The sequence below is a fragment of the Notolepis coatsorum genome (genome assembly GCF_963971535.1).
Source record: "Notolepis coatsorum genome assembly, chromosome: 10".
NCBI classification, from domain to species: Eukaryota; Metazoa; Chordata; class Actinopteri; order Aulopiformes; family Paralepididae; genus Notolepis; species Notolepis coatsorum.
In genome coordinates this window covers 89498644-89620539 of record NC_140174.1, presented here as the reverse complement: position 1 = coordinate 89620539, position 121896 = coordinate 89498644, and the positions used below count along the sequence as shown (strand labels likewise).

At 44.4% G+C, this 121896-nt stretch overlaps 4 protein-coding genes across 10 annotated transcripts in view; 3 read left to right on the top strand and 1 right to left on the bottom strand.

Moving 5' to 3' along the window:
- Positions 1-353: 353 nt before the first annotated feature.
- Positions 354-54548, top strand: LOC311235959 (RILP-like protein 1). Of its 3 annotated transcripts, none has more exons than XM_084323503.1 (9): positions 354-837; positions 28574-28724; positions 32038-32156; positions 33330-33452; positions 40577-40744; positions 41332-41474; positions 50738-50839; positions 51893-51980; positions 53575-54548. In XM_084323503.1, exons 1-9 carry the CDS (start codon positions 505-507, stop codon positions 53590-53592), a joined length of 1245 nt encoding a protein of 414 aa, XP_084179629.1. In that variant the 5' UTR covers positions 354-504; the 3' UTR covers positions 53593-54548. The 3 variants fall into 3 exon arrangements, with proteins under 3 accessions (XP_084179629.1, XP_084179628.1, XP_084179627.1); XM_084323502.1 differs by having other exon boundaries at positions 33330-33599; positions 50741-50839; XM_084323501.1 differs by having other exon boundaries at positions 33330-33599.
- Positions 54549-57380: 2832 nt separating this feature from the next.
- On the top strand, positions 57381-68483 carry rilpl2 (Rab interacting lysosomal protein-like 2). The gene is made up of 4 exons (XM_084323504.1): positions 57381-57885; positions 58064-58215; positions 58309-58437; positions 68048-68483. The coding sequence occupies exons 1-4, from the start codon at positions 57598-57600 to the stop codon at positions 68067-68069; spliced, it is 591 nt and encodes a 196-aa protein (XP_084179630.1). The 5' UTR covers positions 57381-57597; the 3' UTR covers positions 68070-68483.
- A 4651-nt stretch (positions 68484-73134) lies between these two features.
- Positions 73135-84244, bottom strand: kmt5ab (lysine methyltransferase 5Ab). Of its 2 annotated transcripts, none has more exons than XM_084322535.1 (8): positions 84109-84244; positions 83753-83856; positions 81751-81898; positions 80871-81105; positions 80670-80778; positions 78133-78192; positions 76705-76895; positions 73135-75298 (listed from the first exon to the last, which is right to left on the bottom strand). In XM_084322535.1, the coding sequence occupies exons 1-8, from the start codon at positions 84116-84118 to the stop codon at positions 75088-75090; spliced, it is 1068 nt and encodes a 355-aa protein (XP_084178661.1). In that variant the 5' UTR covers positions 84119-84244; the 3' UTR covers positions 73135-75087. The 2 variants fall into 2 exon arrangements, with proteins under 2 accessions (XP_084178661.1, XP_084178662.1); XM_084322536.1 differs by having other exon boundaries at positions 73136-75298; positions 80670-80757.
- A 37100-nt stretch (positions 84245-121344) lies between these two features.
- LOC311235855 (membrane-associated phosphatidylinositol transfer protein 2-like) overlaps positions 121345-121896 on the top strand; it is a gene marked incomplete at its 3' end in the record, with an annotated part of 204263 nt that continues 203711 nt past the window's right edge. For all 4 annotated transcript variants that reach the window (XM_084323363.1, XM_084323361.1, XM_084323362.1 and 1 more), the window contains exon 1: positions 121345-121855. The remainder of the gene's footprint in view (positions 121856-121896) is intronic.

Below are 121896 nucleotides of genomic sequence, written 5' to 3'. Positions count from 1 at the left end.
AATGAGTGTACATTTGGACTAACATTTGATAAAAAATCTGTGATTTGGTTCATTCATGTGAAATTCTAAATTCAGCCGATCATTCTAAAGAATAGGGGGACATTTGACCCCTTATCTTGTAGCACTATTTTAAGTTTTGTACTTATAACATATACATAATGGGAATGGGTGTAGGTCTGTTTTTAATTTTTTATTATTAAATAAAATGATATTCCTATATACATACAAAAAGACTATGGGGGTGCCCTGGCAACACAAAACCCCACCATCATAACCTATCCCGTTACAGAACACATGCGCACATGCGCACTAGTATACTTTCAGTTAAAACTTTGTATAACTTGTAACAGCAGGAGAGGAGCGCACGGGATCAGGACTTGTTACAAAGTTCTTCAGACTGTCAACCAGCATAAACAGAGAGACGAGTACTTCTATAAATACAACAATGCGCCTAACTGGCTTGATGAAACTAATATTTCTACAATAAATGATGCAAACCTTTGGATGGTAAAACGATGCGCATGTATACTGGCATTGCAGAAGACAGACATGGAAAAGTGTGGATCTGCCCTGGACAAAAACACAGCCGAGTTGACCGTAATGGATGTTTATGATATTGCTGCGGATGTCGGCCAGGAGTTTGAGCGGATTATTGATCAACATGGTTGCGAGGCGCTGTTGCGCTTGATGCCGAAAGTGGTGCGGATTCTGGAGGTTTTGGAAGTGTTTGTCAGTCGCAGCTCCGCGAACTCGGAGACCGAGGAGCTTCGGCGCGACTTGGACAGGTTACAACAGGAGCGAAACGACCGACACGAGAAAGAAATCAAACACCAAAAGGTTTGTGACCCGAAGAGTATACAGAACTTAAAAAGAACTTCGCGTCTGTCCCAACAGGATACACCCCTCTCGTATTGGGTCTCTATTCTATTATAAGATTACACGATTAGAGTTAATCTCTTTACAAAAAGGGAACTAATCCGTTACGACTCGAGTAGGATTTAGGATCACCTTTAGTGAGATTATGAAACCAAACTATAATTTAACACATCTTTAATTAATGGATAACAATGTTTCTAGATGATGACTGACAACTACAGACAACATGTCATGAATGTCAATCCTGTGACCGCAGGCCAAAACGACTCTGTTTCTGCAAATCTGCACCATGAGGGATGATGATAGGTAATTATTATTATAGTATTATTATTATTATTATTATTATTATTATTATACAAGCACATGTTTGATTTGATACTGTAGAATATGTTTTAGTGAAATGTTGCCCTGTCCTGTCCGCGTGAACATTAAAGGCAACCAACTTGTGTTCAGCTTTTCTCTGATTGGCCGCTAGCCCGCCCCCTGCGAGCGGCTGGTGCCGGAAATGAAATGCGGAGCTGTATGAATGAATGAATGAAAACTTTATTTAACAGATTGCAGAATGGGTACAATACAGTACGGCTCAATACATACAATTGTTAAGGGGATGCAGACCTGAGAAAGACGTTTGTCTTGTTTCCATCAGGGTCCCCCATTTTCAATTCATATAGACATTTATGACATACACAACATACATGACATTTATAATCTTTGTCCGAATCGAATCACGCGAATACACAACGCATTTATCAAAACACCTACGCGATTCACGCGTCACTGGCTAATGTACCCATTCTGCAATCTGTTAATAAACTTTTCAATCAATCAATCAATTCAAAAACTGTGGAGGCTGCTGACTGATTAACTAGAAACTGTACATTGTAACGTTATATAATGTATAATGTTATTTCGCGTCACGCTTCAGGTACATCAGTGGAGGCTGACGCCTGACTGATTAACTAGATTTTTAACGTCAGTCACTGTACATCAGTGTGGAGGCTGACGCCTGACTTGATTGATTGATTGAAAAGTTTTTTTTTTGATCCACTTTTTCTCCCATTTTCTATATTTTCTCCCATCCCAATTTCGTATCATCCAATTCAACCCTCCCCTGTCACGAACGCTGTTTCTTGCCTCCCACAAGCCGGCTGCAATGTGGACTAAGTCATACATAGCACAAGTCCCCTCCGGTACTTGAGGTAACAGCAGTCGCATCTTTTCACCTGCGCAGCTCGATCTCTCAGTGTCGAGGAGTAACGCGTGGGAGGCTCACGCTGCCCCCGACACTTCCTGATTCTACTGCGCAGGCGCACCAACCGACTTGTAGGAGTCGCTTGTTCACAACGTTCGATCCCCACCCTTCAGTTTTCCCTCCCCGTAATACGGCCAATGTGTATTACTGCGGACGACCAGCTAAACTGAAAACAATGTGGAGAGCTGGATTCGAACACGCGAATCCTAGCGTCTCCACACTGGTGGCGAGTGCCTTGCCCACTACACCACCTAGCCGCCCGATTGATTGAAAAGTTTATTAACAGATTGCAGAATGGGTACAGTACAGTACAGCTCAATACATACAATTGTTAAGAGGATGCAGACCTGAGAAAGACTTTCGTCTTGTTTCCATCAGGGTCCCCCATTTTCAATTCATCATATGACACACATGACATACAGATAGACAGTACTGCTACATCTATACATTTATGACATACCAGATTTTCAAATACAGTACTGTTTGTGATACTAAAAAAATCCAGAAGAAGAGTATATACATTTGACATAGAAACTGTGCATTGGGGGAGGTTGGGGAGGTGGGGTGGGGCTGTACATTGGAGGTGGGGGGGGGGGTTGGGACACTGTACATTGGAATACTGACATACATTTGACATGGAAACTGTACATTGGAGGAGGTTGGGTAGGTGGGGTGGGGTTGGGTGGGGCTGTACATTGGAATACTGACAAAGCCATGCTTGGTCTTTATTGTACAACTGGGTTAGGACATTTGTAGGGGTCAGTTTTGAATTGCAGTCTCCCGTAGGTGTTCTTTGAGAGTGTTTTTGAAGGTGGGTAGTGATTTACATTCCTTTACAGCTTTGGGTAGGGCGTTCCACATTGTTGTGGCATAATTGCGAAATGTGTTTAGTCCCTTGTTTGAGCCGAATCTGGGTTTTTCATGATTTGTGGAGCTCCCTCTGGTGTTGTGATCGTGGTATTCACTGACCTTTGGGAAGTATTTTGACATGTACATGGGTACCTTGGTCGTGTAGTGTATCTTGTAGACCAGGCCCATTGCAAGTTGCTGTACTCTGTTGTCTACTCTAAGCCATCCTAGGTTGGCAAAGTGTGCAGGGGTGAGGTGGGTTCTAGGAGTCAGGTCAAGCAGTAGTCTGACTAGTTTGTTTTGAGATGTTTGTAATTTGGTTTTTAGTGCCTTTGAGGTGCTTTGGTACCATGAGGTGCAAGCATAGTCGTAGTACCCTTGAATGAGTGCTCCTGCCAGAGTCTTCAGGGTATTCTTGTTTACCAGGGAGGAGATCCGGTACAAGAATCGAGTTTGTTGATTGACTTTTTTTATTACATTGGATGCCATTTTGTCACAGGAAAGATTAGCCTCTAGGATGGAACCCAGGTAGGTAATTTCATCTTTCCTTGTGACAATATTGTCACCCACTGACTGTAACTGAGAAGCCGTCTGTTTTGCTGAGTTTGTTATTTGAACCGAAGAGAATGGACTCTGTTTTGCCCATGTTAAGTGTAATGATAGTTTGTTGTCGGCGAGCCATATGCAGATTTTGCCTAGTTCCGAGCTGAGGGTTTTTTCAACCTGTAACTTGTTCTTGTCAGAGACCAGCAGGGCTGAGTCGTCCGCAAACAGGAACAAGTTGCAGTCACAAGCTGACGACATGTCATTTGCATAAATTAGGAACAGTAGTGGTCCTAGTATGCTTCCTTGTGGAACACCACAGTTCACTGTGAGGGGGGGGGATAGGGTACCGTTTACCTCCACCATCTGTTCTCTCCCCTCCAGGTAGGATTGTATCCAGCTCACTGATAAACTATCAAAACCAATTGCTTTTAGCTTGTCAATCAGAATGGTGTGATTGACAGTGTCGAAGGCCTTTTGTAGGTCTAGCATGACCATGCCGCAGTATTTGCCCGCGTCCACCTCTTGCTTGATGTGGTCGTGGTCGTTCAAATAGAGAAGGCATGTGTCAGTGGAGTGGGATGTTCTGAAGCCAGATTGGAATTCGTAGATTAGATTTTTATCCGTAAGGTACTTTTCGACCTGTTCGTATACTATTTTTTCCATGACTTTCGAGATGGATGTAAGGATAGAAACAGGGCGGTAGTTGCCTGGGTCTAATTTGCTGCCCTTTTTGTGCAGGGGTCTTACTCTCGCTATTTTGAAGTCCTTGGGGACGTGTCCCTGTTTTATGGAGAGGTTTATTATGTGTGTGATGACTGGGGTGATGGCGGCTGCTGAGTCTCTGAGGAATTTGGAGGGGATGTTGTCATGGCCAGTGGCCTTGTTCGGTTGGAGGGCGCTCAGTTTATTGAGTACCTCATCTGTAGTTACCATTTCCAGTTTGAAATCGTCTTTGTGGACGCCTAGGTTCTTGTAGTATGCTACTATGTGTTCTACCCCATACTGCCCTGAGTGGGACTGATTAACTAGAAACTGTACGCTGTAACGTTATATGTTATTTCTAGGGGTGGGACGATACATCGATCCAGATCGATACATCGATGTAATTATCAACAATCGAATCGGATCGATGCGATGTAATAAGATCGATTCATATCGATACTCTTATTTTGAAAATCCTGTGGCGAGTCTCATATCCGCCCAAGAACAACAGCAGTAGCTCCCTCCGTGTGTGTAGATGTTACAGCATAGCATTCTCCCTTTCTGTGTGTGTGTGTGTGTGCGCGTCTTTGGAAAGACCAGATGAGGTCAGAGGAGTTTGATGTTTAAATGTTATTTAAACATAAACAATATAATACATAATAAATGTAGGCCTATACATGATCATGCAACATCAACAAATTGTTGTAGGAACGGTTTGGGAGAGGGAGGTTGTGAGTTTTGAGTTCCAAAAAATGTAGCTTAAAGTTTAAAGCTCAATATATAAAAACGTGGCACTTTACAGTGAACAGGAGGTCTATTTGTATTAAAAACAATAGATTGATTTTCCTTTAAATGTCTGGAAGAGCTCAAAAATACAAATGTCAAATGATATTTTCATTACCTTTTTTTTGTTGATCTAAATGTTACTGATTGTGTTAAATGGGCATATGATATCATCTCATATCGATCGCAGGCACCTGAATCTAATCGTATCGTATTGTATCGTGAGAGACTTTGTGATATCGGCAAATATCGTATCGTTGTCCAAAGAATCGATATCGTATCGTATCATGATGAAACTGGTGATTCCCACCCCTAGTTATTTCGCGTTTTTAACGTCAGTCACTGTACATCAGTGTGGAGGCTGACGCCTGACTGATTAACTAGAAACTGTACGCTGTAACGTTATATGTTATTTCGCGTTTTTAACGTCATAAACCAACTACCAGATTCACTCGTCACTGTACATCAGTGGAGGCTGTGTCTAACCTCAACCCTGTATTGCAAAATTAAGTGATATACAATATTTTTTTCAGGACAACTTGGCCTATCAATCTATATGCTACAGTTATGTCATATATATGAATGTATAAATGTAATATCTTGGATATTGTTAAACACAGAACAATAATGAACAATCAATTTGGCTTACTGTTACTGTATTGTTTGTCTTGTTTCATGGGCTGCCAAAATGTTATATTTTGCACCAGGGAACTTGAAGGTTCATGCAAGTTTCAAGTTTCTTTAATAGTTGTCATACAGAAGTACAGAATACTTTTATACATAATGCTTCCTACTGTTACGCTCCAGAGACTGTGCTAGACAAGATAAGTATGATATGAAATAAAGTAGCATGTAAAAATAGAGGTCCCAGTGTTCAGTATAGACATATGTACAATGTTCGATGCAGACTAGAAGTAACTGAGTTACCATACAATATACTATGCAATATACTAATATACAATGCTATATAGTGCAAAGCAGAAATGGGATGAGGTACAATTTACAGTAAGGTGTACGAGTTGTAGTGCAAATCCTTTACCAATAAATATAAAGTGTGTTTGGGTGATCTAAAGTGTGGAGAGTGGGTGTGGGTGGGTGTCTAACCTCAACCCTGTATTGCAAAATTAAGTGATATAAAAAAAAAATCGGGACAACTTGGCCTATCAATCTATATGCTACAGTTATGTCATATATATGAATGTATAAATGTAATATCTCAGATATTGTTAAACACAGAACAATAATGAACAATGAACACACGCGAACAAGGACACTGCTCTTCCAAACTGGATTACAGAGCTTCTGAAAGGGCTAGTGTAACTGAGGGGTACAATTCCCTGACTGTATTAAATAAGTATGGTATCATTAAACCACTACTGTCTTATGTACATTACTACTGGCCATACAGTACACAGGTATATGAGATGAACACCTCCACAATGACACAGTTCCACACAAATCTTGGTTAGAATAATATTTATTAGCAGCAATAATAGTAGATTACATTACTTTACTTAGAGTCGCGCTTGTAAGGCGAAGAATGTGCGTGAGTAAGTCAAGAGCGTAAGTCCATTAGAATATTACGCAGGAGATAATGAATACCACCTGTATCTTAGGAATTATATCTATGGTACACTAGTAGGGCAGCGGGAGATACTAGTAGGGTCCCTCCGGTTGTAGGCCAGCAGGGGGGAGGATTTGTCGGTAACGAAAGTCTGGGTCAACGAAGAATAAGGAGACTCCAGGTACAGGAGACGGTGCAATAATCTCTTGATCCGCAGACGAATAACAGCTATTCTCCGGTATGCAGCTCCGCATGGAAGAAAGCTAGCCAGCCTCAGGCGTCCTAGAGGCGGGCTCGACGTTGCTCCTCACAGGGTAAATCCCACACAATTGTGGGTGTAGACGATTCTCCGCTCCATCAGCTACAGGACCAAAGCAAATATAATCCAGCCGAAAAGGGCTATGTAGTCGTCGGATAGGTTATCCAGTGTACATATCCACACGGTCCTCGTCTAGGGCTCCTCGGATGACGGCACCAGGTTAAGCCGCCCAGCCTGGATAAGCACACTAGCTGGTACGAGGAAGCGTTGGTAATGCTGGTCACTGTAGAACGGTAGCCGCACGATACACTATACATAAATAGACTATTACTGAAATAATAGAATAGGTCGAACTCGACGGTACAGCGTTAAACTGATACTTCAGCTATCAATTCGCACGCGGTCTCAAGGCTCTATTTTGGGGCCAAAACGGGCCCTACTTCACAGCACGTTGTATCGTGGTGTGAGGCTTCACTTATTGGGTAACTCTACTTCTGTATTCACCTGCGCCGTATTTATACGTTAGGTGAACAAACTAGTACCAGCCTTATTCCTGTCTCGTATTCTTGCGCAGAGCCGGTCATGTTCAGGCATGTCTTTGGCGGTGACTTTGAACTAGACCTTGGGGGTATGGCAGTGGCGCCTAAGGGACCGCTGTCCAATAAGAGAACGAAATATTATGGTCTGTACTAGGTAAAGGGATATTCCGTGTATATGTACAAAGAATATACAAAGGATATCAGACGATATACAAATATTATACAATATATATCAAGTAATAAATATATATATTCGGTTTAATCTGATCCTTCGTAACAGCTAGGATCACACCAGGTGGCTCTTTGGAAAGCTACAAAGGTAAGGTTGCTAACAGAAAAAGATGTGTGCAAAGATTAACATGAGTGCAGCTGGACTCGTCCTGGAAAATCACCTGGATTCTGACCCTGAATGACTAGCTGCGGCTCCGTCTATACGCTAATTATTTTGGGATTCAGGGTCTGGACCTGCTGCCCTGATTGGTGATTTCTCTGGTTGGAATTTCAACCGGGCCATTCAGCATATATATCCCTATCAGGTCTGTTGTTTCATGTAAAAAAAGAGAAAATAAAAAACATTTGTTCAAAAGAAAAAAGAAAAATGTAAAACTATGAGCTTCAATGCTTTTTTGCCCCACTAATGTTCAAAGCCACCGACGCGCTCAGGTTGTGTTGCTTCGCACGTTGCTTTGCAGGTTGCCCAGCTTGAACTCGCCTCCGCGAGCCGGCTGGCAACTTCCTGCGTGCCACTGCAGTTGGCTGGCAGCCAATGATCGGGCCTTGACGCCTCGCAGCTCGCCGTAATATGGCAGCCCTCCTCGTCGACAGGCTCCCGGACTTGCCGAATGTGTGGAAGGCTGACAACATTGCGGAAGGGTTTCTCTTCAGCAGCAGATACTGTTTTGACATGGCCTTGAGTCCAGCAGTGAAGAGGGGGTCCCGACTGAGTCGCACCATATCATGTGCCATATCTGAGATCGCCCTCCTCGAGATCACAGTCGTCATCATCTGAATGTGTGACAATAAGAAGGGAATAGGTTTGTTGTAATGTAGTTAATCAATCAATCATGTAACCTACTGTACCTTACTGTACATGTGCGCTTACTGTACCTCTGCTTTGGCCTACAGCACAGCAGGTAATGGCGTTAATCAATCAAACATGTAACCTACTGTACCTGTGCGCTTACTGTACCTCTGCTTTGGCCTACAGCACAGCAGGTAATGGCGTTAATCAATCAAACATGTAACCTACTGTACCTGTGCGCTTACTGTACCTCTGCTTTGGCCTACAGCACAGCAGGTAATGGCGTTAATCAATCAAACATGTAACCTACTGTACCTGTGCGCTTACTGTACCTCTGCTTTGGCCTACAGCACAGCAGGTAGCGTAGTTAATCAATGAAACATGTAACCTACTTTACCTTACTGTACCTCTGCTTTGGCCTACAGCGCACAGCAGGTAATGTAGTTAATCAATCAAACATGTAACCTACTGTACCTTACTGTACCTCTGCCAGCAGGTAATGTAGTTAATCACACTGTACCTCTACTTTGGCCTACAGCGCACAGCAGGTAATGTAGTTAATCAATCAAACATGTAACCTACTGTATCTTACTGTACTGTACGCCTGCTTTGGCCTACAGCGCACAGCAGGTAATGTAGTTAATCAATCAAACATGTAACCTACTGTATCTTACTGTACGCCTGCTTTGGCCTACAGCGCACAGCAGGTAATGTAGTTAATCAATCAAACATGTAACCTACTGTATCTTACTGTACGCCTGCTTTGGCCTACAGCGCACAGCAGGTAATGTAGTTAATCACACTGTACCTCTGCTTTGGCCTACAGCGCACAGCAGGTAATGTAGTTAATCAATCAAACATGTAACCTAGCGTACCTTACTGTACCTCTGCGTCTCTCCGATAGAGCGGCTGGTCGCAGAGACGCGAGTTGAACGAACACATCGGGAGGAGAATGAATGAACCTGATGTAAACAAGACAAAAGCCTTTCTCTGGTCTGCATCCCCTTAACAATTGTGTGTATTGAGCCGTACTGTATTAATAATAATAATAATAATAATAATAAATCAAATTTATATAGCGCCTTTCATAGAACCCAAGGTCGCTTTACAATCAGGACAAAAAATAGGGCAAGGAAAGTAGGGGGGGAGGGGGAAGAGGGGATGAGGGAAAGTAGGGGATAATGGACCTAATTTAATCTAAAACTAACTGATGGGGAAAGCCTTGGTGAAGAGGTGTGTTTTTAGAGCGGATTTGAAGGTGTCCAGGGTTGGGGCGTTGCGGATTTCGGGGGGGAGAGAGTTCCAGAGGGTAGGGGACGCCACGCTGAAGGCTCTGTCCCCAAAAGTCCGTAACCTGGTGCGAGGGATGGAGAGGAGACCTAGATCAGAGGATCGTAGGTTCCGGGATGGAGTGTACTGGTGGAGGAGATCAGACAGGTACCGGGGGGCGAGGGCATGGAGGGATTTGTAGGTGAGGAGCAGGAGTTTGAAGGTGATGCGGAACCTGACTGGAAGCCAGTGGAGATGGATGAGGGTGGGGGTGATGTGCTGCCAGGGCTTGGTGTGAGTGAGAACCCTGGCAGCTGAGTTCTGGACATACTGGAGCCTGTCCAGGGCTTTGCTGGGTACCCCGAACAGGACTCCATTACAATAGTCCAACCGGGAGGTGACAAATGAGTGGATCAGGGTCTCCGCCACAGAGTCTGAGAGTGAGGGTCGGAGACGGGAGATGTTCCTGAGGTGGTAGAAGGCAGACTTGGTGACAGATTTGATGTATTGTACCCATTCTGCAATCTGTTAAATAAAGTTTTCATTCATTCATTCATTCTCCTCCCGATGTGTTTGTTCAACTCGCGTCTCTGCGACCAGCCGCTCTATCGGAGATAGGATCACATTGTGTCATGTTTTGCTAGAGCGTGTATATGTTTATTATTCCGAATAGATCTACACAGGCTTATAGCCTATAATACTTGACATTTGAAGCAGGCACCACTGCTGTTGTAATTGTCTGGTAATAGCTGTTTCGAGTGTTTATTATTGGGTTGTTGTCGCAGACTCACTCTTCCTATACCCAGGCAAATCTGTCTTCATATCTCACGCCCCAAAGGCGATAGCGAGGGGGGCGTACGCGTGTAGGTCAGTGGCCAATCAGAGCGCAAAACGGGAACCCGGAAACACAAATACATTGGTAAAAGCATACACGCGTCCTGTCCTAGACAATCCAAATCATAGGTGTATTATACAGGCCTCATCTAGGCTAATAGTGTCCCCTGGTTCCTATAGTTACGCAATGAGCCGTACTGTATTGTACCCATTCTGCAATCTGTTAATAAAGTTATCAATCAATCAATCAATCAATGTGTCCTTTCCACAATAGTATGCAACTGCAGAGCTGCGTTATTTTTTTTTATAGACGTATTTTGCGGAGACGCTCTCTGATTGGCCACTTCATGTGACATGTGCGCCCAATCGTGTGACGCCTGTTTCTACACCGGTTAAGCTTAGGCACTCTTTCGAAGTTGGTTAAGGTTAGAGTTTGTCTTAGAGCAGGGCGATAGAACACCAGCCCTGATTCCAAACTCTAACCGTAACCAACTTCGAAAGAGTGCCTAAGCTTAACCAGTGATAAACTAGGCGTTAGGTAGTTTGCAGGCTGTTAGACGCGATTGGGCGCACATTTCAGTGGCCAATCAGAGAGCGTCTCAGCAAAATGCGGCTACGAAAAAAATAACGCCGCAGAGCCAGCGGTGCTCTCAGGTCCGGCGGTCTGGGGACCGCTCAGCAGCGCCACCCACCCAATGGCTGAATTGGAGTATTGCACTGTGCGGGCAGAGCTGTGAGATCCGCGCGAGGCCAGATATCTTGAATGAATGCGTTTATTTAAACTTTAATTAACAGATTGCAGAATGGGTACAGTACAGTACAAGTCTTTCTCTGGTCTGCATCACCCCAACAATTGTGTGTATTGAGCCGTACTGCAGATTTTGACAACAAAATTAACAATATGATGCCGCAAGTTCTGTTATATTTCAATTGCCTTACTTATATACATAAATATAAGGTAACAGTATACTTTTGCTATATGCTATACACTACAGTCTATGTGGGATCATCCCTATGTTCCCCGGGTCCTATGTTCCCCGGGTCCTATGTTCCCCGCTTGATTGATTAATTGATTGAACATTTTATGAATTTTTATTATTTTATTAATTATTAATGTCCGCCTTGTTTCGAACTGGTTAAGCTTAGGCCCTCTTTCGAAGTTGGTTAAGGTTAGAGTTTGGAATCAGGGGTGGTGGTCTAAAATTTTCAATCAATCAATCAAGCGGAGAACATAGGACCCAGGGAACATAGGACCCGGGGAACATAGACATGCTCCCGTCTATGTGATTGTGGTGGGTGGTATGATGGTAATTAAGGAATGGTGAATATTATGTTTAATGTAAATATGTGTATACTGGATATGAACAGCAGTATTATAGGCCTACAGCAGTATTGTACAGCCAGTAACTATACTTTTGCTCGGTTCCGGTTCCGGGTCAAGGATGGGGTAGTCGCTCATGGCCACGATGTGACTCCCGTATTTTTATATTTAGTCCTAAAAGCCTCTTTTTATATTTTCAACTCGGTTAAACCTTTTTGTATATCTCCTTTATGTTTCTACCTATTTATTTTGGCTGCAAGAACCACAATGGCGACGAGACAACTGAGAAATGAATCCAAGAAGGACGACGCTCCCGCTGATATAACCGTCATTGCTGGGCTAATTGAAGAGCTAAGATTTCTCCAATGTACAGTTTCTACGTCATCCAATGTACAGTTTCTACGTCAAATGTATATACACTCTTTTTCTGGACACTTTTGTATCACAAACAGTACTGTATTTGCAAATCTGATATGTCATAAATGTATAGATGTAGCAGTACTGTCTATCTGTATGTCATGTATGTCATATATGTTATGATGAATTGAAAATGGGGGACCCTGATGTAAACAAGACGAAAGTCTTTCTCTGGTCTGCATCCCCTTAACACTTTAGTTGCCAAAGGACGAGTTTAGGCATCCTTCCCCGCCATGCTCAAGTTGCCGAAGACGCCGTAACTCGTCTTTGATATCAATATTTCAAAAATCTGTGATCGGAATCATATTTTCCATCCGCAGCCTTCACACACAGTTCAGAGCTCCTCTCAATCCTCTAGCGGTTCAAGAGCGCCATCTGGTGGCCGATCGGCAGAAGCGCCAAACAGGAAGTGATGTGGCTGAAGTGCTGATCACCCATATTACTTCCGGCCACTCTCTATAGCTCCCGCGACTCCATCTTGACACAATACATAGCGATCCGTTGCCAATAACTCGATAAACAACATGATTTGGACGTATATACCATTATACAACCTGGAAATGGACCGGGTATTTTTACATCCCATAATGGAAAACTGTCTACCCCACGCTGATCGCCCAATGGCCCGTGGAGACTGGGGTGAGTTTTAGCGTGTAATATTTCCGTGTTCGATACTAACTGATCTGATGAACATATGTCCCACATTAGATGAATGGTATAACGCTGCCCACGGAATTATAAACGCCCCCTCGCCCATCCGGTCAACATCAGATGACGTGTAGTAACTTCCAGAAGTACTTCCAGTTGGAATTTTTTATATCGCGCTGATTGCTATCAAACTGTATTTCATCATCAATATAATGCATTTGGGGCTATAAATCACGTTCTGGAGAAAGCTGCAGAAAGAGATGAAAACATACTTATACTTTAGATCATATTTTAGTATGAATATGTGAATGAAAAAGTTTAACGTTGCTACACCATGAACAATACATATAGGACCTTGAATGGGCCCTAATAATGGCAATCTAGCAATAGAATTTAAAAAGTTATAGCCCTGCAAAGAAGGGGAACTTCTCCATGTTAAATAGAGCTGGCAACGGATGGTATATCATGAATTTAGCCTTAGGCAATCATTAACAATTGTATGTATTGAGCTGTACTGTACCCATTCTGCAATCTGTTAATAAACTTTTCAATCAATCAATCAATCTAAGGCAGTCCTTAACCAACGAAATCAGAGCGTCCGCTGCCTCGCTCAAAACCAAACTCAACACCCTCTGGACGTCGGTTAATGACCATGCCGAGCGTCTGACCTCCGTGGAAGACGGCTTGAATACTTGGACTGGCAGGGTGGACGAGCTAGAGGCTAGGTGTACGGCGCTAGAAGAGAACAATGACAAGCTAAAGGCTAAGCTAACTAATGTTGAGTCCCGGAGTCGTGGAGCAGCATTCCCGCTACAAAGACGTCATGGCCCCCCTCTACAAGCTAGGACTCAAGCCGTCTCTTCAATTCCCTGCAAGACTTGTAATCACAACCGAGGATGGGGCGAGAAAACATCTTTCATCGCCTGAGGACGCCGTGGACTTCTTGAAGACCCGGCGTGGAGGGGCCCCAACACCGGCCTCACCAGTACCAAACGCGGTAGTAGCTTGATTTTGGGCCGTTAGCACCTCGCTATGGCTAAACGCGCCGATATATTTCTTCGTTCTTATAAATATGGTTGACTGTGTGACGTTAAGTGTCGCCTGGATGCTTTATTTTTCTCTGCGTCTGACTTAACACATCCACCGCCGGAAACGCTTTAAAGCGTTATTGCCCGCCATGCTTTGACCGCCAGACCTCGCTGTACAGCGTTATTGAGATCAATATTTCATTTTTTCGCCATGGCATTCATAATTCATATATACACCCGCGACGCTCCAGCTGGACCCTAAAGGTGAAGGCAACGACGGCTCAATACCGCCGCCTGGTGGATGGTCGGGCAAGTTACACTGGCAAACAGGATATGGGGGCTGTGCGTCGATTAAATTCATCCGGCCGTCAGATATCATTGCAAGGCTCCCGACAGACACAATGTACATAATGGATCGCTTTCTAAACGTAATAATCGATATGATTTCGGCGTTTATTGCGACATACAAACCGGAAATGGACCTAGGCGATCGACGTCCTATACTTGGGATCTTTCACCACCAGTCTCTATGACGCACGGTAAGAGGACACTAACGTTATTTTCAGCCCAATTGTACATTTCTTTATTTACAAACCATTTGATCAATAAATCAACCCATTCTACATAAAGCAGTTAGTGACGATCAAGGAATTATAAATGACCCCCCCCCCTTTCCTTTGATTGATTGATTGATTGAAAACTTTATTAACAGATTGCAGAATGGGTACAGTACAGCTCAAAACATACAATTGTTAAGGGGATGCAGACCAGAGAAAGACTTTCGTCTTGTTTACATCAGGGTCCCCCATTTTCAATTCATCGTAACATATATGACATACATGACATACAGATAGACAGTACTGCTACATCTATACATTTATGACATACCAGATTTGCAAATACAGTACTGTTTGTGATACAAAAAGAGTCCAGAAAAAAAGTATATACATTTGACGTAGAAACAGTACATTTGATTGGGTAGGTGGGGGGGGGGGGACTGTACATTGGAGGTGGTTGGGTGGGTGGGGGGGGGGGAGGTTGGGTAGGAGTGGGGTGGGTGGGGTACACTGTACAACTGTACAAACAAAACTGTACATTGGAATATTGACAAGACCATACTTGGTAATTTACTGTACATTGGAGGGGGTTGTGTTCGGACATTTACAGGGGCCAGTTTCGAATTGCAGTCTCCCTTAGGTGTTTTTTTAGAGTGTTTTTGAAAGTGGGTAGTGATTCACATTCCTTTACAGCTTTGGGTAGGGCGTTCCACATTGATGTGGCATAATTGCGAAACGTGTTTAGTCCCTTGTTTGAGCCGAATCTGGGTTTAACATGATTTGTGGAGCTCCCTCTGGTGTTGTGATCGTGGTATTCACTGACCTTTGGGAAGTATTTTGACATGTACATGGGTACCTTGGTAGTGTATCTTGTAGACCAGGCCCATTGCAAGTTGCTGTACTCTGTCGTCTACTCTAAGCCATCCTAGGTTGTCAAAGTGGGCAGGGGTGAGGTGGGTTCTAGGAGTAAGGTCAAGCAGTAGTCTGACCAGTTTGTTTTGAGATGTTTGTAATTTTGTTTTTAGCGCCTTTGAGGTGCTTTGGTACCATGAGGTACAAGCATAGTCGTAGTACCCTTGAATGAGTGCTCCTGCCAGAGTCTTCAGGGTATTCTTGTTTACCAGTGAGGAGATCCGGTACAAGAATCGAGTTCGTTGGGTGACTTTTTTTATTACATTGGATGCCATTTTGTCACAGGAAAGATTTGCCTCTAGGATGGAACCCAGGTAGGTAATATCTTCTTTCCTTGTGACAATATTGTCACCCACTGTAACTGAGAAGCCGTCGGTCTTGCTGAGTTTGTTATTTGAACCGAAGAGAATGGACTCTGTTTTGCCCATGTGTAATGATAGTTTGTTATCAGCGAGCCATATGCAGATTTTGCCTAGTTCTGAGCTGAGGGTTTTTTCAACCTGTAACTTGTTCTTGTCAGAGACCAGCAGGGCTGAGTCGTCAGCAAACAGGAACAAGTTGCAGTCACAAGCTGACGACATGTCATTTGCATAAATTAGGAACAGTAGCGGACCTAGTATGCTTCCTTGTGGAACACCACAGCTTACTGTGAGGGGGGGGGATAGGGTACCGTTTACCTCCACCATCTGCTCTCTCCCCTCCAGGTAGGATTGCATCCAGCTCACTGATAGACTATCAAAACCAATTGCTTTTAGCTTGTCAATCAGAATGGTGTGATTGACAGTGTCGAAGGCCTTTTGTAGGTCCAGCATGACCATGCCGCAGTATTTGCCCGCGTCCACCTCTTGTTTGATGTGGTCGTTTAAATAGAGAAGGCATGTGTCAGTGGAGTGGGATGTTCTGAAGCCAGATTGGAATTCGTAGATTAGATTTTTTTCCGCGAGGTATTTTTCGACCTGTTCGTATACAATTTTTTCCATGACTTTTCGAGATGGAGGTAAGGATAGAAACAGGGCGGTAGTTGCCTGGGTCTAATTTACTGCCTTTTTTGTGCAGAGGGGTCACTCTCGCAATTTTGAAGTCCTTGGGGACGTGTCCCTGTTTTATGGAGAGGTTTATTATGTGTGTGATGACTGGGGTGATGGCGGCTGCTGAGTCTCTGAGGAATTTGAAGGGGATGTTGTCATGGCCAGTGGCCTTGTTAGGTTGGAGGGCGCTCAGTTTTTTGAGTACCTCATCTGTTGTTACCATTTCCAGTTTGAAGTCGTCTTTGTGGACCCCTAGGTTCTTGTAGTATGCTACTATGTGTTCTACCCCATAATGCCCTGAGTGGGAGGGTAGTTTGTTTACCAGTGTTGTGGCTATGTTTGTGAAGAAACTATTTAAGTAATTGGCTACATCCAGCTTTTCTGTGATGAGCGTGTTGTCCGTCTTTATGTTTATGTTTGAGAATCTGGTTTTAAGTTTTTTACTGCAGCCTAGTTGGTTATTGAGTAATTTCCAAAGCTCACATGGTTTGTTTTTGTTTTCCTCGGTTTTGTCATTGATGAATTTTTTTTTTGCTGTTTTGATCATGGAGTTTACATCATTTCTTAGTCTGTTTCTTTCCAGTTTGAGTTCAGTCACGTGGGCTTGGAGTTCACTGCTCGTGCTTATGGTAAGCTTTGACTGACTTTTACGAAACTCAGAGCATTTTTTTGTCTCTGGTTTTCATAGCGGTCAGTATTTCAGCGTGCATCCACGGCTCTGCGCGATTTTTTACCCTGGTGGTTCTTAGGGGGGCCATGTTGTTTAGTATCGTTGAAAATTTGGTTTTGAAGCCAAGCCAGGTTTCTTCAACCAGTGTACCATTGAGCTCATCTGACCAGTCCAGACCCTCCAGTTCAAGGTTAAAGGCCTCGCTAGAGTAGGTTTTGAGGTCTCTAGATGTGACTGTTTTGTGACAGCCAGCCTCTTGTTTTAGCTTTTTGCGGGTACAGAATATCATATAATGATCACTTAACCCGCATGCTATAACCCCTTTATTGGCGATCTTGGACTTGTCAGAGGTCAGGATGAGGTCAATGGTAGTCTGAGTTGACTCACACACACGTGTGGGTTGTGTGATTAGCTGGCTGAGGCCATGCAGATCACAAAACCTATTGTAGGATTTGAAGACGGGTGCATCTTTTTGTTACATATCCGTGTTCCAATCCCCAATAAGAATAATTTCTGCATCCTCAACTCCAGCTAAGCACGCATCCAACACATCATAAAAGCCATTTTGGTCTGGCGGTCTGTAAATTGTGCCGACTAGAACAGATTTTGCCCTTTCAAATAGAATTTCTACAAAAACAGTTTCAATAGCCTCATGATCTAGGTCTGTATGGTTAATACATTTGGTGTCTTCTTCACGCATGATGAAGCATAACTATACCGATCATGTACATTTGAATTTTTTAATATAGCGTGTCTAGGGAAGAAACGGCAATCGATCATCTATATATGCGTTTAGGCCTATAACTCACGTTCTAGGAATTACTGCAGAAAACGATAAAAACATACTTATATTCTAGACGGTATTTTTGTATGAATGTATGAATGAAAAAGTATAACGTTCCCACATCCTGAACGATAGATAATCGATGTTGAATGGGCCATAGTAATGTCAATAGAATTAAAAAAGTTATAGCCCTGCAAAGAAGGTGAGCCACTCCATAGGCTTTCAATGGTGGCAGACTGGGTACTTTGATGAGTACAATGGCTGGCAGCCAATGTGTTAAGGGGGGGTTGGCCTGGTCTGTTTTGTATAACTATTACATAATGCCACTTTATTTATTTTTTTTCATTTTTTTTACATCCACTATATGCCGGGGAGCTAAGTGCTAGCTTTGTTTAAATGACCTAGGACTTCTATGCGTGTCACTTACGCCTCGTCACGACTTGGCTTAATGCCTCCGTGATGCACTTTTTTTTTCTCTTGTGTGTGTGTACATATTTTTTCGGACTGGGGTCTCATGGATCCATCAGCCACGTTCTTCCAGCTACGTTCTGCTAGCCACACACATGGCAAATGGTTGCATTTGCGGCCAGAGGCGTCATCATCTGCTGTTGACCTGCTAGGTCGCTAAAATGTCAGACGAACTTTTGCACAGCGCCCTCTCCTGACACGGCGGCCTAATTGCGCTATGACAAGGCAGCAAGCTACTCTGTGTGAACCATAGGAAACAACGGACCTGTCAGCAGAGTATCGCCCCCTTCCGGCCTGGTGGACGTACTGCACACGTTTATCAGGCAGTGCACAGGTTATTTACCCCCCCTTTTTCTCTTGCTATGGTTCCTGTTCTAGGCTTCTTGTTTAAACCTAGCCATGTTTTTATAAGGTTTAATGTGAACTTTTCCATTTACTCTACGTTTTGAGGCTTTTTGTTTTTGTTTTTTTTTGTTTATGTTTGGGAGTGTGGCAAGCAGCCACTGAGAGAGTAATCTACTTATGGTAGGTTTGAGGGTTTTAGGCCCTATGGTGAGTCCCTGTGTTGTTGGGGAAAGGCCCACCGGTCCCGCACCTTTATATGTTTTTTATGTATGTTTTATGTATGGCTCAGGACACATGTCTGCTACTGAAAATATTTGTTTTATGTATGGCTCTAGGTACATATGCTTAGTGGTTAAAATAGGTGAATTTGGTGTGCCCACAGGCCTTTTTAGGTCTGCCCTGTCTACACACCCCCTAATATTCTATGGCTACGGCTAACTCTGAGAGCTTTAAGCTCTGCTCCTGGAATGTTCGAGGTCTTCAGAAACTAGCGAAAAGGAAGGCGATTCTGACCTTTTTAAAGAAGGAGAGAATGTCTAGACATCAACGAGACCGCCCCGTCTGATACCTTGTACAAATGGGACGTGAAATCAATTAAGACCATCACCCAGAACCCCTTCATGATCCATTCAGTCCAAACCTGGTTAAAATTACAAAAAAAATTCGGACACAATAGCCCTCTATCACCTAAAACCCCCCTATGGGGAAATAGGCTTATACCTATCTTATACCAGAATAGAGACTTTGAGTCCTGGCCTTTACAAGGTATCACTCGACTGGAACATTGTTATGAAAATGATGTTTTTATGTCCTTCCAGCAAATGAAAGAGAAATATCAACTTCCTGGAAGAGATTTCTTTAAATACCTGCAACTGAGAGATTTTGTGAGGGTTAACACTCAAGGTAAATGGAAACTACCAGAAAAATCTCCCATTGAAAGTCTTTTTCATAATGACCAAAGGATGGTGAGAACCATCTCTCAAGTCTATAACACCTTACTACCCTCTCTGCCGACCACTGAACCTGATAGGTCCAGGACTAGATGGGAGAGAGATTTAGACACAGAAATTGATCCAGGCCTCTGGGAGGACCTATGTAAAGATGGGGTCACATGCACACTAAATTCAAGATATAGACTGATTCAATTCAATTTCCTGCATCAGGTCTATTTTACCCCCTCCAAATTACATGGGTTCAACTCTAGTATCTCGTCCCTCTGTTTTAGGTGTGGCCAGGAGGAGGGCACGTTCCTTCACTCCACTTGGCATTGCATCAAACTGCAAAGTTTCTGGGAGCGGGTCTGTGAGGCCATATCACAAATTCATAATATAACATTTCCGACTGATCCCGAATTATGCCTCCTTGGTAACTTTACAAACTCAAACCTTACACGCAGTCATTCCATCAAGCTTACAGAACTCCTCCTGGTTATTGCCAAAAAATTTATTGCAACAAAATGGAAGTCAGATCTCCCTTTGCCATTTGGGATGTGGCTTTCAGGGGTGAAGAGCTGTATCCCTCTAGAAAAGGTGACTTATTCACTAAGGAACAGGGTTGATCAGTTCAATAAAATTTGGCAGCCTTTTCTGGACTATCTTGGAGGTCTCCCACCCGACTTGACTGAATGACCTCATTGATCTCTCTAGTAGCTCCATTCTGGTAAAGATGTGTTAAAGATGTGTTGAGGACATCCTGTATGCGACGTAGTTATCATGGGTATCTTTTTATCTACAAAGCAATTATTGGCAACCTTCCACCTTATATTACATCTTTGTTGGTCTGGAGTGCTGTCACCTACCAAACTCGTTCGAATGATCGGCTTGTGCTCAGGGTGCCTCGAGTTCGGTCTGAGCTTGGAAAATCTGCCTTCTCCTACGATGCTCCATACACATGGAATACCCTGCAAAAGACTCTAAAGCTCGGAACATTCCCGTCATTCATGGAGTTTAAAGGCATTGCACTTGACCTATGTACTGAATCATGTAATTGTTTTTAATCCATCATTGTAGTAATTGTAATTCATTGTAATTATTAACTGTTATGATATTTGTGTCCTTTGTTAACTCGTCATCACTGTAAATGAGGGAAACCTCAGTGCTTTCACGAGTATAAATAAAGGTTTGAAATGAAAATGAAAATGTATCTCTCAATGTCTCTGAAAATATTGTAATTTTTTTTAGTTGTTGTTTGTTTCTGTTTTCCTGATGTGTTTTTTTACATATGTAGGGACCTTTATCACTTTATCTTACACATTTACCATGGCGTATATAGGCACCCACATGTAGTTGTTGTTATTGTTGCTGTTATTACTGTCCTGTAATTGTCTCAGTATTGTCATTTGTGTATGTTTTGAATAATGGAAAATCAAAATAAAATATTAAAAAAAAAAAAAAAAAAAAAAGGAGAATGTTTCTATTGCTTTACTACAAGAAACCCATATGGGACCCAACGACACCGCTAAACTCCAAAAGAGTTGGGTGGGACAGGTCTTCGCCACAAACTATTCTACATTTAGTAGGGGAGTGGCCATACTGATCAATAAAAATCTCCCCTTTAGACTCATAACTTCCTCTTTAGATAGCCATGGTCGCTATGTGATTATCAAAGGGGTTCTTAAGAGTAAAGAAATGACATTTATGAATGTATACTGTCCCCCAGGCTACTCCCCCGAATTTCTATCCAAAGTATTTACTGAATTTAATGGCCTGGCCTCTGAGAATGCTTTTGTGGGCGGAGACTTTAACTGTCTCTTATACCGTCTCTTGACAAACTCCCACCCAGTTTGGTTCCCCCCTCTAGGCAAGCAAAGATGCTCTCCTCCCTATGTACAGACATCGGATTCTCAGATGTCTGGAGAACCCTTTGCCCATCCGAACTGAAGTTCACCTTTTTTAGCGGCCCACATAAGAGCAACAGTAGAATAGACTATTTCTTCATCCCTTCCTCTAAGCTCTTTCTAGTATCATCCTGCACAATCGGAAGTATTGTTTTATCGGATCATGCCCCTATATATCTGGTCTACTCCTTGTCAGAAGAGAGGGCGCTGTCGAGACGTTGGCGTCTTAACCCATACCTCCTCAAGGATGATAGGTTTGTCTCCTATTTCGAATCGGAATTTAAAATGTTCTACTCAATTAACTCACATTCTACGGATAACCCGTCTCTGCTCTGGGAAACATCCAAGGTCTTTTCTCGCGGACTGATTATGTCTTACGTATCATCCAAGAAACGCAAGAAAAATGAACAATGCAAACTTCTTGAATCCAAACTAGCCGACCTTGAGAATCAACATGTTTCAAACCCAGCCCCGGCTGTGCTTATAGAGCTTACGGCCACCAGAACTGCGTTAAACACTCTTCTGATCCAGGACGCCGAATACAGAGAATGTACGAACACGGTGACAAGCCTGGCAGGTGCCTAGCTAACTTGGCAAAAAAGAGGGCTGACACCCAAGTAATAGCCTCAATCTCGGACTCAAACGAGGTAAGGTCCTTTGACACCAAAACTATTAATAAAGAGTTTGCCTCTTTCTATGCCCAACTCTATAGGACTGAACAACCCGATGGTGCTCTCTCTGACATGCAAGCTTTTTTCGCTGACTTGCACCTCCCTAAGGTATCGAAAGATCAGAACTTGCTCCTTAACGCCCCAATTACGAAGGAAGAAGCTCTGTGCGCCCTTAACACTTTGAGAGCCAGCCGTGTTTTCCTTTTTACCCCCTTGAATGCCCACATCCTCTCCAATGTTAACGTTAATATTGCCTAATCTATGTTTTAAATTATGGCTATGTGTCTAATCTGCCCGTCGCATTATCAATGACCTATTTCCAGTCAACATTGTCGAAGCAGATTGTTTTTTTATCGGTTAATTTCCGTTTCATAGCATTTAGAAAATCCCTAGTTTTCACAGAGAAAAAAGAGGTTTCCATGATAATCGCCTTTTACTGGAATATTCTAGAACGTTGTCATTGTACGGCCTATTTATGAATCGTTTTCAAATAAACGCTAGATTATCGATAGTATATGTGTATGCATGCACGCTCGTGGCGCGCGCTGAAAATCGATTCTCCTATTTCCTGACGGCGCGCACAGTCAAACAGCGATATCACATAATCACATAAAAGCTTATATATCCGTGAAAACTAGTCTGATTATCCTTAGACTTGTAACATAGATTCCTTACCTGAGATCAGATGGTATCCAAATGGATTATTCCAATTCCTGATCGGCATTCGAAAAAATCTATCTTTTTATTGATTCACCGTGTATACAGTAAAACACATTCCCCCGCGGCTCCGAGAGTCCAGCATGAAGCTGGTAGATGCCGGCTGCGTGAGTGAGAAGTAAAATGTGGAGTGCAGGTATTTTGAGTTCAATCCAAAAGGGTGAATTACCACCTGGGAGACGATAGGGGGCGCTTTTTTCACATCTGAGCGCCTGAGGTAGCTGAATTGCCAACGGTAGACACGGTTGATGAAATATGATTTCAGATCGCTTAAAAAAATAAAAAATACGAGAATTCTCGTGAGTGGGCATTCAACCCGCGGGGGGTAAACCCGAGAAATCTCGGGCATGGCATGCAAAGTGTTAAGGGTATGCCATCTGGTAAGGCTCCGGGCCCGGACAGTTTCGGATGCGAATTCTATAAGGAATTCGGTCATATTCTCTTGGATCCCCTGCTGGCAATGCTTAATCATTCCTCTGAGGTTGGGATATTACCCCAGTCCCTACGGGAGGCTAATATTAGCCTTCTCCTTAAAAAGGGTAAATGCCCTGAAAAGTGCGCCTCCTATAGGCCTATAGCCCTACTTAATTCGGACCAAAAATTGCTCTCCAAGATCCTTTCCATGCGCCTAGAAAAAGTGCTCCCTTTCATTATAAACGAAGATCAGACTGGTTTTATTAAGGGTAGGAACTCTACCAACAACATGAGACGGTTCCTTAATATCATCCAAATGACTCGTGAGATAGACCCCCCCGCGGTGGTTCTGTCTCTTGTTTCTAACCCTCGCTGAATTTGGCAGAGGAAACACTTTTATTGACTGGGTCAAGGTTCTTTACAACTCACGGATGACGGCGGTTCTGACTAACGGGCTTAGGTCTAACAACTTTCCTCTACAACGGGGGAATCCCCAGGGGGACCCTCTTAGCCCTTTACTATTTGACATGGCCATAGAACCACTTGCTCAGGCCATTAGGCAGTCAGCCGCGGTCTCAGGTATTATGGTGGGTGAGAGGGAGCACAAAATCACTCTTTACGCGGACGACGTACTGATCTTTATATCTAAACCTGACTCTTTCATTCCATGTCTAACCCGCATGATTTACACATTTGGAACCTTCTCGGGGTACAAAATTAACTTTTCCAAATCCGAAGCAATGCCACTTGGGACACTTAAATCCATCCCGATTCTGCCCGAGCTCTTCCCATTTCGCTGGTCGCCCTCCTGCTTTGTTTACTTAGCAGTATTTGTGACACCCACCTATGATACATTGTTTAAGGCCAACTTTCCCCCCCTCTTAGACACCATAAGGGCAGACTTAGTTAGATGGGCCCCTTTACCAATCTCCTGGCTGGGTAGGATAGCCCTCGTCAAAATGAACGTACTCCCCAGACTATTATACCCTCTCCAAATGATTCCAGTGCTGCTGACAAACAAGATTATCAAGGTGCTAGAAGGCTGGCTAAGCTCATTCATTTGGAATGGGAAGAAACCGCGTCTGAAAATGGCCAAATTACAGATGGATGGTGAAGATGGGGGTCTAGACCTACCTAATATTAGACATTACCAAGTAACTAGCAGCACACCTTAGTTAGAGTACTTGTCGGCTGGTTCAGATCAGACCCACTATCAATCTGGCTAGACATTGAATCCTTGCAATCTAAGTCCCCCCTGTTGAACCTACTATTTATCAAAGACTTTAAGTCTGTTAGGAAAATATGCTCTAACCCCATCACACTATGCTCCGTCAAGGCCTGGAAGACTGTCCGTAAGGTGGAGGGCCGAGCTAAACTGACCTCTCCTCTTACCCCGATCGTAGGCAATCCTGACTTTAAGCCAGACCAAATTGGTGGCGGCTTCAAGACCTGGCATACGCAGGGCATAACTGATCTACAGCTGCAGCAGCGGTATGGCCTATTGAAAACGGAATTTTTTAAATACTTACAAATTAGGCAGTTTATCACCAAGGACACCTCACTGTTAATTAACAGTTTCACCTCGCAGGTGGAGAAAGCCCTCTCCTTGCAGATTCCTAAAAAACAAATATCTATCTTCTATTGTACTCTAAACCTTAATTCATCTTTATCTTCCCTTGTCACTAAACAGTCCTGGGAAAAAGACTTGGACATAGAGATCACGGACGATGTGAGGTTTTGTCCACTGCTCACCTACTCGCTCTGTTCCTTTAAGCCTGTTGCTCACCTACTCGCTCTGTTTCCTTTAAGCCTACTGTTAATCAATTGCATTCTCCTCACCTCACTAGCCCCCACCCTCGCGTTCGTTTGCTCTTCAGCAACCACACCCTTGGACTACCTGTCATTATGTGTTTGATTGGTCTGGTGCCGAACACACACTTTTAGTTCGATTATCAATTACCTCCCGCACCTGATGTGTATTCTAATTAGCACCCCTGTGGGCTTTAAGTACCTGGCTCTTCCCCTCTGTCCCTTGTCGGGTCGTGCCGTATCATTCCGTATCATATTCTCTATCACCAGGACTCCTTCGGGAGGTCCTCTGTCTGTTTATGCTGTTTTCATCTCCGGCGTGAGATGCGCTCCAGCCTTCGCCTCCTGTCGCCGTTGCCTGAGGGAGACACTGGACTGCGCTCTCTAAACTTCCACGGGAGGTATCCCAGTGATCCACTTCAGACCTCCGCGCAGCAGACGTCCTGACGCGCATCCAGACCTCCGCGCAGCAGATGCCCAGACGCGCATCCAGACCTCCGCGCAGCAGACGCGCTCTTCACTCCAGACGCGCATCGCTTCCTAATACTCTACGGGAGGATGCGTCTCTCCGAGCCGGCGCGCTCTTCCGCGCAGACGCGCTCTTCACTCCTGACGCGCATTCAGACGCACTCCAGATGCGTCCTCCTTACCGGCGCGTACTCCAAGCAGACGCGCACCCCTCAGACCTCCGCGCCAGATGCGCCCTCCGTACCGGCGCGCACTCCAAGCAGTCGCGCACCACTCAGACCTCCGCGCCAGATGCGCCCTCCGTACCGGCACGCACTCCAAGCAGTCGCGCACCACTCAGACCTCCGCGCCAGATGCGCCCTTCGTACCGGCGCGTACTCCAAGCAGTCGCGCACCACTCAGACCTCCGCTTGGACAACCCGTTTCCCCGTGGCGACGCGCTCGCCCCGTTTTGATCCAACTCTCTTTACGCACAGCGCCTGGGTGAGTTTTTATGACTGTCTTTGATCCTATTCGTTTTTCGTGTGTTTAATGACACTGAAGATATCCTGCTTTTTGTCAGACTGTCACTCACCCAGCGTCAGCTTTTTGGATAGTTCATTGGGATAATCTTTGGCCTTAACATCGCTCACTGTGTGTATACACACCGAAGATATTATTCACTTGGATTTGTATTTTGGGACTTCGCTCACAGTGTTTATTTGCACCGAAGATTCTATCACGTGGATTGTGTTTGGGACGTTACTCACAGTGTGTATATACACCGAAGATTCTGTCACTTGGATTACTCTGTGACAAGTCACCTCTCCTGTCACCTGCTCTGTTCCCCATTGTACTCTGAGCTAACCCACTCCCTCTCTCCCTCTCGGTCCCGTTTACCCACCTCGGAGATCTGCCGAGAGAAGTCTGCAGAGCGGCTCTGATGTACCCACCTGCTTCCCCAGACTAACCATCCCGGGAGAAGCTGCAGAGCAGCAACATTCATTAATGCTTATCCCAGGCGTTGTCTGTTTTCTCTGTCCCAGTATGCAGCTCCAGCCCTCGCCCTGTTCCAAGGCCTTACCCTGTTTTTCTCTAGTCCTCCTAGTCCTCCCTGTCTAGTCCTTCCAGTCCTCCCTCTCCCCAGCCCGCCTCCGCGGGCCTCTGTCCCTGTTTCCCCACTCAAGTCCTCCTAGTCCTCCCTGTCCCCAGCCCGCCTCCGCGGGCCTCTGTCCCTGTCTCCCCTCTCTAGTCCTCCTAGTCCTCCCTGTCCTGTCCTCCTAGTCCTCCCTGTTTCCTGCCTTGTCCCTTGCCCCGGCCCTGTTCCGTTAGCCTTCCCTTAGCCTTCCCCTTAGCCAGCTCGCCTCTTAAAGGCACTGTACCTTTCCCTTCTTGTTATCCAGTAATTTGTTTCTCCCTTAAAGGGACAGTGCCGTTTTTCTTTGTTCTTCAATAAATGCCCAGTTCTTGGCTTACTCTCATACCTGTCTTGTGTTGTGCGATTGGGGTCGGTTACAAACCATAACAGACGAGGACTGGCAGGATGCATGGACCTACGCAAAAAAAATCTCTGTTTGCAACCGCACCAAGTCTATCCAAATTAGAATCTTACACTGCATTCATATTACCCCTGCCCTTAAGAGTAAAATGGATCCCAATGCATCCCCACTCTGCTTTAAATGCAAGATAGAGATTGGAAACCACGTCCACTGCTTTTGGTCCTGTGTAAAGCTCCAGAGCTATTGGTTCAACATCGTAGAGGAACTATCTGATATATTCCAGACCCCCATCGAACTGGATCCCCTCTGCCTCTTACTAGGCCTCCCAGATATTCATATTGCCAATTTCAAACATAGGAGACTGTTCAATTTGTTGACATTTGCTGCTAGGAAAAACATTCTGTTGTTCTGGATCAAGGACGAGGTCCCATCAAAGAGGTCATGGCACAATATTATAATGGAATGCATTCCCTGTAAATACATAACGTGCATGCTGCACTCTAAACTGGACACTGTCTATGAAATATGGGACCCATATCTGTCTCATATCGGGCCTGCACTGTCTGCCACTGTACTTGGTGGGTTTCCCCATTACCCATAGCCTCCTTGTGGACCAATGTTGCCTTGTGTTGTTTTGTTAATGCTGGTATCGTTGTTGAGGGTATCATGACAATTGTAAAGGTGCAAACGTGTTCATGCCCACATACACACACACACAACACACGCACATACACACACACAGAACATATGCACTCACACATATGAAGCATGCACACATAAAATGCACAAGACTTACTAAACACACACATAAAACGCACACATAGGGTACGCACAAGCACATAGGTAAAACACACATATAGTACACATACACACACACGTCGCACACTTAGTCTATTTTAGTACATCTATCCTAACACTGGCAGGGATCCGAATCCTCAAGAGCCACCTCAAGGATACACAAACATGGTTGCTAGTGCCTGAGCCACATTTATTTTAATTTTTATTTTTATTATTTTACTTTTTCTTGTTTGTCTGTCTCTTGTCAAGGTCATTATGATTCATGTTACTGTTATTATTGTTGTCGTCACTGTTGTCATTGTTATTATTATTATTATTATTATTATTATTATTATTATTATTATTATTATTATTATTATTATTATTATTATTATTATTGTACTGTTATGTTCTGTTCTGTTTTATGTATGAAAAGAAAAGAAAAGAAAAACATTTATAAAAAAATATATATATACTTTTGCTCACACAATATCTTGAATGAATGAGTTTATTTATTTCGAACATAAATTGAAAATAAATAATAATAAAAAACAAGTAATAAACAGATTAAAAAACAAACAAGCAGTTCATGTATAATATTGTAAAATAGCTTAGACATAGCCTACTTGCATAGAATAGTCATGTATAATAATGTATAATATTGCTGCTACATTTCCCCAAGGCGACCAATAAAGGAATATCTTATCTTATCTTATTTGATCTTATCTCAGGAGCTGGAACTGGTGGAGGATGTGTGGAGGGGAGAGGCCCAGGACCTGCTCTCCCAGATTACCCAGCTTCAGATGGAGAATAAGAGGCTCCTGATCAGCCTCTCTCTCAAGGACTCGCCCATCACAGAGGAGGAGCTGCGGAAACAGGAGGGTAGGTGTTCACCAGGAGGGGAGGTGTTCACCAGGAGGGTAGGTGTTCACCAGGAGGGTAGGTGTTCACCAGGAGGGTAGGTGTTCACCAGGAGGGGAGGTGTTCACCAGGAGGGTAGGTGTTCACCAGGAGGTTAGGTGTTCACCAGGAGGGGAGGTGTTCACCAGGAGGGTAGGTGTTCACCAGGAGGGTAGGAGCTCACCAGGAGGGTAGGTGTTCACCAGGAGGGTAGGTGTTCACCAGGAGGTTAGGTGTTCACCAGGAGGGCAGGTGTTCACCAGGAGGGCAGGTGTTCACCAGGAGGGCAGGTGTTCACCAGGAGGGTAGGTGTTCACCAGGAGGGCAGGTGTTCACCAGGAGGGTAGGTGTTCACCAGGAGGGTAGGTGTTCACCAGGAGGGGAGGTGTTCACCAGGAGGGTAGGTGTTCACCAGGAGGGGAGGTGTTCACCAGGAGGGTAGGTGTTCACCAGGAGGGTAGGTGTTCACCAGGAGGGGAGGTGTTCACCAGGAGGGTAGGTGTTCACCAGGAGGTTAGGTGTTCACCAGGAGGGGAGGTGTTCACCAGGAGGGTAGGTGTTCACCAGGAGGGTAGGTGTTCACCAGGAGGTTAGGTGTTCACCAGGAGGGGAAGAGCTCACCAGGAGGGTAGGTGTTCACCAGGAGGGGAGGTGTTCACCAGGAGGGGAAGAGCTCACCAGGAGGGTAGGTGTTCACCAGGAGGGTAGGTGTTCACCAGGAGGGTAGGTGTTCACCAGGAGGGGAGGTGTTCACCAGGAGGGTAGGTGTTCACCAGGAGGGCAGGTGTTCAACAGGAGGGTAGGTGTTCACCAGGAGGGCAGGTGTTCACCAGGAGGGTAGGTGTTCACCAGGAGGGTAGGTGTTCACCAGGAGGGGAGGTGTTCACCAGGAGGGTAGGTGTTCACCAGGAGGGGAGGTGTTCACCAGGAGGGGAGGTGTTCACCAGGAGGGTAGGTGTTCACCAGGAGGGGAGGTGTTCACCAGGAGGGTAGGTGTTCACCAGGAGGGTAGGTGTTCACCAGGAGGGGAGGTGTTCACCAGGAGGGTAGGTGTTCACCAGGAGGGCAGGTGTTCACCAGGAGGGGAGGTGTTCACCAGGAGGGGAGGTGTTCACCAGGAGGGTAGGTGTTCACCAGGAGGGTAGGTGTTCACCAGGAGGGGAGGTGTTCACCAGGAGGGTAGGTGTTCACCAGGAGGGCAGGTGTTCACCAGGAGGGTAGGTGTTCAACAGGCTCAGCACAGACTGGCACAAATAAACCACAATGGTGTAAACACTGATACATTGTTAGGCAATTGCACAGACACGGAAGGATTCAAATACTACATTTGTGAGGTGGGGATTATTTCTTATTTTTATGTAATTCATAAAGTAAGACCAGAGGTCAGTTGCATAAACTTAGTTTAAGATTGATCTAAGACTGGTCTGAAATCCTCTAGTTAGAAGAGGTCTTGGCTATCTCTCAGACGTGCCTTAGAAACCTACTTTCTACTTATGACCGTGTTACTGAATTATATGTAACCACTAACCAGACACACACACACTTAATCTCTAATCCTAACCCTTTCACAACCACACTACAGAAAGTTAACCCTTTCACTACCACACTACAGAAGGCTAACCCTTTCACTATTACACTACAGATGGTTAACCATCTGTAGTGTGGTAGTGAAAGGTTAACCATCTGTAGTGTGGTAGTGAAAGGGTTAACCATCTGTAGTGTGGTAGTGAAAGGTTAACCATCTGTAGTGTGGTAGTGAAAGGTTAACCATCTGTAGTGTGGTAGTGAAAGGGTAACCTTCTGTAGTGTGGTAGTGAAAGGGTTAAGAACTAGGTTTAGTATTTAGCACAATATTAAAATAGTATGTAATCGGGGCGCCCGAGTGGCGAACCACGTAATGCGTTGCGTCGCAACACGGCCGACCCGGGTTCGATTCCCGGACCCGGCGTTCTTTGCCGAATGTCTTCCCCTGCTCTGTCTCCCATTCCTCCTCTCTCTCTCTCTCTACCGGACTGCCCGGTAGTAAAAACCCAATACAAATCTACAAAAACATAACTTGTCCGAAAGGACAAGTAACATAAAAAAGATGTTATGTAATCTAATAGTATCATGTAATCACACCATAGTAATTACAGCCTTATTCCTATTGATACCAATCAATTGTTGGTATATATGGTATGACTATAGTGATGACCAGTGCGCTCGCTGTGTCCAGTCTTGTGAATGCTGTGGATGTTGTTGCTGACTCATATTCTGGAATTTCACAGCAACAGTAGAGGGCTAAGCCTGTTGTGCCAACCTGGAGTAAGAATGTGCACCTAATATGAGGAGAAAGATATGATCTGGGGGTGTCTATCCACCACAGTGCTGTATGCATTGAAATAACATGTCATTTGCATGTTGACCTTGCACGTTATAGATCTGTAATGCATTGATTATCCACATCTACTTCCTGCAGGTTCTACCTGTGTTCCTTTACTTCCTTGTGTACTTGCATGTGACTATATGCTGCTGCACGCTCACATGGTGACATCAACAAGGAAGGGGGAAGGGGGGGGGGGGGGCAGGAGGCATGCAAAGGAAGCTATTTTTGAACCACACAAAATATAGCCCTTGTGAGAGACAGAAATGATGGCTACTGCTATGTTTACTCTCAGGATAGAAACAGAAAGAATGTAGACACAATTAAATCCACTTTAGTGGGTATTCTACGCTATATCGTCATTACTTTGTCTGCTCTGATGCACATTAACCACCTAACATCATGCATATAAATATACATCATGAATATAAATATGATGTCATAGCAGTCAGCTAATTTTACTCGGGTCCACACAGACACACACACACACAAACACATTACATTAAAAATGATAATCCCAAGGCTGGTGACTCCTATTGTTCAGTATGTAAATGAATTGCGTTGCCCATTCATTGTATTCCCTATGACCTGGTTGGATGCATTACATTATATTTCCAATGTATTTTCTCTATCTTTGTCAGTGCACATACAAGTTTAGGAATGTGTGTGTGTGTGTGTGTGTGTGTGTGTGTGTGTGTGTGTGTGTGTGTGTGTGTGTGTGTGTGTGTGTGTGTGTGTGTGTGTGTGTGTGTGTGTGTGTGTGTGTGTGTGTGTGTGTGTGTGTGTGTGTGTGTGTGTGTGTGTGTGTGTGTGTGTGTGTGTGTGTGTGTGTGTGTGTGTGTGTGTGTGTGTGTGTGTGTGTGTGTGTGTGTGTGTGTGTGTGTGTGTGTGTGTGTGTGTGTGTGTGTGTGTGTGTGTGTTATAAACCTGCAGGTGTGTCAAAGAAGGAGCAGCAGGTGATGGAGAGGCTGAAGAACATAGTGGACAAACAGAGGGATGAGCTCCGGGCTAAAGACCACGAGCTGACGCTGAGGAACGAGGACGTAGAGGCGGTGAGCAGAGGAACAAACTGGCCTCTCAAGACTTTAATGCAATTTGTCATACTAACCAAAATGAGACTGAGAGGCATCTGTCTATCGTACGTCTCACTCTTTCCATGTGAGGTCCTTGTGCCACGTGTGTCATGTTAATACGCACTGTGGAAGTCGCCGTGTGTCTCTGTCACTAAGACATCGATGCCTGGTTAAAGGTGCAGTAAGTGGTCAAATAAGTGGTCTACATGTTAAAATAATAGCTCTACACTCTGACAGCCATCACTGATATAGAGTGTTTGGTCAGTAACATGGGTCTCCCAGTCCCTCCGCTCTGCAGTAAACATAAAATAGATTTTCTGGTATCCCGTTCGCCTGTAGCCTTTCTCCAACGCGTTTGTGTTTCCGCGTCTCTGATTGGCCAGGTCATGTGACATGTACGCCCAATCGTGGGACCGCAAGTTTCTACACTGGTTAAGCTTAGGCGCTCTTTCGAAGTTGGTTAAGGTTAGAGTTTGTCTTAGAGCAGGGCGATAGAACGCCTGCCCTGATTCCAAACTCTAACCTTAACCAACTTCGAAAGAGTCGCCTAAGCTTAACCAGTGATAAACTAGGCGTTAGGTAGTTTGCAGGCTGTTCAACCCGGAAATAGGCGCAGAACTTGCTGTCCCATGATTGGCGCACATGTCACATGACCTGGCCAATCAGAGCGCAAAGCGGGAACCCGGAAACACGGACGCGTTGGAGAAAAGCTACACGCATCCCGTTCCCCACTTTATCCAATCAGGAGAGAGAACTCCACACTGCAAAATGGTCTGACAAAAATAAGAAATAAAAACTAGTTTTAAGCAAATGTATCCTTGGAACAAGTAAAATAATCTACGAGGGCAGTAAGCACATTTGGCTTGGCAAGATTTCTTGAAATAAGTAACAATATCTAGGGTTCTCTCTACTGATTGGATAAAGTGGGAAGGGATACCAGAACATTTATTTTGTGTTTACTGCAGAGCGGAGGGACTGGGAGACTCTTGTTACTGACCAAACACTACATCAGTGATGGTTGTTCGAATGTAGAGCTATTTAACTCATATCTTAACAAGAAAATACCACTTACAGCACCTTTTAATAATAAAAAAAAAAAAAAGAAGAAGAAGAAGAAGTTTCAGCCATTGAAAATAATCTTTTCTCTCACAGCTCCAGATGCAGCAGCATCGACTGATGAAGATCAACCAGGACCTTCGTCACCGGATCGGCGTGCTGGAGGCCCAGGGCAAGGCTTCCATCCAGCAGAAGGCCGAGCTGGAGGCGGCCGCCCAGGTGCGGCAGCAGGAGCTGGGGGCCCTGCGGCTCGAGGCAGCCAGGCTGGTGGGGGAGCGCCGCGCCTGGGAGTTAGAGAGAGAGATCGCGGAGCAGGAGGAGTTCTCTCACTCTAAATCTGTCGTGTCGGTGTCGGCGAAGACGACTGTGAGCGAACAGTCCTCATTTTCACACCGTAATCTGTTCTGTCAGCTCGCGAACCACGATTGTGAAATTTAGATGTTGCATTCGATGAAGTCAACCTTTTAGAATAGAATAGAATAGACTTTATTGTCATTATACTTGCGTACAACGAGATTAGATAGATAGAGAGATGGATAGATAGAGATCTTTATTGATAATGAAAACATATATACAAGTATACATATAAAGCTCACCATTATAGACTGAACAGAATGGGTCTTAAACAAGACTCCAAATGCTCCTTATGCACAAATGGGGACGAGGGAACATTTATGCACATGTACTGGGACTGCCCACCAGTTAAGATATTCTGGAAAGAGGTGACCCAGCAATTATCAAATCTCTTAACTCTGAATATACCTGTACACGCCTCTGTATTACTGCTGAATGATGTTTTTGAGTGTGCAGTACATCCACAGCTAAAGAGATTGGTTTTATCGGGTATCACAGTGGCTAAAAAGCTGATAGCATCACGATGGTTCCAACCGGAAAAAAATTGCCGAAAGGTCTGGATTATTACATATCTCGATGTGATTTATCAAGAAATATCTACAGCAAGAATTTTGGGTCTCAATGAATCCAAAATGACAATGTGGTTAGAAGTGGTGGAGAGAATAAAAGCTAGCATATAATGGTAGTGTCTGGTTAGGAGCGAGGGATAATGGATGGATTATCCAATGGGGGGTCCGGGAGGGGGGGGTACGAGCTAGAGCATATGTGTGTAGGGTATTAGATAGCAGGTATTAGGGGTATATCCTGTATAAGACATTTAACTAAATGGTGATTTCATTGGATGTGCACTGTTAATAATGCTTGTATATCTTATCGTGTGTTGTCATGTTTGTTTATATGTTTGTTTAAAAAAATATACAAAAAAAATATACAAAAAAAAAGAAAAGCTCACCATTATCAAAAGGATAAAAACACAATAAAGCTTACAGCTTATTTTTTCCATTGCGGACTCGAATTTAAGGTGCTGGTAATAGAAAATAAGCATAATATAGAATAGAATAGGAATACTTTATTCATCCCGAGGGAAATTTTGCACTACAGATCGCTCACAGTAAACAGTAAACATTTAGGTAGGCAAAAACAAAAGTCACGAATAAGAATAAAAATAAGACTCAAATACGGTCCCGGATATACATTTCCTATGTTATGTATATACATTCTAATATAAAATATACAGTCAAAATATACAGAAATGTAGTGTGGAATTGTACAGTGTCATATCACAATACTATACAATATGATACTATACACACAAGTAATAAAAAAGAAACAATGTCACAATACTATACAATATACAGAATATACAACAATCACCGTGTCAGACAGTAGTGGGTAGATAATTGCACTTGTGAATATTGCACTTGAAGGGTAGAATATTGCATTTGAAGTTGGGAGAAAATTGCAGTGAATGGTTATATATTGCACAGTGTGGGAGGAGGGGGAGAGGGGTGGTATTGTTAGTGCATATCAGAGTCTATTGGTTCTGTCTCTGATGCACCTGTAACGCCTGCCCGATGTTATATTATCGTACTTGGCCATCGCGTCCCGCTCTTAAGCCATACCGAGATATACCTCATCTCATGTACCTACTGTACACCATCAACAAAAAACAAATACACCCACCACCTGCCAGGCCCCGCCCCTATAGAGGCGTACTATAAAGTACTAGGCGTGGTCACCACTCACTCTTCCTCTATTTCGTTTGCATCATAGCGGTCGCAAGTCGCCCTATGTAACTAGTGCTATGAAAAGATTCGAGAAATTGCGTAATGTTGAATGCTTACCGGAGGTTTGCTTACCCCTGGAATCTTCGGGGCATGTTTCAGCGACACGTCGGGCCTATTCTGATGTTTCCTCGTCTTGTGGCAGCAGATCGAGGAACAGCGTGCGAGGTTGGCTATCGAGCCGGCTCGCACACAGGTGAGCCCTGTGTCATCAGGCATTGATGCTAGTGTTAGTAATGCTGGTTTGTTTTGTTACACAACCATGTTGTGTGTCGGCGCCAGGGGCGGGATGGTTTGGTGAACGTTTCACTGCAGTGGACGGGTTCCGAGCGATCCTGGAAGCGTGCTGCTAAACAACTAATGCTAACGCTAAATGCTAAATGCTAACACTACTGCTACACTGTTCTAATGTCTCCGCCGTGGGATGTTGCCGCTTTTCCCTCCTCTTGCCCGGTTCATCAATGAAGGTCAGTCGGTAGCTATTGTGGGGGTTTTGCTGAGTCCTATTTTACCCTTTTTACAGGTAAATGGGTTGACAACAGGGTGTGCCGTGGCTAGGTAGCCTAGCCAGGTAGCGTTAATCCTGTGCCCCGGCGGGGTTTGAACGGTGTTCCCACCCGGAAGCCGATGCTTGAGGCTCGGCGGGTGGCAGTAGAGCTATACTACTGCAGGATGGGACTTAGCGGCGGCCCGTTTTGTGGCTCAGCTGACTCAGTTTTCTGTCCATAGTAGCGTTGAACGCTATGCTATAGTGGGCTGAATGTCTGTCTATGATACAGTTTTCTCTCCTCTCAACCATTCATGCTGACGGTCAATCGGTGTCTATTGGGGGAGTAGTGCGGGGGGGGCTTTGTTTACCTTCATGGGTAAATGGGCTAAGGTCTGGGGCTGGTGTGCTGTTGTGAATATTATGAACGAATGCGGGACTGGTTCTCTCTGGTCCGCCTCCCCTTAATGTTGTGTACATGGGCTTGCTCATTCTACAGTATTTTCATGGTGTTAGTTCTTTTATTCATTAACCCTTTCATGGTGCACACCACAGTGGAGGTTGCTGTTTGCAACCACCACTGGTGCTCCGTGTTAACATCAGTCCTTTGCTTTTGACATGTTGAAACAGTGCCCCGCCCGGCCGACGCCATGAGGTGGGTCGGCCTGGCGAGTGGCTGGTGGGCTGCTAAAGCCTGTACCGCCACGGTATGGAATTGGCAGCGATTAGTAACTGTGTTCGAATTGCTGTTTTTTCTATCAAAAAAATGGTGTCTGGTGGCGGGGCCTTGAGGGCCAGCCGACGTCGACACATCGCGCAAGGTTGTTGACGTTATTAGCTTTGACCTAGCCGCAAGCTATAACCGCTCAGGGTTCCCCTCTCTCCGCAGAGGATTTTGGTCTGCTGGAGCGCGGGCGGTATTGTCCTAGGCCCCACACCGCCTCACACCGCACAGCCAGAAGAAGAGAGAGCACGGCCTCGTCAGCGGCGATGACGAGGCCCTCGACAGGCGGCCATGTTTTCCCCCGCCAGAGGTATCCTGGGCGTTGAATCGACAGGTGTCCACAAGGCCGACAGCCTGGCGGCCGAGGGATCGGCCATGTTGGATGGGCTCGGCTTGAAAAACAAGCCGTCGCCGTCCTGCCGCGAGCAGCCCGCTCTCCAATCACTCCCTCCCCCAACGCCAGCTGAAAAAGGGGGCTCTGATTGTTTCCTTTGGCTGCAGGCCGCGTGCCTTCGTTGAAGCGCGGGCGGCCCCACTTTTCGCTTCTCATGGGGACAGGGGCTGACACCCAGTTGATGGCTGAGCCTGGGTCTGTCCGTGAGAATGTTGTGCTGTCAACCGGCTCCCACACCATAAGCTGTGTTGGTTGAGCCTGGTGTTACGTCTGTCAACTATAAGTGTTGTCAGCAGGGGGGCTCGAAACCTTTTGAGACACACAGTGCGGGCTTCCCCGGCCTCGCCTTCGCCAGGCCAGGTATCATGTTGGTGCCTCCCACTCCTGAAAGATTGGCAGTGGTCTCGCAGGCGCGCGTGATTTGGGTGGTAGTAATATCACTGCAGGGCTACGGTGTGTAGGAACCCATGGGGTCCTCACGCCTTGCATGTCCGGCTGCAGAACAACTCCTCAGCATGTTCTGGAGGGGTGTTCAGTGGGGGGGCTTTTGTCACCTAGATTGATGTCAGCTTCCCCCGTATCAAACCGGCCCTTTCTGTCGGGGTCCCCCCTTGGGTGCGATTGCCTCGTGGGTAGTGTCAGGTTCCGACCCGACTCCACGGAACGCTCTGCTCGCAAGGGTCCAGGGTTGGCTACGCACAGCGGGTGGGACCGGGCCGACTATCTACAGTTCCTGGCGGACCTGCGCCACATGGCGGCGGGTGCGTTGGGAGTGTCATCACATATGACTACGGCAGTACCATATGTCGAGGTGGATGGAGAGAACGCTGAGGCGGGGACTTGTGTTTACACAACCCCACCCGTTTTCGGGTTTGGTACAGACCCTATTGTCAGGGTCACCAGCAGTGACAGCTCTGGTCAACGAGATCCAATCTCTGTGGACGAAGCAAGCCATCGTCGTGGCGTTCTCCTCCCGGTGTTCTCTGGTGCCTGAGAAATCGGGAGGGGGGGTGTCAGACCCATGCTGGACCTGTCCCATGGGAAGGTTCAGCATTTTTTGGATAGTCTCCTACCTGTTGAACACTGTCAGGTGGGGATCTGGTTCTCTTCCATAGACCTGTAGGATGCGTATTCGCATCTCCGATCTTCCATCCTAGGGCTTACCTACGCTTCCTTTGCAGGGTTAGCGTATGAGTACCGGAGGCTGCCGTTCGTTTTTTTTTTTTTTTTTAAACTTTATTTTTTAGCGTTTATCGCTTTTCTGGTCAAGCATGACCGACAGTTGTAGGGTGAAACGGGAGAGAGAGCAGGGGGAGACATTCGGCAAATGACGGCGAGTCCGGGAATCGAACTCGGAGTCAACCAGATCCGTGACGCAGCACGGAGCCCCGCGACGCAGCGCGGTAACATGGTGTGCTACTGGAGCACCCTGCCGTTCGGTTTTCTCTGGCTGCCCGCATCTTCACCAAGTGCGTGGAGGCCACACTGGGGCCTCTGCGTCGTCAGGGGTTACGAAGTGTATTCTGCCCTGACGACGTTCTGGTCCTTCGCGGTCAAGGTGGATCGTCGGGTCTCGTACCAGGCAGGTCCCTACCAGCCTGGGGTTTGCTGTAGACTGGAAGTAGAGTACTCCTCTTCCCAGTCAACGGTTGGAGTGCTATGGGCATCCCTCTCAGAGCGTGTTGTCGACACGCTCGGGAGGTTCCGTCCTAGGACGGTTACGGCGCTGTCTCACGTCACGTTTTTCACCGACGCCTCCCTCGCTGGAGACGCGTCGGGCCAACGCAGTAGGGGGCAGCTGGCAAACCATGCTGCCCGGTCTGCGCTACGTTCAATGTGTTGGTATTGAAAGCGGTCCTTCTGGTCCTCAAACGGTGTTGATCAGGACGGACAATACGACGTCAGTGTCGTATATCGACAGACAGGAAGGAGTACGCTCCCCCCGTCTGCACCGGGCGGCGGGCGGCTGGCTATGGGCGTCCTCCATCTGCGCGGCCTGAGGGCTTCCCACATCCCCGGCAGGGTGAATGTGGGTACAGGTGTACTGTCGCGGAGCGGTCCTCATCCTGACGGGTGGGGATTATGTCCGGACATAGCCAGGCATCTGATGGTTTGGCTGGTGAGAGGGTAAGTCTGGAGAGGATGGACCCTTCTGTGGTTGATACCATCCGGAATGCGCATGCTCCCTCCACTGTTGCGCTTACGCGGGCAGATGGCGTATGTTCCAAGAGTGGTGTAAGGGAGGGATTTGAGGGTGATGTTTTGTTCAGCCACCCTCTTGTGAAGCGTTTCCTGCTTGGCGCCCGACGCGTTAAGCCGGTAAAACGCTCTTTGGCTCCGAGTTGGGATCTTCAATTCGTCCTCGGTCGGTTGTCCTTGGCCCCGTTTGAGCCTCTTGAGCAAGCGCCGTTGGAACAGGTGTCGTTCAAGACCGTGTTCTTGCTGGCCGTCACCTCCGCTGAACGCGTGGGTGTGCTTTGTGCTCTCTCGGTACGACCAGAGTGCCTGTCTTTCGTTCCGATTGCGGTGCCACTCTGCGGCCTACTCCTGCCTTCATGCCTAAAAATATCCGGAGTTCCTTCCGCTCCAGGGATATTGTGGTTCAGGCGTTTCATCCACCTCCTCACGCTAGTGAGTTGGAGGTGGGCCTTCACCTGTCATGTCCGGTCCGTGCTTGGGGATTTACCTCAGCCATACTCAGGGCCTCAGGGCTACCGATCAGCTTTTTGTCTGTTACGGTGGTTCTCGTGCCAGTAAGGCACTATCGAAACAGCGCCTGTCCCATTGGTTGTGCAAGGGCATTGCCCTCTGCTACACGTTGGCCGGGCTGGAGGGGCCTCGGTGGAGGACATCTGTGCTGCAGCTTCATGGTCCTCCCCGGGTCCCTTCGTAAGGTTTTACCTCATGGACATGACCGGGGGTTCTGTCTCCCAGGCGGTTCTGGGGTCTGTGGCCTCCTGTGGTTCCGCCTGTGCTGTGTGTTCAAGGGGTTCTAGTTCCCTCTTGCTCGCACTCGGGTGGAGTTGACTGCGCCCCCCCTTCATTAGGAAGGATGGGGTGACGGGATTCCCCAACCCCTTGATGTGGGCTTACGGGTCCTCAGGGGGTGCATCTGTCGGGCCTCGCGTCCGCTCTACCCCATATCTCGGTATGGCTTAAGAACGGGACGCGATGGCCAAGTACGATAATATAACGACAGGTTATGTATATAACCTAGTTATATGAGTACTGGCTAAGCGTCCCGCTCTTAAGCGGCCCTGAGTTCCCTTGGGGAATCTTTTCCTGGAAACGGGTTTTTTACGAGAAAGAGTGAGTGGTGACCACGCCTAGTACTTTATAGTATGCCTCTATAGGGGCGTGGCCTGGCAGGTGGTGGGTGTATTTGTTTTTCGTTGATGGTGTACAGTAGGTACATGAGATGAAGTATATCTCGGTATGGCTTAAGTGCGGGACGCTTAGCCAGTACTCATATAACTAGGTTATATACATAACCTGTCGATAACAGGTCGAACAGGTGGAAGCCAGGGTGTGAGCTGTCCTTTTGTTTGACTGTATGTGCCATACGTGTTCTAAAGTGGTTATAATGTCTCCCAAACACAGTCCTCGGCAGCAGCGACGGTCGACTCCATCGCGCGAGACTCGGTTTGGATGGAATGCGGCCTGGCTGATGGCGAATCAGAAAACAGTCCTTCACTCCTCCCAGACTCCACAAACAGGAAGTTGAATGAGGGGGGTGATGAAGACGAGGATGTGGCAGTGTTGTTATTGGTAACACCTGCTTAAAACCTTTGCCTGTACACAGATTTGCTAAGATTACAACTGAACCCTAGTATCAGACTATTTACAGAAAACAGTGTGTGCTCTTCTGAAAGCTCTGGTTCCCTGATGAGCTTTTTTAGTGTGAGCATTATTGTACATGCTATCATACAGAGTTAAATGGGTTATATGCAGGTGTATGAGTAGGTATATAGAAAGGATTATATGCAGGTATATTCAGACAGATATGGATATATACAGTATATGCAGTATATATACATAATTACATATATATACGGTATATACAGCATTATTGTACATGCTATCATACAGAGTTACAGTATAGGCTATAGTTTGAGGTAGGTAGTTATGATTATTACAGTGTAAGTGTACTGTGATTACAGTGTAAGGCAGTCTCCTATGTGTTGTGCTTTTTTTGTTTACAGTGGAGGATTTGACTTGTTGTGTATACAATACTGGAATGCCTTCAATATTCTTTCACCAGCAGGATTATGGAGTTTCTGTTGTCATATACTGTAGCCCATGCCGCTGAGAGAACTAAATTGACCGGAGCTCTGGCGTGTGTGTTCTGGCACTAGGACGCAATGTGCGAGGAGGAGCGAGAGGAGGAGACGGACAAACCTCGCTTCACCCTCCAGGAGTTGCAGGACGTCATACAGGAGAAGAACGAACTCAAGGCTCAAGTCTTCATGCTACAGGAGGAGCTTGTGTATTACAAAATGTCAGTTATTTGGCTGAGATATTGTAGGTTTAGGTCATTGACATAGCACTTATCTAAACATTAATGATTCCTATTTGCCTCATCAAGAGTTGTTTTCATTCTTTTTGTTGCCACTACCTCATAGACCAGTGGCTCTCACCCAGGGCCCTCTGGGGTCTCCAGCTACTAAATGAAGATTGTTTATTTTCACTAATCATTGACTAGAAGTTAGATCCCAATGAGAAATGAGGGTCTTATCCAATGGGGTTCCCTGGCCTGATGTGTATCAACAAAAACACGGTAGACTAATGCACTACTAGACACTCAGTACACTACTAGACACTCAACACACTACTACAATCAACACACTACTACACTCAACACACAACTATACAACACTACTAGAGACTCAACACACTACTACACTCAACACACTACTACACTCAACACACTACTATACAACACTACTAGACACTCAACACACTACTACACTCAACACACTACTATACAACACTACTAGACACTCGACACACTACTACACTCAACACACTACTACACTCAACACACTACTATACAACACTACTAGACACTCAACACACTACTACACTCAACACACTACTATACAACACTACTAGACACTCAACACACTACTACACTCAACACACTACTACACTCAAGACACTCAATACACTACTAGACTCAACACACTACTAGACACTCAATACACTACTACACTCAACACACTACTAGACACTCAACACAGTACTAGACACTCAATACACTACTACACTCAACACACTACTACACTCAACACACTACTAGACACTCAATACACTACTACACTCAACACACTACTACACTCAACACACTACTAGACACTCAATACACTACTACACTCAACACACTACTACACGCAACACACTACTACACTCAACACACTACTAGACACTCAACACACTACTACACTCAACACACTACTAGACACTCAACACAGTACTAGACACTCAATACACTACTACACTCAACACACTACTACACTCAACACACTACTAGACACTCAATACACTACTACACTCAACACACTACTACACTCAACACACTACTAGACACTCAATACACTACTACACTCAACACACTACTATACAACACTACTACACTCAACACACTACTATACAACACTACTATACACTCAATACACTTGTAGCTAAGGGGCTACACAACCCTGACTGTATTTAAATGCTAGATTAAACCACTACCAAAGATATTAATTGGCCAGACATTAAAGGTACACAAAATGGCGGACACTCCATTAACTGAGAGGGGACAGTGATACCAAGTTCAATAATCACTTTAATAGTAACGTCAAACATACATGTTATATATATCGCAGATCTCCTGTTACTAGTAGAATGTCAATGCAACAATGTCAGAGGTAATGATAGTACTGAATTACTAGTACTCGACCGTTGATGCTCTGAATGGAGTGAGAAGGAGTGAACAGCACGGGGAAAGCAAGATGGCGGATGGAGACGATATTCTCTGGAGCTCCTACTCCAGAGAGCTGCAGACAAACGTGGGATAATCCTGTCGTCGCTGGTGAGGAGGGTCTCGTACGGACCTGGTTCCTGTATTCCAAGCGCCCGATGGCAGGATTAATAGCTAATATTCCAAACGCCCGATGGCAGGATTAATAGCTAATATTCCAAACGCCCGTTGGCATGGTTGCTAGCTAGTTAGCCCTTGTATGCTAAGGCTAACCCGCATGTAGTCCGTAATAGGTAGTTAAATCCAGAACGCCGCTGGGTTCAGCTAGAAGTCTCTCAACGTTACTTCACTTCGCTCGAACAAGTCACTCTACTTTGCCAATAGTGGCTCGACAATATTATGGTGGTATCTAATTAGCTGTACAGCTGTCTATCAAGATACGTTGCTTGCCGTCTGTTTACTGCTGCACCAAACGTTTCTTCTCTCTCACACACTCTGCCCGGGCATGTTCTAAAAACCCTGCGCATGCGCTCACGCTGTCTACAGGTGCATGCGCGCGCGCCTACGGCGTTAAGAATGGAACATATACAAAGAAGCGAATGATAAATACTGTTAGGTAAATAGACGACGTGAAAATATATATCTTATATATATAAACAATATATAAGGTATACAAAATAATAAACGTGGACTTTATGTGTTAATCTGGACCTTCAGAACAACACTACTACACTCAACACACTACTACACTCAACACACTACTACACTCAACACACTACTAGACACTCAACACACTACTAGACACTCAACACACTACTACACTCAACACACTACTACACTCAACACACTACTAGACACTCAACACACTACTACACTCAACACACTACTAGACACTCAACACACTACTACACTCAACACACTACTACACTCAACACACTACTACACTCAACACACTACTAGACACTCAACACACTACTAGACACTCAACACACTACTACACTCAACACACTACTATACAACACTACTAGACACTCAACACACTACTACATTCAATACACTACTACACTCAACACACTACTAGACACTCAATACACTACTACACTCAACACACTACTACACTCAACACACTACTACACTCAACACACTACTAGACACTCAACACACTACTACACTCAACACACTACTAGACAACACTACTAGACACTCAACACACTACTAGACAACACTACTAGACACTCAGCACACTATTAGACACTCAACACACTACTAGACAACACTACTAGACAACATTACTAGACACTCAACACACTACTAGACAACACTACTAGACAACATTACTAGACAACACTACTAGACAACACTACTAGACAACACTACTAGACACTCAACACACTACTAGACAACACTACTAGACAACACTACTAGACAACATTACTAGACACTCAACACACTACTATACAACACTACTAGACACTCAGCACACTACTAGACAACACTACTAGACACTCAACACACTACTAGACAACACTACTAGACACTCAGCACACTACTAGACACTCAACACACTACTAGACAACACTACTAGACAACACTACACTACTAGACAACACTACTAGACAACACTACTAGACACTCAGCACACTACTAGACAACACTACTAGACAACACTACTAGACACTCAGCACACTACTAGACAACACTACTAGACACTCAACACACTACTAGACAACACTACTAGACACTCAGCACACTACTAGACACTCAACACACTACTAGACAACACTACTAGACAACACTACTAGACAACACTACTAGACAACACTACACTACTAGACAACACTACTAGACAACACTACTAGACACTCAGCACACTACTAGACATTCAACACACTACTAGACAACACTACTAGACAACACTACTAGACAACACTACTAGACACTCAGCACACTACTAGACAACACTACTAGACAACACTACTAGACAACACTACTAGACACTCAACACACTACTAGACAACACTACTAGACAACACTACTAGACACTCAACACACTACTAAACAACACTACTAGACACTCAACACACTACTAGACAACACTACTAGACAACACTACTAGACAACACTACACTACTAGACAACACTACTAGACAACACTACTAGACACTCAGCACACTACTAGACATTCAACACACTACTAGACAACACTACTAGACAACACTACTAGACACTCAGCACACTACTAGACAACACTACTAGACAACACTACTAGACAACACTACTAGACACTCAGCACACTACTAGACAACACTACTAGACACTCAGCACACTACTAGACAACACTACTAGACAACACTACTAGACACTCAACACACTACTAGACACTCAACACACTACTAGACACTCAACACACTACTAGACACTCAGCACACTACTAGACAACACTACTAGACACTCAGCACACTACTAGACAACACTACTAGACACTCAACACACTACTAGACACTCAACACACTACTAGACACTCAGCACACTACTAGACAACACTACTAGACACTCAGCACACTACTAGACAACACTACTAGACAACATTACTAGACACTCAACACACTACTAGACACTCAGCACACTACTAGACAACACTACTAGACAACATTACTAGACACTCAACACACTACTAGACAACACTACTAGACAACATTACTAGACAATACTACTAGACAACACTACTAGACAACACTACTAGACAACACTACTAGACACTCAACACACTACTAGACAACACTACTAGACACTCAGCACACTACTAGACAACACTACTAGACAACACTACTAGACAACATCACTAGACAACACTACTAGACAACACTACTAGACAACACTACTAGACAACACTACTAGACACTCAACACACTACTAGACAACACTACTAGACACTCAACACACTACTAGACAACACTACTAGACAACACTACTAGACAACATTACTAGACAACACTACTAGACAACACTACTAGACAACACTACTAGACAACACTACTAGACACTCAACACACTACTAGACAACACTACTAGACACTCAGCACACTACTAGACAACACTACTAGACAACACTACTAGACAACACTACTAGACAACACTACTAGACAACACTACACTACTAGACAACACTACTAGACAACACTACTAGACACTCAGCACACTACTAGACATTCAACACACTACTAGACAACACTACTAGACAACACTACTAGACACTCAGCACACTACTAGACAACACTACTAGACAACACTACTAGACAACACTACTAGACACTCAACACACTACTAAACAACACTACTAGACACTCAGCACACTACTAGACAACACTACTAGACAACACTACTAGACACTCAGCACACTACTAGACACTCAACACACTACTAGACAACACTACTAGACAACACTACTAGACAACACTACTAGACAACACTACACTACTAGACAACACTACTAGACACTCAGCACACTACTAGACACTCAGCACACTACTAGACACTCAACACACTACTAGACAACACTACTAGACAACACTACTAGACAACACTACTAGACACTCAGCACACTACTAGACAACACTACTAGACAACACTACTAGACAACACTACTAGACACTCAACACACTACTAGACAACACTACTAGACAACACTACTAGACACTCAGCACACTACTAGACAACACTACTAGACAACACTACTAGACAACACTACACTACTAGACAACACTACTAGACAACACTACTAGACAACACTACTAGACAACACTACTAGACACTCAGCACACTACTAGACAACACTACTAGACAACACTACTAGACACTCAACACACTACTAGACAACACTACTAGACAACACTACTAGACACTCAGCACACTACTAGACACTCAACACACTACTAGACAACACTACTAGACAACACTACTAAACAACACTACTAGACACTCAGCACACTACTAGACAACACTACTAGACAACACTACTAGACAACACTACTAGACACTCAGCACACTACTAGACACTCAACACACTACTAGACAACACTACTAGACAACACTACTAGACAACACTACACTACTAGACAACACTACTAGACAACACTACTAGACACTCAGCACACTACTAGACACTCAACACACTACTAGACAACACTACACTACTAGACAACACTACTAGACAACACTACTAGACACTCAGCACACTACTAGACAACACTACTAGACAACACTACTAGACAACACTACTAGACACTCAGCACACTACTAGACAACACTACTAGACAACACTACACTACTAGACAACACTACTAGACAACACTACTAGACAACACTACTAGACAACACTACTAGACACTCAGCACACTACTAGACAACACTACTAGACAACACTACTAGACAACACTACACGACTAGACAACACTACTAGACACTCAGCACACTACTAGACATTCAACACACTACTAGACAACACTACTAGACAACACTACTAGACACTCAGCACACTACTAGACAACACTACTAGACAACACTACTAGACACTCAACACACTACTAAACAACACTACTAGACACTCAGCACACTACTAGACAACACTACTAGACACTCAGCACACTACTAGACAACACTACTAGACAACACTACTAGACAACACTACTAGACACTCAACACACTACTAGACAACACTACTAGACAACACTACTAGACACTCAGCACACTACTAGACAACACTACTAGACAACACTACTAGACACTCAGCACACTACTAGACAACACTACTAGACAACACTACTAGACACTCAACACACTACTAGACAACACTACTAGACAACACTACTAGACACTCAGCACACTACTAGACACTCAACACACTACTAGACAACACTACTAGACAACACTACTAAACAACACTACTAGACACTCAGCACACTACTAGACAACACTACTAGACAACACTACTAGACACTCAGCACACTACTAGACACTCAACACACTACTAGACAACACTACTAGACAACACTACTAGACAACACTACACTACTAGACAACACTACTAGACAACACTACTAGACACTCAGCACACTACTAGACACTCAACACACTACTAGACAACACTACACTACTAGACAACACTACTAGACAACACTACTAGACACTCAGCACACTACTAGACAACACTACTAGACAACACTACTAGACAACACTACTAGACACTCAGCACACTACTAGACAACACTACTAGACAACACTACACTACTAGACAACACTACTAGACAACACTACTAGACAACACTACTAGACAACACTACTAGACACTCAGCACACTACTAGACAACACTACTAGACAACACTACTAGACAACACTACACGACTAGACAACACTACTAGACACTCAGCACACTACTAGACATTCAACACACTACTAGACAACACTACTAGACAACACTACTAGACACTCAGCACACTACTAGACAACACTACTAGACAACACTACTAGACACTCAACACACTACTAAACAACACTACTAGACACTCAGCACACTACTAGACAACACTACTAGACACTCAGCACACTACTAGACAACACTACTAGACAACACTACTAGACAACACTACTAGACACTCAACACACTACTAGACAACACTACTAGACAACACTACTAGACACTCAGCACACTACTAGACAACACTACACTACTAGACAACACTACTAGACAACACTACTAGACAACACTACTAGACACTCAGCACACTACTAGACAACACTACTAGACAACACTACTAGACACTCAGCACACTACTAGACAACACTACTAGACAACACTACTAGACAACACTACTAGACACTCAGCACACTACTAGACAACACTACTAGACAACACTACTAGACACTCAGCACACTACTAGACAACACTACTAGACAACACTACTAGACAACACTACTAGACACTCAGCACACTACTAGACAACACTACTAGACAACACTACTAGACACTCAGCACACTACTAGACAACACTACTAGACAACACTACTAGACAACACTACTAGACAACACTACTAGACACTCAACACACTACTAGACACTCAACACACTACTAGACAACACTACTAGACACTCAGCACACTACTAGACACTCAGCACACTACTATACAACACTACTAGACAACACTACTAGACACTCAACACACTACTAGACAACATTACTAGACACTCAACACACTACTAGACAACACTACTAGACAACATTACTAGACACTCAGCACACTACTAGACAACACTACTAGACAACACTACTAGACAACACTACTAGACACTCAACACACTACTAGACAACACTACTAGACAACATTACTAGACAACACTACTAGACAACACTACTAGACAACACTACTAGACAACACTACTAGACACTCAGCACACTACTAAACAACACTACTAGACACTCAGCACACTACTAGACAACACTACTAGACACTCAGCACACTACTAAACAACACTACTAGACACTCAACACACTACTAGACAACACTACTAGACAACACTACTAGACAACACTACACTACTAGACAACACTACTAGACAACACTACTAGACACTCAGCACACTACTAGACATTCAACACACTACTAGACAACACTACTAGACACTCAACACACTACTAGACAACACTACTAGACAACACTACTAGACAACACTACTAGACAACACTACTAGACACTCAACACACTACTAGACAACACTACTAGACAACACTACTAGACAACACTACTAGACATTCAACACACTACTAGACAACACTACTAGACACTCAACACACTACTAGACAACACTACTAGACAACACTACTAGACAACACTACTAGACATTCAACACACTACTAGACAACACTACTAGACAACACTACTAGACAACACTACTAGACACTCAGCACACTACTAGACAACACTACTAGACAACACTACTAGACACTCAACACACTACTAGACACTCAACACACTACTAGACAACACTACTAGACACTCGACACACTACTAGACACTCAACACACTACTAGACAACACTACTAGACACTCAACACACTACTAGACACTCAACACACTACTAGACAACACTACTAGACACTCAGCACACTACTAGACAACACTACTAGACACTCAGCACACTACTAGACACTCAGCACACTACTAGACACTCAACACACTACTAGACAACACTACTAGACACTCAGCACACTACTAGACAACACTACTAGACAACACTACTAGACACTCAACACACTACTAGACAACACTACTAGACAACACTACTAGACACTCAACACACTACTAGCCAACACTACTAGACAACACTACTAGACAACACTACTAGACACTCAACACACTACTAGACAACACTACTAGACAACACTACTAGACACTCAACACACTACTAGACAACACTACTAGACAACACTACTAGACATTCAACACACTACTAGACAACACTACTAGACACTCAGCACACTACTAGACACTCAACACACTACTAGACAATCAACACACTTTTTACAGTGGCAAACATACAGTACATGCATATTACTACATTTGTGCAGTGATATAGTCTACTATAATATGTCTTGCTGTCTGTTGCACTGTTGTCGTTGTACCACGTGTCAGCCATACTATGGAACTATGGAAGTTGCCATTATGCCTCTGCGCCATTTTAACCAACGCTAATTCTGGTATGTTCAGTGTAGCTTGCAAATAAAGTGTTTGTTCCTGATCCTAGCAGCGAGGAGTTGGAGGAAGAAGTCGATTATGTGTTTTCTACTCCGTCACCTCCACCACGCCCTGCTCCTGCCGATCAGCCCGAGTCAGGAATCAAACGCCTGTAAGTAAGGAGACTGAGCAGAACTAACCCAGCCTTAACCTGATACACTGTCTGTCTGTCTGTCTGTCTGTCTGTCTGTCTGTCTGTCTGTCTGTCTGTCTGTCTGTCTGTCTGTCTGTTATTTTCCTACTGGGGGCGACAGTGGCTCAGGAGGTAGAGTGGCCGTCTGGTAGTCGGAAGGTTCCTGGTTCGATTCCCGCTCCTCCCGGGCAGCGTGTCGATGTGTCCTTGAGCAAGACACTTAACCCCTAATTGCTCCCGATGTGCAGGTCGGCACCTTGCATGGTTGCCTCCGCCATTGGTGTGTGAATGGGTGAATGTGAGGAACAAAATTGTAAAGCGCTTTGGATAAAGCACTATATAAATGCACCATTTACCATAGCTCATTACAGTCAAGTTAGACCGCGCTCACAAGTTCTCACACTGGGTGCTGTAATCCCATAAAGTTCAGTATATCAAAGCAGGGTAGCCGGACCAGCACTCACAGGTTCAATGTTTTTTATTGGCAGCCTGAATCAAAAGCAGACATGTTTCGGACAATGTCCTTCATCAGTGGTATGGCTAGCACTGGAAATGCATTCAAGGTGATGGTTAAATACACCTGGCAGCTCACACCATAGCTCATTACAAAAGGCCAGCAGCAAGTTGAATGAACTAACTTAGTTGATCCTTTGAGCACCTCCTGTCAATAATGATATTTGGCTTCACAACAGATGTATCACCCTGGAGTGGGTGGGACCTGTGCAGGGACATGTACAAGAACCACTCTTGGGGTTGGAAATTTTTACACAGAAATCGATCACAATCTTTTTTTTATAGATTTTAATGACAAAAATATATTAAAACTTTTTTTTTATTTTAATGACATAAATCACATTTTCTGGGAGGTTTTTAATATAAATTCTCTGCTCATTTGATGTCTATTATTATGCAATTTTAAGTCTATTTTATATCTACATCACTGTATGAAAGGTGCCATACAAATAAAGTTGATTATTATTATGAATACCCACTGCTTCTCTCTCTCTTTCCCTCCACTGTTTATCTGGACAGGATCTTCACTGCCATAATGCCAATGGTGGCAGCAGGTCTGCTCAGCGACGACCCCACGCTGATGCCAATCAGAAGACTTATGTCCTTTGTATGACCTTGAATTTAAATTATTCTCTTTTGTCATATCATTGTCCTTTTTTGTTCTGCAATACTGTTCTGACCCCCGTTCATTTCTATACCCTATCATGTGACAGCTCCGGCTTATGATCATTTTTTTTACTTTGCCTGAAATGGTTCAGGTTGATTATGGGATTATTTAGCAATTGTAAAATCTCAACAAAAATACACTTATATGCTATAATATATTTTATAATGTATTTTATTATATATTTTATACATCCACGTCACTCATTGAATTCCCTCATGAATAATACATTAGTGGCACAACAGAACCATTTGCTGACTGACAAGGGTCAAACTTTAGGAATCATAATTTAATAATCTCTTTTTGTAAATATATAATAATAATATAATATATATAGTCTTAACTTCTACATGGGTTATATTATACGGTGTAATTATAGAGGTATTATGGTGCAATACCACCTGGCAGTTCTCAAACTATTTGCAAGCTCCTGCATGTATTTTGGAATTAATGAGCACTTTCACAATTTCAATGTTATTCATGTTTAATGTTCCTTAATCAATCAGTCGGTTTGATCTTAGCTAACCGGTTTTTATGGGATGCTGGATGAGTTATTAACTGAAAAACCGACATGTTACTAGATGTAACTGGTACTAATGTTGGCGTTGTTATTGGGGAATCTATTATTAATAACGTACTATGTTAGCCCCCTCCCCTCTTCCACTGTACCCCTTAGGGTCTAGCAATCATCTCCAGGAACCCAGAGGGAGTAGTAGATATCTGGGAGGCTGGAGTGAATGATGAATGAATGAATGAATGAAAACTTTATTTAACAGATTGCAGAATGGGTACAATACAGTACGGCTCAATACATACAATTGTTAAGGGGATGCAGACCTGAGAAAGACGTTTGTCTTGTTTCCATCAGGGTCCCCCATTTTCAATTCATATAGACATTTATGACATACACAACATACATGACATTTATGGCATAGGGACATATAGGTATTTAGTACTGACACCTTGCACAGCTGGCTCAGGGGGGAAAGCACCAGGAACTTCCATAACTACAAATGTATCTGACTGGCAGATACTGTATGTCTTTAATCAGTGTCTTCAGTGTGTGAATTAAGACATCGCAGGTCAGGAATGTGTTCTTGCTGAGCAGGCTCTCAGTTGCCACTTGTAAGTCAACAGGACACTTCAAGCCGTCTACCACTGGGGGATGTTAAAGGAACACGCCAACATTTGGGGAAATTAGCTTATCATCTTGTTGCCATGTTCCTTTAACCCTTTCACTACCACAATACAGAAGGTTAACCTTTCACTGCCACACATTACAGAAGGTTAACCTTTCACTACCACACTACAGAAAGTTAACCTTTCACTACCACACTACAGACGGTTAACCGTCTGTAGTGTGGTAGTGAAAGGGTTAACCTTCTGTAGTGTGGTTGTGAACAGGTTAACCCTTTGTCATGTGGCAGTGAAAGGGTTAACGCTCTGTATTGTCACAATTAAAGGGTTAACCCTTTGGTAGTGTGGTAGTGAAAGGGTTAAGTATTAGAACGCTGTTTTTTTTTGTGTGCTCTAACAGGTTAGGCGAGTCAAATGACTGGATGAACGCTCCACCACAAAACAAGCTACCGTGTGACTTGTTATGATACTGGCAGATCAAGGTCATCCACTATGTTGGCATATATGTATATATACTGTATATTTCACTCATCTCTACAGCTGTCTGTCATCAAATGCCAGTCAGATGAAAAGCCAATCTCGACAAATATGGTGATTGTTTACTTTTGTTTTCATTTTGGTTGAGTGTTGGCAAATTCTAGTATGCATACAAATACTATATATATCATGTGTGGTACAGATATATGCAACTCAATTTATCCATCTTAGCTTATTGGGACATGGATACCTTATAAATCAGCGTTTAGTGGTGGAAATGGATAAATGTAGATTACTTCAAACTTCTCAGGGAGTTGACATGACTGTCACCTTTAGACCGACATAACGAGTATGGCCTCATGGCCCTGATAAGGAAAGATAGTTACATCAGAAGATAAGGTGGGGCTTGTGAACTATCTTGCAGGCTCATTTCATAGCTTGCAACACACAGGACTCTTGTAAAACAGATCAGACTCAGTAGACCAGGCCCACCTAGTTTGGTTCCCTCATCCTAGCTCATTTGTATGAGCCTCTGAAGCTGTCGACTCAAGAGAAGTCAATGAGTCTGATTTTGTTCTGATGAAACATGTGCTTTTTGAGTCGAGCGCTAACGGATCAGTTTGTTGAATTTAGAACATCAATTATCAACGCTGTACCCTCCAGCTTGAAGCATGATAGGACATGATAGATCAAATCCCTCCTTGTTAGACCTGTTATAAAGGAGAGGTTTAGCATAGCTAAAGCTATAAGCTCCAACCAAACTAAAACTATTTTAGAACAGAATAAATGTAGCCTGTAAAACGAGTGCCCCTTCTAGAAGAACGTCATATTAATCTGTGGAAATGTACCTCTGTAAAATGTTAATGTTGAAATGATGTAATAAATGTTCATTGTCATCTTTATTCACATCCTTTCTAAGCTTTGATTTTATTACCAACATTTTCAGATGTTTTTTTTTTTTTTTAAAGGTAATCTGTAACGTCGTCAAACAGCGCCCTCTAGGCAGAATAGCCCTGCTTGGGACTTTGTTGTTTTGATCTGATGTGTGGGTTGGTGTTCAGTGGGGATAGGGGAGGGAGGGGTTGCTATTGCTGGCCACACCTCAGGCTCTGACAAGAGAGGTCTGGAGAAATTCACGGTATAAAAGGTAACTCCCAACCCACACATCAGACCAAAACAGAAAAAGTAAACAAAGCACAATCCAAAGCTGGGTTATTTTGCCTAGAGGTCACTGTTTGACAACATTACAGATTCTACCTTTAAACAGTATGATTCAATAAAACAATGGGAGAATTAATACAATATGGCTTTCAATTCAAACCTTTATTTATTCTCGAAAAGACAATTGAGGTCACCCTCATCTGCAATGTCGTCGAGACTTTACAGACATTTCAATGCATACATTTTTACAATATAATAATAAATATTAACTATATAGCACTTTTCACACATGGACTGCAGTCCAGAGTTCCCCACAGCAATTAGTATAAAATTAACATAGGCATAAAATCAGCACACAATTGACAGAATAAAAAACAATGCATAAATTGCAGACATAATAGCCATACAATAAGTACAATGTTGCTCGAAGGCAATGAAGGTTTCATTCAGACAACCCCTCGTCTCACACACACACACACAGTCACACACACACACACCTTCACCTTAAAGGGATATCATATTTCACTTTAGTAGAAATTGTCACAATTCAGCAGTCTTACCCAGTGGTGCAGTCGTGGTCACACGCGGTTACACGCAGTGTTACTAGATGATCACTGAGGCAGAGTGATTACACTGCTGATGGTCAGTGACGCGCACACATATGCACACACAGTGTTACCAGTTCCCATATTACGACTGCACCACTGGTCTTACCTCTATCTAAAGTAATCTACAAATAAGCTAGCGTCCACTGCTGTCCCTGTTCTCCACTGTCGACACCTTTCCTCCCAGGTGTCAGGCTCCTCATTCACTTCCATTCATTTTGGGGAGCAAGTCTAAAACAAACTATACAGCAATATTATTCTGTGTAATATATATGTTTAGCTAATGTTGCCATTTTCTAATTCTCAGTAAAGGAACTATTTCTCACTTGATGTGTAGTTTGACCCACTGTCAACCTTTAACCAAGGAAACTATAAAAGAAGGAAGGGTCATTACGTCACCATATAGCACATGAACGCACAATGGTGCCAAGAGTGGAAACTTTGAGTTTGGCCGACATTGAGTTGAATGGGATCATCAGCCATCTCCTCGTTTATGACCTGTCATTTAAACAGGTTATCACCTCGAGTGTCAGAATCATTGGCAACTTGTTGCATTGTTAATGTGGTGGAACCGGACTCATCAATTATGATTGTAGACGGATCTTCATGATCAATACAGGTTTAATAGTGAAACATAGTACAAAATACATGTAGGTTAAATGAGCTATGGCTGAGGAGGAGTGTTTTCCACTGGCCAGCTGGAAGAACACTGAGGGAGAGAAGGGGTCACTGGGTTTAAGAGTAGAGAGGGGTGGGGGCTGTAGCTCCCTTGCCTCTCACCAAGGTCACGGTGTGAGATTTAAGATATTGTTGGGACAAACAAAAGGGATTCCTCCCTCCACATTGACTAGCTAACGTTTGATTGGTTGATGTATGTATGATTTCCTCAGATTTTGAATTTGAATACAGGCTTCAATAGAACTGGCACCAGTAGAGCATATAACGCTGGTATTCTGACGTGATGACCTTTCCTTCTTTTATTGTTTCCTTGCCTTTAACAGGATGTCTCTCTTCCAGCAAGGCAACACGTAACCATGGCAACCACTCCCCAAACATTCCACATGAGGCAATGATACACAGATCACAAACTCATTATTTGGTTGAATACACTGTTCTGAGAGTTTGGCAAGACGTCACTGCAAACATGACAAAAATAAATGAGAATTGTTCAATTGTATTATTTCAATTTACAAACTTTATTTATATTGAAATATTTGTTTTTATTCATTGTATAGTATTTGCTCTGGTAATCCAGGCATTATACACCCCTGCAGTAGGATCATGGTAATCCAGATTTTCTTGGATCAAACTGATCCCTATCCTATGTTTTCGTTTTGAAGATTTGAGATTAAAGCTTGGATTTGATTTCCTGATCCGATCGGATATCAGAGCGATCCCAATCCTGTGTAGATGGTTTTGAACTACCCAATCATCCAAATCTGATCCAATCGGATATTATGGTTTACATTTGTTTTAACTACTTAGGAGAATGGCAGTGTTGACAGCGGACAGGGACAGCAGTGGTCGCTAGTTTACCGGTAGATGACTTTAGATAGAAATAATTGATTGATTGATTGAACATTTTATTAACAGATTGCAGAATGGGTACAATACAGTACAGCTCAATAAACACAATTGTTAAGGGGATGCAGACCAGAGAAAGACTTTCGTCTTGTTTACATCAGGGTCCCCCATTTAAGACTTCTGAAACTTGACATGTTCTACTCAAGTGAAATAACCTTAAATCAAACACTTGTGGAAACACTCGCCTATATGGAAGGTAACGAAAATGAAAAGCCCCCAGAAAAAAACATCACGTGTTGTCTCACCTGATTATGCGCATGGCTTCACCTGTCGCCAGGGTTACCCTGCTCCCCTTTCCTGTAGGCGAGGACACGGCAGACAGTGCGATTGGTTGATGCTGTGTGTGTGTGTGTGTGTGTGTGTGTGTGTGTGTGTGGAAGCGACAGGCGAACTAGAGTCAAACTGGCGACGATCATCATCATCCATCCACCCACCCCGTCATCAATCAATCAAAGCAGGGTAAACATCCGAAAACCACATTTCTCGCATACTGTCATTAGGCGTTCTAAAAAAAAAGCGATTTTGAATGGTGAGAACATAGCTTTTTGACGAGCTTTTTTTTAGGAGCTGCAGCTGCAAACTCTCTCTCGATCATCATGGAAGAGGAGCCGTCGCCTGCCCTGGCTTTCGAGAAGGACGCGTTCCAGCTCACGGTGGAAGATGTGTATGACATTTCCTACGTGATCGGCAGGGATCTGCTTAAAATAAGCAGCAAAGGCGAGGCGGTTTCGGATTTACAGTTTCGAATTGTCCGCGTTTTGGAAATGTTCGAGACTTTGGTGAACAAATGCAACCTGTCACTGGAAGAGTTGAAAATGGAACGGGACAACTTGAAGAGCGAATTGGACAGGATCGTCAGAGAGAACTCCACGGGGCAAGGCACGGTGAGTGTGGGCTTGCCAACCCTTTTTCATCATGGAAGAAGTTAGGCCTAATTCAATGTTTGTAGACGTGGAACATAGACACGATTTTGGCTTCCGTCTAATAACCTCGGGTCATCAGTCTCTCACGTGCATGCACATTGAACTGGTTTTAAAACGAGATGTCTCCCATTAAAAACAGCAAACACTCGGACCAGACCAGATGGTGGTAGACTTGAAAGACCCCAACAGACCGCGCTTTACTATGCAGGAACTAAAGGAGGTTCTCCAGGAGAGGAACCAGTTAAAGGCTCAACTTATGGTCGCTCAAGAGGAGCTTCAGCTATACAAGAGGTGATTTTTAAAAACCTCCATTAAAATAAAGTCTTTTACCATATTTATATTTGTTTTACATGTGTTATGATCCCGTTCCTATATGCTTTGCAGTGGGATCCTGCCACAAGCTGAACCAGCTATGGTAGAAATAGATCTGGAGTCTCCGCCATCTGCAGACACCATCACAACAGACAATGCAAAGGAGGAACTAAAGGAGGAGAGGACAGCCATCAGCAAACTGTGAGTAATATGTTTATTGCTTAATTATGACATTATTAAAGGAACACGCCGACACATTGTGGGGAAACGCGCTTACCATCTTCTACAGAGTCAAGACAAGAAGAACGATAGCAATTTTTTTCCTGTGCGTTCAATAGAAAGCTAACCAGCTTAGCACAAATGAATGGAAGCAGATGCCAAAAACACCTCTCCCTGAGTTTTAAGCTAGGCTAGTGGTCCATATCCGCGTCCATTAATTTGTGCTAAGCTTGGCCAGGCGAATAGCTTTGAACGCACAGAGAGGAAATTGGTATCTTATCTTCTCGTCTGACTCTGGAGAAGGCGGTAAGCGCATTCCCCATAACGTTGGCGTGTTCCTTCTTTTAACACTATAGTCGCCAAGGACGCCTTAACACGTCATTCCCCGCCATGCTAATTCTGCCAATGACGCCGTAACACGTCATTGAGATCAATATTTCAAAAATCTGTGATCGCAATCATATTTCTCCCGCGGAGACTTGAGATCTACTGTTGATCCCCTCTCAACTCTCCAACGGTTCAAGAGTGCCATCTGGTGGCCGATCGGCGGATCGCCAAAAACCGGAAACCGGAAACAGAAACTGGTGCTCACCCTAATTCGGTCCGACCACTCGCTATATGTCCCGAGACTCGAGCTCGACACAATGGATAGCGATCCGTTACCAATAACTCGATAAACAACATGATTTGGACGTATATACTATTATACAACCTGGAGATAGATCGCATATTTCAACATCCCATAATAGGAATATTTTTGCTCATTGCCCCACGGCCCGAGGAGACCGGGGTAAGTTTCAGCGTTTTTTTTTACCGTGTTCGATACAAACTGCTCTAATGATCATATCACCCACACTAGATGAATCATTTAACGTTGGCCACGGAATTATAAACGACCCCCCCCCCCCATCCGGTCAACATCAGATGATAAGTAGTAACTTCTAGAAGCACGTCCATTTGAAATTTTTTATCTCGCGCCGATCGCTATCAAACTGTATTTGATCATCAATATAATGCATTTAGGGCTATAAATCACGTTCTGCAGAATGCTGCAGAAAACGATAAAAACATATTTATACTTTAGACCGTATTTTAGTATGAATATGTGAATGAAAAGTATAACGTTCCTACATCCTGAACGATAGATAATTGACGTTGAATGGGCCATAGTAATGTCAATTTAGCAATACAATTTAAAAAGTTATAGCCCTGCAAAGAAGGGGAACTTCTCCATAGACAAATAGAGCTGGCAGAGGATGGTATAAGGATGTACATAAGCGTGGCAGTGAAAGGGTTAAGCAATGAACCTGAACAAGGATAAACAACAATGTAATCTGAACAACGGTTCCCACGCGTGATGCTGTCCACACAGACGGTTCCCACGCGTGATGCTGTCCACACAGACGGTTCCCACGCGTGATGCTGTCCACACAGACGGTTCCCACGCGTGATGCTGTCCACACAGACGGTTCCCACGAGTGATGCTGTCCACACAGACGGTTCCCACGCGTGATGCTGTCCACACAGACGGTTCCCACGCGTGATGCTGTCCACACAGACTGTTCCCACAAGCGTGATGCTGTCCACACAGACGGTTCCCACGAGCGTGATGCTGTCCACACAGACGGTTCCCACGCGTGATGCTGTCCACACAGACTGTTCCCACAAGCGTGATGCTGTCCACACAGACGGTTCCCACGCCTGATGCTGTCCACACAGACGCTTCCCACAAGCGTGATGCTGTCCACACAGACAGTTCCCACGCGTGATGCTGTCCACAGAGATAGTTCCCACGCGTGATGCTGTCCACACAGACAGTTCCCACGCGTGATGCTGTCCACACAGACAGTTCCCACGAGCGTGATGCTGTCCACACAGACTGTTCCCACGAGCGTGATGCTGTCCACACAGACTGTTCCCACGAGCGTGATGCTGTCCACACAGACGCTTCCCACAAGCGTGATGCTGTCCACACAGACGGTTCCCACGCGTGATGCTGTCCACACAGACGGTTCCCACGCGTGATGCTGTCCACACAGACGGTTCCCACGAGTGATGCTGTCCACACAGACGGTTCCCACGCGTGATGCTGTCCACACAGACGGTTCCCACGCGTGATGCTGTCCACAAAGACTGTTCCCACAAGCGTGATGCTGTCCACACAGACGGTTCCCACGAGCGTGATGCTGTCCACACAGACGGTTCCCACGCGTGATGCTGTCCACACAGACTGTTCCCACAAGCGTGATGCTGTCCACACAGACGGTTCCCACGCCTGATGCTGTCCACACAGACGCTTCCCACAAGCGTGATGCTGTCCACACAGACAGTTCCCACGCGTGATGCTGTCCACAGAGATAGTTCCCACGCGTGATGCTGTCCACACAGACAGTTCCCACGCGTGATGCTGTCCACACAGACAGTTCCCACGAGCGTGATGCTGTCCACACAGACTGTTCCCACGAGCGTGATGCTGTCCACACAGACTGTTCCCACGCGTGATGCTGTCCAGACAGACGGTTCCCACGCATGATGCTGTCCACACAGACGGTTCCCACGCGTGATGCTGTCCACACAGACGGTTCCCACGAGTGATGCTGTCCACACAGACGGTTCCCACGCGTGATGCTGTCCACACAGACGGTTCCCACGCGTGATGCTGTCCACAAAGACTGTTCCCACAAGCGTGATGCTGTCCACACAGACGGTTCCCACGAGCGTGATGCTGTCCACACAGACGGTTCCCACGCGTGATGCTGTCCACACAGACTGTTCCCACAAGCGTGATGCTGTCCACACAGACGGTTCCCACGCCTGATGCTGTCCACACAGACGCTTCCCACAAGCGTGATGCTGTCCACACAGACAGTTCCCACGCGTGATGCTGTCCACAGAGATAGTTCCCACGCGTGATGCTGTCCACACAGACAGTTCCCACGCGTGATGCTGTCCACACAGACAGTTCCCACGAGCGTGATGCTGTCCACACAGACTGTTCCCACGAGCGTGATGCTGTCCACACAGACTGTTCCCACGAGCGTGATGCTGTCCACACAGACGCTTCCCACAAGCGTGATGCTGTCCACACAGACGGTTCCCACGCGTGATGCTGTCCACACAGACGGTTCCCACGCGTGATGCTGTCCACACAGACGGTTCCCACGCGTGATGCTGTCCACACAGACGGTTCCCACGAGTGATGCTGTCCACACAGACGGTTCCCACGCGTGATGCTGTCCACAGAGACGGTTCCCACGCGTGATGCTGTCCACAAAGACTGTTCCCACAAGCGTGATGCTGTCCACACAGACGGTTCCCACGAGCGTGATGCTGTCCACACAGACGGTTCCCACGCGTGATGCTGTCCACACAGACTGTTCCCACAAGCGTGATGCTGTCCACACAGACGGTTCCCACGCCTGATGCTGTCCACACAGACGCTTCCCACAAGCGTGATGCTGTCCACACAGACAGTTCCCACGCGTGATGCTGTCCACAGAGATAGTTCCCACGCGTGATGCTGTCCACACAGACAGTTCCCACGCGTGATGCTGTCCACACAGACGGTTCCCACGCGTGATGCTGTCCACACAGACGGTTCCCACGCGTGATGCTGTCCACACAGACGGTTCCCACGAGTGATGCTGTCCACACAGACGGTTCCCACGCGTGATGCTGTCCACACAGACGGTTCCCACGCGTGATGCTGTCCACAAAGACTGTTCCCACAAGCGTGATGCTGTCCACACAGACGGTTCCCACGAGCGTGATGCTGTCCACACAGACGGTTCCCACGCGTGATGCTGTCCACACAGACTGTTCCCACAAGCGTGATGCTGTCCACACAGACGGTTCCCACGCCTGATGCTGTCCACACAGACGCTTCCCACAAGCGTGATGCTGTCCACACAGACAGTTCCCACGCGTGATGCTGTCCACAGAGATAGTTCCCACGCGTGATGCTGTCCACACAGACAGTTCCCACGCGTGATGCTGTCCACACAGACAGTTCCCACGAGCGTGATGCTGTCCACACAGACTGTTCCCACGAGCGTGATGCTGTCCACACAGACTGTTCCCACGCGTGATGCTGTCCAGACAGACGGTTCCCACGCATGATGCTGTCCACACAGACGGTTCCCACGCGTGATGCTGTCCACACAGACGGTTCCCACGAGTGATGCTGTCCACACAGACGGTTCCCACGCGTGATGCTGTCCACACAGACGGTTCCCACGCGTGATGCTGTCCACAAAGACTGTTCCCACAAGCGTGATGCTGTCCACACAGACGGTTCCCACGAGCGTGATGCTGTCCACACAGACGGTTCCCACGCGTGATGCTGTCCACACAGACTGTTCCCACAAGCGTGATGCTGTCCACACAGACGGTTCCCACGCCTGATGCTGTCCACACAGACGCTTCCCACAAGCGTGATGCTGTCCACACAGACAGTTCCCACGCGTGATGCTGTCCACAGAGATAGTTCCCACGCGTGATGCTGTCCACACAGACAGTTCCCACGCGTGATGCTGTCCACACAGACAGTTCCCACGAGCGTGATGCTGTCCACACAGACTGTTCCCACGAGCGTGATGCTGTCCACACAGACTGTTCCCACGAGCGTGATGCTGTCCACACAGACGCTTCCCACAAGCGTGATGCTGTCCACACAGACGGTTCCCACGCGTGATGCTGTCCACACAGACGGTTCCCACGCGTGATGCTGTCCACACAGACGGTTCCCACGCGTGATGCTGTCCACACAGACGGTTCCCACGAGTGATGCTGTCCACACAGACGGTTCCCACGCGTGATGCTGTCCACAGAGACGGTTCCCACGCGTGATGCTGTCCACAAAGACTGTTCCCACAAGCGTGATGCTGTCCACACAGACGGTTCCCACGAGCGTGATGCTGTCCACACAGACGGTTCCCACGCGTGATGCTGTCCACACAGACTGTTCCCACAAGCGTGATGCTGTCCACACAGACGGTTCCCACGCCTGATGCTGTCCACACAGACGCTTCCCACAAGCGTGATGCTGTCCACACAGACAGTTCCCACGCGTGATGCTGTCCACAGAGATAGTTCCCACGCGTGATGCTGTCCACACAGACAGTTCCCACGCGTGATGCTGTCCACACAGACAGTTCCCACGAGCGTGATGCTGTCCACACAGACTGTTCCCACGAGCGTGATGCTGTCCACACAGACTGTTCCCACGAGCGTGATGCTGTCCACACAGACGCTTCCCACAAGCGTGATGCTGTCCACACAGACGGTTCCCACGCGTGATGCTGTCCACACAGACAGTTCCCACGCGTGATGCTGTCCACACAGACGGTTCCCACTCGTGATGCTGTCCACACAGACAGTTCCCACGCGTGATGCTGTCCACACAGACGGTTCCCACGCGTGATGCTGTCCACACAGACGGTTCCCACGCGTGATGCTGTCCACACAGACAGTTCCCACGCGTGATGCTGTCCACACAGACGGTTCCCACGCGTGATGCTGTCCACACAGACTGTTCCCACAAGCGTGATGCTGTCCACACAGACGGTTCCCACAAGCGTGATGCTGTCCACACAGACGGTTCCCACGCCTGATGCTGTCCACACAGACGCTTCCCACAAGCGTGATGCTGTCCACACACAGTTCCCACGCGTGATGCTGTCCACACAGATAGTTCCCACGCGTGATGCTGTCCACACAGACAGTTCCCACGCGTGATGCTGTCCACACAGACAGTTCCCACGCATGATGCTGTCCACACAGACAGTTCCCACGCGTGATGCTGTCCACACAGACGGTTCCCACTCGTGATGCTGTCCACACAGACAGTTCCCACGCGTGATGCTGTCCACACAGACGGTTCCCACGCGTGATGCTGTCCACACAGACGGTTCCCACGTGTGATGCTGTCCACACAGACGGTTCCCACGTGTGATGCTGTCCACACAGACGGTTCCCACTCGTGATGCTGTCCACACAGACGGTTCCCACTCGTGATGCTGTCCACACAGACAGTTCCCACGCGTGATGCTGTCCACACAGACGGTTCCCACGCGTGATGCTGTCCACACAGACGGTTCCCACGCGTGATGCTGTCCACACAGACAGTTCCCACGAGCGTGATGCTGTCCACACAGACTGTTCCCACGAGCGTGATGCTGTCCACACAGACGCTTCCCACAAGCGTGATGCTGTCCACACAGACGGTTCCCACGCGTGATGCTGTCCACACAGACAGTTCCCACGCGTGATGCTGTCCACACAGACGGTTCCCACTCGTGATGCTGTCCACACAGACAGTTCCCACGCGTGATGCTGTCCACACAGACGGTTCCCACGCGTGATGCTGTCCACACAGACGGTTCCCACGCGTGATGCTGTCCACACAGACAGTTCCCACGCGTGATGCTGTCCACACAGACTGTTCCCACAAGCGTGATGCTGTCCACACAGACGGTTCCCACAAGCGTGATGCTGTCCACACAGACGGTTCCCACGCCTGATGCTGTCCACACAGACGCTTCCCACAAGCGTGATGCTGTCCACACAGACAGTTCCCACGCGTGATGCTGTCCACACAGACAGTTCCCACGCGTGATGCTGTCCACACAGACAGTTCCCACGCATGATGCTGTCCACACAGACTGTTCCCACGAGCGTGATGCTGTCCACACAGACAGTTCCCACGCGTGATGCTGTCCACACAGACTGTTCCCACGAGCGTGATGCTGTCCACACAGACGCTTCCCACAAGCGTGATGCTGTCCACACAGACGGTTCCCACGTGTGATGCTGTCCACACAGACAGTTCCCACGCGTGATGCTGTCCACACAGACAGTTCCCACGCGTGATGCTGTCCACACAGACAGTTCCCACGAGCGTGATGCTGTCCACACAGACGGTTCCCACGAGCGTGATGCTGTCCACACAGACGGTTCCCACGAGCGTGATGCTGTCCACACAGACGGTTCCCACGTGTGATGCTGTCCACACAGACGGTTCCCACGTGTGATGCTGTCCACACAGACGGTTCCCACTCGTGATGCTGTCCACACAGACGGTTCCCACTCGTGATGCTGTCCACACAGACAGTTCCCACGCGTGATGCTGTCCACACAGACGGTTCCCACGCGTGATGCTGTCCACACAGACGGTTCCCACGCGTGATGCTGTCCACACAGACAGTTCCCACGCGTGATGCTGTCCACACAGACGGTTCCCACGCGTGATGCTGTCCAGACAGACGGTTCCCACGCATGATGCTGTCCACACAGACGGTTCCCACGCGTGATGCTGTCCACACAGACGGTTCCCACGTGTGATGCTGTCCACACAGACGGTTCCCACGCGTGATGCTGTCCACACAGACGGTTCCCACGCGTGATGCTGTCCACACAGACGGTTCCCACGCGTGATGCTGTCCACACAGACGGTTCCCACACGTGATGCTGTCCACACAGACGGTCAACAGAGCATTTTTCTTTTTCTTCTATTTTGCAGAGCACCTCGCATACTCTTGATAGAAAAGGGGATCGGCTCCGAATATGTAGGATGACGCAGGGCCTCACAGCTCACGCAGGCTGTCATCCTACATATCTAGCACCATGGCTGAGGTCAAGGGCCTAGGTTTGGTGTCAACAGTGGGGGGGGGGGGGGTGTAACTTTAAGCGTGTGGTCCTCCCCTTGAATATTTTGAATGTCAAACACTTAATTTCCTACATTCTGGTGTACTTTTCTGCATCAATTCATGGTGGAAATGTCTTTAATTATGTAAAGGAAAAGACAACATTCAGGTCCCGGCTGACACCGATATAATGCAGTAAGGGTCTCAGTCATTCTGCATTGCTTTTAAATATTTTGACAAGGGGGTTCTTTCATATTATATATATTTTTGGAGGGGGACACATTTACCTCTTCTGAATATTGAGGGGGACATGTCCCCCTGCAACCCCCCTCTAAAGCTACGCCTGTGCCCGAGGTACTTATGGCAAAATAGACAGCCGGTCCACACAGGTTACTGAGCAGCGTGCACCGCAGAACGTACTTGTAATTTCCCGCCAAGCCCATTTTCACGCGAGGTACTCTGCAAAATAAACGGTGAAGATGCCGTCTGTGTGGACACCATCACGTGTGAACACCGTTTGTGTGGACACCATCACATTTTTTACTTCAGGAGGAGTAACTGTACTTGTCTAGAAAATGACAATTAGAAAGAGTTGCCCTCTAAAATAGTATTAGTTACTTTCTAATCAAATAGATTTTTGTATACATTACAATATTGTCCCCCAAAAATGTACTTAGTACTTTTAGTGTTGTGTTTTGATCAGTCACTATAAGTACAGGGTTTCGGGATAGTCTCTTTTTATAATCCTACCAATGAAGCTTGCGTCAGTCTTGTCAAGAATGACTGTGCTTTACTTACTCAAGTATAGGCTCTTGCAAATACTTGCAGTAGTTTTGTCTAAAAGTTACTCAAATCAAATACAAGAACTGTGAGTAAATGTAATGAGTTACTTTATAACTCTGCCATGACTCTGTATCCATCACGATGCTGTAGAAAACCAGACTAGATGTTCTTCTCACGGCTCGTGTCTAGACTCATAATGATTCACTTGTGACCGGCAGCATTTGTGCTGATGCCCAGTATGTTTGTGTTTGTGTGTGGATGAATAAAAGTAAGAGCGATTTTCTGTAGCCTGGTGAATGCAGAGTCTCGTAATCTCCCTTCAAACCAGATTTAGAGCGCTGCAGTTCAAGTGCAATATAAGTAAAACACAGTTGTCTCCTAGGGCCTATGCAATAAACCTGTGTAATTTGCACATACAAGTTAGGACTTTAGCGATTGTTTATCATATCCTATATATTGTGTTCCGTATATTGCATCCCTATAAGGCATTGTCCCCTCCACACATTTTTATGGATTTACTCCTCTTGAAACTTGCGTGCCGAACTTGTCACCAGAGCACATTTTTCACATTCTTCCCCTGGAGAGGGAGAGCTTCTCTGTACTTCCCTGACATCTGAGTTGCATGTGTGATGTCACTAAAAGGCAGAACCTTTCATGGTCCGACCGTCCAATATGTAGTCACTTGACAGCTTTAGCTTCTACATACAGAAAGCCGAGTAGGTATCGACATATCTTGAAAGACTAGAAGCGGCTGACTTGGGATTCCCAATATTAATGGGTTCTTGTTGACAATTTGCATAGTTCTTTAGTATTTTCAAAGAGGGTATAGGCGAAGAGATACTGCTAAGCCATTTTCCGCAATTCATTGAACAATTTGGTGGGGAAAAACATATCTATACAAATTGTTATTCCATATAGAAGTGGAGGGGATCTTTAACTCCTGACTGCAAGCCACGTTTCCCCATGTGGGATAATTAAGTTAACTGAATGGATATGCTGCTGTGGTCAATGTCAGATTCATTGTGTAATGACTCAATCTTACTTCCACTGGAACTTCAATTTAACTAAACTATAAATGTGTTTTATTTGTATGTCTATGCTTGTCACTTACACAAGGATGAACATTAATATTGCTTTGACTAATTCTGAATTAATTCTATTTCTAGGTTTTCATTCAGGCGGAAATAAGAATTGCCTCCGACAAGAACTGGCCATGTTATTACTACGGAAACTAAACAGGATTTGTATGCACATATTTTTTAACGGGTTTACCACTTTTGTAGTAAGCATTTTTTATTTTTTTAACAATGTGACATTTGATAATGTAATAAGAATTATATAGTTATTTTAACATAAAGGGTTTATTGCTATAGGAGAAATGTTTTTGTATTATGTGACAAAGATGTCCAGAGTCATCCACAGTATTGTCTGACTAGTATTTACATAAACATCATTTGAGAAGTTTGCAAGTTCACTAGAAATGTTCTGGAAACATTGTCATCAGGCTATATGATATATACATTATACCATAGGGTAACCTAATGGCTTTTCATGTCCAATAAATAAAGACTAATTTAAGCAATATGTGAGCCTCAATTATTTCCCCCTCAGGATTAACCACTCTTTTAAAAAGGGGAATGCCACCCATTTTGTGAACATGCACAACACTCCTAAAGCTAGGAATTAAGAGTGAACCCTCAAATTTGTGACGTCACCTAGATGTAAAGTCTGGGGCTGCCCCATAGACGATGAATGATTGCCATAGTTTTGCCAATGATTGACCTTTTCTAATGGAAGTGAACGAGTGGGGTCTGAGGTGAGAGGAAGTCGCCATAGTTTTGGGAGTTGTATACACTTTGCCGCCCAAGCACGAGTTAACTCGTGTTTCGATTCCACCCGTTGAGGACCAGAGCCATGAGTTAACTTGTGGCAAGTTGTTATTGTTTTATTCCATATTAATAAACGGATCAAGGTCCCCGATCGGCTCTGCAGATTTACCCGCCAGATTTAAATCGGTGACATGCAATAGTGGCCAGAGCCTCTTAGGGGCTCCACTGCAGTATCATTGAGGCCGAATGGGAAAATTATTTTTTTTACTGTCTGGCGCGTTTCATATGAGCCTCGATCCCAGCCGAACATACTCGATCTTTGATCACGTTACCGAACGCAGATTTCAGCCTGGAATAATGGGATTTATGATCAGCCAATGGACATATATATCTACCAGATTCCGATGACTAATGACGAAATGCTGCCGGCAATCACATGGGCTGACGGTAGGATACTATTCACCCAAATTACAGCCGGATTGGACATTGTTGTAACACGCAAGCGATCGATCAGTGAAAATGGCTACTTGAACGCACACTGTATTGCTAATCAATACTACTAATCGGCGTCCCCCGCCGCCCCGATTTCATCCATAGATGCTCTGTAATAGTCCGGATGCTACGCAGTTTGTTTTATTTCATTCGTATATATACAACAGAAATGGTGTTTGATATAACGTGACTAGCCTTTAGCCTCATATCTAGCTTCCCAGAAAAAAGACGAGACAAAAACTGCGATAAAGCTTATATTCACGACGCTATAAAATGACAACCAACCGATGGATTTTTATTTTCTTTAAGCCATTATGAAGTCACGCTTTATGCACTCAAGTGACAATGAGAATGGACAGATATCAATACTATAAAGTATATATATAGCTGTTAGAAAGTACATCGGTTTGTTGACAAAGCGTTGTCCTCCAGCCACATATTACACTGCAAGCCGTGGTCGTCAATGTGTTGTTCCATGGGATGCAGTGTATAATCAAAATGATGCAGAACTGGCATATCAAACATTTTCAAATATTAATTCATTGGCGGATGGGTGGCGCAGCGGACATTGCGCTCGTCACCAACACAAGAGACACCGGGTTCGACTCCGGTTGTCGTTGTTGCCTCCGGCTTGGGCCAGCCGTCATACTAACTCAATTGGCAGAGTTAGCGGGTGGAAGTCGATGGGTGGTAATCTGGACGTTGTGGACAGCGACTCCTACAGGTCGGTTGGGGACGCCTGCATAGCAGAGACAGGAAATGGCGGGGGTAGTGTGAGCCTCCCACACGTTACACCTCGCCAATGAGAGTCCGCGCTGGCAGGTGAAAAGATGTGACAGGCTGCCTCCTCGTGTACCGGAGGGGACACGTGACGCAAGACTTCCATCCTCCCTACAACCGGCCAGTGGGGGGCATATGCGAGCAACGTTCAAGACAGGGGAGGGAAGAATTGGCACAGTGGAATTGGGATGGGAGAAAAAAATAGAAGAGAAAAAGTGGACAAAATTATATATATTTAATTCCTCATTTGAAAAATGCTTTCCTTACATTACCTATAATAAAGGGACATGAGTCAAAAAGGCAACATAAAATCCACATGGAACATCATAAATCAATTACTTAATAAAAAAAAAGGCACAGTTTAATTTCCATCTACTTTTGTGGATGGAAATGTAACATACAAACTCAGATTGCAAATGGTTTCAATAATTATTTTGTAAACATTGGAATTTCCTTGGCTAGAAATATTAAGAGCACAAATAACTCCACTTGACAAGATTCAAGGTCAGTAGCCATCTATGTCTATATTTGAACCACCTACCTCTGAAGAAATACAAGATATAAAAAAAACGACTATCTAACAGTTTATTGATAGAAAGAATCACCAATGCACACTAGACAATATAATTCAATTGGTATATTTCTGGATTTATCCAAAGCTTTTGATACCGTGGACCATAAAATACTTGTATCAAAGCTTCAGAGGTATGGTTTGGCTGGTGACGTGATTAAATGTCTCAGTGACTTATCTTTATAATAGGGAACAGTTTGACAGGGCAAAGCTACACTCTAAAAAAGAAAAAGAAAAAAATCACTGGAAATTAACTTATTTTACAGATTACTTTTGTTTTTCTACTTTAAGTAAATACCATACAAATACAGTAAATTACCTTTCTTCAAAATATTAAACCATTAAATAAAGGTTGTAATCTGTAAATGTATTTGATTTTACTGTAATTTGACAGTTAAGTATTTGGCAACCATTGATGCCAGACATTTACAGTTTTCTTGCAGCTTTTTTTCTTAGTGTAGTCTGGGGGTTCCTCTGGGCTTTATACTTGGCCCCCCTTTTATTTTTGATTTATATAAATGATTTTGCTTGGGTATCTCCTAGAGTATTCTCAATCTTGTTTGCCGATGACACCAACATTATAATGTCACATGAGAATTTTGCAGTATTAATTAGGGTTCACTGTCAGACAATGATGGTTTATCTCGTGTCTCAGATTGGTTCCTGACTAATAAGCTATTGTTAAATGTATACAAATTGTATTTAAATGTGTAAGCCCGATAGGATTCAGAAAGGGGGAGTAAGGTGGAAGGAATTGTGGTCGGAACTCTGGATGGGCTGTAAACCAGTCTCGTACAGCCAATGCACGGAAGTTTACATTGTGCCATACAATGATAAACACCATCCGATTTGGCTGTACAAGACTGTGGATTTGTAGGCAGGTGGGTAGGTGGTTATCCAATCCAATCCACTTTATTTATATAGCACATTTAAAACAACAAAGTTGACCAAAGTGCTGTACAAGTCCACAAACATAGGATAAAACATAAAAATTGAATAAAAGCACATAAAAAACAGTACAATGTGTCACATAAAAAAGGCCAGTCTCTCAAAAACGGTTTAAAAAACAAAAGCCAGAGCAAATAAGTGTGTTTTGAGGCGTGATTTAAACACCTGCAGAGTGGGGGCCTGCCTAACATGCAGTGGCAGCTCATTCCAGAGCTTTGGGGCTGCCACTGCAAAAGCACGGTCCCCCCTAAGCTTCAGCCTGGAGTTTGGAACGGCCAAGAGGAGCTGGTCAGAGGACCGAGGGACCTTGGAGGAACTTAGGGTTCCAGCAGGTCTGAGAGGTAACCCGGTGCCAAGCCGTTCAAACATTTAAAAACAAACAGTAAAACCTTAAAAGCAATCCTAAAACGCACAGGAAGCCAGTGGAGGGCAGCCAGCACAGGGGAAATGTGCTCCCGCTTTCGCGTTCCCGTCAGCAGTTATGTATCATTATGCAGTATATGCATGTATGTTTGTATTTCTCCTTACATACAAAGCTCTAAATGGACAGGGACCTAGCTACATCGCCAAAACTAATAAATTACAGGCCAGCAAGAACACGATCATCAGCTGCTGGACTACTAGAGGCTCCCAGAAAGTCATGAGGATCGGTGATGCAGCCTTTATCAACTACGCCCCAAAACTATGGAACAAACTACCCAAAAACATCAGGGAAGCCAACTCACTAGATATCTTCAAAAGACAGCTTAAAACCCATCTCTTTGCTCAGGCATTTAAATGAAACATCAGGGATATCCGGACACAAATTGTACTTTACCTGCACTATTCTTACCCTGCCTACTTTTATACATGTCCTATCAAATTCATGAGTCAGTTCTATGAACATTATTTTTTATCCCACTACCTCCTAATAAGGTCCTCCACTGTAATTTTTAAGAGCACTGCTCTGTTGTAATTCAAAACTGAACTTTGTAAAGAAACAGTGTTAAGAGCGATGCAGTGCTCTGTTGTATGTTAGAACTTTGTAAAGAAACGCAATAGCGATGCACTGCAGTTATATTTTTATTGAACTATTTTATCACACATTTTACTGTACGTTCCATTTTATTACTGAATGAAACCGTAAAACAGAGGCGCCTATTGGGATGCTAGATTCTAATGTGAAAAACTGATTTACCTTACCTTGCTACCGCTCTTATCTTTTTTATGCCTGTATTTTCTATTTTTTTTTTACTGCTATGTGAAGCACTTTGAACTGCAATTTCTGTATGAAAAGTGCTATACAAATAAAGTTTATTATTATTATTTACACATCTTTTGAAACTGGTATTTTTTAAATATGTACTATTTTTGTAAAGTTCTCTTTAGAAGCCTCTAGGCTTCTAAACTTCTCCTACACAATATGGTTATGTATTTTCTCTTCCTTTTGTTTAACTGTTAAAAATACAAAAAAAAGTGCACATCGAAATGACGTTAATATTCTATTATTGCCAACAGGTCTGAACCAGAAAACTTCCTTTGGTGGTAGCTCAGTTTTTGAGTCCACAAAGTTAGTGCCCCATTCGTTGTCTTATAGCAGCCATGTTTTACATTCAGGGAGCATCACAAATTTGAGGGTTCTCTAATATCTAGCTTTAGAGAGGGGTGCAGCACAGTCAAAGTGCCATGCCTGTGAACTGCCACCAGGGGCAGTGTGGCAAACCGTGAGTATAAGTTAAGATTTTTTCATATAGCATATGAAATACTTGCCAGTAGTTACTTACTGTAAATACTGTAATTAGTAAATACTTACTGAGACCTGTGGTCAAAGTTCTGGCTGTGTTCTGGTCCAGAAACAGGTTTTAATCCACACCAGGCAAACAAACATTTTAAACAATTCACAACAGAATACTGCAGTCCATACTGTATTTCCGATGCTTGCTTCTCATACCAACGCTTTGTCCTGCTGATCACACCACTTGGCGTGATCGCTGCAGGAGGGACTCCAATCACACCCCAAACATTTACCATACAACAGTTTGAATGATTGAATTGATTTATTCTTCAATGTACAGTACTGCTAATCATCGACGATACTGAAATTGAGTGGCCATAACTTATGATATTGGTATATAAAATTTCTGATAAACTCTGCAATTATCCACATTCACACAAGTCAATTACCATAAATGAAAATTACACTGCAAATCTCCATCAGCCAATTACCATAAATGAAAATGACACTGCCCTTTTTTTTATCCACTTTTTCTCCTCCTATTTTTCTGTATATATATTTTTCTCCCATCCCAATTTAGTCGTTATGCCAATTCCCCCCTCCCCTTCCCGGTCATTGCGCGCATTTGCCCCCTACTTGCCGGTCTAGGGAGCCCTGAAGTCTATCACATGCTTCCTCCGATCATAGGAGACAGCCAGCAGCCTCTTTTCACCTGCCAGCACGGACTCTAATTGGTGAAGTGTAACGTGTGGGAGGATCACACTACCTTCACCAGTTCCTTCCCTCGCTGTGCAGGCACCCTGACCGACCTGTAGGAGTCGCTGTTTACAACGACCAGGATACCACCCACCGGCTTCCCACCCGCTGACACTGCCAATTGTGTCAGTATGACGACCGGCCAAGCCGGAGGCACCGCTGACAGCCGGATTCGATACCAGTGTCTCTGCGGTGGTAGACAGACGCTTAGTCTGCTGCGCTACCCGGCCGCCTAAAATGACACTGCCCTTGAAATGCCTGGGAGAGATCAGTATTACAATTTTTTTTCCTTCCACTTAAATTTAACATCGTCTAGTACTGTAACATAACATTCTTGTTTGGAATGTCTTTCGATGTGTCGGAAGAGGTGCCTAAAGGCAGGTGGCAATTTTGTTAAGGGGCACTTCACCAAAAAACTGATTTATTTTGCACATAATCTCACACAACCAAAAACTATGCACACATTAATTTAGTTTCGACAGTAATTGAGAGTAAATTACTTTGAATATGGCCACCACTGATGTCATCAAGGACATTAAATCCTTGTATTGTGTTCAATTACAGCACCATGAAATGATGTAGGTGACAAAATAGCAATACCTTGTCTTATAGAGACTGCTGCCTTAACATTTAATTGAACTGTAATTAACACATAGATTCAATGTCCCCGGTGACATCACTGGTGGCCATATTCAAATTAATTTACTCTCAATAACTGTCAAAACTAAATGAATGTGTGTGTTAGTGTTAGTTTTTGGTTGTGTGTGAGATTATGTACAAAACTAAAATCAGCATTGTGTTTTTAGTGAAGTGCCCCTTAACAGAATTACAAAAACGGGAAACTCCTTAGCCTGGAGATTTGACATTTATCAAAAGTAAAAAATATATATATAAAAGCATCATAAAAACAATAGCTGCTAAATATAATTCATAGGAATAGAAGCAGATTGCTTTAATACTTCTAAAATCAGCAATATTTATGCTTCTTTAAAAAAAAAAGTGGGCACTTTGCCAATTTTTCTGAAGACTGCTCTAATCTACATCCTTCCTTCCTTCTCTAAATAAAATTCAAAGAAAACCACTAGCGCTGCATTTTGGTAGAATATCCAAAAGAGTTCAGTATTTGAGCCAGGGGTGAGCTGAAATAGAGGATTTGCTGCGGTCACCGTAGTCGTAAAGAAGCTCTTCTTCTGCGTCAATGTCCCGAGCAGCCACCAGTATGAGATGAGGTGTTCCGTCGATGCCATGGAGCCTCGTCTGGAGGTTTCCGTTCTTACTGTGGTTTATTAGCCTTCCAAGGCGCCGGCTCTCCCTTGTGGCGTCCACACTGTAAAAACACATATTTACATTTCACTAAAAATACCGGTATTTACATTTCACTAAAAACACATCCACACTGTAAAAACACATTTTCATTTCACTAAAAACACATTTACACATCCACACTGTAAAAACACATTTTCATTCACTAAAACACATTTACACATCCACACTGTAAAAACATATTTTCATTCACTAAAAATACACATTCACTATAAAAAAAAAACACACATTTACACATCCACACTGTAAAAACACATTTTCATTCACTAAAACACATTTACACATCCACTGTAAAAACATATTTTCATTCACTAAAAATACACATTCACTATAAAAAAAAAAAACACATATTTACACACTGTAAAAACAAATTTTTTTACACATTCACACTGTAAAACACATTTACAGATCCACTGTAAAAACACGTACTCTAAAATTACACATTCACTGTAAATTTTGCATTCACTTGTTAAAACCCCCCACAAAAACCTTATTTTCCAGTTTAAAAACGTTGTTTAGCTTTTTAGAATTCCAGTCTTTCACTTTAATAATGGATTACTCTGGGACATCTCTACATTTGTTAATAGCCTTCCGATATACCAAAAACCATGGGCATTCCCAAACTTTTATAAATAGTGCACCTATAAAAACACAGAACTGCATGACCAGCTGGGTGGGACACTTTGCCACACCAGTTGAATTTCACAAGTTGGTGACAAGGTAGTGAAGGTACCAGTAGAGTCCAGTCACCTGTATAGTAGGAGTTTACAGCTGAAAGTCAGAGTAGGGGGCTATGAACCATTTTGAGCGAGCTTACAATATGAAAGATTGACACATTGTGGCCATGAGAGGTAACCAACTACTCCGTTTTAAAACAAGGAGGATGAGAGGAAATGGCAACAAAAAAAAACTTATTTTTTCAAGCTAGGTTATTTTGGGCATGTTTTGTCTCGTTTTCTTTTATTTGACTAGTTTACTCATTTTATGATCTATAAATTAATTTGATGGCACTGATGTGTGTCTGACCAGAAGAGCTTGTACGAGCGATGTCACTGCATTTAATGTATTGGTGTCGAGGGTTTTCTAACCCACGTCTGTGATTTAGTTTGCTAAAGAAATAACATTTCTTCTTTTGAAGTTCTACTGCAGTTTTAATTAACTGAGTGAGAGCAGAATAGAGGACTTTCTCTACAGTTTCATAGCATCCACATCCACATTATAAATAAGTATAATATAAATAATAAGTGTACAATAAGCGAGATGGGCAAGTAACAAACACATTACACAAAGAGTATGCTCTAATATCTATAGTAAATTCCTGGACTTCAGACAGAATTTCAGAGTTTCTATTGCGATCTTGACTATAAAAATACATTCTCTTCCATTTACAAGTAAAGGCGTTGGACTCACCAGTATGTCTTGCCGTGGTACTGGAAGTAGTACATGTAACAGCCAGCTCCAGGGTCCTGGGCATACAGAGCCTCCTTCTCCTTAGCCTCAGCCAAGAACATCAAGTTTCCATGATACTCCACCACAAACTCTCCCCTTTTGAAGTCATTAACAGCAAACACCCCTCTTCCCTTTCCTTCTATACGTTTTACCTGTTAAGACATACAAAAGTTCAGTTAGTTTCAGATGAGTGACCACTGATTTTATTTAATTTTTATAAATACCCTTGTTTTGCGTGAATTGCAATGATCATTTTAAAACAAGGTTTTAAGTTGTTGGAAAAAGGGCATCCACACACTGCTAGAGTAAAAAAGATTGTGGGGTAAAATTTCCTAGAGAAGATGGCAAGATTAGAATTACACAATTAGAATGTTTTTCTGTGGACACCTGAACTGAGCAGCAGTTTCATAAATACCATTACTCTTTTTTTTAACTGAACAGGGGTTCCCAAAACTGTCATGATAGGAGGACCCACTATGTAAGGGATAATGTATAGCTACGAGGTCATTGTCGCAAAATAATTGACCGACACAGAGTTTAGAATACAGAGGCGCCTCGCCGAGGTGTTCTAAACGCAGTGAAGCTTAGCTTAGCTTATTACATGGCTAATTTACTAACAATATACCTAATTCATTTTACACCATCGACAAGACGAGATCAAATGCAGACACAATTGTTCTGTTCTGTGGCTCCGCGCTGTCATCGCCGGCAGCTTGCACTGATGAGTGCAGCTGTGCATATGCTGAGCAGCTTTCATGACTGCGATCTAAATGCTTGATTGCTCCGGCTGCGAACAGCGGTCATTATTGCTCGGTTGCCCCTGACAGCAGTCAGTTATCGAAAAATAACTGACCGCTGCTATGGGCAACCGAGCGCTATTTGCATTTTCGCGAATGTTAAAACGCCATGTAATAAGGTGTTATTTTGCTCATGCAGGACTTAAAAGGAGAAGAGAGGAAAGCAGCAGAAAGAGATGGTAGATGACAACCAATCATAGCCTACCTGTAATTCATTTACATTTAGCTGATGCTTTTATCCAAAGCGACTTACAAGTTTTGTACAACAAGTCAGCAGGAGGGGTACAACTCTGACAGCTAAGAGTCAGTAAGATTGTTCGTCAAACAAGTGTTGAACTTGCTACAGTCCTAAGACATATTAGCATAGTAGGTACTATAGGCATGGTAGATTCCCTAGTAGCATTTCAAATATTGTAGTGCGTTTTAGTTGATAGTGGAAAATTGGGCGGGTTTCGGCTGTTCCAACTGTGGTGGGAAGTTCACTTCACTTGGATAAGGATGGTAGGCTACTTGGCTTGTGCACATTTCAACCCCCACCCCAGGCAAAGGAAATGTGGCAAAACTCTTGGTAACCATTAAAAACACAACTTGCCTGCAGTCCTTTTTCAACTCCCTTCTTTATCAGGTCATCAATATATTTGTGTTCTTGATTCTGTTGAAGGTGAAACAAAACATAATTTCAGCCAGCAGCACCTTTCCATGATGATCTAATGTATAATGAAAGCAGAAACTCAAACATCAATATGTAATATAAGAAAAAAAAGAAGAAAAAAAAGTATAATAATTTAACACTTTGATCGCCATGGTTAAATTCATAATTTACCATCCCTCGCCATCTCTATTTGTCTATGGAGAAGTTCCCCTTCTTTGCAGGGCTATAACTTTTTAAATTGTATTGCTAAATTGACATTATTATGGCTCATTCAATGTCCTATATCTATTGTTCAGGGTGTAGCAACGTTATACTTTTTCATTCACATATTCATACTAAAATACGGTCTAAAGTATAAGTGTTTTTATCGTTTTCTGCAGCTTTCTCCAGAACTTGATTTATAGCCCTAAATGCATTATATTGATGATCACAGTTTGGTAGGAATCTGTGCGAGATAAAAAATTTCAACTGGATGTGCTTCTAGGAGTTACTACGTATGATCTGATGTTGACCGGATGGGCGGGGGGTCGTTTATAATTCCGTGGGCAACGTTATATCATTCATCTAGTGTGGGTGATATGATCATCAGAGCAGTTAGTAAAGAACACGTTGGAAAATAACGCTGGATCTTACCGTATCTTCCTCGCGCCGTTGGGACGTGGAGCAGAGATATTCCTATTATGGGATGTATAAATACCCGATCCATTTCCAGGTTGTATAATAGTATATACGTCCAAATCATGTTGTTTGTCGAGTTATTTGCAACCGATCGACATCCATTGTGTCAAGATGGAGTCCTGCTAATGATAGCGAGTGCCCGGACAAAATATGGATGAGCACCACTTCATCCACATGACTTCCTGTTGGGCGATCTGCCGATCGGCCACCAGATGGCGCTCTTGAACCGTTAGAGAGTTGAGTGGAGCTCAGCAGTATATCTCAGGTCCCCGGGGGAGAAATATGATTTCGATCACAGATTTTTGAAATATTGATATCAAAGACGTGTTACGGCGTCTTCGGCAGAATGAGCATGGCGGGGAATGACGAGTTTCGGCGTTTCCGGCGATTAACACCATGATCGCCGCGGAAGAGTTTTCACGTCATTCCGAGCCATGCTCATTCTGCCGAAGACGCCGTAAATCGTCTTTGATGTCAATATTTAAAAAATCTGTCATCGAAATCATATTTCCTTTCCGGAGCCCTGAGACACACTGCTGATCTCCTCTCAACTCTCTAGCGGTTCAAGAGCGCCATCTGGTGGCCGATCGGCAGATCGCCAACCGGACATTAACCTTTGAACCGGTAGTGCTCATCCATATGTGGTCCGGCCACTCGCTATAGCTCCCGCGACTCCATCTTGAAACACTGGATAATAGATCGCTCGCCCTAACTCAATAAACAACGTTATTTGGACGTATATACTATTATACAACCTGGAAATGGATCAGGCATTTCTACATCCCATAATAGAAAAAAATCTGTTCCACGCTCATCTGCCAGCGGCGCGAGGAAGCCACGGTAAGATTCAGCGTTATTTTCTAACGTTTTCTATACTAACTGATCTGATGAACATATGACCCACTCTGGATGAATCATCCAACGCTGCCCACGGAATTATAAACGATCCCCCGCCCATCCGGTCATCATCAGATGATGCGTAGAAACTTCTAGAAGTACGTGCAGTTGAAATTTTTTATCTCGCACAGATTCCTACCAAACTGTATTTGATCATCAATATAATGCATTTGGGGCTATAAATCACGTTCTGAAGAAAGCTGCAGAAAACGATAAAAACATACTTATACTTTAGACCATATTTTAGTATGAATATGTGAATGAAAAAGTTTAACGTTGCTACACCCTGAACAATACATATAGGACATTGAATGGGCCATAATAATGGCAATTTAGCAATAGAATTTAAAAAGTTATAGCCCTGCAAAGAAGGGGAACTTCTCCATAGACAAATAGAGCTGGCGAGGGATGGTAAATTATGAATTTAACCCATGGCGATTAAAGTGTTAAAGTGTTAACTAATTACGCCTCTAATGCATATTATTAGTTTATAATACTGGGGGGAAAAAATTTAAGGAATAAATATTAACAAAAACATAAACAGTCATCTAGGCTAATGTTAAAGGCCCATGAAATCAAAATAGATTTGTAATTTCCTGATGAACGGAAAATAATTATGAGTCATCCAGCACACGGGGGCGTATACTTATTTTTATTGTAACCGAGCTAGCAGTCTGCCTCTTTAATTAAATTGAACAAATGTTCAATGTTAGCTAACGTTACTAATCTAGCTAGCTAGCTAGCTAATGGGACGGCTGCTATAAATGCCAATCAATATCCACGACAAGTCTCTCCCTAGCTTAATGTTTTGACAGGAAACGCATAAATATGTGGAATCAAATATCATTCTGCAAACCGTCTCATGGGGACTTTAACCATACAAAGTTACTTTGCATACCAACCTTCAACTCTGCCTTGGTCTTTCTGGAGCTCCGTCTAATGGGATAATAGTCTGTGACCTTTCTGTTTTGGGAAGCTTTATTCTCCGTTCTGGAAAAAGAGGGGAAATAACTGGAGGGGAAAAAAAGATGGTAGACTAACTGGACATCAAAGAGACTGACATCTTTATAAACACAAATGACATGTTGGCTTTCTGTACACACTTTTTCACTGCAGCTTTGCGGCCAGTTCCACTCTCTGCCTTCGGCGCTGAGACACTGTCGAGTGCAGGCCTGGGATCTGTGTACGAAACATCTTCTTCGTGAAGCCGCTCGGCGATTGGCTCGCTGGATGCAGGAACCAGAGAGGTCCTTCCTGAAGGCTCTTCTTTGGTAGCGTGGATATCACAGGTTGTTTCTTTGGTAGCATGGATATCACAGGTCGTTTCGCGCGGTCGCTCTAAAATGAGAAGGGGGGGGGGGGGGGGGGGGGAGCACATAATGGGACTCAGCCTCGAGAGAAGAATAACATTCCTTAAATAATTAGGTTGTGTCATATGATGATGGGTCAGTGAACACTGCTACCATTCACAAGCTGAAGCCTTTTCTAAGTTGGATCTGCTGACTGTCCGAGAACATAAATGTTAAAAAGTAACGTGCAACAGTGCTGCGCGGTGGTGTAGTGATTGCCAGGTACCCAGGTGGGGTATCTCCCGGGCCTTTCTGTGTGGAGTTTGCACATTCTCCCCATGCTCGCAAGGGTTTCCCCGCCAAAAAGAGATAAACCCAATGGGAAAACATGCAGAACAGATCGCTAGCGCTGTTGCGTTAAATACGCGGTGAATACGGACAGGAGCACTTGGATTGGTCCCCGGGTGCGGCACTACACTGCAACCTTTGGGGGGGGGGGGGGGGGGGGGTCAAGGGCAGAGACATTTTATCAGCGACCCCCGCCCCAAAAATGCATGCCTGTGTTCATATGTGACTACGTGGCGATGTGTGCTACGAAAAAACACTTTAATTACAGAAGAAAATGTCAATCAGAAAACAAGGAATCAGCTCATGGATTAATCAGTTTGGTTTTAATAAGTGATGTGATGCATACCTTTCTTCCGCTGTGATGAGTCAGCATGCGATTGATCCGAGACATTCCCTTCCTGGACGAGCACACTTGAATTGTCACTCAGAGGGGATCTAGGTTTGCTCGGACTCCATAGGCTCTTAATTGTTGACTGACCTTTACATGGATTATCCTGCAACAGGAGTACAATCATTAGTTACAGTACCCTGCTGTTTTCCATTTACATGGATTATGTACAATGATTAAAACAGCATTAAATAAATACAATGTTGATGCAAAAAGCAGGTACAAGTACAACTGAAAAGGTTAAATAGCTCCATGAGATGGAGGTTCCTTATCATCAGAGTAGACAAGAAATTTGCCAAATGAAGAGAAATGTTTTTACTAGAGCTAGTAAGTTTGTCTACTCCATTGGTAACACGTGAACTTTCCATCTTGGACCAAAATTTACTTCAATGACAAGATCGTATGCCAGCCAAATGACCACACAATTTGCTGCTTTTGAACTGGGACCGGCTGTCCACCTGTTCCAGATAATTCATTTTTTTTTTTTTACTTTTTCTCCCATTTTCTATTTTTTCTCCCATCCCAATTTCGTATTGTCCAATTCTACCCTCCCCTGTCTCGAACGCTGTTAGGCCATGCCTCCCACAGACCGGCTACAATGTGGACGAAGCCTTGCACAATGTGTCCCCTCCGGTACACGAGGAGGCAGCAGTCGCATTTTTTCACCTGCACAGCGCGATCTCTCAGCGTGGGAGGGTCACGCCTCCCCCGTTGCTTCCCGATTCTGCTGCGCAGGCGCACCAACCGACCTGTAGGAGTCGCTGTCCACAGCGTCCAATCCCCACCCACCAGCTTCCCACCCCTAACACTGCCAATTGCGTTAGTATGAACGACCAGCCAAGCTGTTAGCAATGCAGAGAGCTGGGCTCGAACCCAGCATCTCCTGCATTAGTGGCAAGCGCCTTGCCCACTGCGCCACTTACCCGCCCAATAAATTCCTTTATTGATCCCCATGGGGAAATTCAGGCAAAGTAAAGTAAAACGTATACACATGTGAAGTATACACAAGGTACCCCAACTGGCATGATATACATCATACGTTGTAGTCCGTGCAGGTTAGGTGGCAAGAGTCAGTATGAGACCATCGTGGTGGACGTTACCACATAGTAGCCATCTACTGTACTAGGTTGGTGCCATTTTTGTGGACGACTGCGGAATCACCTCAGCATTGTTGGTGCCAGGAAACATTTGAATAGATTTGACACGGTGGCTCCCGCTGGCAGTCGCAGGGAGTGTTTACATTCGACACTGCACAAAAACAGCCTAGTGTATCAACACTCCCAATGTTACACCATTTATTCCTGTAAAAACCTGAACTTAGCCAGCATAGATGTCTAGGTAGAAAGCCTGTATGTGGTATTTATTCTTAGAATGGTGTTAAATAGCTCTACATTCCAACAGCCATCACCGATAGTGTTTAGTCAGTAACATGGGTCTCCCAGTCCCTCTGCAGTAAAGTGGGGGAAAAAAAATTGGTATCCCTTGTATAAGTGTCGAGACTTATGTTACTGACCAAACAAATCTATATCAGTGATGGCTGTGTCGTTGAGTATAGAGCTATTATTTTAACATGTAGTTTAATAAAAACACTACAGCACATTTAAAACCCTGGTCCGTGATTTGAGACCATATAAATGTGGGGCATATTCAATTCACACACATTCTTGGACATTTGATCTGAAGAAATGAAATTAACTGTCTAGTGTTAGTCCTTGCATTAACAGTTTCGTTAATCAACTACGGAATTAAAACCTGGCCCCATATCAATTTATATTTTTGATGACGGGGGGGGGGGGGGGGGTGCCAATTGTATACGTTTGGATCACTGACTGTGTCTTTGTTGTTTGTAAACAGGCACCACATTGTAAACTCCGTGGGATAGCCAACTACTACTAGCTGCATGATAGCTTGGCTGCTTGACGGCGTTAAACGTCAAATAGGTTTTTCATAGACCACACACCCCATTCATTTCGGGTTTATTTTCTTTCGTCCCCTTCTTTGTGCCGGTTTTGTGTTGGCGAGTGTCCTCTGGTTTATTGCAGGTCGTCAGCGCCGTTCTCTTCCCTTGACAAACATGGAAATATAAGGTTAATAATGTTAGCAGTGTCATTTTAACCAAAGACAGTAGTTAGTTAGCTAGACAACAGTTAGTGTTCTAGTTACCCAACGTTAGTTAAACATTAACGTGGCAACGTGATATATAGCTAACAGTTATCTGAAACAGAACAGAGGCTAGTGTTTGCGTATAACGTTACATTAGGACCGATAATAACATACACGTTGCTTGCATTGTATTTGAATGACCATACTTTGTACCTTTTGCCATGTCAATTCCCCCAAAGAAACGCCGAATGGGTCTGCTGAGCGCTGCTTTCTTTCTGCTTCCCCAAGCTTTTGGTGTTTTTAATAAATAATATTACTTCTTCGGCGACAAACTAACCAAACCACCACCACTAGACTGTGTGTGCAGATGAGCGCGAGGGTGCGTGCGTGGAGGGGGCATTGGATTTAAAAAAAATCTATTGCGTCTCTAATTGGTCGAGCCACCATAGACCACCACAACACTTCCGGTATTTCAAGCGCACGGGAGGGAGGGAGCACCATAGATATAACCTTGTGGCTACTCTATGGCTACAACCACTCGTTAAAGGCCAACTTGCATGTTGTATTTTTGTTCAATAAACAATGTGGACTAGGCCAACGGTGACTTTCATGAAGAATGAAAAAGATTTTATTGAAATTGACCCAGTTTTAGCGTTTTTATCAAACATTTTGTCTGCCCAACACAATCACCACGCACGTGGATATTTTAATCAATGATTCATAATGTGCGCGTGCAGTGGTGCGTTATTGAAATCATCTGTGGTTGCACGCACCACGTGCACGCACGCTCCCGCGAATGCGCATTTAATGTTGAAAAAACCCTCAGCTCGGAACTAGGCAAAATCTGCATATGGCTCGCCGACAACAAACTATCATTACACATGGGCAAAACAGAGTCCATTCTCTTCGGTTCAAATAACAAACTCAGCAAAACAGACGGCTTCTCAGTTACAGTGGGTGACAATATTGTCACAAGGAAAGATGAAATTACCTACTGGGTTCCATCCTAGAGGCTAATCTTTCCTGTGACAAAATGGCATCCAATGTAATAAAAAAAAGTCAATCAACGAACTCGATTCTTGTACCGGATCTCCTCCCTGGTAAACAAGAATACCCTGAAGACTCTGGCAGGAGCACTCATTCAAGGGTACTACGACTATGCTTGCACCTCATGGTACCAAAGCACCTCAAAGGCACTAAAAACCAAATTACAAACATCTCAAAACAAACTAGTCAGACTACTGCTTGACCTGACTCCTAGAACCCACCTCACCCCTGCACACTTTGCCAACCTAGGATGGCTTAGAGTAGACAACAGAGTACAGCAACTTGCAATGGGCCTGGTCTACAAGATACACTACACGACCAAGGTACTCATGTACATGTCAAAATACTTCCCAAAGGTCAGTGAATACCACGATCACAACACCAGAGGGAGCTCCACAAATCATGTTAAACCCAGATTCGGCTCAAATAAGGGACTAAACACGTTTCGCAATTATGCCACAACAATGTGGAACGCCCTACCCAAAGCTGTAAAGGAATGTAAATCACTACCCACCTTCAAAAACACTCTCAAAGAACACCTACGGGAGACTACAATTCAAAACTGGCCCCTACAAATGTCCTAACCCAGTTGTACAATAAAGACCAAGCATGGCTTTGTCAGTATTCCAATGTACAGCCCCACCCAACCCCACCCCACCTACCCAACCTCCTCCAATGTACAGTTTCCATGTCAAATGTATGTCAGTATTCCAATGTACAGTGCCCCCCCCCTACCCAACCCCCCCCCCCCACCTCCAATGTACAGCCCCACCCCACCTACCCAACCTCCCCCAATGCACAGTTTCTATGTCAAATGTATATACTCTTCTTCTGGATTTTTTTTAGTATCACAAACAGTACTATATTTGAAAATCTGGTATGTCATAAATGTATAGATGTAGCAGTACTGTCTATCTGTATGTCATGTGTGTCATATGATGAATTGAAAATGGGGGACCCTGATGGAAACAAGACGAAAGACTTTCTCAGGTCTGCATCCTCTTAACAATTGTATGTATTGAGCTGTACTGTACTGTACCCATTCTGCAATCTGTTAATAAACTTTTCAATCAATCAATCAATGTCCCCTCGCTTGAGCACAGACTAAAGACAGTGCCTAATTGCCTCTACGAATGGAATGTAACACATGTCTTCACAACTAGTTAGGTGTGAATGTATCTGAGAACGTATTTAACACACCTGACGACCGGCGCTATTGATATGCAAATAGCGAGTACTTATTAGTCCCATGAAGAACGCATGCCTGCAGCGCGTGTAATCGAAATTATGTCGTCACAACAGGTGCAGGGCACCAGGGGGCTCACCAGGGGGCTCTGAGTCACACACAGCTAGTGGCAGGCACTGCAGGCAGAGAGCCTTGCTACTACTAGCCGAATTAAAATGTATCTGTTTCACCTAACAACACTATTGCTCCGTGATCATAGCCATCCATCGCTAAAGCTAACCACTATTTGTAAAAGCCACAACCACGTTACCATATTTGTAATAATGTAAATCATTGTGTCGTTGTACATATTGTGTATACACCGTTAGAAGCTAACATAGCTTAGCTTGGTAGCTATTGTGCTAACAACATATCCCGACGTCCGGCTCGCTGGCCGGCATGAACGCCCGACCCAAAATGGTTCTCTCCTCTCTGTACACCCCCGTCCCCACGGGTACCCTGCCGGGGAGCCCATGAACGCGACAACGGCGGCAGCCGTAGGGTGCTCGAGCCCGTAAAGGCTAGTGGTACACGATAGCTATGAGCTAACTAACGCTACAGGCTCAAACACCCTACGGCCGCCGCTGTTGTCGCGTCCACAAGCTCCCCGGCAGGACACCCGCGAGGACGGGGGCACACAAAGAGGAGAGAACCACCCCAAATCGGGCACTCATGCCGGCCGACAAGCCGGACGCCGCGGCACGTTGTTAGCACAATAGTAGCCCACTGTGATGCACCGAGTGGGCCACCATTGATCAACATGCAGCGACGTGTAGCTTGCATGATGCGTGTGCAGTGCTTTGCCACACAGGTCTGAGAAAAGGACCTGCACATGATTTTACTCGTTCCCCAAACTCCTCTACATGCCCCGATCTAAAATGGTTCACGACAGTAGACATAATGCTAACGTTAGCCAGCGCCAATTATCCAGTAGTACTATGACCCGGACGGGCATAAGGCATACGTTTCCTGAAGTGACGTCACGGCCGTGCTAGCGTCTGATAAGCTTTTAGATTTGCTTGTGCATGTTATTCGTGCATGGACCTTTTTAACCATTTCTGAGTGAAATTTCCGGCGTCAAATGGAAAAAAAGAAATAATTAAATTAGATACCAATGATGTAAACTACCCATAATTGCAGAGTAGGGTTTAACCTGCAAGTTGGGCTTTAAGCTCTAAATCAACGTTCATTCATTTACCCCCCCCCCCCCCCCCCCCTCACGAGCTCCATGTAACGCGGAAGTGCAGTGGTCTATTGCATCGTTTGCTCATTCCTGCAGTTGTCTCATTGGCCAAATAGAAGCCTTGCACGGAATGCTTGTGTAGTCTCACCTGGTCGCCTGTATATTTCCCCCAACGGAGTTTCACTTCCGCGTTCGGTTTGCGCGATCTGATTGGCCACTGACGTTTCTCTCAGCGCCAATCGCGTTACTCCTAACAAACTGGTTAAGCTTGGCGACTCTTTCGAAGTCGCTCTCTTTCGAAGTTGGTTAAGGTTAGGGTTAGTTGGTTAAGGTTAGGGTAACAGCCTGCTGGCGCGATTGTTAGGAGTAACACGATTGGCGCTGAAAAAACGTCAGTGGCCAATCAGATCGTGCAAACCGAACGCGGAAGTGAAACTCCCGTGGGGAAAATATACACGCCACCTGGTCAGACGTTTGATGAATGAATGAATGAAAACTTTAACAGATTGCAGAATGGGTACAATACAGTACGGCTCAATACACACAATTGTTAAGGGGATGCAGACCTGAGAAAGACGTTTGTCTTGTTTCCATCAGGGTCCCCCATTTTCAATTCATATAGACATTTATGACATACACAACATACATGACATAGGTATTTAGTACTGATACATTTGTGACATAAACAGTATTCAAATATACAGTACTGTTACCCCTAGATCCTGACAGAGTATATACATATGATGGGGATGGGACTGTACATTAGGAGGGGGTGGGTGGGTGGGAGAGAAATATACATACGGCGGGGAGGGAATATATACATGCAGTGGGGAGGAGACTGTCTATTAGGAGGTGGTGGGGGTTTTGGGCATTTACGGTGGCCAGTTTCGAATTGCAGCCTCCCGTAGGTGCTCTTTAAGAGCGGTTTTGAATGTGGGTAGGGATTCACATTCCTTTACAGCTTTGGGTAGGGCGTTCCACATTGATGTGGCATAATTGCGAAACGTGTTTAGTCCCTTGTTTGAGCCGAATCTGGGTTTAACATGATTTGTTGAGCTTCCTCTGGTGTAGTGGTTGTGGTATTCACTGACCTTTGGGAAGTATTTTGACATGTACATGGGTACCTTAGTCGTATAGTGTATCTTGTAGACCAGGCCCATTGCAAGTTGCTGTACTCTGTCGTCTACTCTAAGCCATCCTAGGTTGTCAAAGTGGGCAGGGGTGAGGTGGGTTCTGGGGGTAAGGTCAAGTAGTAGTCTGACCAGTTTGTTTTGTGATGTTTGTAATCTTGTTTTAAGCGCCTTTGAGGTGATTTGGTACCATGAGGTGCACGCATAGTCGTAGTACCCTTGAATGAGTGCTCCTGCCAGAGTCTTCAGGGTATTCTTGTTTACCAGAGAGGAGATTGGTACAAGAATCTAGTTTGTTGGTTGACTTTTTTTTATTACATTGGATGCCATTTTGTCACAGGAAAGATTTACCTCTAGGATGGAACCCAGGTAGGTAATTTCGTCTTTCCTTGTGACAATATTGTCACCCACTGTAACTGAGAAGCCGTCGGTCTTGCTGAGTTTGTTATTTGAACCGAAGAGAATGGACTCTGTTTTGCCCATGTGTAATGATAGTTTGTTATCAGCAATCCATATGCAGATTTTTCCTAGTTCCGAGCTGAGGGTTTTTTCAACCTGCAACTTGTTCTTGTCAGAGACCAGCAGGGCTGAGTCGTCCGCAAACAGGAACAAGTTGCAGTCACAGGTCAAGTCAAGTCAAGAGATTTATTTGTCACGGCATACAAGTATACAATGAAATGCGGGTGGTCTTGCCCGCAACGATGTGCAATAACATATAATAGAATCAACATTGTGCAATAAACAAGTAACATGTTAGGGCATATCGGTATATGTACATAAGTTATTTACAGAGCATGGAGGACATACTAGGTCCTTTGGTAGTGTCTTCCTGTACATGCTAATTTATACAATCTCCGGTTATACTATACTATTTTTAAAGTGACTGTGGTCATGTTAAAGTGGCTGCTAGTGTGTGAGTGTGTGTGAGTGTGTACAGTGTGTGTGTTGTGTGTGTGCTCATGTGTGCTTGATTGTTGATTGAATTGATTGATTGATTGAAAACTTTATTAACAGATTGGAGAATGGGTACAGTACAGTACAGCTCAATACACACAATTGTTAAGGGGATGCAGACCAGAGAAAGACTTTCGTCTTGTTTACATCAGGGTCCCCCATTTTCAATTCATAATGACATTTATGACATACACAACATACAGATATAAAAATATAATCTAATCATTTATGACATACATGACATACAAGATATGCAAATATACAGTAGGCCTACTGTTAAACAGAGATCCTAACATAAAATATATACACAGGGGGAGGGAACTTTACATTAGGAGGGGGGTTACGGACGTTTATGGGGGCCAGTTTCAAATTGCAGCGTCCCATAGGTGCTCTATGAGAGAGGTTTTGAAGGTGGGTAGGGATTCAAATATTTTGTACGGCTGTGGGTAGGGCGTTCCACATTGATGTGGCATAATTGTGAAACGTATTTAGTCCCTTGTTTGAGCCGAATCTGGGTTGCACATGATTTGTGGAACTCCCTCTGGTGTTGTGGTTGTGGTATTCACTGACCTTTGGGAAGTACCTCGACATGTACATGGGTACCTTAGTGGTGTAGTGTATCTTGTAGACCAGGCCCATTGCAAGTTGCTGTACTCTGTCGTCTACTCTAAGCCATCCTAGGATGTCAAAATGGGCTGGGGTGAGGTGTGTTTTAGGAGTAAGGTCAAGCAGTAGTCTGACCAGTTTGTTTTGTGATGTTTGTAATCTTGTTTTTAGTGCCTTTGAGGTGCTTTGGTACCATGAGGTGCAAGCATAGTCGTAGTACCCTTGAATGAGTGCTCCTGCTAGTCTTCAGGGTATTCTTGTTTACCAGAGAGGAGATCCGGTACAAGAATCTTGTTCGTTGGTTGACTTTTTTTATTACGTTGGTTGCCATTTTGTCACATGAAAGATTTGCCTCTAGGATGGAACCCAGGTATGTAATTTCCTTGTGACAATAATGCCACTGTAACAGAGAAGCTGTTGGCCTTGCTGAGTTTGCTATTTGATCCAAAGAGAATGGATTCTGTTTTACCCAGGTGTAATGATAGTTTGTTATCAGCGAGCCAGGTGCAGATTCTACAGAGTTCAGAGCTGAGGGCTTTTTCAACCTGCAATTTGTCCCTGTCAGAGACCAGCAGGGCTGAGTCATCTGCGAACAGGAACAAGTTGCAGTCACAAGCTGATGACATGTCGTTTACATAAACTAGGAACAGTAAAGGTCCTAGTATGCTTCCTTGTGGAACACCACAGCTCACGGAGGGGGGACAGTGTACTGTTCACCTCCACCATCTGTTCTCTCCCCTCCAGGTAGGATTGCATCCACCCTTGCAGTACCCTTCCAGCATGGCTGCCTGTAACCATTGGTGAACCACTTTCAAAAGAAAATGCCTCATTTATGTGCAGCGGTAGAGTAGGTAAAACACAGAAAAAGCACAATATTACTATTCTATTGTGACTTGTTTACAAGATCCACCAAATTATTATGTTTTTGTTGATATATTTCTCATTAGCACACATATCATATCGCATATACATAGCAACCATTGTCTCTTCTTGTAAGAAGCAAATTTCTGGATAAAGAGGGGGGATACAACCTCAGAGGACCATTGAACAAAAAACCTGTGATGAAAACGAACCTGAAAATAATGTGTATCTCCTCTTATGGAGCCACCCTGTGGAATGGGGCTAGAGGATGAATTAAAATATTGTGAAAACATAAATCAATTCAAATCTAGACTAAAAAAATCTATTTTTGATAGGTACAGAAGGGAAGAGCTTTAATTGCATATTAATAAAAATAAAATAAAACATATGATACTGTATTGTACGTTATATCATATTACATTATATAATCATATTATAATTTGTATATTATATTGAACTATATTTGCAGTATATACTATTATATTATGGTACTATATTATATTGTATATATCATGTACTATATATCTCATATCACATTATATATGTTGCAGCTCCTCACTGCTGCAACCACAACTCTGCAGTTGCGCCCCCTGTCACCTGCCTCCCCCCTGTGTCACCCAGCTCCCCCCCCCCCCCCCCCCCCCCTGTCCCTCACAGTAGATGAGGTGAGGGCGGAACTAAAGGAAACTGAATGAATGAATGAATGATGAATGAATGAATGAATGAATGAATGAATGAATGAATGAATGAATGAATGACTTTTATTTATATAGCACCCTTCACAGCACGAATGCACAGGGTGCTTTACACTACAGCTTAATATAAAAACACAATAAAACAAAATCAGAAATAAATGACAACAACAACAGACAGCAGTTAAAAAAGACAGTGAAACCAGACAGAAAAAGTAGAATAAAAGAATTTGGATAAAATCATGAGTCACTAATTAAAACAAAACTATAGGAACAGTGAGGACAAGAAAAAGAAAAAGTGCCTATGTATGACCAAAGGCCTGTCTGAACAAATGTGTTTTTAATTGTTTTTTAAAAGAGTTTTCAGAGGGGGCAGTTCGCAGGTCCAGGGGGAGAGCGTTCCAGAGCCTTGGTGCTGTCACCTCGAAGGCTCGATCACCCCTTGTTTTCAGCCTGGACCTGGGGACCACCAGGAGGTGCTGATCGGCAGATCTGAGTGAGCGGGTGTTGGTGTAGGGATGGATGAGTTCAGTGATGTAGATAGGGGCCTGACCGTGGAGTGCTCTGAAAGTGAAAGTGAGGACTTTGAAGTGAATTCTATAGTGTATCGGGAGCCAGTGCAGGGATACCAGAATGGGAGTGATGTGACATGATTTTTTTTACCTTGTGAGTAGCCTGGCTGCAGCATTTTGGACCATTTGTAGTTTGTCTGTGGATGATTTGGTGAGGTAAAAAGTGAGTTGCAGTAGTCAAGCCTAGAGGAAATAAAAGCATGCACGGACAGTTCTAGTTCAGAGTGAGATATGATGGTGCGTAGTTTTGCAATGTTTCTGAGGTGAAAGAAGCAGGTGCGTGTGAGTGTTTTGACATGTTTGTCTAGGTTTATGGCCTGGTCGAAGACAACACCCAGGTTTCTCAGGTGGGGACGTATGTTGTCTTTAAGGGACCCCAAGTGAGTGGCCACTCTAGCTGCAGTCTTTTCAGCTGCTACGATCAGCACCTCTGTTTTTTTTGCATTTAACTGGAGGAAGTTACTCCCCATCCAGCTCTCAATGCCGAGCAGGCACTCCTGGAGAAGGCTGAGTTTCTCCAAATTGTCGGGCTTAAAAGAGCGCTCCCAGAGATGCCCACCCACTCCCTGAGCCTGTCCAAAAGGATGTTGTGGTTGACCGTATCAAACGCTGCGCTCAGTTCTAACAGGACCAGAACAGAGCATTCACCAGAGTCAGCAGACATCAGGAGATCGTTGGATACTCTGAGAAGGGCAGATTCAGTGGAGTGGAGTTTGCGGAAGCCAGATTGGAATTTGTCACAGATGTTATTTTGTGACATGTGGGTGGTGAGCTGGTTGGCTACAACCTTTTCTAACACCTTTGATGCAAAAGGCAGCTTGGAGATGGGTCTGAAATTGTTATGGATGGTGGGGTCTAGGTTGGGCCTTTTAAGGAGTGGCTGTACGACTGCCTCCTTAAAATAGGTTGGGACAGAACCAGAGGCTAGGGATGAGTTTATGATAGTGACTAGACTGGGGCCAACAGAGCAGAAAACGTCCTTGAACATGGATGTAGGAAGGATGTATAGGGGGCTCGAGGAGGTCTTCATGGAGGTGACTAAGATGGTGAGATCATCCAGAGAGACAGGTGAGAAATTGCTCAGGGATGCTTGAGTGGTGGGATGGAGGGGAAGGGGGGATAGCGAAGGAGTGATGTTTGCCATTATGTTTGCAACCTTGGTGACAAAAAATTGAAGAAAGCGGTTACAGTCCTCATTTGACAGCACTGGTGTAGGGGGGGGGGGCTGACAAGTGTGTTAATGGTTTTAAATAATACTCTGTCTGGGATTGTGCTTGTTGGATGAGATTAAATTACTGAAATAGGCAGCCCTGGCGGACTTTACTGAGTTATTAAACTCAGCCCTCAGCTCTTTGAGGTATAGATGATGAACTTCTAAATGAGAGGTTTTCCAGCGTCTCTCTGCTCTGCGGCAGTTACGCCTGAGCTCACAGATGTTGTTGTCAAGCCAGGGGGAGGGGTTCACAGGACGAACGCTGTGTGTTGCTAGGGGCGCTACGTCATCTAAAATGGGTTTAACATGATTTGTGGAGCTCCCTCTGGTGTTGTGATCGTGGTATTCACTGACCTTTGGGAAGTATTTTGACATGTACATGGGTACCTTGGTCGCGTAGTGTATCTTGTAGACCAGGCCCATTGCAAGTTGCTGTACTCTGTAGTCTACTCTAAGCCATCCTAGGTTGTCAAAGTGGGCAGGGGTGAGGTGGGTTCTAGGAGTAAGGTCAAGCAGTAGTCTGACCAGTTTGTTTTGAGATGTTTGTAATTTTGTTTTTAGCGCCTTTGGTACCATGAGGTGCACGCATAGTCGTAGTACCCTTGAATGAGTGCTCCTGCCAGAGTCTTCAGGGTATTCTTGTTTACCAGAGAGGAGATCCAGTACAAGAATCGAGTTTGTTGGTTGACTTTTTTTATTACATTGGATGCCATTTTGTCACAGGAAAGATTAGGCTCTAGGATGGAACCCAGGTAGGTAATTTCATCTTTCCGTGTTTGATTGATTGATTGAAAACTTTATTAACAGATTGCAGAATGGGTACAATACAGTACAGCTCAATACACACAATTGTTAAGGGGATGCAGACCAGAGAAAGACTTTCGTCTTGTTTACACCAGGGTCCCCCATTTTCAATTCATCAGGACATATATGACATACATGACATACAGATAGTCAGTACTGCTACATCTATACATTTATGACATACCAGATTTGCAAATACAGTACTGTTTGTGATACAGAAGGAGTCAAGAAAAGGGAGTATATACATTTGACGTAGAAACTGTACATTGGAGGAGGTTGGGTGGGGGGGTTGGGTACACTGGGATATTGACAACCATACTGGGTAATTTACATTGGAGGTGGTTGGGGGGGGGGCACACTGTATAAACAAGCAAAACTGTACATTGAGGGGGGGGGAGACTCTGTACAAACAAACAAAATTGTACATTGGACTATTGACAAAACCATACTAGGTAAATGACTGTACATTGGAGGGGGTGACAATATTGTCACCCACTGTAACCGAGAAGCCGTCGGTCTTGCTGAGTTTGTTATTTGAACCGAAGAGAATGGACTCTGTTTTGCCCATGTGTAATGATAGTTTGTTGTCGGCGAGCCATATGCAGATTTTGCCTAGTTCTGAGCTAACAAGGAAGCTATCTATAGCTGTGCTATTGACATTACGAGAGCTTTTAACACACTTCACTGGAACAAAGCCATTATCGAACGCTAGGCTAAACAAAATACAGCTGTGATCGGACACCAATAACTCCTCTGTGCTAACATTGCTGACTTTTAACCCGATCGTGAACACAAGGTCTAACGTGTTGCCTTTGCAATGCGTCGGACCGGAGATGTGCTGGGTGAAATGAAACGAGTCCGTAACATTTAAAAAGTCAGCCTGAATACTTTTGACAACAAATGTTTGTTTCCGCGTCTCTGATTGGCCAGGTCATTTCTGGTCATGTGACATGTACGCCCAATCGTGGGACCGTGTGAGGGACCAAACAGCTTAGACATGAGGAGTCATAGGTATAGAGTGCTCAAAGGAAGGTTTATTTTTCCCAAAAATATAAATACAGGGAACAAAAACCACCAAAAGTGCAACAATAACAAATAAACAAAAAAGCTGTTCTTGGGCCCAGCAGAACTCGGGTCAACTTAAACAGAACAAACTAAAAATACCTAACACAACTGAACCAAACAAAACTGACCTACAGACTGAGACAAAAGGGAGGTATTTATACTGGTTGACCAAACCAATACAGACACATGGGGAAAGACAAATCATCAATAATAAATTACATTAACCTTAATCTATAATTTATAATGAACAGTTAGTTTGAAGAACACTATGTATTTATGTAGGAGACAATAACTGAGTCAAGCTAAAACATACATAAATCATAGTAGAACATCATTGTCTAATTAAATCCCCCCCCCCCCCCTCTCATGGAGTTGGTATCTCCCGGCAAGCCTCTCCTGGTATTTAAATCCAGCCTCTTCCAATTACTGGTCCTTGGTACCATTCGTACGACTCCGCCAGGTTCGGTCGCGCTGATTTGAGCTGAGGAAGCAGTCGATGGGGAAGAAGGGAAGGAGGAGGGTGGGAATGCCGAAATATCGGATGTGTTGTGGTGGTCTTGTTGACGAGTGGAGTTTGGGCGAAGATGGTTGTAGGATTTGCGGCTTGTGTACACATGTTGACGAGTTGATGGTATGGGATTTGTCGTATCCGAGCCCTGTTTCCCCCAAGGGTTTGAGGTCGGGAGCCAGAAGTAGCAGTAGGAGTGAACGAAGCCTGTCGCCGTTTTCGGGCCCTAGTTCCCCCCAGGGTTCGACGTCGGGAGACAGGGCGGGTAGAGCAAGCAAGTGCAATTCCAACAGTGATGGGAATGGCCGTGATGAAGGAGAGGGGTTGGCTAGTGATATGGAGTGTACAGTAAGAGAGGAAAACGAGGGAGAGGGGTGGGAAAAGGTGGGGAAAAAGAGCAGGGAAAGTGGGGGGAAGGGGAGTAAGAGGAAGAAAGAGGGGGGAGATAGCTTGAGTGGGTCAGAGGATGAGGGTAGAGAGAAAGAGTTTGTAGGGTTGAATGTAGTGGTGCGATTCGAGGGAGTAGACGGAGTTAGGAACATAGAGCCGAGTCAGCTGTCAAAACTCATTAGAGCACAGTTATGAGAGGTAAGGTACGGAAAGGTGTTAGACGATGGGAACTTATTTATAGGGTGTGTAAGTGTAGTGCAGGTAGAGAAGGCAAGGGAAATGAAGAGCATTGGCAAAGTGAAGGTCTGTAGAGTAGTGATAGTAGGGGAGAAAAGGGATGGTGGGTGCAAGGGGGTGATTAGTGGAATTCCAATTAAGGTTAGTATGGAGCAGCTGTTAGAAGAGTTGAGGAGTGACAAACGTAATGGGAAAGTTAAGAGTGTAGATAGGATGAAGAGAGGTGTAGAGAAGGAGGTGACAGGGACGATAGTTATTCAGTTTGAGGGTAAGGTTAGTCAGAGAGTATTTTTAGGGTTTTTGGCATATAGGGTTAGGGAGTTTGTGCCGAAACCGTTGAGGTGTTACAGGTGCCAGGAGTTTGGACATATAGCTAGGTCATGTAGGAAGGGACAGAGATGTGGTAGATGTAGTGGGGAGCATAAGTATGGGGAGTGTGAACAGGGAGTGGAGCCGAGGTGTTGTAGTTGTGGTGGGAAGCATAGTGTAGCGTATTGGGGTTGTGAGGCAATGAAGCGAGAGGTAGTGGTACAGCAGGTGAGAAGGGAGGATAGGATTTCGTATGCAGAGGCAGTTAGGAAGGTAGGACAGGGAAAGCAAGGTAAGGAAGGAGAAGGGCATTTGGCAGTAAGGGTAGTGCAGGAGGATCAGGGGAAGCAAGGTGAGGATCAGGGGTTTAGAAAAGGGCATTTGTCAGTAGAGGAAGTACAGGAGGAGAAAGAGAGGGTGTGGGGGGTGAAGTTGGAGATAGTGGCATTTGTGACAAGAGTAGTGAATACAATAGTGATGGTTAGCAGTAGGACAGAGAGGTTAAAGTTAGTAGTTGAAGCAGCAGTACTAGACTTGGGTATGAAGGGGTTGACAATGGGGCAAGTATCAAGGGAGTTAGGGAAGGTTGTTGTGAGTGATCAAGTAAGAGAGTTAGGGAAGGTGGTGGTGAGTGTTCAAAAAGGCCAGAGTCAGCCCACAGGAGGCAATGATTGACGCATAGATTAAGTTTGGATAGGGTGGTGATATTAGGGATGGGGTTTTTGTTTTGTGTGTTATGGGGTTTAATGGATTGTACAGTATGTGGCGGTATGCGCCTTTAGTGGTCGCGATCTGCCATTAATTCACTGAAGAAGAAGAAGAAGAAGAAGAAGAAGAAGAAGAAGAAGAAGAAGAAGAAGAAGAAGAAGAAGAAGAAGAAGAAGAAGAAGAAGAAGAAGAAGAAGAAGAAGAAGAAGAAGAAGAAGAAGAAGAAGAAGAAGAAGAAGAAGAAGAAGAAGAAGAAGAAGAAGAAGAAGAAGAAGAAGAAGAAGAAGAAGAAGATTACTGGTCCTTTGCCAGTTGACACCAGGAAGAGCAGAGCACCGCCCGGAACACCAAACAAACATGTAAGACAAAGAAACAGCATGAGCAAACAATTATGATAAACAATGTAAACTAAGTGTGCACTAACTTAGGACCTTGTAATATATCATAATGCAAATAAAGATGGAAGTATGGTATATGAAACAATAATAATGTGTGGTGTCATTATTTGATTTGTGTATGGGTATTATGGATGTTAAACAATGCATAAGGACAAAATGAAAAGAAAGGGAGTGTAGTGGTTACCGACATTAGTGCTGATGTGCGGCAAATGGTGTGGCCGTCACAGACCGCAAGTGTCTACACTGGTTAAGCTTAGGCGCTCTTTCGAAGTTGGTTAAAGTTAGAGTTTGTCTTAGAGCATGGCGATAGAATGCCAGGTAGTTTGTTAGACCCGGAAATAGGCGCAGAACTTGCTGTCCCACGATTGGCGCACATGACCTGGCCAATCAGAGCGCAAAACTCGTTTTTTGTTGTCGAAAGTATTCACGCGTCCAGGAAAGGCGGCTGGCCCGGATGCGTCTATTCTTATCCTAACGCATGTTTGCTTCCGCGTTTGCGTTTTGCGCTCTGATTGGCCACTGACGTACGCTAGTTACGCCCCCCCCCCCCCAGTTATCTACGCCAGTGCGTAGTGTCCCCACTGCCATCAGACTGTACAACAGCGTAATATAGTGCGGGGGACCTTGACCCACACACCTGTTTTTTTTTTATATACACCTGTTTTTACACACTTGTTTTATACAACTGCTTTTATCTCATCACGCTCTTATTGATATTGATATATGATTTAATTGAATTTTATCATGTGCTTATTTTTAATTCATGATGCAGACATAACGTGAAACAACTGAATAAGAACTGTCAATGTCTGTATACTGTGTGAGCTGCGAGATACCCTGAATTTCCCCAAGGTGATTAATAAAGTATCTATCTGTATACACTATTATGTACTATTATATACTGCAGGTATACTATACTGTAATGTGTACTATATGTATGTACTATGTATGTATGTAAATGAAAAAAAGAAAAAAAGAAACGTAAGTCTTCAGGGGTAAGGCCCGACAAGCCTAGTGCTTCTCCCTAGCCCTTTTCGGACAATGCTGCAATAGCAACTGGACCGGTAAAACGTTGGTGATTTATGGAATGACCGTTGTTACTGTATGTGTCCAAAGCCCGAAATAAAAAATAACTGAACTGAACCATTGTCTCTTCCATGTACAAAACAATGGCTGCGCGGTTACAGGCAGCCATGTTGGAAGATAACTAGTACACAAACGACAAACCTTCTGTGCGAGGCCTCTATTAGTGAAGATGTCTTGAATGTTATGAACATTCACAAGGTGGCATTTTTTGCTCTTTAGGTTAAGTAAGCCAAAGATGACTTATAAAGTATTCTGTACTTCTGTATGACAACTAATAAAGAAACTTGAGAATGAGAACTATATCTAAATATCTAGGTTAAGTCTAAGTTAATTCCACTAACTATAGAAGTATATGGTAATTTAATTAAAGTCCCTCTCACAACCGTTTTGTAAATCAAAGTCAGTGCTAAAGCCTGAGGTGTGGCCAGCAACTCCAACCCATATCAGACATAAAGGAAAGATTCACTTACTGTAGCCTGGTGGGAGGTGCTTTTATAATTAACAGAACTTGCTTTGGAGGCTAGTTCATTGTAAATATGGTTCACGACTGCAAAAAGGATGCCAAATGGAACTTTATGATGAACAGACTTGTCACAAAAACGCTACAACTTAATATATATATTTATTTTTGTACTAGATGCATTATTTATACCATGTCATTCCCTGGTTTGGAGTCTACCAATGCCTGTTTAAACTGCTTTTTCTTTTCCAAAAGTTCATTTGCCTTCTTCCTCTTCTCTTGTTTCCTCTGCACAGCCTCCTTCTTCGTTTTAAGAATGTCACTATCTTCTCCTTTATATGCAACATCAACTTTCTCCCTCATAATGTCCCGAGCCCTTTTCCGGTTCGTCTCCACAGATCTGGTTTGATGGCACTGGAGGGGACATGGTGAAAAGGTAAATAAAATGTTTTTACAAGTATTCAGGCCAGTCATTAAAAATGATATATATATATATATATATATATATATATATATATATATATATATATATATAAACAGGAATAATTCTAGACTGTACATATGTATATTGAACATGTGTCTTGTTTAGACTTGTTTAAGTACTTAACTTTCCATTTTATACTTATTATAATTATCTGTTTTTACCTAGCACACTCTCAGGAGCAAAACAGAAAGAAGCATTTCATACAATAAGTATCCTGTATTTCTGCATGACAACTAATAAAGAAACTTGAACTTGAGTCTGGACTCTGGACACTGAAGACAAGCGGACACACGAGGATGGAGTGAAAACCGTTCACCTTCACTACAATTCCAGTGGGGATGTGCCGGAGTACCACACAATTGCTGGTTGTATTAGTAGCCTGACCGCCAGGACCAGACCCTCTAACAAACTGCTCGTCGAGGTCGTCCTCGTTTAGGACAGGGAGATCTATGAGGTCCTTTTTACCGGCTACCAAAATACACGCCTGCCCAACGGGAGGCATTCTAAATGGCGACAGACCGGGGATCCGCCCCCATGTTGCCCTCCTTGACACACTGTAGACGCAGTTAATAAAGGGTAAAATCGACGACATGTCCCTTTACAATAACGCTAGACCGTCACTCTTAAGACCGTCTAAAATACTAAGTTTGGCATACAACAGCGCACTGCATGAGGACTTCGTCCGAATTCCTCATAATACCATCATGTCGCGTTATTGTTGATATTATTGACTGGCAAAGAGACGTTAAGAATGGAAGTGCGCGTGCGCTTCTCCTTTCATCCAATCACGTGAATACATTTCTTCTTCTACGCGCACCTCTTTGAGTCACTGTCGCCACCACATGTAGGTATGCGAGAATGCATGCAGTTTTTGAAGTAGCTGAACTTGTGACAACGAATGCTTGCTCTTTTATTGTAATTTGTTACTCTTCATTCATTCATTCTTAACTGAAACAAGCTCAACATTATCTGTATTTAAAATACATTTCAAAGAAAGCCTTAATTTAACCCAAACTCATAATTCTAACTGAAGTATGATTAACAATGATAACAAGGCACTGGTTAGAGCAATTGTTATTATGTCATATTTGTGCGTCTGTGTTATATGTCTGCATGTGTGTATACATGATAGGTTGATAGGTGTACAGAAGTATCTGTATGTTTTCTTTAGCCTAAGTATGCTATAGTATTATTAAGCTACTGTGTGTGTGTGTGTGTGGGGGGGGGGGGGGGGGGGGGGAGGGCACTTTTATGCCCCATCTTTTAAATAACTTTATTTGTAAGTGCACATAAACTAAACTGAACTAAACCTTTATTTAGATTCTCTAAGATTATGGAGAGTCAACCCTTATCTTCAATAACGCAGAGTGCAATAGGCAAAAGAGAAATAACAAAAATACCAAACCAAAAAACCAATTACATTCAGCTTTTATTTATTTTTTTAATGTCTCAATGATATTAGGGAGTCAATATGCAAAGTGCTTTGTAGGTTATTCCATGAGTCTGGAGCACAAAATCTAAAAGCAGTCTTTCCATGTTCAGAATTGATCCGAGGACCTGGCCATGTTGTGTAATCCAGTCCTGAGAGCGGGATTAATAAAATCCTACATTGAGGAACATGTAGTGTAATCCAGTCTTGAGAGCGGGATTGATAAACTCCTACATTGAGGAACATGTAGTGTAATCCAGTCCTGAGAGCGGGATTGATAAACTTCTACATTGAGGAACATGTAGTGTAATCCAGTCCTGAGAGCGGGATTGATAAAAGAGCTCTGGCAGGAGCACTCATTCAAGGGTACTACGACTATGCTTGCACCTCATGGTACCAAAGCACCTCAAAGGCGCTAAAAACAAGATTACAAACATCACAAAACAAACTGGTCAGACTACTACTGTAACTGACCGCCAAGGGTAAAGATGCCTATCATCTTTATTATCAGTAAGCTTTAATTTACGTTGGTCTAGATGATCGACTTTTCTTTATTAGCTCAGAATACTGAGCTTTCTATTTAAGAAAATAATATTTCTGTTACAAAGGGTCAGATTAAACCGAATATATATATTTATTGCCTGAGATCCCATGTATAATATTTGTATATCGTTTGATATCCCTTGTATATTCTTTGTACATATACACGGAATATCCCTTTACCTGGTACAGGACAGACCATAATATTCGTTCTCCTATTGGAAGCGATCCCCTAGGCGCCAGTGACTTACCCCCTAGAGCTGACTTGAAAGCTACCGACATGACTTGTCTTAACATGCCCGCTTCTGCCCATGAATACGGCTACCGAAAGCAGAGCGGCACTATTTGTCCACCGTACGTATAAATATGACCAGCGAATACAGAACTTCCCTTTCAGTTCGCCTTCAGTTCAGTCTGGTTCAGTTACCAAGTAAAGCCTTACCCACTACGCAACGTGCGGTACAGCAGGGCTCGTATTGCCTCAAATAGAGTCGTGTTTATCCTAGTACGTTTGTTTAACGTATCGTTCGCTCCTTACTAGTAAAAGCCTTCATTATGAGTCAAAGACCACGTGAAGTGGGTAATTGTGTGTCTACATAGAGCACTTATTGCCGCGTGCTAATAGGATAGTAGTAACGTCAAGTTCAACCGTGGACCACCGCGCACCACGGAGGATTTACCCCGGTGATTGCAGAGCCTTTCCGGCAGGATTATTATTATTCTTCATTGCCTTGACTGTGGCTGCTGGAGCAGAGAACCGCCTACCCCGCTGCTACTGTGGGATCTACACATGCTCGTGAGGACATCATTCGAGCCCGTCTCTGTTGGAGCAGAGACTCCACGGCTTCCACCTTCGCTGCTGCACATTGAGAGTACAGAGGCTGCCTTTCTCCGCTGCTCCAGGGAGTAAGATCGCCTCCGTGGACCCATTGACTTTCATAGAGCATTGCCTCCCCCTGCTGGCTTACAACCGGTAGTACACCCCTTCCCAGAGTACAATAGAGAATTCCTAATATTCAGTATTGACTTGCCTACGCACATTCTTTGCCTTACAAGTGCATTCAAATGATAAATGTAATAATACCTTTTGATGTAATAAATATTCTAAACAAGTATTTGTGTGGAAACCGTGTTATTGTGGAGAAGTTCGCATCATATACCTGTGTACGGTATTGGCCAGTAATGTACATACACGGTAGTAGTTTAATGATACTAATACTTGATTAATACAGTCAGGGAATTGTACCCCTCAGTTAAAATTGGTCCTTCGAGCCCCGGATAATAATTAGCGTAATATTAATATAATATTAATATTGACATGGCCGATGACGAACACTCCACAAACGGTTCTCCTAAGCTAGATCGCCCGCAGCGCAGACGGCAGCCACCTCCCTATCTAGAGGCATACTCTGTCAGTCCAATACCTAGCTTTAAAGGGAAATTAGATATGGATAAAATAACTAAAGCGGATAGTAAAATTATGTCCGACCCTACCAACCAGGCTACCCCGCCAACAGAGGCCCTAGTGGGTTCTAATGTAACTGACCAAGCTCACGGTGGGGACCAGGAGGGAACTGACACGACTTTATCCCCCGACAACGCCGACGAGGTAGTCCCCGGAGCGCTCCAGGATAAAGAAAGCCCTCCCGGGATGGAACCCGACCCACCACAAGAAGAGACGCGCACCCAGGAGATGGGTCTCCTCGGTACGCAACAGGAGAACGGGTCTCCAACAAGTACTGCCGGGAGCCGATCGCCCCGAACGGCGTCTTCCCCCAGCGCGGCGGACAAGATGCTGGCGCAAGCACTCATCGCCACCCTGGCAGCCTCCACCGAACGCGATCGACTTCAAGCGCAACAGACGCGCGAGCGCGAACAGTTTGCAGGCGAGCGAGAGCGCTTCCAGGCGCAACAAAGGAGTGAAGACGACCGCATAAGACTGGAGACCAGACGCCTCCAGACAGAAGAGAACATTGAGAGAAGCCGCGCCGATGCACAGCACGCCGCCGCCAATGCACAGCACGCCGCCGCCAATGCACAGCGCGACGTCGCAAATGCCCAGCGCGACGCCGCCAACGCACAGCGCGACGCCGCCCAGGCCAGCGCCAATGCGCAGCGCGACGTCGCCAACGCCCAGCGCGAAGCAGCGCGCGACGCAGCCCATGCCCAGCGCGAGGCAGAGCGCGACCGGCTGCAGGCGGAGCTGATGGACAAACTGGTCGCCATGGCGACACCCCCTCACTCCACACGGAGCTCTCAGAGATCGTCAAGACATGGGTCTAGGACACATTCCCCTACCCGACGAAGCGACCCGGGACCCCGCCAACAGGAGGATCCTGTCCACGTCTCCGAACCCCCTCCCCAGCCGGTCCATACGAGACCCAGCAACCGGGAAGAACCGAACCACGCCGAGAGACTGAACAGAAGACTCCAGGTCCTAGCAGAGGAAGAGGAGGAGGAAGAGGAGGAATGTCAAGCCGATCAGGAGCAACGTACTCTGGCCCAGGAGGCCCAGTACAGCCCCGACCAGCAGCAACGTACTCTGGACCAGGAGGTCCAGTAGAGCCCAGAAGTCAGCCCCGAGGCCCTGCGCTACAAACCCCCGACTCAACTCACGGGTGAGTTTGACGCACCGCCAGCCCCGAGGGACAGCACCTGGGTACCCGACCTTCGGTACCCACCAAGTACCAGCCCAAGACGACACGCACGGGGAGACTCGCCTAGGAGGCCTCTTCCCCAACGCTCACCGATGTGTCAGTCATCCATGGCATCGTACCTTGGAGCACCGACGTTTCCAGACTTCACCCATGAGAACCGAGCACAGTACACGGAGCTACGGATGTGCTTAGAGACAATGATGGTTGATGTAGCTGATGAACGCCACAAGTATGCTACCCTATTGAAGCACCTCAAGGTGCCCCGAGCGCACAATATAGCGCTGGCCTATGCCAACTCTACTACCCCATACACAGCGGCTCTAGCAGCACTCGACCAACGGTATGGACGCGTATGGGACTACGTGATACAGGAGATAAGAGACATTGACCGTCTCCCCCCAGCCAGAGACAACAGAGCGCTAGATGACCTGTCTATCAAGGTACAGTCCCTGGTAGGGATGCTGGGGTCCCAAAAGGAAAAGGGTATCTACGAACTGTACGCTAACTCCAACGTGGAGAGGATATTAGAGAAGCTCCCTCCCGCCCGACAAGAGCGCTTCAGGCGGCAGAGAGACTACCGCGACCCCAACGGTCCAGAGGCATCCCTCCTAGACCTATCTGATTTCCTCGCCAGGGAGGTCAGTAGCCTACGACTCGACACGTTCGTATGGAGTGGACCAAGCCCAAGACTCGGACCTCGGGGACAAACGGATAACCGCCGGTTGGTGACCGTTATGCACCAAGCCGAATCAGTACCACACAAGAACCACAACACCCCCTCGACGAAAGAGGACCAGTGGAAGATTGAGTGCCAGTACTGTGAGGGAGAATATCGGCTGTATCAGTGCGAAGATTTCAAGAAGCTGACCACGGATGATGTGAGTCAGTGGGTCAAGGACCACCGCCGCTGCTTCCGCTGCGCGCGCAGCCACCTAGCAGCTGAGTGCCGCTTGAAAAAGAAGTGCAGCAGGTGCGGTGGCACCCACTTGGAGGTCCTGCATGACATCAACAGGCGTCAGCCAGGACAACAGAGTGGGCCCGTCGCGGTGATGTACCATGCCGAGGCGGTGGCACCAGTACCGAAGAGCCACCAGACCGCTCCCTACTGTACCTACTGTGACGGCGGACATTGGCTGGCACAGTGCGCCGAATATAAGACACTGAACCCCGTTCAAGTGGACCAGTGGCGTGAGGCGGCCCAGGCGGGCGCCGCTTACCACGCAGGGGCGGCCCAGGCGGGCGCCGCTTACCGCGCAGCACGGTGCGGAGCCCACCAGAAGGTCCAAGACAACCAACCAACAGGAGTGCTCCACATTGACCAGCATAGCGGGACCCCCCGTGTGCTCCTCAAAGTGGTCAGAGTGCTCCTGAGCTACGAGGACAAGGTCCTGGACACTTACGCCGTCCTGGACGATGGGTCTGAAAAGACTCTCCTCCTCGCTTCCGCAGCAGCCCAGTTGGGCCTGCGAGGTGTCAAAGATACAATGACCATACGCACCATCAGAAGGGACCAGAAGACCATAAAGGGTGAAAAGGTCTCCTTCAAGATAGCAGCGGTGGACCAGCCCGAGAAGCAGTATAGTATAACTAACGTCTTCACCAGCCACGACATAGGCCTGTCTCAGTACACCTACCCCATCCCACAGCTGATGGCTAAGTATGTGCACCTACGTCAACTACCTATACCGCTTATCGACGGCGCCACACCGACCCTGCTCATCGGCTCCGACCACGCGGACCTCATTCTCCCAATTGAGGCGGCCCACGTCGGACCCAAAGGATGCCCAGTCGCGGTTCAGACCCGACTGGGATGGACGCTCCAGGGCCCCCTCTACGGACTTGACAGTCAACCCACGTCCACACGCTGCCTACACACAGAGGCGAGCGACACCGGCCTCTCCCCCGTACAGCAGAGGCTATTGACATTAAGCGAGAGGCCCGTGAGAGAACCGTGGGCACCAGAGGGAGTTCGGAACTCCACCCCCCTCAGCTGCGCTCCAGACGTGGCTGACCTCGAACCCAGCACCCCAAGCGACTCCTTGACGGGGCGGCCGGGACCGGCCCCTCCTCAGACGGGGTACAGAGCAAACAAGAGAAACAGACGGAGGAGGAGAAAGCACAGCCAAGCACAGATCAAAGCAGTCTCAGGCCCGCTCCCTCCTAAGCCCCCCTTCATCCCGTCCAGTCGTCATGACCATAGACCAGTCACTACCCCGAGCTGCGTGGCCGGCCGGCCGCGTAAGCAAAGTGACCACTGGTGCCGACGGAAAGGTCAGAGTGGCAGAAGTGCTCGGCCAAGGGCGGACCTACAACCGACCCGTGGCGAGGCTGATAGAGTCGCCAAGGCTCCCCGACTCGCTTAATGACGACCATGACCCATGACTTTGTGAACTGACCGACCCCTCACAACAGACATTGAGTAGTGGACAGTGCGGTTAATCTGTCTCTGCTTAGCTAATTAGGTGGGACTAATTAGGGGGCGGCTGTTACAAAGGGTCAGATTAAACCGAATATATATATTTATTGCCTGAGATCCCATGTATAATATTTGTATATCGTTTGATATCCCTTGTATATTCTTTGTACATATACACGGAATATCCCTTTACCTGGTACAGGACAGACCATAATATTCGTTCTCCTATTGGAAGCGATCCCCTAGGCGCCAGTGACTTACCCCCTAGAGCTGACTTGAAAGCTACCGACATGACTTGTCTTAACATGCCCGCTTCTGCCCATGAATACGGCTACCGAAAGCAGAGCGGCACTATTTGTCCACCGTACGTATAAATATGACCAGCGAATACAGAACTTCCCTTTCAGTTCGCCTTCAGTTCAGTCTGGTTCAGTTACCAAGTAAAGCCTTACCCACTACGCAACGTGCGGTACAGCAGGGCTCGTATTGCCTCAAATAGAGTCGTGTTTATCCTAGTACGTTTGTTTAACGTATCGTTCGCTCCTTACTAGTAAAAGCCTTCATTACGAGTCAAAGACCACGTGAAGTGGGTAATTGTGTGTCTACATAGAGCACTTATTGCCGCGTGCTAATAGGATAGTAGTAACGTCAAGTTCAACCGTGGACCACCGCGCACCACGGAGGATTTACCCCGGTGATTGCAGAGCCTTTCCGGCAGGATTATTATTATTCTTCATTGCCTTGACTGTGGCTGCTGGAGCAGAGAACCGCCTACCCCGCTGCTACTGTGGGATCTACACATGCTCGTGAGGACATCATTCGAGCCCGTCTCTGTTGGAGCAGAGACTCCACGGCTTCCACCTTCGCTGCTGCACATTGAGAGTACAGAGGCTGCCTTTCTCCGCTGCTCCAGGGAGTAAGATCGCCTCCGTGGACCCATTGACTTTCATAGAGCATTGCCTCCCCCTGCTGGCTTACAACCGGTAGTACACCCCTTCCCAGAGTACAATAGAGAATTCCTAATATTCAGTATTGACTTGCCTACGCACATTCTTTGCCTTACAAGTGCATTCAAATGATAAATGTAATAATACCTTTTGATGTAATAAATATTCTAAACGAGTATTTGTGTGGAAACCGTGTTATTGTGGAGAAGTTCGCATCATATACCTGTGTACGGTATTGGCCAGTAATGTACATACACGGTAGTAGTTTAATGATACTAATACTTGATTAATACAGTCAGGGAATTGTACCCCTCAGTTACAATTTCAGTGCCGCTTGTGCATTTTCATTTCGTGTCCACATGGGGGCAGAGCTCGTCCTTTCTATAGTATAAAGGTCACAGCATCCTGTGTGTGACCAAGGCAGGAAGTAACTCAGAGACAAGAAGGAGCAGACAGTGAATTATATACTTACTACTTATACCTTACTCCAGTAATTAACACCCCTTGGTAAAGCGGAATAAGGTACGTCGAACACTAAAATGTATTATTATTATTATTATTATTGTTGTTGAAGAGGTCTATATTTATGTGTGGTAGACATGTAAAGTGGTGCACTGACTGATTAGGTTCCAATCAGTCGCACCTGCTGCCGAACAAGTAACGTTACTATTTATCATTAGTTTCCTTAAATGCCTTTATTATGGAAGACGAGTTCACCCTCCATATCATTAAATTCAAATGTTTGTTTGAACACGTTAGGTGCTTTGTTGTGAACAATATTGAACTGTGAACAATATAACTAATTGTGTATGTTTGTGTTTGACTGTCACAGTTTTCACGGTGCAAACGGAGCAAACGATGCAACCGTCACTACCTGTACAACTACGGTGCAACGACAACTACCAAAGAAAAGCTACAGTGATGCTATGCTAAAATGCAAAAGAAAAAGAAAAAAGAAATAAAAGCACCTGTACGAAACATAACCGCATCTTTATTTCACCACCAAGCCGGGGGGCAGTTACAACTACTTTTGATCCACTTTTTCTCCTTATTTTCTATTTTTCTCCCATCCCAATTTCGTGTATCCAATTCTCCCCTCCCCTGTCTTGAACGTTGCTCGACTATGCCCCCCACTGGTCGGTTGTAGACAGGATAGAAGCCTTGCATCACGGGTTCCCTCCGGCATACGAGGAGGCAGCCTGTCACATATTTTCACCTGCCAGCGCGGACTCTCATTGGCGAGGTGTAACGCATGGAGGCTCACACTACCCCCGCCATTTCCTGTCTCTGCTGTGCAGGCATCTCCCAACCGACCTGTAGGGGTCGCTGTCCACAACGTCCAATCCCCACCCATCGACTTCCACCCGCTGACTCTGCCAGATGAGCCAGTACGACGGCCGGCCCAAGCCGAAGGCAAATGCTGAGACTGGGATTCGATACCGGAGTCTCTTGCATTGGTGACAAGCGCAATCTCCGCTACGCCACCCAGCCGCCCGTAAGACTACTACTTGACCTTACTCCTAGAACCCACCTCACCCCTGCCCACTTTGACTACCTAGATGGCTTAGAGTAGACGACAGAGTACAGCAACTTGCAATGGGTCTGGTCTACAAGATATACCCATGTACATGTCAAAATACTTCCCAAAGGTCAGTGAATACCACGACCACAACACCAGAGGGAGCTCCACAAATCATGTTAAACCCAGATTCGGCTCAAACAAGGGACTAAACACGTTTCGTAATTATGCCACATCAATGTGGAACGCCCTACCCAAAGCTGTAAAGCAGGGGTCAGCAACCTTTTTGACATGGAGTGCCTGTTTGAAATATAGTTGTAACTAGTGTGCCTCAACAATATTCCATGCATCGTAAATTTGTTTCTCATAATCAGGTCTTTTTAATGATAATTTTTACATTATTACATCATTATTGTTATTGTTATTATTAACAATATTATTATGATGGTTGTATCAACCCTAAATCTGAGTGGGGGGGGGGAATGCAATGCAGACAAACAGCTGCATACAGTGCGACCATTTCACTCACATTTGCCCATTCATTTTTGGACACATCACACACCATCGGTGTGTGTACTGTACGTGTGCTGTTATAGCTCCACCTACAGGCCTAATGGAGAACACCAGGATGTGAATGGAGGGTGAATGTGAGGTATATTGTGTAAATACGTTTTGATTGATCGCAAGACTACACTGTAAAAAAATAAATAATAATAAGTTACCAGAACTTAAAAATATTGAGTTCAGTAACTGTGCATTAAGGTTTTCAGTTTTCAATCCATAATAAGTTAACAGAAAAAAAGTACACAACCACATTATTTCAACCTAATAAAACTATGTTTATTGTCATTGTTTTAAGAACACAAGTTGACTTGGTAATACTCACATTTTGAGTAAAAAAATGGCTTTTAACATGTGCAATGTTCAATGAAATAGAAAAATAAATAATAAAATGTGTTGATTAATCCCACTGGTCACAATGGTGACCATAATAATGTTTTTGTTATAAGGCTCTGCAAATGTTACTGAATGATGTAGCAATGTATTTCCAGCTCAATTGAAATAAACAAATAAAGGGTCTCAATTAAATATGTGGTAGTAAAAAGAACCTGTGGGAGGATTTCAACAAGATAAATGCGACAACAGTGCAAAATATTTCACTATTTTTCAAAAAAATATATATATATATTATTTATAAATGCTGCCCCCTGTGCCTATGCAAATGCCCCCGCATGCCTATGCAGGCACGCGTGCCTAGGGTTGCCTACCCCTGCTGTAAAGGAATGTGAATCACTACCCACTTTCAAAACCACTCTCAAAGAGCACCTACGGGAGACTGCAATTCGAAACTGGCCCCTGTAAATGTACAGTAAATGTCCTAACCCAATAATACATGAGACCCTCTTCTTGGGACCAAGTAAGGTTGTGTCGATATTCCAATGTACAGTTTTGCTTGTACAGTTGTACAGTTTCCCCCACTCCACCTACCCAACCCCACCGCCCACAAAACCCCCAATGTACGCCCCCCCCCCCCCCCACCCACCCAACCTCCTCCAATGTACAGTTTCTACGTCAAATGTATATACTCTCTTCTTTAGACTCTTTTTGTATCACAAACAGTACTGTATTTGTAAATCTGGTATGCCATAAATGTATAGATGTAGCAGTACTGTCTATCTGTATGTCGTGTATGTCATATATGTTATGATTAATTGAAAATGGGGGACCCTGATGTAAACAAGACGAAAGTCTTTCTCTGGTCTGCATCCCCTTAAAGGAACACTCCAACTTATTTTCCATCTAACCCCAGGGTCAGACAAGAAGATTGCTATCAATTTAATTTCTACGTTAGTTTTGGAGTTGTTGGAAAGTTGTATTTCTTCACTTTTGATGGAGCTAGGCTAACTGCTCCCTACTGCTTCCGGTCCTTGTGTTTTAAGCTAGGCCAGCATGCACCTGGACCTATCCCTGGGGCTACTGAGCACACGTAGCTGTTATTAAACTGATGACAATCTTCTTGTCTGACTCAGGGGGAGATAGCAAATAAGTTGGAGTGTTCCTTTAACAATTTTGTGTATTGAGCTGTACTGTATTGTACCCATTCTGCAATCTGTTAATAAAGTTTTCAATCAATCAGTCCTGAGAGCGGGTTTGATAAGCACCTACATTGAGGTCTAATAGTTAGGCACAGTAGGCGTATAACTGGTGATATCTACAGTACATATATCACTGTGCTCTTAGATGTATAACTGGTGATACCTACAGTACATATATCACTCTGCTCTTACAGTAACTGGTAATACCTACAGTACATATGTCACTCTGCTCTTACAGTAGCTGGTGATACCTACAGTACATAATATCACTCTGCTCTTACAGTAGCTGGTAATACCTACAGTACATACTGTATATCACTCTGCTCTTACAGTAGCTAGCTGGTGATACCTACAGTACTGTATATCACTCTGCTCTTACAGTACTGTATATCACTCTGCTCTTCCTGAATTTCCCCAAGGGGATCAATAAAGGAATATCTTATCAGTAGCTAGCTGGTGATACCTACAGTACATACTGTATATAGGTATCACCAGTAATACACCTACTGTAAGAGCAGAGTGATATATGTACTGTAGATATCACCAGTAATACACCTACTGTAAGAGCAGAGTGATATATGTACTGTAGATATCACCAGTAATACACCTACTGTAAGAGCAGAGTGATATATGTACTGTCTGTAGGTATCACCAGTAATACACCTACTGTAAGAGCAGAGTGATATATGTACTGTGTAGGTATCACCAGTAATTGGACTTGTCAGCAGCCTTCGACACAGTCGACCACACCATCCTCCTCGACCGTCTTCACTCCACCATATGTCTCTCCGACTCTGCACTCCACTGGTTCACCTCCTACCTCACAGACAGAACTGAGCGTGTCTCCATGGGAGGCGCTAATTCCCGGACACAGCACGTCAGCTGCGGCGTCCCCCAAGGTTCCGTCCTCGGCCCCATCCTCTTCACACTATACATGCTCCCCCTTGGTCGTGGTCAGCCGGCATGGGATATCCTTCCATTGCTATGCTGATGACACCCAACTCTACCTCAGGACTGCCCCACTCCCCTCTGCCCCCCTGCCGTCACCACCTTCATCACCTTCATCCACACTGACCACCTGCCTTGAGGAGATAAATGCGTGGATGACTCACAATTTCCTGCAACTAAACAGCTCCAAGACAGAAGCCATTCTAATCGGCACCCCACACCAAATCAAATCATCCCCAATAACCAGCATCACCTTTTCCAGCCAGAACCTCCCCCTCTCACCTGTAATCACTAACCTGGGTGTAAAAATGGACCCCCATCTGACCTTTGACTCCCACATTAAACACCTGTGCAAAATCTCATTCTTCCACCTCAGAAATATAGCCAGACTCCGTCCCACACTCACCCTGCCAGATACAGAAAAACCCGTTCACACCTTTGTCTCCTCAAAGCTTGCTCATCGGGATCCCTAGCAAGAGCATCCAGAAGCTCCAGTACATTCAGAATTGTGCTGATAGGATCCTGATGAGAGTCCGAAAATATGAACACATCACACCCATACTCCATTCCCTACACTGGCTCCCCGTCTCCTTTGATTGATTGATTGCAGAATGGGTACAGTACAGTACAACTCAATACACACAATTGTTAAGGGGATGCAGACCAGAGAAAGACTTTTGTCTTGTTTATATCAGGGTCCCCCATTTTCAATTCATAATGACATTTATGACATACACAACATATATATATATATATCATGACATTTATGACATACAAATTATACAGTACTGTTACATTTGTGACATACAAGATATGCAAATATACAGTACTGTTAAACAGATATCCTAACAGATAATATATACATACGAGGGGGAGGAAACTGTACATTAGGAGGGGGTGGGAGGGGGGGTTCGGATTTTTTTTTACGGCTGTGGGTAGGGCGTTCCACATTGATGTGGCATAATTGCTAAACGTGTTTAGTCCCTTGTTTGTGAAATTACCCCCCAGTACTTTGTGGAGACGAAGATGCGAGGCCCGTCTGTGGACCTGATGATACCAGTCTTCTCCTCAAACATATAAAATCACAGTTTTTCCCCTCTGGCAGGAGGCTGCGGTCCATCAGTGCCAAAACCTCACGCCACAAGAACAGTTTCCTCCCCTCTGCAGTGAGCCTCATCAACAAGGCTCGGGACCCTCACTGACACCCCCCCCCCCCCCACCCCCCCCCACCACTTTATTGTATTATCTGTCTGTTAATGTCTGTCCGCTCATTTGTATATCAGTACTGTATATTTGTATATCTTGTATGTCATAATGTCTTGATGAATTGAAAATGGGGGACCCTGATGTGTAACGTTCTGGGTTCTCTGGCTGTTGCCTGAGAACCATACCACCATTCTGACACTTGTCACTTGCTTCCCCCTGTCACTGATAGTCTGTGTTCTCTGATTCGTTGTCACTGTGGTGCGTGTGGAATGTGTGGAATGTGACCCTATGTAACCCCTGTCTTCCCTGTGTTTTATCGTCGGTTCTTCATTCTACATCCAGCATCGGTACACGGTGGTACCCTGGACTCGGACGTTCCCTGGCACCTGATCGTCCTGTTTTAGTTAGATTTATTATTTTGTGTGCCTTATCAGTAGACGCTCGGCGTCATTGTTTTCTATTTTGCTCTGGTGTACCGTTCCACCATTAAAGGAACCACTATTGAAGAGCAAATCTACTCTCTGCCTCCTTTCTTCCTCCACAACTGGTACCTGTCAAGAAGAAGTGATGGATTTCCTTTCCCACAACTTCTAGAAGGAAACCGCTCGGCGTCGCGGGCTCGCGGCACATCATCACCATGACAACCCGCGTTTTATTTTTTCCCTCTCTATATGGAAGAATTCTCCAGTGTTCCTGAGTAACCTATAGCTTAAAAATCCTTTAGCATTGACCACCATTGAAATCACCCCCCTCTCTCTCTCTCTCTCGTGTACACTTTCCCATATAAAAGAGCTTTATATTGTACTTCTTCAAGATCAAACACTGTGTCTCTAGATACGTTTTCTAACTTCTAGTAATTTGTCCATGTTGGTGACCCTCTATGGTTTATTGTGTATTATAAATGTTTTTTTTTGCTGCTAATATGTTTATGCTATTGCTTCTGTTTTGTTTTATTTGATTGATGTTGCTGCAGGGCAGAGGAGCCAGGACTAAATAATTTCACTATTTTGTGCTGTAAAGGTATAAATTGTGTGATTAATAAAGACCTGAATCTGAATTGGTCTGTTTGCTCTTATTGTTAATCTAGTACAGGTTTGATGAGCAGTTTTTGATCAAAACTCAATACTGTCTGCCATGTGTTTTCAAAAGCGCTTATGTGCCAGTTATACTATTTCTGTACCGGACACTGACATTTTCGAGGTTTCGTGAATGTATCATCAGTTTTTGACAGCTGAAGGCGAATCGGAAGCTCTGAATCGGATGTCAACTTCAGCTTCGTACAGCTCAGAGCCCAATTAAAGGGCTCTGGTACAGCTCTGGTACAGGCTCAGCCCTGTCACCGCAAGTCTGCATGTCATAGGAAGTGGAAATCCTTTACCCATATAACATCTAACTTTCACTATCCCCGACCAGGGGCGTATCTAGATTTGGCCGGTTTTGGCCGGTTTGTGGGCGAAAATGGGTGGATTTTGTAACTATTTTTTTTAAAACTTTATTTCGGTTTTAGGGTTAGGTTAGGGTTATGTTATTTAATTATTTGGGGGAGCCAGCCCCCCAAACTCCTGAAATGCATAGAAATCTATGAAATAAATAAAACAATCTGACATTTATATTAAAAAGAGCTAGCCCCCCAAACCCCTAAAATACATAGAAATCTATGCATTTTGGAACAGTTACTTAAAGTTTAAAGTGCTTTACTTGCATTGAACATTGCATTGAACATTGAACATTGAGGAGACATCATTAGAAAGCACAATGTATGTTTCCATAGTTACACATGCAGATTACACACAATTGTACATCTCCGCTGAACCAAATGATCACACAGCTATAAACTCCATTTCCGCCTGTCTCTTAGCAATAAACAAATGGATGACGAACAACTTCCTAAAATTAAATGAGGGCAAAACTGAAATCCTACTAGTCGGTCCTATAACAAAAAGAGAAATGTTACAGAGCAATATGGGGCAACTTACTCCTTGGATCAAACCCGAAGTTACAAGTAAATAACCTACACTGGCTTCCGGTAACATTTAGAATTGATTTCAAGGTCCTCCTCCTTATATACAAAGTATAAACATTGCGATCATCTACTATTGAAGGTTCCAAGCCACAGTCTAAAGAAAATCGGGGATGCAGCCTTTGCTAACTATGCACCAAAGTTATGGAACACACTACCTATGGACATTAGGGAAGCTAGATCTCTTAATATTTTCAGAAATAAGCTAAAAACGTACCTCTTCACCATAGCCTTCTAATACACCCCGCTGTTGATTGTACTGTAGCACTATTTTACTCTGGCCATTCTATTGCATCATTTTACTATCTATTCTACTATTCTATTATTGCACTGTATTATTGGTGTGCAAACCAGTCAACTTACAAAAAAGAGCCTGTTGGAGGATTTCAACAAGATAAATGCAACAACATTGCAAAATATTTCACTATAATATTTCAAAGTGAAGTAAAAAATATTATAATAATTATTTGATCATGTTAAATGATCATTTGATCATGTTAAAAAAGGGGGAATAAAAAACATTTGTAAAAAAAAAAAAAATTTAATCAGTGGGGCACAGATGATCATCAGTAGGGCACGTGCCCTACTGATAGTGGTCTAAATACGCCGATGTCCCCGACGCGGGCAACCCCCATTCCCTTGCTTTGTCTGAACACATCCACATTTTGTTCAGTGTTACAGATACAGCGTAGAACTTGGTAATTGCCGCAAGTAACCAGGGAACGTTAGTTTGTAGGCTACACGGTCCGTGTACGTTTTGATAGTTCGTTTTTCGTTTCAAAAGGAAATACGAAAAACGAGGTGTTTCCTATTTCCGTTTGAAACCAAAATCGAAAAAACGGGGAAAAACTGAAATACGGAGCTGTTTTTCGTATTTTGGTGTCAGAATCAAATGAAAAAAAGGAGTAAATAATGGGCCGTGTACGTTTTGATAGTTCGTTTTTCGTTTTTGATGAAGAATGGAGAACGGAACCACGTGACAAGTACATTTTTCAATGTAAAAGCCATTCACGATCTAACGTTAACGAATATGTATAACGTTATGAATAAATACACATGCATACAGATCTATACCAGGGTAACGTTATATACATACATTTTTTGTTTTGTGCATTTCATTTAGACATGATATTTTATGTGAAGTAATAGCCTAATAATATGGAAATAGCCTGTGTGGTCTGTCCCAAATAGTGTTGTTGTCTAAACGCACGTTATACAGATATCCTAGTTCAGTGCAGTGGTCGGCAATAGGCGGCTCGCAGGCCGAAATAGGTCCGCCAGCAATAATATCTGCCGGTCAGATTATTTTGAGAATATGATTTGTGATGAAGACTCGCTTTATTGTATCGGAATCGGGAGACTTAGGTAAAGTTAGAAAGATATTCACAGATTCGAATTTCCGCAGTCAATAATTCTTAAGCAAAATGTTTTTAAAACACAAAGGACACCTCTTTCCTATCGTAGTAAGGTAGACAATGAGCTACAACCTTACTTTCATCTAAACGAGGCGAGCCGGCCTCGGAGCTGTACATTTAATAATAATAATATTGATCTATATGTGCAGACAAAGCTTTCCAAAAGCTCAAACAGTGAACTCCAAGCCCACGTGGTTGAACTAAAAATTCAAAGAAACAGACTAAGAAATGATGTAAACACCATGATCAGAACCGCAAAAAGAAATTTCATCAACGACAAAACTGAGGAAAACAAAAACAAACCCTGCGAACTTTGGAAATTACTCAATAATCAACTAGGCTGCAGTAAAAAACTTAAAACCAGATTCTCAAACATAAACATAAAGACGGACAACACGCTCATCACAGACAAGCTGGATGTAGCCAATTACTTAAACATCTTCTTCACAAACATAGCCACAACACTGGTAAACAAACTACCCTCCCACTCAGGGCATTATGGGGTAGAACACATAGTAGCATACTACAAAAACCTAGGGGTCCACAAAGACGACTTCAAACTTGAAATGGTAACAACCGATGAGGTACTCAAAAAATTGAGCGCCCTCCAACCTAACAAGGCCACTGGCCATGACAACATCCCCTCCAAATTCCTCAGAGACGCAGCAGCCGCCATCACCCCAGTCATCACACACATAATAAACCTCTCTATAAAACAGGGGCACGTCCCCAAGGACTTCAAAATTGCGAGAGTGACCCCTCTGCACAAAAAGGGCAGCAAATTAGACCCAGGCAACTACCGCCCTGTTTCTATTCTTACCTCCACCTCGAAAGTCATGGAGAAAATAGTCTACGAACAGGTCGAAAAGTACCTGGCAGAAAAAAATCTAATCTACGAATTCCAATCTGGCTTCAGAACGTCCCACTCCACTGACACATGCCTCCTCTATTTGAACGACCACATCAAACAAGAGGTGGATGCGGGCAAATACTGCGGCATGGTCATGCTGGACCTACAAAAGGCCTTCGACACTGTCAATCACTCCATTCTAATGGACAAGCTAAAAGCAATTGGTTTTGATAGCTTATCAGTGAGCTGGATGCAATCAGTACTGTATATTTGAATACCGTTTATGTCACAAATGTATCAGTACTAAATACCTATATGTCCCTATGCCATAAATGTCATGTATGTTGTGTATGTCATAAATGTCTATATGAATTGAAAATGGGGGACCCTGATGGAAACAATGAATGAATGAATGAATGAAAACTTTATTTAACAGATTGCAGAATGGGTACAATACAGTACGGCTCAATACATACAATTGTTAAGGGGATGCAGACCTGAGAAAGACGTTTGTCTTGTTTCCATCAGGGTCCCCCATTTTCATTTCATATAGACATTTATGACATACACAACATACATGACATTTATGGCATAGGGTCATATAGGTATTTAGTACTGATACATTTGTGACATAAGCGGTATTCAAATATACAGTACTGTTACCCCTAGATCCTGACAGAGTATATACATATGATGGGGAGGGGACTGTACATTAGGAGGGGGTGGGTGGGTGGGAGGGAAATATACATACGGCGGGGAGGGAATATATACATGCGGTGGGGAGGAGACTGTCTATTAGGAGGTGGTGGGGGTTTTGGGCATTTACGGTGGCCAGTTTCGAATTGCAGCCTCCCGTAGGTGCTCTTTAAGAGCGGTTTTGAATGTGGGCAGGGATTCACATTCCTTTACAGCTTTGGGTAGGGCGTTCCACATTGTTGTGGCATAATTGCGAAACGTGTTTAGTCCCTTGTTTGAGCCGAATCTGGGTTTAACATGATTTGTTGAGCTTCCTCTGGTGTAGTGGTTGTGGTATTCACTGACCTTTGGGAAGTATTTTGACATGTACATGGGCACCCCGGTCGTATAGTGTATCTTGAAGACCAGGCCCATTGCAAGTTGCTGTACTCTGTCGTCTACTCTAAGCCATCCTAGGTTGTCAAAGTGGGCAGGGGTGAGGTGGGTTCTGGGGTTCAGGTCAAGTAGTAGTCTGACCAGTTTGTTTTGTGATGTTTGTAATTTTGTTTTAAGCGCCTTTGAGGTGCTTTGGTACCATGAGGTGCACGCATAGTCATAGTACCCTTGAATGAGTGCTCCTGCCAGAGTCTTCAGGGTATTCTTGTTTACCAGAGAGGAGATCCGGTACAAGAATCTAGTTCGTTGGTTGACTTTTTTTTATTACATTGGATGCCATTTTGTCACAGGAAAGATTTGCCTCTAGGATGGAACCCAGGTAGGTAATTTCGTCTTTCCTTGTGACAATATTGTCACCCACTGTAACTGAGACTAACGTCCTTCTCAGGTCTGCATCCCCTTAACAATTGTATGTATTGAGCCGTACTGTATTGTACCCATTCTGCAATCTGTTAAATAAAGTTTTCGTTCATTCATTCATTCATTCAGTTGGCCTTGGGGCAAGTGCGCAAGTAACTTCACTGTCATACAGTGTATAGTGTCACCAAAATCACTGCACACATCATCAATGGTATCCTATTGGTTATACTACAACACTTAGATTTGAAAAAATGCTTTTTCATAACTCTGGGGATTTTGTATTGGAAAAAAACATTTATATCTTGAATGGATGAATGAATGAAAACTTTATTTAACAGATTGCAGAATGGGTACAATACAGTACGGCTCAATACATACAATTGTTAAGGGGATGCAGAGAAAGACGTTAGTCTTGTTTCCATCAGGGTCCCCCATTTTCAATTCATATAGACATTTATGACATACACAACATACATGACATTTAGTGTCCTGAGGTGTCCTTTGTGTTTTAAAAACATTTCGCTTAAGAATTATTGACCGCGGAAATTCGAATGTGTGAATATCTTTCTAACTTTACCTAAGTCTCCCGATTCCGATACAATAAAGCGAGTCTTCATCACAAATCATATTCTCAAAATAATCTGACCGGCAGATATTATTGCTGGCGGACCTATTTCGGCCTGCGAGCCGCCTATTGCCGACCACTGCACTGAACTAGCATATCTGTATAACGTGCGTTTAGACGTTAACACTATTTGGGACTAGGGTGACCAGATACAAAAAGTCCAAAAGCAGGACAACAGTAAGATTTTGGTGGGACAAAGTGGGACAGATAGATAATGTAATTTTTTTTATTATAATAACTCGTCTTCACCGAATAGATAAAGGTTAAATCTAAATAAATACAAATTAAATACAGAATTATATCTCTCCACATTCATCTTGGCACTGGCAGCCGGCTTGTTACCACCTAACATCTGTTTTAAATATTCAAACTTTAGGAATGTCTTGTGTTCGATTTTTTTTTTTTGCTTCAAAAAGAGGGACATCCTCTCAATATGTGGGACGCGGTCTCAAATGGTGGGACAGTACAACCAAAAGGGGGACACCTGGTCACCCTATTTGGGACAGACCACAGCTATTTCCATATTATTAGGCTATTACTTCACACAATATCATGTCTAAATGAAATGCACAAAACAAAAAATGTATGTATATAACGTTACCCTGGTATAGATCTGTATGCATGTGTATTTATTCATAACGTTATACATATTCGTTAACGTTAGATCGTGAATGGCTTTTACATTGAAAAATGTACTTGTCACGTGGTTCCGTTCTCCATTCTTCATCAAAAACGAAAAACGAACTATCAACGAACTATCAAAACGTACACGGACCCTGTGTGCCATGTGTTTCAGTATGTGGCGTAAAAAAAACCATAGAATCATCTACACAATGATTTAAATAGTTGTACAAATGTCTTTCAGTTCAAGAAAATGTATAAAGAAAGAACATTTCGACTGTATGAAGTTGAGGGTAATAGCTTTCCCTATGACTTTATTGTTATTATTATTATATTTTTATTTTGTTCTCATGTTATTGTAAGCATTGCTTGTTAAATATTCGTAATTGACAGACCAATATTGTTTATTTGTTGAGTAAGGGGCAGGCAAAAGATTCGATTAGTCCTGCTCCTTTTCGCTAATGGAATGGGGAGCAAATTGAGAGGTGTTTTTTTTATTATGAAATTATGCTGTTGGGCTTTTATTTTTTATTTTTTTTAGCTGTGCATTATGAACGGAACAAAAAAAATGAAATGAAATATTATATTATCGCCGACAGGGGGCGCATTCTATTTGGACGTGAGAGCGAGGAGCTGCTGGCTGGCTGGCTGGCTGGCGGACAGTGGACAGTGGCCACTGACGACTTGCAGTGGTGAAGACGTAAGAGAGTAGTCTTCATCCATATTTTTGCTAAACTGGATTATAGGTGGAAAGGACTGGACGATTGGTATCATACTCCCCGGGGGCGTCTATGCGACCAAGTAACGCGTGTACCGGTTGGAAATCCAAGGACATTTTCCAGTCTACTTTGGCCATTCCTCGATTGAGGAAACCCAACCGCCTGGTTCCTAAATGCTACCATGATCCATGCTGTAGTTTCATTTTGTAAACAAGAGCAGCGATGTTTGTGTACATGATCTAACCGGCTGACGATGATTCTCCACAGATCTGTCCTACACGCAGTCCTTCCTTTACCGAAGGGCGACGTAAAGGAAATTGACAATTGACTGTGGATAAAACAATAGAAATGGCTCAATTTTCGGCTCGCATTGATTGCCGTTTGTTTTTGACCCACGGCAGCCCTCATAAAAGAAGCTACAGGCGCCAGTGACTCAAAACACAGAGAACTGCCGATGAACTTTGGTTTTTGGTGAGTGGTGGAGTCTTTCGCTATCGCCTCAACCCACGGTGCATGCACGACCTGCCAGGTATGTCATGACATGAGCATTTGCAAGCCATCAATTTGTGA

Excerpts from the sequence above, each read along its gene's own strand:
- LOC311235959 (XM_084323501.1), top strand. The coding sequence starts at position 505 with ATGGTAAAACGATGCGCATGTATACTGGCATTGCAGAAGACAGACATG. Across the intron at positions 28,725-32,037 it reads GGAGCTGCGGAAACAGGAGG|GTGTGTCAAAGAAGGAGCAG; the intron begins GTAGGTGTTCAC and ends ATAAACCTGCAG. Across the intron at positions 50,840-51,892 it reads GAGTCAGGAATCAAACGCCT|GATCTTCACTGCCATAATGC; the intron begins GTAAGTAAGGAG and ends TTATCTGGACAG.
- rilpl2 (XM_084323504.1), top strand. The coding sequence starts at position 57,598 with ATGGAAGAGGAGCCGTCGCCTGCCCTGGCTTTCGAGAAGGACGCGTTC. Across the intron at positions 57,886-58,063 it reads ACTCCACGGGGCAAGGCACG|CAAACACTCGGACCAGACCA; the intron begins GTGAGTGTGGGC and ends CATTAAAAACAG. Across the intron at positions 58,438-68,047 it reads AGGACAGCCATCAGCAAACT|GTTTTCATTCAGGCGGAAAT; the intron begins GTGAGTAATATG and ends TTCTATTTCTAG.
- kmt5ab (XM_084322535.1), bottom strand. Across the intron at positions 78,193-80,669 it reads AGACCAAGGCAGAGTTGAAG|AATCAAGAACACAAATATAT; the intron begins GTTGGTATGCAA and ends CACCTTCAACAG. Across the intron at positions 75,299-76,704 it reads TACCACGGCAAGACATACTG|TGTGGACGCCACAAGGGAGA; the intron begins GTGAGTCCAACG and ends GTGTTTTTACAG.